Consider the following 121,896-nt stretch of genomic DNA (forward strand, 5'->3'; position numbering starts at 1 on the left):
CACTGTAGAGTCTACTTCTTCTCTCCCTCTGCCACTCCCCCTGCATATGCTCTCTCTTTCAAATAAAATAAATAAAATCTTAAAAAAAATGTTATTAGAAAGGTAACTTTTAAATAACTACCAACAGTGCATTAATGAATATGTTAGAGTACCTGTCTTCTCTTTCATTTCCTTTGAGATGAAAGAGAAGATAACTATGTATAGCCCTATTTTAGGAATGATCATAATGGCTCAAGTCATGATCCCAGGGTCCTGCGATCGAGCCCTGCGTCGGCCTCTCTGCTCAGCAGGGAGCTTGCTTCCCCTCCTCTCTCTGCCTGCCTCTCTGCCTACTTGTGATTTCTGTCTGTCAAATAAACAAATAAAATCTTTTTTTTAAAAAAAAGGAATGATGGTTAACTGAATCAGTATTTTGATTTTTTTTTTGAAGATTTTATTTATTTATTTGAGAGATCACAAGTAGGCAGAGAGGCAGGCAGAGAGAGAGAGAGGAGGAAGCAGGCTTCCCACTGAGCAGAGAGCCTAATGAAGGGCTCGATCCCAGGACCGTGGGATCGTGACCTGAGCCGAAGGCAGAGGCTTTAACCCACTTAGCCACCCAGGTGCCCCGGTATTTTGATTTCTTAAAGTTCTTTGCTGGGGTGCATGGGTAATTCAGCTGGTAAAGTGTCTATCTTTGGCTCAGGTCATGATCCTGGGGTCCTGGGATCAAGCCCCGAGTAGGGCTCCCTGCCCAGCTGGGGAGCCTGCTTCTTTCCCCAGCTCATGCTCTCGCTTGCTCTATCAAGTCAATAAATAAAAAAATCTTAAAAAATAAAAACCCAGGGATGCCTGGGTGGCTCAGTTGATTGGGCCACTGCCTTTGGCTTGGGTCATGATCCCAAGGTCCTGGGATGGAGTCCCACATCGGACTCCTTGATCAGTGGGGAGCCTAGTTCTCTCTATGCCTCTGCCACTCTGCCTGCTTATGCTCTCTCTCTCTCTCTCTCTCTGACAAATAAATAAATAAATAAAATATTTTTTAAAAAAAACAATCAGAAAAACACTTCAAATTCTTTGCTCAGTAAAGTGAAATTGATTATAGTATTAATCCCTAAATGAAACTATAAGCCACACCTCTCTACAGTTATTCTTGCTTAGTTTTGAGACAGTTTAGCAATCTCAAATTATCATAGTAAGTTGAGCAGCATCTTTTTTTTTAATTCTTATTGTTGTTTCAGGACCGGATCTGGAATTTAGTATGCATGATGGGACAATTAGAGACTTGGCATTTATGGAAGGCCCAGAAAGTGGTGGAGCTATTTTGATAAGTGCTGGAGCAGGGGATTGTAACATTTATACAACTGATTGTCAAAGAGGACAGGGCCTGCATGCTCTGAGTGGACATACCGGTATGTGATAGTCTTAGATACTACTTTTCTTTTTGTTCAACCTGTGCTTTTTCCCCCTCTGCATTTTCATTAATGGGGTATATTTTATCAAAAGGGACTTCTTCAAGACAGGAAATTTTTATTTTAAAAATTTATATTGGAAACTTTGGATAACAACACAGTAATGATAAATAACATTTCCCCTGGTGTGTTAAATCCTTTGCTTATACAGATAATTCCTTAACTTAATTCTCACAGCACCCTTGTAAGTCACGAAGTTTTATCTCAATCTTACACATGAAATAAACAAAACTTGAAAAGGCAAGATTTGACCAGTATCTTACAACTAAACATAGCAGGACTGAGATATGACCTCAGGTCTGTCTCTTGCAAAGCCAGTATTCTAACCCCACAGTCCTTTGCTTTGCCATAATTTGCTGTAATTTCAGATGATAAAATTTTTTCAGTACTAATTATTATATCCTGAAATCCTGAAACACAAAACAGATTGCTTAGTATGGTTTTCATGTTGTGCATTTTATTGGATTTTGGTTTTTTGAAAATTGCCAAAATAGGGTCCCCTGGGTGGCTTAGTCGGTTAACTGTCTGCCTTCGGCTCAGGTCATGATCTCAGGGTCCTGGAATCTAGCCCCACATTGGGCACTCTGCACAGCAGGGAATCTGCTTCTCTATCTCACTCTCCTTCTCACAAATAAATAAATAAAATCTTAAAAAAAGAAAGAAAAGAAAATTGCCAATATATTTGATACATGTGGAAAATCTCTACCTGCCAGTATATTTGATTAACCAGATCATCCCATGTCCAATAATGAGTACCTACCTTTGAATGTATTAAGGGAAAGTACTGTTTGTTCTACAGTAATAACTGAGTATATGATCTTTTATAGGCCATATTTTAGCACTTTATACCTGGAGTGGCTGGATGATTGCATCTGGTTCCCAAGATAAGACTGTTAGGTTTTGGGATCTTCGGGTACCAAGCTGTGTTCGTGTTGTTGGCACAACATTCCATGGAACTGGTAGGTTTTTCTGGAATTTAAATGAATTTATATGAGAAAGAAACTTTGTAAATTGCACTTACCTACTTCCTCTCCCCTGTAACACATATGTTAAAAAAAACAGAAACAAATAGATACTTGATATTTTATTGATTACCTTAAATTCTTTCAAAATATATTCATGTCTTACTTTCTTTGTAAAAATAAAATTCAGTTTAGGAAACTTGAAGCCCCGGAGATTAAGTACTATTCCCCACTTATTATGTTAGCAGGGCTATTTTATTTTATTCTTTTTTTCCTTTTTTTTATTATTATGTTCAGTCAGTCAACACATAGTACCTCATTAGTTTTTGATGTAGTGTTCAATGATTCATTAGTTGGCGTATAACACCCAGTGCTCATCATAACATGTTAGAAGGGCTATTTTAGGATTCAGACCTTTAAAGAAATTTTTTTAATACATACACAGTGCAGAAATTGAAATTAAACAAACCATTTTCTTCCAGTCCTGTTCCTTGGTGTCTTTCCCTAAGGGACCAGTTTCTTATTTATTTTTCTATACATAATCTGTAAGTATATAACCAAGAAGTTTGTATATTTCATAATCTTCTGTCTTCTTTGAACATGTGTATACATGCACACAGAAATGGTAGCATATAATAATACATGCCTCACATTTTAAACTTAATATACTTTGGATTGTTCCATGTGAACTGACAGTACTGCTCTTTGTGTTGTATCATCTTTTAAAACACTGGTATTTAAGAGTGATGCAGCATCCTGCCCTTGTCTTTATTTTAGAATCCCTTTTCTTTCGTTGTAGGTTTTTTTTTTTTTATTGTAGTTTTTAATAGCAATTCTATGGCACTATTCCAGGTGAAAATGCCTGCCTTTTATTCTTACTTTTTTGGTGATGTTTTTGTTTTATTTTAATGCTTTGCCTATTCTCTTGACTTCCATAGACCTTTTTTTAAAATCAGGAATATTTTACTTACTATTTTAAGAATGCTTAATTTATGACTAGAGGTGCCATTAAATTACCGGCCACATGTTAATATGCAACTCACTGGGAACTGGTGTCAATGCAGTGAATATTGCTGAGTGTGTTTCACTTGAGGCTCACTCAACGCTCTGGGTTTCTTTTTCTGGTTTTTTAAGTTTTTATTGTAATTCCAGTTAGGTAACATGCAGTGTTATATCAGTTTCAGATGTACAGTTTAGTGATTCAATACTTAACATACATCATCCAGTGTTCATCACAAGTGCACTCCTAATCCCCATCACGCATCTCACTCATCCCTCTACCCACCTCCCCTCTGGTAACCATCACTTTGTTCTCTAATTAAGAGTCTGCTTCTTGATTTGTCTCTTTTTCTTTTGTTCTCCTATGCTCATTTTGTTTCTTAAATTCCACATATGAATGGAAATCATGTGGTATTTGTCTTTTTCTGACGTATTTCACTTAGCATTATGCCTTCTAGCTCCATCCATGTCATTGTAAGTGGTAAGATTTCATTCATTTTATGGCTGAATAATATTCCATTGTGTGTGTGTGTGTGTGTGTGTGTGTATCCATTCATCAATCGATAGACACCTTACATAACTGGAAGTCCAAAGGACTACTTCTATAATTTGTCTATTGTAAATAATGCTGCTATAAATATATCATTTTATATGAATGTTTTCTTTGATTGTTTTTGCATTCTTTAGGTAAATACCTAGTAGTGCAATTGCTGTGTTGTAGGGTAGTTCTGTCTTTAACTTTTTGAAGAACCTTCATACTGTTGTTTCTTGTGTTGTTGCTTTTAGCCATTCTGACAGCTACAAGGTGATACCTCATTATTTACATTTCCCTGGTGATAATTGATGATGAACAGCTTTCTGTGTGTCTGTTGGCCATGTGTATGACTTAATTGGAGAAACTGTTCATGTCTTTGTCTATTTTTAATTGGATTATTTGGTGTTGAGTTGTATAAGTGCTTTATAGATTTTGGATACTAACCCTTTATCAGATACATCATTTGCAAATGTCTTCTCCCATCCTGTGTGTTGCCTTTTAGTTCTGTTGATTGTTTTCTTTGCTGTGCAGATGTTTTTTTATTTTGATGTAGTCCCAGTAGTTTATTTTTGCTTTTGTTTCCCTTGCTTCAGAACACATCTGGAGAAACCTGCTTTGGCCCAATGTCAAAGAAGTTACTGCCTGTGTTCTCTTCTAGTATTTTTATGGTTTGTGGTCTCGCATTTAGGTCTTTAATCCATTTTGAATTTATTTTTGTGTGTGGTCTAAGAAACTGATTTAGTTTCTTTCTTTTGCATGTTGCTGTCCGGTTTACCCAACACCATTTGTTGAGGAGACGCTCTTTTTCCCACTGGATAGTCTTTCCTGCTATGTCAAAGATTAATTGACCATATAGTTGTGGGTTCATTTCTGGGTTTTCTTTTCTCTTCAACTATGTGCCTTTTTTTAAAATGCCAATACCATATTTTTTTTGATGATGACAGCTTTGTAATATAATCTGTTTTTTTAAAAAAGATTTTATTTATTTATTTGATAGAGTTCACAAGTAGGCAGAGAGGCAGGCAGAGAGAGAGAGGGGGAAGCAGGTCCCCACTGAGCAGAGAGCCTGATGTGGGGCTCAATCCCAGGACCCTGAGATCATGACCTGAGCCACCCAGGGGCCCCAGCTTTGTAATATCATCTAAAGCCCAGAATCGTGATGCCTCCAGCTTTGCTTGTCTTTTTCAAGATTGCTTTGGTTATTCAAGGTCTTTTGTGGTCCCATACAAATTTTAGAATTGTTTGTTTTAAATCTTAAAAAAAAAAAGAGGGGGTAGCACCTGGGTGGCTCAGTGGGTTAAGCCTCTGCCTTTGGCTCAGGTCATGATCTCAGGGTCCTGGGATCGAGCCCCACATCTGGCTGTCTGCTCTGTGGGGAGCCTCCCCCCCCCCCACCGCCTACTTGTGATCTCTCTGTCAAATAAATAAATAAATAAAATATCAAAAAAAAAAAAAGAATTGTTTGTTTTAGTTCTGTGAAAAATGCTGTGGGTATTTTGATGGTGATTGCATTAAATGTGTAGGTTGCTCTGGGTAGTATAGACATTTTAACAATATTCTTTCAATACATGGACATGGAAAGTCTTTCCATTTCTTTGTGTCATCTTCAGTGTCTTTCATCAGTGTTTTATAGTTTTCAGAGCACATATCTTTCACCTCTTTGGTTAGGTTTATTCCTAGGTATCTTACTATTTTGGGGGCAATTGTAAGTGGGATTGTTTTCTTAATTTCTGTTTCTGCTGTTTCATTATTGGTGTATACAAATGCAAAAGATTTCTGTACATTTTGTATCCTATGACTTTACTCTGTTTATTCTAGCAGTTTTTCAGTCTTTGAGGTTCTTTCTCTCTCTATATATAAATATATGTATGTGTGTATATGCAGATAGTGAAAGTTTTACATCTTCATTAACAATTTGAATGCCTTTTATTTCTTTTTGTTGTCTGATTGCTGTAGCTAGGACTTTTAGTACTATGTTGAATAAAAGTGGTAAGAGTGGACATCCTTGTCTTGTTCCTGACTTTAGGGAAAATGCTCTCAGTTTTTCACCATTAAGGATGATGTTAGCTCTAGATTTTTCATAAATGGCCCTTGTTATGTTGAGGTATGTTCCTTCAAAACCTACTTTGTTGAGGGTTTTTATTATGAATGGATGTTGTACTTAGTCAAATGCTTTTTCTGTGTCCACTGAAATGATCATATGGTTCTTATCCCTTTTCTTATTGATGTGCTGTATCATGTTGAATGATGTGAGAATACTGAACCACCCTTGCAACCCAGGAATAAATCCCACTTGATTTTTTTCTTGAGAAGTCTGACTAGAGGTTATTTAATTTATTAATTTTTTTTCAAAGAACCAGCTCCTAGTTTCATTGATCTGTTCTATTGTTTTGTAAGTTTCTACATGGACCTTTTTCTGTACTTTGATTCAAACCAGATTCAATTTGTTCTAAAAACTTGATTCTGGAATATATACACATGTATAATTATATTTTTATATATGAATATGTTATCATTGATTTGTTAAAGTTTAGTTTGCATTGTCACCAAAGTTAATGTATAACATGGTTTAAAGAACCAAGCAGTTCAGTAAGGCTGATTAAAAAAAACATTGCCCTGAGAATTGTCCCCTGTCCTCCAGCCACTGCCTCATTTTCCATTTCTCCAAGACATCCATTTTTAAGTTTTGTAATAGTTGTTTTTTCATATTTCTTTTTTTTTTATTTTAAAGATTTTATTTATTTATTTGACACAGAGGGACACAGCAAGAGAAGGAACACAGCAGAGGCAGTGGGAGAGGGAGAAGCAGGCTCCCCATGGAGCAGGGAGACCTAGGTGGGGCTCAATTCCAGGACCCTGGGATCATGACCTGAGCCAAAAGCAGACGCTTAACGACTGAGCCACCTGGCACCCTTCATATTCCTTTTTAAAAAACTTTTATTTGTTGAGTAATCTCTACACCCAGCATGGGGTGTAGGGACCCCGAGATTAAGAGTCACATGCTCCACCAACTAAGCCAGCCAGGTGCCCCTTATTTTCATATTTCTAAATAACGTGCCTCCAATTACAGTTTTTTTTTTAGGATTATTTATTCTCTTACCACTGTAAAATATGAAGATTTTTTTATATCCCTTTCCAATTCACTTTTCCTCATCCCCTCACATGCTTCTGTCTCCCGTCCTTTCAATATAGTTGTACCATTTTTGGTTAGATCAGTATTCATTCCTTACATTGTTTTAGCACTTACCTTTTCTTTCATATCTTCTTGTTTTTCTTGGTGTTAATAATTGGGGTTGTTTTTTTTTTTGTTTGTTTGTTTGTTTGCTTAGTTTCTATACCCTTATCACTGACTTACCTCCAAACTCTCCCTAGTTGTCTAAATTATTTTCAGCCCATTTTCTCTCCTTTTCAGAGACTTAAACTTTTTGGTCATCTCCTTTCTCTGGCAGCATTGTCTCTCTCTCTCTACTGTATCTGCCCTTCTTTTCTTCTCTACCATAGATATACAAAAATGTCCTAGAATTGGAAATGCCCTAAAGTTCCTCTTTCAACCTCCTTATCCCCTTCACATCTCTTACCTTAATTTCTTGCTCTCTTTCTTACCCAGAGGTCTCAGAAGTCCTATTACATATGCTGTTTCTATTTTCTCATCCTTAGTCCTCAACCTATTCCAATCTATCTCCTACTACATCTACTCCAACAAAAGCTACCTTTTGGGGGGTACCTGGGTGGCTCAGTCAGTTAAGCGTCTGCCTTTGGCTCAGGTCATGGTTTCAGGGTCCTGGGATCAAGTCCCACATCAGGCTCCCTGCTCGGCAGGGAATCTGCTTCTCCCTGTCCCTCTGCCTGATGCTCTGCTTACTTATGTTCTCTGTTTCTCTGTCAAATAAATAAATAAAATCTTAAAAAAAAAAAAGCTACCTTTTTTCAAGGTCACCAATAATTTCATGCTGTCAAATCACCTTTAAATCCTTATTTTACTTCAGCTCTCAGTGACATGCAATAGTTGATTCCCTCCTCTTTTCTTTTGGGCTTTTCACTCTCCTTTTACCTTCCTGTATAACTCCTTTGTTGGTTCTTCCTCCTCTGCTCAATCTCTAAATTTTGGTATTCCCTAGGACTCAGGACTTCTGTCTTCTTCCTTTCTCTCCATGAGTGTTTCTATTCTTCCAGCTTTAAGTATAATTCCTATACTGACCTTAAATCTTTATCTCTAGCCCAAACCTATTCTAGATGCCAGGCTCATATTTCTAATCCACCTACTTGACATGTCCTTTTGGATATCTTAAAGGATATGTCAAACTTAACATGTCTTAAACTACTGAGTCATGACTTCTCAAACAAACTGCCCCAGACCTCCTCACCTAAGTGCTACTACCACCCATTGTTCATGCCGGAGAGTCTCCCTGGATCCGTCTTTCTCTCCTTTCCTCCAATAACCAATTCATAAACAAAATGTGTTGTTTTAGCCTCCAGAATTTATCTTAAATCCCTCTACTACTTTCCATTTGTACTGCCGCCACTCTTGGATAAACCACCACCACTGCAGCTAAACCACTGCAGAGCTTCCTTACTGTCTCTGCATTCCCACTTTTCCCCCTTCAGTCCACAGTCTGCACAACAGCCAGAGCCCACCATACCTTGCTCACAGTACTTCAGTGCCTTTTGATTGCTCCTAGCTTAGAGTGCAGACTCTTTACCATGTCCAGAGCAGTGTTCTTCAATTTTATTTTCATTATTGCTCCCCTCCATGCAAGGAGAAAAACGAAATTAAAATTTTTCCTAACCAGAGAAATTAAATACTAGGAATAAGATTTTATTGGGTGGGGTTAAGCTTTGGAAGGCTACAAGTTTTTGTTAATGTTTAAGATTTTTTCATCCTCTGAGAACCATTTTGCAACCCCCTGGGTGGACATTATTGCCCCCATTAAAAATGCACCGTCTAGATTTAGGGCTGCAGCAAGTGGACTCAGCACTTATTTTCATTTAGTTTCCACTGACAGTTACTGGTGTGTTGCTTAGATACATTTCCTACACTGTGTCCTAAAACACATTTTGTTATTTAATTTCTTGTTCCCCTAACTAGACTGTAAACTTGTTGTGGGAGTTTTCTGACACTTAAAAAGTGGCTCACCTATTGCACTATTGCACTATAAGTAACGGCATCCCAGGGGGTTCTCCCAAGTGACCAAAAAAAACAAACTTTTTCATTCTCATAGGATCTTGCTTCATACTTTGTCTCTAAAAAGTATATAAGTGTTTATTGGTTGAATGTTAATTTGGATTTTTCTTTCGCAGTTTTGATAAGCTACATTAAATTGTTAGTGTATGGTTCAGTGAACATAATTAGCTGTTGTAGTTGAGCTGTATTGATTTTTCCATATGAAACTTTTATTCTTTCTTTTATACAGGCAGTGCAGTGGCATCTGTAGCTGTAGATCCCAGTGGCCGTCTCTTAGCCACAGGACAAGAAGATTCTAGCTGCATGTTGTATGACATAAGAGGAGGAAGAATGGTACAAAGTTATCACCCTCATTCCAGTGATGTTCGCTCTGTTCGATTCTCTCCTGGAGCTCACTACTTGCTAACAGGATCCTATGATATGAAAATAAAGGTGACAGACCTACAAGGTGAGGGAGATTGACCTCTTTTCTTGTTTGTAGTCTCTCCTATTCTATTTGGGATCTCGACTTTTTAAAAAAAATTCACATATAACTTACTTACTTACTTACTTACTTACTTATTTATTTATTTATTTGTCTGTCTGTCTGTCAGTCAGTCAGTCAGTCAGAGAGGTAGAGAGAGAGAGTGAGCGAGCACGCACAAGCAGGTAGAGGCAGAGAGAGAAGCAGGCTCCCTGCCCAGCAAGGAGCACGATGCAGGACTCAATCCCAGGACCCTGGGATCATGACCTGAGCCGAAGACAGCGGCTTAACCAACTGAGCCACCCAGGCATCCCAACATATAACTTTTTTAAAATTTATTTTCTAAATTCCAGTATAATTAGTGTACATGTTATATTGGTTTCAGGTATACAACATAGTGATTCAACAATTGTATACATCACCTAGTAGTCATCAAGATAATTGTATTCTTGGGGCGCCTAGATGGCTCAGTGGTTAAAGCCTCTGCCTTCGGCTCAGGTCATGATCCCAGGGTCCTGGGATCGAGCCCCCATCGACACCTGCATCGAGTCCCGCATCGAGTCCCACATCAGGCTCTCTGTTCAGCAGGGAGCCTGCTTCCTTCTCTCTCTCTGCCTGCCTTTCTGCCTACTTGTGATCTCTGTCTGTCAAATAAATAAATAAAATCTTTAAAAAAATAAAAAAAGATAGTTGTATTCTTAATCCCCTTCACCTGTTTCACCCATCCCCCCACCTACTTCCCCTCTGGTAACCTGTTTGTTCTCTGTAGTTAAGAGTCTGGTTTTTTGGTTTGTCTCTTTTTTTCTTTGTTTAGTTTCTTAAATTTCACTTATGAGTGAAATCATATGGTATATGTCTTTCTCTGACTGATTTATTTCACTTAGCATTATACCCTCCAACCATCTTGGATGGATGCAAATGGCAAGATTTCATTCTTTTTTATGGCTAATATTCCATCATGTATATTTGTTAATATTTCATTATTTGTGTGTGTGTGTGTGTATACCACATCTTATTTATCTGTTCATCTACTGATGGATATTTGGATTGCTTCCATATCATGGCTATTGTAAATAATGCTACAATAAACATAAGGGTTCATGTATCTTTTTGAATTAGTGTTTTTGAATTCTTTGGGTAAATACCCAGTAATGGAATTACTAGATCATATGGTAATCCTATTTTTAATTTTTTGATGAACCTCCATTCTGTTTTCCACAGTGGCTATACCAGTTTGCATTCCTAGCAACAGTGCACGAGGGTTCCTTTCCTTTTTCTACAGATCTTCACCAACACCTTTTTTATCTTGTGTTTTTTATTTACCATTATGATAGGTGTGAGGTGATATCTCATTGTAGTTTTGATTTGCATTTCCCTGACAGTTAGTGATGTTGAGTGTCTTTTCATGTGTCTGTTGGCTATCTGGATGTCTGTTCATGTCATCTGCCCATTTTTAATTGGCTTGTTTGGCTTTTTGGTGTTCAGTTGTGTATATTTTTTATGTGTTTTGGATAGTAATCCTTTACCAGGTATGTTATTTGCAAGTATCTTCTCCCATTGCATAGGTTGTCTTTTTGTTTGTTGATTGTTTCCTTTCCTGTGCAAAAGCTTTTTATTTTGATGTAGTCCAGTAGTTTATGTTTGTTTCCTTTGCCTTAGAAGACATATCTAAAAAAAATATGGCTACTACCAGTATGAGAAAAATTACTGCCTGTGCTGTCTTCTTGGATTTTTATGGATATTTAGATCTTTTTGTTATTGTTGTTAAGCTGGTATAATCAACCTTGTAACATTTTCAAATTTTAGTTTTTTAGTACTTACTGAACAAATTACTGGTACTGTGTTGGTGTGAATTGTAGCAAATTATTAAATCAAGTAAATAGTCTTATTTTATTAAGTAATTTTAAAATATTTGAGGGGTGCTGGGTGGCTCAGTGGGTTAAAACTTCTGCCTTCAGCTCATGTCATGATCCCGAGGTCCTGGGATGGAGCCCTGCATCGGGCTCTCTGCTCAGTGGGAAGCCTGCTTCCTCCTCTCTCTGTCTACTTGTGATCTCTGTCAAATAAATAAATAAATAATCTTTAAATAAAATAAAATATTTGAAAGAATAAACATTTACTACACTAAATCATTTTGAGTTCAGTGATGACAGATGTTAAAATATGCTTTATGTTCTCCTATTTGCTTCTACTTTAAAAAACTTATTGTAAAATGGCCAAAAAACATACAAAAAGATGATCAATATCATTAATTATTGGAGAAATGGTTACTATAAAAAACAATAAGAATAACAATATAAAGTAGTAAGTGTAGATAAGAATATGGAGAAATTAAGTCCTGTGTGCATGGTTGGTGAGAATGTAAAGTGATGCAGCTACTATGAAAAACAGTATGGTGGTTCCTCAAAAAACTAAAAATAGAAATACCATACAAGCCAGCAATTCCACTTCTAGATATATATCCAAAAGAATTGAAAGCAAGGTCTCAAAGAGATATTTGTGTATCCTTGTTCATAGTGGCATTATTTATAATAGCCAAAAGATGGAAGCAACCCAAATAAACATTGACAGGTGAATAAACAAAACATGGTAGACAGTGGAATATTATTTAACCATAAACATGCAGATGGTGGAATATTATTTAACCTTAAAAAAGAAGGAAATTCTGATACATGCTACAACATAGATGAACCCTGAGAACAGTATGCTGAGACAAATACTATACAATTTCACTTACATGAGGTATCTATAATAGTCAAACTCACAGAAACAGAAAGTAGAATGATGATTGTTAGGGGCTGGGGAGAGGGGAAATTAGGGAGATTTCAGGTATGAAAAAGGTCTGGAGGTTGGTCGCACAACGATGTAAATATACATAACACTACTGAACTATATACTTAAAAGTAATTAAGATGACAAGTTTTATGTTATGTGTTTTTAACTGCAATTAAAATTAATGGGAATGTAATCATAATGCATTATGTGGTTCAGCTGTGGACAGTGTGTATATACATATTCATAATGTAGCACTCACTAGACAAAAATTATGATGTAACTATATTCGCTAGATGGAGGAAGTTTAGAGTGGGGGAGGATGGAAGTAATTCAAGAAAAACAGAATTTTCAATGATTATCAATTTCAATGCTTGATGATTATCAACATTATTCAATGTCTAAAATTGAAAAATCAGTACGGCACCATAACACATTATTCAGAAATAAAAGATTAAAAAAAACCTTAGTGTATAATTGGTGTAATTATGTTTTCAGCATCTAGTTTTATTTTTAATTATTTAGTAAGCAAATATTTATTTTCTATCAACTAGGGACAGAAAGATGAATAAGGTAACTTCCTCCTTGATGGAGCTTACATTTTGGAGGTAAATAAAAAATAATAAATGATGTAATTTCAGGTATTGGTTAAGTGCTATTAAAAAATTAGCGAGAGGGGCCTCTGCCTTTGGCGCAGGTCATGATCCCAGGGTCCTGGGATCGAGTCCTGAATCGGGTTCTCTGCTCAGCAGGGAGCCTGCTTCCCTTCCTCTCTCTCTGCCTGCCTCTCTGCCTACTTGTGATCTCTGTCTGTCAAATAAATAAAATCTTTAAAAAAAAAAATTAACAAGGGTGGGAGAGAGTGACTGTGGATGGAGAAGGCTATTTTAGGTAGGCTCGAGTGGGTCTCTTTAGGGAAGTGCCATTTGTGTAGAGACTTGAATGATAAGAAGGCACAAGCCAGGCCAGGACGTGCTGAGGCATGAGTGAATTCAGCATGTTCATGACACTGCAAGAACCCAATGTGTCTGGGACTTAGATAACTAAGGGAGGGAAAGACAAGAATAAATCAGAGGCAGGAGAATATTTAAAATGGAGTGATCTGGTATCTATTGATATCTGTTTAAAAGGTGATTTTGAGTTATGTAGGGAGAATGGAATATACGTGTGAATATCAGGCTGTTGGAACAGTTCAGGTGAGGGATGATGGTAGCTTAGACTAGGGTAGTAGAGGGGGAGGTGGTAAGTAATGACTGAATTTGAGAAATATTTTAATTTGTTTAGATTAAATACGGGGAGTGAGAGGAATGCTGGTTCCTAGGCTTTTGGCATGAGCAACCAGATGGTGCCATTAACCGGTAGGATGAGGAACAGGTTTGGGCAAGAAAATCAAGTTTGGTTTAAACAAATTAAGATGACTATCAGGCAATCCAGTGAGATATGGAATGGCTATTTGGATACTATTCGGGAGTTCAGGTGAGAAGTCAAGGATGGAGGTGAAATGTGTGTCATAAGTACGCAAATGGCCATGATACCAAGGTACTAGATGAAATTTCATAGGAAGTGGGTGTAAAGGGAACAGGAAACCCAAAGTCTGCCTTCTGGGACAGGAGCAGTAAGCCAGCAAAGGAGACAAAGGTATAGTGACACCAAAGTCAGGGAGAAGTCAAGGAGAGAGTGGCAGCTATGTCAAATGTTGCTGTGTATGTTTTACCGAATACTGCTTAACATAGGTATTAAAAGAATTTATCCCTCTTTAAACCTTTAACTGTATTAATGAAGTTTAGGACTTTGTATACTGTAATGCCTTCAAGTAGCAGGAAGTCTGTGAAATCTAGACATACTTATTTTGTGTTGTAAATCAGTGTCTCTCTCTTTTCCATTTAGGGGATCTCACTAAACAGCTTCCTATCATGGTGGTGGGGGAGCACAAGGACAAAGTGATTCAGTGCAGATGGCACACCCAGGATCTTTCCTTCCTGTCATCCTCTGCAGACAGAACTGTAACCCTCTGGACTTACAATGGATAGAGTACACCCAGTGTCAATCTATGCAGTGAAAGCACAGAGACTTCAGACTACTGAGTTGTGAAAATTACAAATCTGAAGAACGTAGACTGATCGGAAAGTGGCTTAGCACGAGGAGGCCCCTTATTACCATGTATCCCTTTGATAGGAAGCGTCGGGTGGTGGTATTCTGCAGTGCTTTCAGTCTTCCATGTGAACTCGTGCTGCTGTGACCTGCTATATGTAGTCCTGTTGCCAAAGCCTGCGGAAGAGCTCTTATGTTGTCAGTGTGCGCTCCACGTCAAGGTGGACGATGTGTTTACGGTTTAGTATTAAATGCATTCCTTGGTCTTTGCCTAAATAACAGTTTTATATGCACATTGAAATTGAACTATACTTTAAGCATATTATTACTTGTAATGCAACCAAGTTCTACACAGATTAAACATAGGTGTTTGGAAATTACTTTTCTCACACTCCCATGATATTATCTCACTTGTCAGCTAGAGGTCAGAATTTTACATGTCTCTCAGAAGTTACATGGTTATTTTCGCTAAGGATCATTATGGAGTTTAAAGATGGAGGGAAAACTGCTTCTTAGTTCATGATGTGGTATTGGCCTTTTCTTTTTTCTTAAACCCAGGGATATAATTACTATCTTGTCACATTATTTTGTTTCAGGATTAAAAGGTAAATATGTTTGCTTCAGAAACTTGTTAATTTCAATTTTTTGAATGCAACAAGATACCTCCCTTCTAAACTGTACTGTAGAAGCAGAGCAGCGGCGTTATGTGATGCAACACTTGATGGTACAGTAAATTTACTGGCTAGTGTTTTTCCTCTTAAAAATTAAAAACTTTGCCATAGACTATAGCATGGTTTGAAATGCTATGTCTGCATGATAATTTAAAATGGAAAAATTTAAACTTTGCACTCCAAAAGCTTATTTGGATTTGTTTCTTGCACTGTTTTGTGTAATGCAGAATAATGATTTTATTCCTATGGCATTGTAGATCCTAACATTTATGTATCTTTATTTTCATATTGTACAGTAATTTTACTTTAAATTATTAAATAGGCTATTTTATTTATTTCAAATGCAGTTGAGTTGGTTCTAATTATTGAACTGTCTGTGCACTGTATGTAGCAAGCATTTTTAATCTATTGTATACAAGTGGAAAGGATATTAGAAGTGTAACCGTGCTATTATTTCAATAAAGACCTCTTGACACCTAAAAATATCCTGTTCCTTAGTGTCTGTGACTTTCAATTTTGAGTGTTATTTTCTCCAGTTTACTTGGAGGTGGTGTGGTCCAGTAAGTGAACCCCACAATCAATTCCTTTTTTTTTTTTTTTAAGATTTTATTTATTTGTCAGAGAGAGAAAACAAGCAGGGGAAGCAGCAGGCAGAGGGAGAAGCAGAGTTCCTGCCAAGCAGAGTTCCTGCCAAGGAAGGATCCTAGAGCCCTGAGATCCTAGAGCCCTGAGATCACCACCTGAACCAAAGGCAGACGCTTAACCAACTGAGCCACACAGGCATCCCTCCCACCCACCCCTCCACCCCCCGACCCAATCGATTCCTTGAATTTCTTTCTAAAGTTCTTCTACTGGGTGCCTGGCTAGCTCAGTTAGTGGAGTGTGTGACTCTTGATCTCGGGGTTGTGAGTTCAAGCCCCACATTGGATGTAGAGACTATTTAAATAAAGTTCCACTAACTTACTTTTTTTTTAAAAAGATTTTATTTATTTATTTGACAGAGATCACAAGTAGGCAGAGAGGCAGACAGAGAGAGATGGGGGGAAGCATGCTCCCTGCTGAGCAGAGAGCCTGATTCAGGGCTTGATCCCAGGACCCTGAGATCATGACCTGAGCTGAAGGCAGAGGCTTAACCCACTGAGCTACCCAGGCATCCCTACTAACTTACTTCTTAACCCTTGGGCAACTGCCTAACTTTTATGTGTTTCCTGTCTCTTTTAATCAAGATCTAGGGAACTTTCCATCCTGGATATATTGTGAAAGTTGATTAATAAAAGCCCAGCAAAATATATAAATTGTAAGTTAGACAACAAATATGTTGAACTGAGTGCTTTAGAAAGAAATGAAATCTCATTACTTGTGTACATTCAGCGATACACAGTTTTCCTACCTTTGCAGAGGGGAATTCTGCTAAAAGTATGCCACCATCTCTTCTTCAGTTTACTTATGCTTAATTTCATACATTCTAGATATTACAGCAGGTCATTAGTGTTAAGTTTAAAACTAGGAAAAAGAGGCATTTCTTGATACAGACCAGCCCAACTTTATGGTTAAAAAAAATGTTCATAAAATTATTCCACCTTCAAGGAGAGAACTTTTAAGATCCTCCTATACATGGGGTATGGAATTCATTTTGCAGTGCATTAGATAATAATAAGCACTAGAAATTATATACTTATTTTAATAAATATCAGATTACATATGTCCTTTTTCCCATGCCTCCATACTGTCTTCTCCATGGAGGTGAATAGATTCTTGGAGGCTCATGTGAAAGAGAAAGTAAGAGAACCAAAGTATCTACATTCTCTGAACCCTTCTCAGTGGGGGTATGGGGAAGGAGAGTAGAGCTGAGTGGGGTGCAGAAATTCTTAGCTCCTCCCCACAGAAGTGTCTGATTTAAATTTTATTTAAAAATTTGTTAAAATTGTAATAGGCTAAATGACATAATCAACAGAGAGAAAATGCAACCCATGAAATGGGAGAAAATATTTGCAAATCATGTATCTGGTAAGGGATTAATATCCAGAATATATAGGAACTACAGCATAGAAACAACCAAAAAACCAAAAGCAGATTAAAAAATAGCAAAGTATTTGGATAGACATTTCTCCAAAGAAAATAGACAAATAACCAATAAACACATGAAAAGATGCTTAACACTACTTATCATTAGGGAAATGAAAGTGAAAACCACAATGAGATACCACCACACACCTATTAGGGTGACTGTTACCAAAAACACAAGATAGTATGTTGCGGCAAGGATGTGGAGAAATTGAAACTCTTGTGTAATATTGGTGGCAATGTAAAATGGTGTAGCCACAATGGCAAGGGAGAAGCCACTACCCTAACTCCATCTAATAATCCCCAGGCTCTTAGACTTAAATAATGCCCAAGTTCAAACAATGAGGAAAAAACCTAAAGGACAAAGTGAAAAGATTATTCAAAAAAAAGGAATCCTCCCACTTCAGTTCAAGCTAATTACACCTCCCCCTCCGCCACCGTCACCAGAAAGAGTGGTTATTCCCTCCACAGATAACAATATCCCTTAGCAGAAGCTGGCTAAGATGAAACTGGAAATTCAAATTTCCCTATATCAAAGATACAGTAAATCTTAGGACAAAGAGTGTGGTCTATATACAACTGGTGCCAGAACTGCATGGCCCAGAATTTAGAAGTCTTGAAAGACATCATCTCTCCATCCTATTATTGCCACCAAAAACTTAACAGTCTAAAACAACTGTTTCACATTTTGGCAAGTGAATTCTGCAGACTCTGGGAGGCACTAAAGACCATCTTGGAGGTCCTTGTCCAAGTTGTGGTCAAATGGGTCACACAAGTGGTAAATTTACAAATGTGCCTGCCTGTGTTCTAACCATCCCTGGAGAATCCCCAGCTGCACTTCCTCCCATACTGCCACAGCCAGCTACCCACCTTCCTCCTCATCCATCTCTGCCTCTGCTCCCCCCCCCGCCCCCCCCGCCTCCTCTCTGCCTGTACTCCATCACCTGTGGCACCTGGGCTGCTCAGAAATTCTGATTGTACTAAAGAACATCAGACTGGACCATTAAAAACAAGATGGACCCATGCAGATAACAGTTAAAGATCTACTGACTGAAATGAAAGAACACACAGTTTTGATGTAGAAATTTGTACCATCACCAGAAGCACAGCATTCACTAGTTACTGTCTCTGACCTGCGGTGTGTTAACCTGAAGCCCAGCTCCCAAGTGTTACCAACTTGACTTCCGCATGTCTTAATTACCCCTAGTAAAAGCCAGATGGATCTGCAGAAACTACTTAGAAAGGTCAATGTTGACAGGAGCGCAGGGGGAGCCCCACTTACCAATGAAGAAAATATGGAGACAGGAACTAGGCTAACTCCAGTGATGACCTGGGCCTCGAGGAGAAAGTTTCAGCATGGTCAGCCTGGAAGTCCAACTCAAACCCTGCCACTTTCTACAAGTAGCTTTGTTGAACAAAACCGATGCCAGCCCTGCCTGACTGCATGTGATGGTCCACAAAATACTCAGATAAAATCACCCCAATCTTTTTTTTTTTAATGTACTAGAGTTTGTATAAATAATTATATTCATATAATTCCATTGGAAGTATTAAAGTATGTTTGGAGCCCATTCATACTGTGATATTAAGTGGTATTTGGACATTTTTTAGTTTACATGGTTGGTAAGAGAATAGATGAGAAAATGCAATCCCTGAAGTGATGTTTATCGTGGGATTACTCTATTTAGGTTGGAGAGGTTGTTCAGATTTAACTAGATGGCTAATTTTTACTCAACAGGTACAGTTATGACATGAAAAAATTAACCTGGTGGGGTGCCTGGGTGGCTCAGTTGGTTAAGTGTTGGTTAAGACTCTTGGTTTCTGTTCAGGTCATGATCTCATGGGTTGTGGGATGAAGCACTGCTTCCGGCTTCTTGCTCAGGGAGAGTCTGCTTGAAAGTTCTCTCCCTTGCTCCTCCCCATGCTCTCTTCCTCTCTCTAAAAATAAATAAATCTTAAAAAAAAAAAGAACAGGACAGAACCAGGTGCCCATTCATCTTGAGTATTCTTGGGTAATTAAAAAGAAAAGTATTGGGGTGCCTGGGTGGCTCAGTGGGTTAAAGCCTCTGCCTTCTGTTCAGGTCATGATCCCAGGGTCCTGGGATCGAGCCCCGCATTGGACTCTGCTCAGCAGGGAGCCTGCTTCTTCCTCTCTCTCTCTGCCTCTCTGTGTACTTGTGATCTCCGTCTGTCAAACAAATAAATAAAATCTTAAAAAAAAAAAGAAAAAAGAAAAGTATTTCAGGGCGCCTGGGTGGCTCAGTCGGTTAAGCATCTGCTTTCAGCTCAGGTCATGATCCCAGAGTCTTGGGATCAAGCCTTGCATCAGGTTCCCTGCTCAGCGGGGAGTCTGCTTCTTCCTCTCCCTCTGCCTGCTGCTCCCCCTGCTTGGGCGCTCCCTCACTTTCACTCTCTGTCAAATAAATAAATAAAATCCTTTAAAAAAGAGTATTTTAACCTGTAAGGCTAATGCATCCATTAAATGCTACAAACTTAATCAGTAAAAAAGGCCCTCTAGATTTGATTTTTGTTCAACTATAAATAGAGGTAAGACCATCCCACATTCAAACCCAATCATTTTCCAAAAGGATTTGAAGCAAAATGTCCAATGTGACCTTAAAAACTAGAATGTATCATTTGTAGCATCTTATGTAGGTGCTTATATCTGACTCACTGAAGTTTGAGATATTCCTTACTTTGGTATCTGCAGTCCACATTCATGCAGCTAAATATAAGTTTCACAAGGACCTCAACATGACCCTTGTATTTTCCACAATGCCCTGAAGAATCTCTGAAGTCCATAGCCGATTCACCCTGAGACCTAATTCCGGGTCCTCAACAGCCTGTCGAGTCAATAACGGTAATAATGCACACCTGTGTACAAAAACACAGGTTCTTCCCTGCTGGGCCAGGGTTGCCAGATTTAACAATTATAAACACATGGCATGCAATCAAATTTGTATTTCAGACAAACAACAAATAACTTTTGAGTATAAATATGTCCCATTAATCAATGAATGGTTTCTTTTAGTATAATTATGTCCCAAATATTGCATGGGACATAGTTATACTAAAAAAAGTATTCAGTGTTCATCTGAAATTCAAATTTAACTGGGCATTCTGTGTTTTGTTTGGCAACCCTATATAAGTCCTACAAAATTGCCAAGTATTTCTGGGAGCCCCCAGTTTGTCAGATATAAGTACTTAGCAGTGGACATTACTATAGCTTCAGCCAAGATCACCATCACTGATCTGTTAAGTATCACAGAGGAAAGGGAACTGTCATTAGGGTGAATGGGACTGAAGGCACAGGATTAGTTTTGAAGATGATAACGTCCACTGCATTTCCAAGAATAAGGATGACAGAACCTCATGGATAGGAAATAAGGGGTTTTGACCTTCACTGAACTTTCTAGCCTGGCAGGAAGCAGCCATATAGATGATACCCTTGGACTATTCCCTGGTTAGCATAGGCTAAAAAAGATATTTTAGTAACTTCTCAGAAATACCTATTTTGCTACAGATAAATATTGCTTTGAGATGCCAAATAGAGAGTTGTGGGAAGTCACTAGACTGGAAAGCAGACCTGGGGATGATGTTTTGTTTTTATGAGACCCACATTTATGTTTACAACCCATTTATGAATGAGAATTAAACAGACAAGGAAGTTTAGAAACATATCTGATTCTAGTTTTTTTTTTTTTAACCCGCTAGCTATAGTTATAGTATGTGAGAATAAAGGGAGTGGTCACTGAGAATAAAACATTTGAGCATCCGTAACAATATTTTATGGGGCATTTATAATGTTTGTAATATGAATAAACCACCTTGTATTGTCTCAGTTTAATTTAAACAATGTGATGATTTGATCCATTCTTGTGGAATAATGGTTCATAAAAATGCTATTGAAATATTGAAATATTAAAATACTTGTAAAGCTGCTATTGCCATTGTACCAGTATTTTTTTTTTTTAAAGATTTATTTATTTATTTATTTGACAGAGATCACAAGTAGGCAGAGAGGCAGGCAGAGAGAGAGGAGGAAGTAGGCTCCTTGCTGAGCAGAGATCCCGATATGGGGCTCAATCCCAGGACCCCAAGATCATGACCCCAGCTGAAGGCAGAGGCTTCAACCCACTGAACCACCCAGGCGCCCCTGCCATTGTACCAGTATTAAAATGAGTTCTACCTTGCATCTTTTACTAATTTTTATGACAGGTTTTATATTGTTTCCATTTGAGAATCCTGTAAATGCTATGGCTTCATTAAACTGTTGCTAATCATATTAAAAAATAGCTCAGCCACTGTAGAAAACAGTATGGTGGTTTTCAAAAAAATAGAATTACCATATGACCCAGCAATCCCACTTCTGGACATATACCCCTCAAGACTGAAATCAGGGTTTGAAGAGGTATTTGCACACTCATGTTCATAGCAACTATACTCACAATAGCCAGAAGGTGCAAGCAACCAAGAAGCCCGTAAGCAGATCGATGGATAAACAAACTGTGGTACATAATACAATGAAATATTAATGAAATATTATTCAGCCTTTAGAAAGGAAGGAAATTTTTTAAAAATTTATTTTTATTTATTTGACAGAGAGAGAAATCTCAAGCAGGCAGAGAGGCAGGTGGGGGGGGCGGGGCGGGGCAGCAGGCCCCCCGCCGAGCAGAGAGCCCGATGCTGGGGCTCGATGCGGGGCTCGATGCGGGGCTCGATCCCAGGACCCTGAAATCACGACCCGAACCGAAGGCAGAGGCCCAACCCACTTGAACCACTCAGGCGCCCGAAAGGAAGGAAATTTTGACAAGTTACAATAGGGATGAGCCTTGAGAACATTAGGCTAAGTGAAATGAGCCAGCCACAAAAAGACAAATACTTAAGAATCTAGTGCGGTAAAATTAATAGAGATACAAAATAGAACGGTGGTTGCCAGGGGTCAGGAAAAGGCTGGGGTGGGCCGGGAATGATGAGTTGTTGTTTACATGGGTAGAGTGTCAGTTTTGCAGGATGAAGGAGTTCTGGAGATGGGTGGTGGTGATGGTTGCACAGTATGCTGTGATGACCCTAAACTGTATACTTAAAAATGGTTAATTAAGGTCGTAAGGTTTATGTCAGGTATATTTTAATTTTAAAAATTAGTACTAAGCAACACACACAAGTGTACTGCATTATACACCGAATTTTAACACACCTTTTAATTTGTTGCCAAGAACTCTTGTGTACACTTCTCATTTCCTTCTAGTGTGAAAAACTCATTTCCTCTCTGGAGAATGTCCTGAAATTGCAAAGCCAGCAGTTAAAGGCAAAAGCAAAACGAAATTATTATTTTCCAACTAAACCAGAGGGCTGCTCTTCCCCCACCTCCCCCAGGTACGACTGACTTTGTTGTTCATTATACCCTACTTTAAATAACTGATGCAAAGGTTACACATTCGGGCTTACAAAATAAATCAATACTAAGAAAACACGCTCTGTATATACTAGGCTTCCATGTAAGATTTCAGCCGTGGCCTAAAGCAAGACCGCAGAGTCCGGCCCCGCCCCCTCGGCGGGCCAATCAGCCGCGGGCCCGGGAAGGACGCCCAGCTGCACGCCGAGCGAGTCGATGAAGACCCGCGAGACGCCCCGCGTCCGCAGAAGCGCTCGACGGCCCCTGCAGGCGCTCGCCATCTTTTCCAGCCGGCGGGGTAGGTGTCTGTCTTTCCCAGACGGAGGCGGAGTACTGGGCCGAGAGTCGGCGCGGTCGGGTGTCTGTGCGGCGGGTGCGTTGCGGGTTCGGCCCCGGCGGGTTGGGCGGACGGCGGCGCGGGCGCCGCGGAGGCCGCGGGCGCTGCCCGGGGCTGGGGTCGCGCTCTCGGGGGGCTGCGGGGCGACTTAGCGGCGCTGCGGGTGCCGGGATGAGCGGGCGACTGGCCGCCTTATCTTCGGGTGCAGCTGGGCTGCTGTCGCGCGTTACACGGTTCAAAGAGCGGCCTGGGGAGAGGGACAAGCAAGTGCAAAGCCAGACCCGAGCGAACGTTGAATTGTGTGGGCTTTGGTTATCTCGGAAAACTTTACGCAGAATTTGAGCAAACGGCGTCAGCGGAATAGCTCGGTTGGCTGGAGTGAATTTTTTTTTTTTTAAACTCCAAATCTGATACGAATGTAAAAAGTTAGAGATTCAGATTTATGAGTGGGTGGTGAAAAACAGTAAGTATTTTCTCCCTGGCAGTGGCCATGAAAGTGTGATCCCCAGTTTAGCGTCATCGTCCTCATCTGGGAAATTGTTAGAGGTGGCCATTCTCAAGTGTCAGAGCTCCGGCTCCCGCAAACTACTCACAGGGAAACGGACTAAATTGCGAACTCCTGACTGTTGTGCCATGCAACTTCTGGGTTAACGTAGAATTTGACTCATTAGTCTTGTCTTTCTCTTTCACGTGTAATTCATCGAAATCAGATACTTTCTCTGTGCTTGTTTCCACTCAGCTGAGAGTTTGCTTGGAGATCTTTCTTGGTAGCTCTCCACTCAATTTACTTGTTTTCCTAATCTGTAAAATGAAGATAACTGTACTAGTGCCAAGAGTTTTTGGAGAATTAAATGAATGAATGTATGTAACAGTGTTTGGCACATAGTAATCAAACACTACTAACACATACATACACTACAAACACACACACATTAACATATAATGTATTATTTGTTTCAGGGGTACAGGTCTGTGATTTATCAGTCTTACACAATTCACAGCAGTCACCCTCCCCAGTGTCCATCACCTAGCCTCCCCATCCCTCCCACCCCCCTATTTTTGATATTAGTGTCAAAGCCTGAAGCATGAGAAAGGTGATTAAAAAGTAAGAACTAGAAGAGAGATCTTATTACTAACTGCCAAGTAGTAGAGTCACAGATGCCGTCCTTATCCCAACCAATACAGGGTGGTTACTTTTCCTAAACACTTTCAGAATATGGTCTGTGGGCCAACATCTCTGCCATCACCAGGAGCTGTTAGAAATGCAGAATCTCAGGCCCACGTCATTCTTAAGCAGAAGCTGTTTTTTAACAAGATTCCTGGCAGGTTTAGATGCAGTTTTATTTGGAGGAAGTGTGAGATAAGCTGTAAGAATTCTAACAGAGTTCCAGCCTTTAATCAGTGACCAAGGGATTTTGGCAGGAGGACTTGAATTTGAAGCTGTTCCACTTCTGCCTCACCTTCTCACCTTCCATCATTTCTTCAACTCCTAGTCCTGGATAAGTTTTGCTTCTGCTGATCATTATTGGAGAAAGTAGCGAGCCTAATAACATGACTGTGAAAGTCATAGTCAAAACTCAGCTGCTTGAAAAGTTTTTGATTCATCTCCCTTTGTATAATGCTCCCTAGGGAACTGTTTTCCCAGATCTCCATTCCTACGTGGCAACTTCCTGACACACAGTGACACTCCTGGCTTTCCAGTGGACCATTTCACCATCTTCTTGATACTGGGTGGTAAGGTGAACTCTGCCAGCTTCTCTTCTTTTTGCTTTAGAACCTTTCTTTCCAACCCTCCTTACTCATTTCTGTTTTGAAGGAATGTAAAACCTTGTTGCCTCTGGAAAGCCTTTTCTGTAGCCTTGATTTCATACCCTGCCATCTTCTCCGAGCTTCTGCTCAGTTCAGAGGCTCCCTTTACCAACTTAGTTCTTCACTGCTTAAAATTAAGCTATCCAATGCCCCCCCCCTCGCCCCGCACCAGACTTAATTTTTTTCAGCTTCTCTAAACTGTTGTTGACTAATGCCTCTTTCAAATAAAGCACCTCTTGGTTTCTCTACACTGCATTTTTTACCTTTTGTTCTGCTCTCATTAGTCTTAACTGGCTTCTCTTGGGTTTGAGTCTTCTCAAGGCTTTATTCCTTAGTTGAACTCCACCCCCCCCCCCAATATTCAGTCATCCAGTATTTCTCTCTCTAGAGCTCAACAGGGATCCTAGGATACTTTTCCCACCGTTATTATTGCTTAGTATTTTGGTTTTACTTTTTTTGGGGGGTGGGGTTCCTTTTTTTTTTTTTTTAACTTAAATTCAATTAGCTAACATATAGTGTATTACTATTTTCAGAGGTAGAGTTGAGTGATTCATCAGTTGCATAGAACACCCAGAGCTCATTCCATCAAGTGTCCCCCTTAATGCTTGTCATTCAGTTACCCCATTCCCACATCCCCATCATCTAATTCTCTTTCCCCACCCCCGAACCACCCTCCTCCCCTCCAGCAACCCTCAGTTTGTTTCCTGTGCTTAAGAGTCTCTTATGGTTTGTCTTGCTCTCTGATTTCATCTTGTTTTATTTTTCCCGGGTTTATTTCTTTTAGTAACCAGAATCATGCTGTATGTATTATTCTTTGATGTGCTGGTTGGAGATATTCTCAGCCTAGCTCACTCCTTTTATCCATTATATATTCCACGGAATTAGTATCACTGTTTGGGTTGCTTCATTCTGCTGTTACAATTATACCAACTTTTGTGCACAAACTTGAGCACAGGGTCTGGAATTTGAGGGGAAGAGTGCCAGTTTGAGCCCTTGGCAGTCTGAGCTGAAGGCATGTTGACTTGGCATTGAGCAGGTGGCAGGCCATGCATGCTGACTCGGTTGGACTGTGAATTTGGGCTGATGGCATGTTTGACAAGGACATGGCTACTTTTGCTTTTAATTTCTGTTTTCTGGGAAACTCTGTCTCTTCTATTCTAAATGAAAGCCACGCTAGATAGAGTATTCTTAGCTGTAGATTTTTTCCTTTTAGCAGTTGGAATTTATCATGCTGCTCCCTTCTGGCGTGCAGAGTTTCTGGTGAAAAACCCACCGATAGCCATCTGGGGTTTCCCTTGTATGTCACTGCTTTCCTTTCTCTTGCTGCTTTTTAAAATTCTCTCTTTATCACTGCTTTTGGTCATCTTACTTACTTTGTGTCTTGGTGCAGACCTCTTCAGGTTGGTTTTGTTGGGGGCTCTCTGTGCCTTCTAGGTCTGGATTTCTCCTTCCTTCCCCAGATTCAGGAAGTTTTTAGCTATTATTTCTTCAGACAAATCTTCTGCCCCCTTTTCTTGCTCTTCACCTTCTGGAATCCCTATTATGCGACTGTTATGCTTGTCAGCGTCACTGAGTTCCCTGGGTCTGTTCTCATTTTGTGTATTTCTTTCCCCTCTCATCTGCTCAAGCTTGATTACTTCCTATTACTCTGTCCTTCAGGTTGCTGGTCTGTTCTTCTACTTCTTCTTCTTTGGTATTTATTCCAGGTGGTCTACTTTTATTTCCACTTAGTGACTCCAGTAGCTCTAATATGTTCTTTTTTACATACCCTATCTCTTGGTGGAGGGTCTCATGGAGGTCCTGCACTCTTTTCTCAAGTTCAGTGAGTATCTTTATGAGTATTACTTTAAATTCTCTGTCAGATGTATTTCTTATCTCCACTTTACATAGACCTTTTGGTGTGATTTTGTTCTGCTCTTTCATTTGGGACATACTCCTCTGTCTCTTCGTTTTATCTATTACTGTGTCTGTTTCTTCGTGTTAGGAGAGTTAGCTATGTCTCCTGCAATAGAAGTAGTGGCTTTATGAAGAAGAGGTCCTGCAGTGCAGTGTCTCCTTTTCACCAGAAAATAGTGCTTCAGGGGTGTCTCTTATATGTGTTGTTATAGGGGTGTCCTGCCATCATGGCAGAGCTGTGTTTGCCTTCAGTCCAGTCTGTGATGGCTCTTTGCCTGTTGTGGGTAGAGTCTGGTGCCTGTGTTGTTAGTGGGCTGGTCCAGGGCTGCCTTGGAGTGGAGTTGAGTAGGACCAGGTGTTTGCCAGAGATAAAGTAGCACCAAACTGCAGGGTGATTTCCCCGCATTGTGCCCTGAGAAGCTTTTGTTGGTGGGCGGGGCCTGCAGTTAGACCAGCTGCCTGCCCCCAGACCAGCTGCTGGGGTCGCAGTCAGACTGGTGTGTGTGGTTATTTTCCCCTCCCTGGAGCAGGATTCGCTTTGGAGTGGTGCTGGCCCTTGTCTGGGCTGCTTGCACACTGTCAGCCTTGTGGCACTGCTTTGAAATGGCATCTTACCAAGAGCAATGGGAGGGGGTGGGTCTGCTTCACTGTTGCCTCTTGCCTATGTCAGGCTGTGGAGAGTCTTGTTTGCCAGCTTTCCAGTTGCTTTCTGGGTTATTTACCTGGTTTTACATTTTTAAACAGTAAAGGTTCTGGGGTTTGGGGTTTTTTTTTTATTGTAAGTAATTGACTTCATTTGTCAATATACTTGACCATTTCCTTTGCTCATAATTGTATCTTTTATTCACACCTTTTCTTGTTGAGTTTAAACTTCTTTAATATGTCAAGAGTCTGTGGGATGGAGACTTTCTTAGTCGTCTTATGTCTGAAGAAATCTGTAAGTTTGCTATGGCTGCCATAACAAAATGCCATAGACTGATGTCTTAAACAACAGAAATTTATTTCTGTTGTTTGAGATTCTGGAGGGAAAAGATTCTGGAGGCTGGAAATCCAAGATGAAAGTGTCAGCAGAGTTGGTTTCTTCTGAGGCCTCTCTCAGCTTGTAGAAGGCTGTCTTCTCCCTTTGTCTTCACATCATCTTTCCTCTGCCCTGTGTCCAAATTTCTTCTTATAAGGACAGCAGTCATATTGGATTAGGGCCCATGCTGATGACCTCATTATAACTTAATTACCTCTTTAGAGACACTGTCTCTAAGTACAATCATATGCTGGGGAACTGGAGTTTAGGACTTCAACATGTGGATTCTGGAGGAATACACTTCAGACCATAACAGTATCTCAATTAGTCTTTCCGATTTAAAAAAGAAACCCTTTTGTAAAATGTGAAATATAACATATATACAGAAAAGTGTATAAAATATAAATGTTCATCTTAGCAAATTATTAAAAAAGCACGTCTTTGTGTCTACCTTCTAGATTAAGAAATAGAACACTGTCGGTATCCCAGAAACCTTCCAGAGCTTTTTCCCTCACCTCATTCTTGATCTCAGAGGGAAAGATTTCACTATTCACCATCAGGTATAGTGTTTGCCTGTAGTATTCTATCTGGCAAAGTTTTCCTTTATTCCCGGTTTGCTTAGTGTTTTAGTCATGAATAATTTATCCTGTTTCACTCTTAATTTTGGGGGCCTTCTCTTTTTCTTCTTAATTTTACCATGTGTTTACCAATTTTTTTTTAGTCATTTCAAAGAATTAACTTTTGGTTTTTATCTTCAAGTTTGTGTCCTAATTTATTATTTTTTACTCCTGTTTATTTTTGATTGAATCCTTTTAGGGGTTCTTTTTCAGGCCTGAGGTAGTTTCCTGCTGTGTATGCACTGATCTGCACCTTGCTAAAGGCTCAAGGGGCACTGTTCTCAGACCAGTTCTCTGACGCAGACTGGATGTCCTACAGTTCAGTTCTGACACTGTGTACCCAAGGTAGTACAGACCCTCACAAGTTTAAGGACACAGTCCTATACAAGACTGCCTCCATGACAGACACACATCTTAGGGGCCTCCTGCACTTGTGACCTACTGGCTATAGATTAGGGGGATCCCACAACCCTGTCAGGTTGGATAATTCACTAGAATGACTTACTGGAAGAACTCCCTGAACAGTTTTATTGGAAAGGATATAGATTGGGATCAACCAAATGAAGAGACACACAGGACAAAGTCTGTGGGGGAGGATGTCGAGTTTCTGTGTCCTCTCTTCATGGAATCCAGGCATGTCACTTTCCTGGCACATCGTGTGTCACCAACCAGCTCCTCTGAGCCTCAGAGAAACACAGAGTTTTTATTGGGGTTTCAGTATGTGGGCATGACTGATTAAATCATTGGCTGCATGATTGAACTTAGTGACCACTTTCCTTCCTTCCCCTGAGGTTGGATAGTTGAAAGTTCCAAGAAAGTTCCAACACTCTAATCGCGTGCCTGGTCTTTCTGATGACCATCCCCCACCTGAAGCTTCCTTGGGGTCCAGCAAAGTCACATCAGTGTCACCTCATTGCAGGAGACACTGCTGTCACTCAGGAAATTCCTAGGGTATTTGAAGGAACTGGGGTCAAATGTCTTCATTTGTCTGGAGTTCTCTTGGCACCTTTCTCTTGCCTCAGTCCCCTCAGATTCTCAGCTGTTTCCACAGTGGCTTTCTGGGCTCTGCCCGAGGTCTCTCTTCCTGTGCAGTAGCCTGGAAACTGTTAAGGCAGTAAACTGGGACAATGGAAAGGCTGTCTGTGTTTGTTTCCCATTTTTCAAAGACCATTATGCTTGTTTGCCTGGTGTCCAGTGTCTTGAAAACTTGTTTCGTAGACTTTGTGCAAAGGTTTTGGTTGTTCAGGCAGGAGGGTACACCTGGCCCCTGTTACTTCATTTTGACCCAATGTAGGAGCCCTGGGAGTGCTTTGAGCATGGAGTTACTACGTCATCTTGACTTTTCTGCTGTTCTTTGAATGCTTCAGATTTTCTTCCTGCTCTGATCTTTATGCTTGCTGCATCTACACTCTGGATGTTCTTTTGCCAAGTCTTCCTAAGGTAGCTGCTGCTTATTTGTCTGCTTAAATGTTGTCATCTGCAGCTGTGTGAAAAACCACCTCAAAGTTTAGAGGCTTTCAACAACGATTTTATTATTTTTCATGATTCAGTGGGCTTATGGGCCTTGACTGGACTCATCCACATAGTTCTTTTATTCCACGTCATGTTGGATGGGTCCTAAGTCTGTCCAGCCATGGGACTGGACTGGGACCAACATGATGGCTCATTCACATGGATGGCCATTGGTGTTGGCTGCCAGCTGGAAGCTAAGTGTGCCCTCTGCACATGGCCTCTCCATGTAGCCAGGCCTTTTCACGGCATGGAGGCAGAGATAAAAAAGCAGGCGTTCGAAAGTGATGTAGAAGCAGCTAAACCTCATATATGCCAAAGCCCCACCTAGAACCAAAACAACATCATTTCTACCACAATATTTTGGCTAAATATTGTGAACCTATGTAAAACCTATACTCGTAGGAAGATTGTGACAGAAGCTTCATCATGTTTTTGGAACAGGAATTGTATTCCATTGTTGAACTGGGCAAGGGCATATGACTGAGCACCTTGACGATGTGTCTGTATTTTTTTAACAAAAATTGGACACTCTGAAAAAGGGACTTCCCTAGCAACTAACATATCTAGAAAACAATGAATTATAAATTGTAATATCTTCCAGTTATAATTCTTGGTAGACAGCTGACGTAAGGTATCTTATACTTCTTCCTTTTTTTCTTTTTTTAAAGATTTTATTTATTTATTTGACAGATAGAGATCACAAGTAGGCAGAGAGGCAGGCAGAGAGAGAGAGAGGAGGAAGCAGGCTCCCTGCCAAGCAGAGAACCCGATGTGGGGCTCAATCCCAGGACTCTGGGATCATGACCCGAGCTGAAGGCAGAGGCTTTAACTCACTGAGCCACCCAGGCGCCTCCCCTTCCTCCTTTTTCTTATAAAAAACCCTAACTTTCTCCCTGCAGTGGGCCACAATTTGGGTTGCTTCCCGAATTATAATTCTAAACCCCAGAGAAATGCTTTTGTTTTGGTGGGTCCCCAATGTTGGGTCCCCCAATAATGGGTCCGTGATTAAAGGGCCCATTATTAAAGGACCCCCGTTATAGTCTAAAATTTTTAGACTAATACAAAGCGAAGGTCAAGCAAAGCTTTATTTTGCGCCAAGCATCAAGAATCAAACCGACCATCAAACAGACTGGTCGGGGCCGCCCCTTACAGAGAGGGCAACCCCTCCCTGCCTCACAGACTAACTTTTATAGAGCAAAGGCCATGTTGTTGAGCCTGGCCACACACAGGTGGCCAATGAGATTGCAATACATGGAGAAAGCTGCAGTCATGTTAGGTCACACACGGGTGGCCAATTGAACTACAGTTCACCCCATAGTAGCTATTTGAACTAGCCTATCACCTTAGTCAGAATGGGCGCCCAAAACGCACCCCAAGGGCGGGGCCCATTCTCCTTGGTAGCTGGGAGACAGTATGGGCCCCCACTGATTGAATGTCTCCGCCTGACCGGACCCACCCTTGTATTTGAGCGTTATCTCCACTTGACTTGACCCACCCTGGTATTTGGACCTTGTACCTGGGACTGGTATCCCGGACTTGCTTTTAAGTAAGTTCCCCTGAGTGGGGCAGGGTCAATTTAAGTTTTACTGCATAAACAACAAAATGGCAGTTCAACCGGGGTGGGGCCGCTGTGGCTGAATAGGCCCTTACAGTTTTATTTCAGGTTTTCCTCCTTTCATGACCCATGATTTCACAGGGTCAGCCCAGATGCAGGAGGAGGGCAAATAAACTCCATCTCTCGATGGGGACTTGATGGAATTTTGGCTATCTTTAATCTCAGGCCTTCCCTAAAATACTCAACGTTGCCTAATCCATCCTGCCACTATCCTGCTTTATTTTTTTCATAGGATGTATCACTATCTGAAATGATATTTTTTTTTTTTGTCAACTTATTATCCCACTGCATCCCCGGGCCCCATGTGCCCCTCCACTCCATGTAGCTTTTTACAACCTGGGCTAGTTCCTGGTATCCCCGTCACCTAAGATAGTGCCCAGTATCCAGTAGGTGTTTAGTAAGTGTTGAACAAATGAATGCTGAGCTTTTCCCCAGCACCGTGTTCTCATTCTGAATTTCTTTGAAGTTAGTGATAACACCTTTTTGTTGTTGGTCAGCCTTGAAATCTTGGTCAGGCTTGCCATCTTCTCCCTTCCTTACGGGCACTCAGTGGTTGAGGGCTGTAGAACTAATCTTTAGAATGCCCTTCAGCCTCCTTTGGCTGTTTCAGGACTATACCAAGGACTACAGGACTATACCAAGTAGGTAGGACTATACCAAGTCCAGTTTTTCCCTCATTCTGTACACTTAACTCTTTCTTTTCTCTTCCCCAGATGTGGTTCCCATGTGTTCATAGCTATTGGTAGCAGATGAGGTTGGCCGTGGGCCTTGTCGCCCGAGCCTACCTTGTCATCCAACCATCTCCCGGCCCCAGCACGTCCATCCTTGAGTTTACGGTTTCCAGGGTTCACTTCGCTCCTCTGCCTCCCTCACCTCGCCCTCTTAGCATGTTACCCACGCTTCGCTATCTCCACCCCTGTTCCTCCATGAAGTGGTGCCAGTTTCCCCCAGTCAGATGAGCTTGCTTCACCCTTTGAACCTCTAAAACCCTGTGACTGCCTGTGTGGCTTTGACCATTTGCATTTGCTACTTAACAAACATTTGTTGAATTCCTCTCATGCACCAACTGCTGGGCTAGGTATTGGGCGTGGAGAGGTGGAGCAGGCAAAATGGAGAGTCCTTGGGGTGAATTCCGCTGGGAGTAAGAGGTTACTTCCCCCTGGAAAAGTCCACATCGTAGCAGGGTGGTTTTTTACCTTTGCTGCGTATTGGAGCCACCTGAGGGGCTTTAAAAATCCCAGCACCTGGGGCCCAGCCTTGGAGATTCTGATTTGATTGATCTGAAATGTGGCTGGAAGATTGAGATTTTTAGAAGCTCTCCAGGTGATTCGAATGCACAGCCAAGAGCGATACCCCCAGTCAACCTTGTTTGAATGTTAGTCTTACACATTTCTTATTTTCCATGTGTTAACAAAAAGAATTTGGGGTGAAGAGGTTTTGGTTAAATACCTCTTCTTTTTTAAAAGCAGTTGTACTGGGGCGCCTGGGTGGCTCAGTGGGTTAAAGCCTCTGCCTTCGGCTCAGGTCATGATCCCAGGGTCCTGGGATCGAGCCCCACATCGGGCTCTCTGCTCTGCGGGGAGCCTGCTTCCTCCCCCCCCTCCCCCCCCCCGCCTCTCTGCCTGCTTCTCTGCCTACTTGTGATCTCTATCTGTCAAATAAATAAATAACATCTTAAAAAAAAAAAAGCAGTTGTACTGAGCTGTGATTCACATACTATTTACTCATTTAAAGGGCACAGTTCAGTGGTTTTTGGTATATTCACAGGTACACGCAAACATCACCACAGTTCTAGATCATTGTTCATCACCTCAAAAAGAAACCCTGTGCCGGGATGCTTGGGTGGCTCAGTTGGTTGGGCGGCTGCCTTGGGCTGCCTTGGGCTCGGGTCATGGTCCCGGCGTCCTGGGATCGAGTCCCGCATCGGGCTCCTTGCTTGTCGGGGAGCCTGCTTCTCCCTCTGCCTCTGCCTATGCTCGCTCACTCTCTCTCCCACTCTCTCTGACAAATAAATAAATAAAATTAAAAAAAAAAAAAAAAAAAGAAACCCTGTGCCATTTAACTACCAGCCCAGGACTGAGCACCTGCCAATCTACCGTCGTCAATGTAGATTTGCCTGTTCTGCACATTTCATATTGGTGGGACCCTCTACTATGTGGTCTTCCACAGCACAGTGTTCTCGAGGTTCATCCATGTTGTAGCCCACGGCAGTATTTCATCCCTTTTTATGCCTGGGAGTCTCCCATTCTGCCGAAATGCCACAGTTTAGTTACCCGTCCGTTGAGAGATGTTTGAATCATTTCTGCTTTTTGGCTGTTGTGAATAATGTTGGCTGTAAACATTAGCGTACAAGTTTTTGTGTGACTGTGTGTTTTCATTTCTTGGGTATAAACCAGGGAATGGAATTATGAATCATATGAAAAGTTCCTATTTTCTTTTTGTCTCAGCGCAGATAGGTGTGTATGTGTTTAAATGTGAATACCATTTTACTGAGTATTTTTATTTCAGTTATTATTCAGAAAGAAAAATTTACCTTAGCACTAGAAGTAGGTAGTTTTTATTACAAAACCATTTCTTCTAAAAATAATTATATTTCATTATGTCTATTAAATTTTTTTTTAGCCTCATGCAGGATGCTGTATTCTCTGCTCCTTTGTGAGTGTCTGTGGCTAATAACCGCTTATGCTCATGATGATGACTGGATTGACCCCACAGACATGCTTAACTATGATGCTGCTTCGGGAACAATGAGAAAATCTCAGGTATTTAAAAAAAAATGCGTGTCCGTAAGATCTTACCGGTCCTGTAATGGAAATAGTCTACTTCTGTTACTCACAGAGCTTCCAGAGTCAAGAGTCATGTACCAATAACTAGCAGCCATGTAGAATATCTCCCTGGGTCTTAGTCTAAGATGATTTCAGCCCCACCTGCTTATTTCTGTGTTGAATATGAATGTAAAGCCTGTCGAGCTGCCAACTAACTTGATTTTAGTTCTTAGCTAGTAAATTTGAGACTCTCTTTTGGTTGTTCAACACAGATGAAGAATATGACAAAGTCATAAAAATGATGAAGTCAGATTTTAGTCTTCACTGACTTTAGGTTTTCATAACTGAACTATGAAGAAATAAAATCTCTCTTTTGCTTTAGGTAAAATATGGTGTATCAGAGAGAAAAGAAGTCAGTCCTGACTTGTCACATGCTGATGAATTGTTGGAATGTTATAGCAAACTTGATTCTTTAACTCATAAGGTTTGAATTTTTTTTAATTCATGAATTTTATGCTTATAGTATGTTGTTCTGTTTCCTGTCTTTCCTAACATCATAGTGTTTCTATGTATGTACTGCACAATTTATATATAATTTTTTCTTTAGTTACTCTAGCCTTGTCGTCTTTTTCATTACTCTGGCCTTGTCTTTTTTTTTTTTTTTTTTAAGTGCTCTTATTTTCTTGTAATAACATTTATCTCACCATGTTATAATTATTTCTTTACCAGACAGAACATTTCTTGGGACAAGGAATATATTTATATATTTTTTAAAGATTTTATTTATTTGAGAGAGAGAAAAATAGTGAGAAGAGAGCATGAGCAGGGAGGAGAGGGAGAAGCAGGCTTCCCACTGAGCAGGGAGCCTGACGGGGGCTCCATCCCAGGACCCTGGATCATGACCTGAGCCAAAGGCAGACATTTAACCGACTGAGCCACCTAGGTGCCCAGAGACAAGGAATATGTTCTATTTGTTTTTGATTTTCTGTCACCTTTCACAGTGCTGGGTCATAATAGACTCATGACAAAGGCAACCCATAAAATGTAAGAATTACTCTTGCAAAAATAAGGGATTATTATAATTTAGAATCTGGTAGCTATTCCTTCATTTATCCAATATTTTTATTTGTGTGGCTGAAATGGAGTTTATTAGAAAGGAAATAAATCAAGATTGTTAAGGGGTTTGAGTGTATGTTGTGGAGTGGGAACTGGCCTCTTGGCTGTGGAGGCCATCAGCTGGTGGCCCAGTGGAGGGGGTTCACGGAAGGAGAGGGGAGCAGAGGTTCAGCAATGCCCAGTGCTCCAACTGAGGCCGTGACAGGTGTTGAAGAGGAAAGTGTTGAATTTCTCCAAGGTGGAATAGGTGAATTTGGGTAGCTGAGGGAGGAGGGAAGAGGAATAGAGTGGAGGAGGGAGGTTTCCAGCTTGAGAGACTGGGAGAGCTTGTGAGCAGAGATATGGAGATCTCAATTCCAGATCTGTCAGTGCTGCTGTGGTTCTTATTGGGTGTGAATGCTGTCTCATCTGAGTGCTAGCAAAGAAATGCTTGGATAAATTTTGCTTCAGTTTAACTGTGTTTTGTAGTATCATGAGCTTGTTTGGCTGCACACTAGGAAATACAGAAATTTTTCACTCCATTCTTTGCATCTTGGGCTTAGCATTGTAAAAATAAGATTGATAAAATGGAATCTCAAGTCCTTGTTTTATAAAACATTCTCAGGGCGCCTGGGTGATGCAGTTAATTGATTTCCACTCAGGTTGTGATCTCAGGGTCGTGAGATCTAGCCCTATGTCAGGCTCCTTGCTCAATATGAAGTCTGCTTGAGACTCCCTCTCCTTCTGCCCACCCACAAAATAAATAAATCTTAAAAGAAAAAAAAACCAACAATGGGTGCCTGGGTGGCTCAGTTGATTGGGCAACTGCCTTCGGCTCAAGTCATGCATGATCCTGGAGTCCCTGGATCGAGTCCTGCATTGGGCTCCCAGCTCCGTGGGGAGTCTGCTTCTCCCTCTGACCTTCTCCCCTCTCATGCTCCCTCTCTCTCACTCAAATAAATAAATCTTAAAAAAAAAAAAAAAAAGAAAAAATACCCCGCACAAAACATTCTCTTAAAGGGGCTTCTGGGTGGCTCAGTTGGTTAAGCATTTGACTCTTGATTCCGGCTCAGGTCATGATCTCAGGGTGGTGAGATTGAGCCCCATGAGGAGCTCAATGCTGAGTGTGGAGCCTGTTTAAGATTCACCTCTCCTTTTGCCCCCCCCCCCCACCTCCTGCTTGTACTTGCGCGCGCGCTCTCTCTCTCTCTCTCTCTCAGAAATTCTCTTAAAGAGAAATTTTAAAAAGTTGTAAACCTTGCCTGCATGTGGAGGAAACTGCCATGTGACTTTTCAAGGGTCCTTCTCTCCTAAGTCTGTGTGTGACATTCAGTTGTCATGTTCATCATCTGAAGCCCATTTCAAATGCTAACTCAACTTGTGGTTCACACTCAGAAAATAAAAGTTCACACTCAGAAAATAAAAATAAAAGGCTAGAAACTTGACCCTTACATGAAACTTGGATGCTGTCTAATGTTGAATTTATTCTGTAATTACAGATCGATGAGTGTGAGAAGAAGAAGAAGGAAGACTGTGAAAGTCAAAGCAATCCTGTTTTTAGGAGATACTTACATAAGATTTTGATCGAAGCCAGAAAGCTTGGACTTGTGAGTTTTGGTGTGATACTAATCACTGTGGTGGATATTTTAATTATTAATTTCAGATGCGGGGAGGTACCTTAAATTTGCTGTTTGAGTTTTACTAAACAGTTGGAAATTTAATACATTTGTGAGTTGGCAAGGAAATTCTATGCTGACCACTTGCACACTTTCTTGTTCATATGATAAAAGATAATTCTATGCTAAGAAAAAGAACAGTGTGTTTTAAGTAGTTCCTCCCCCCACCTGGAAGCTTTTTACTGTGGCAAGGGCTCCTTTATAGAATTGCATATCGTGTGCATATTGTCCATAATTAATGTTAAGATTCCATTTTTTTAGAGTTCTTGTTTTCACTCTGAGGAGTCAAAACATCAAGAAAACTTAAGGGGAAGGAATGTTAGATAAATATTTAATAATCCCATCTTATTTTGGAAGTGAAAAAGCAGATGTTCTCATACATGTATCCTTTTATTCAAGTCTTATAAGTGTGTGTGGGATGAGGATACAGATAGAGCCAAGAAATTCCTATGATGGAGGTAATTGGCATTTAGCTCAAGGTTTTTTTTGTTTTGCCTTTTTTAGTTCAAGGTTTTTTAGATAGTAATGGATGACTACTTTTTCACGTTAGTGATGACTTGTGTTGTTACATGACACTTTTTTTCCGGATTTTATATTTGCTTTTATATAAGTATCTGTATTTACTCTTGTAAAAGAGAAACATTTTGCTTAACAGTTAACGAATGTAAAATGTTCATAGTGATATTGCTAACCTGAACTCACGTTAATAAAGATAGTTATAAATATCATGTTTGTTCATGGAAACTCCAATTTATTTGCCTGCTTTTTGAGATCTATTTTTTGTTTTGTTTTTTTTTAAAGATTCTATTTATTTACTTGACAGAGATCACAAGTAGGCAGAGAGGCAGGCAGAGAGAGAGCGGGGAGGAAACAGGCTCCCTGCTGAGCAGAGAGCCCGTTTCGGGGCTGGGTCCCAGGACCCTGAGACCATGACCCGAGCTGAAGGCAGAGGCCTTAACCCACTGAGCCACCCAGGCACCCCTTTTTGAGATCCTTTTTTTTTTTTTTTTATTTTTTTTTTATTTTTTTTTTTTTTAAAGATTTTATTTATTCACTTGTCAGAGAGAGTGAGCACAGGCAGACAGAGAGGCAGGCAGAGGCAGAGGGAGAAGCAGGCTCCCTGCTGAGCAAGGAGCCCGATGTGGGACTCGATCCCAGGACGCTGGGATCATGACCTGAGCCGAAGGCAGCTGCTTAACCAACTGAGCCACCCAGGTGTCCCTGAGATCCTTTTTAAAAAAATTTGTATTATTGTATTTTAGGCTACTTGAAAATAAAGTCAGCAAATGGAAAGTTGTAAATGAATCAACTTTGGAGTTGATGCTCATTATTTGTGGACTCTGTATTTGTGAATTTGTGTACTCGCTAACCTTTTGTAACCTCAGAGTCAGTACTTGCAGAGCATTTGCGCGCCTCTTGGACACACACACAGCAGCAAAGCATTCGAGTTGCCTGGTGTGTCCAGTCCTAGCTGAGACTGAGCAAGGCTTTGTTCTGTCTTCTGTTTCAACTCTCAGACTATAAACAAGTACTTCTTTATGGTTTATTTAGTGCTTCATATTTCACACTTCTGTTGATGTTATTTGGGTGTTTAACTCCCAGGAATAGTGTGGTCTAGTGTCTCTGAGCCGCGAGAAGGCTAGGATGTGCCTTCCAGGGAAAATACTCATGTTAGATAAGCTTTTTTTGGGCAGGAGTTACAGTGCTGTTGGCTGTGCATTCAGTGTTAATCAAAAGTATTAAACAAGGTATCTTTAAGTAGAAACACATAAAAGGGTTATGTATTGACTGGCTGATGAAAATGTCTTGGTAGGAACACAAACCTGTATTTCCTGTAGAAGCCATAGCTCAAGTATTTGTTAACTAGTGTCTGAGGTGACGTCCTAGAACAAACTGTTGCCAATAGTAAGAGTCTACTGTATTTTGGTAAAATGCAAAGTATCTTATTTGCATAGAGTTTTATAATTTTTGAAATGGTTTTCACATATACGCTCTCTGGTCATTATGTGAGACAAATAGGTGGATAATATTACTCCTATTTTATACATGTGAAATACAAACCACATATATATTTAGTTCCAAATCGGCTTTTGTCTTGAAGTGTTTCTCTTTTCTGTTTTTTGGGCAAATACAGCCTGAAGAAAACAAAGATGCTGTGCATTATGATGCTGAGATTATTCTAAAAAGACAAACCTTGTTAGAAATACAGAAGTTTCTCAGTGGAGAGGATTGGAAACCAGGAGCCTTGGATGATGCACTAAGTGATATTTTAATTAATTTTAAGTTTCATGATTTTGAAACATGGAAGTGGCGATTTGAAGACTCCTTTGGAGTGGATCCATATAATGTGTTGATGGTAAGGTGGGACAAGGGGGACGTAAGTAACAGCTCATTTTAAAAAATGCTTTAAAAACTCCACCATAGAACTCTCTTACACTGTTGGTGGGAATGTAAGCTGGTGCAACCACTCTGGGAATCAGTGTGGAGGTTCCTCAAGAAGTTGAAAAATAGAGCTACCCTACAAACTACTGGGTGTTTACTCCAAAGATACAAATGTAGTGATCTGAAGGGGCACCTGCACCCCAATGTCTGTAGCAGCAATGTCCACAATAACCGAACTGTGGAAAGAGTCCAGATGTCATCAGCTGAAGAATGGATAAAGAAGATGTGGTATATATAATGGAATATTACTCAGCCATCAAAAAAAGAAGTCTTGCCGTTTGCAATGATGTGGCTGGAACTAGAGGGTGTTTTGTTAAGTGAAATAATAAGCCAGTCATAAAGACAATTATCATATGATCTCGCTGATATATGGAATTTAAGATACAAAATTCAGGATCATAGGGGAAGAGAGGAATAAAATAAAAGACACAATCAGAGAGGGAGACAAACCATAAGAGACCCTCAACCAGGAAACAGGCAGGATTGCTGGAGGGGAGGGGGTGGGGATGGGGTAACATGGTCATGGGCATTAAGGAGGACATGTGATGGAGTGAGCACTGGGTGTTCTATGCAACTGATGAATCACTGACCTCTACCTCTGAAACTAATAATACACTGTATGTTAATTGAATTTAAATAAAAATTAAGAAGCCCCTCTACTGTAATCACGTTAAGAACCTGGATGAAGACACTTGTCTGTTGCCACCTCTCCGGCCGAGTGTGGCACAGATGACATTGCATATTTGAGGCCAGTTCTTTTGTTTTTGCTGGTGATTATCATTTTTCAGCAGGGAGGGTAGCTTGGCAGTAACCCTGCTCTCTGCTTCTTCCTGTTTTCGAGGTGCTTCTGTGTCTGCTCTGTATCGTGGGATTAGTAGCTACCGAGCTGTGGACGTATGTGCATTGGTACACCCAGCTGAGACGTGTGTTATTCATCAGTTTCCTCGTCAGTTTGGGATGGAATTGGATGTATTTATATAAGGTATTAAATAGGTGGAGCGTTTTCATGTTTTTCACTGTTACTTCATAATAACAGAAGACCGCAGTGCCTTTAGTACATAGCCTTGCCTCTGCTGAGGAGTACAGGCAATGATCGGAGACGGGGTGGGTGGGGGGGTTGCTGGCAGCTGCTCGCCTGTCTCTGGTGTTCTGGGTCCCTGACCCGTTTGGTGCAGGCCTGATTCGTAACCCAGTTTCTGACGGGTGGCATCTGGGTGGCTAAATCAGAATAGAGGTAGGTAGATGCATTTTTAAGAATTTTGTGTAGGTAGTTTAGAGTATGTCCTTTTATTCTTTGCCGGAAAGGATATCAAAATGTTATTTTTTAAAAGTTAGGTTATTTTCTGAATATGAAAGTGGTATGTTGATGGTAGACGATTTAGAAAAAATAGAAAGTTACACAGAGAAGTTTGATTTTTTAAAAAAATATTTTTATTTAAAAAATATATTTTTTAAGATTTTATTTATTTGACTGCGAGAGAGGGAACACAAGCAGGGGGAGTGGGAGAGGGAGAAGCAGGTTTCCGCAGAGTGGGGAGCCCAACGTGGGGCTCGATCCCAGGACCCTGGGTTCATGACCTGAGTTGAAGGCAGACATTAATGACTGAGCCACCTAGGTGCCCCTTGATTTTTTTTTTTAAACTGAGAATGAATGAGCAGGTGTGAGCAGGAGGTGGGGCAGAGGGAGAGAGAATCCTTGAGCAGACTCCTCACTGAGCAAAGGATTCCAATGTGGGGCTCGATTCCAGGACTCCAGGATCATGACCTGAGCCAAAGGCAGATACTTAACCGACTGAGCCACCCAGGCACCCCAGAAATTTGATTTTTAAAAGTTAAATATAATTTTGTCACCTAGAGATAATTGTCTCCAGTAATTGCAGGTATTTCTTTCTGGTCTTTTTCCAAAATTTTAATTCTTTCAAAATTGGGGTCATGGTGAATATAGAGTCAAATGAAGCACTACTGTTCTGTTGAAATAGCGTTGAAGGACAATTTTAGATCTGTCTGGCAGGATGAGTCAAGTAGCAAAATATTTTTGATGAAGTTATCTGATTAAATCAATCCTTAACTTTTTGCTCTAAGTTCTATAGCTTCTAGAATTAATTATTTTCAAATTAAAGGAAAAAAGTTTGGTTGAATATTGTTATCTTGGCAGTTTCCACCAGGGCTTGGATATATAAAAAATGTTATCTTTTTATCTAGGCCACTTGTGCTGAAAACCACCCAGAACAAAACTCCATTTTATCATGAATTATAAAAGAAAATGAGAAGTAGTCATTTAGTATATGTAACTATATTTTTGGGTGTGGTATGAATTAGATTTAAACTAAAATAATCTTTTTTATAAAAAGTACAAAGGTTTGCATTTTTCATCAAAAGTACTTAACAAAGAAGTACTTTGTAACAGTAGTTCTTTATCCTCACTCGTTGCTTTAAGACTGCTTTGCCATGAGTGGAAAAGAGCTGCCATTTAAAAATGTATTTTTTCCTTGGGGCGCCTGGGTGGCTCAGTGGGTTAAAGCCTCTGCCTTCGGCCCAGGTCATGATCCCAGAGTCCTGGGATCGAGCCCCACATCGGGCTCTCTGCTCAGCAGGGAGCCTGCTTCCTCCTCTCTGCCTGCCTCTCTGCCTACTTGTGATCTTTGTCTGTCAAATAAATAAATAAAATCTTTAAAAAAAAAAAAAATGTATTTTTTCCTGTTAAAAAACGCTGAACAGTCTGGTATCTGGTGAAGACGCGTTTTGAAGTCAGGGTTTTGGATGTGTAGACATAACCTTCATGTCTTCAGCCACTCACTGCTCCCTTTTGGTGTTGGTCAGCTCGCGTTTGCACAGCATCAGGCCGAGGTTGCCAAGCTGGAGCCGTTAAACAATGTGTGTGCTGAGAAGATGGACTGGATTGGAAGCCTCTGGGGTAAGGTATTGGTTCACTGGGCATCATTTTTTTCCGGGACGGAGATAACTTAGAGAAATGATAAAATGCTGAAAGGAGTGTTTCCATGACTGAGTCCTCAGTGTCAGAAGAACATGCCCGAAAAGTCAGGGTTCAGACCGTGACTCTTGGCTCATGTAACCTCACGGGGAGAGAATAAGAACTGTGTCTTCACTGGCTCCCATACTGCTACTGTCTCCTCCATTGGACTGTGGTGGAGACGGTGCTCATCTTGTCTGTCTAGCCCAGCATGTGCATTAAAGAAGTGAATCAGTGTTTATGTGAATTAATATCCATCTTAGACATAATCTCCTTATACTGACTTACGAAATCTTATGTTGTAGCTTTACTATACATTTTTTTTTCCTAAAACGAAAGTTGTTTAACTTTCTTTTTCCTTACAGATTGTATATACATTCTCACTACTGTTGACTGCCTTTAGTTCTGTATATCTAGCAGTAGGAATGGTTTAGTGTTCAAAGGCACTTTATAAATGCAAGTCCATAATAACTGACCCAGAACAGAATCTCCGCAGATTGTACAAAACAGGGTGTCCGAATTAACGTTTCTTTAGAAGTTGTGGGAACTAAACCAATCTGGCCTTGCTTCCTGGGTACAGGGGACAATCGAATGCCTCCTCTAGGAGGTTTAGATTTTAAAAATTTAGAAAAATTGGGAGAACTGATATTCTTCATTTTGTAAAGTAAGGGATTTTTTAAATTGAAATTTTACTGAGATAATTCTAGATGCACAGGACGTTGGAAGAAGGAAAACAAATCATTGTGCCCCTTTCCCGTTTTCGTCCCGTGTAAAGGTCTTACACAAAGATAGCAATGTGAGACCACAGCCAGGATATTAACTTGCATATAATTCAGTGATCGCCCTCAGATTTCCATGGTTTTAGTTGGATTCATTTGTGTGTGTGAAGAACAGTTCTTAATACCTACCTTTTAGAAATTTTCATAAAGTATAATGTTTTATCTACATAATACTTGTCTGATTTAAAAAGATTTTTAAGATAAACATTTTGGACATAAGATGAAAAGTTTTTAAGTCAATGTTACAAGGAGTCCATTTGTACAGCATTTAAAATTGGTTGGTGGTGGGGACAGGGACAGAACCAAATTATTGTCTTATTTGGGAATGAAATGCAACTTTTTTTTTTTTAAATGACTCAGTGTTTTGTCTGTTTCTCTAAATAGAATTGTTACGAAGCTCATGGACCTATAAGGATGACCCATGCCAAAAATACTATGAACTCTTATTAGTCAACCCTATTTGGTTGGTCCCGCCAACAAAGGTATAGAATACATTTGTAAAATTACTTATACAAAGTTAGTAAAAAAAAAAAAAAAAAACTCTTGTATTTATTAAAAGTTGTTAGTGTTTTTTTAAAAACATTTTGCTAATAATAAATCCTTGTTCTAGAGAAAATACTTCCATTACACAATGATTTTCACATTGAAAGCATTTTAACTTAGGAACGTAATTTTGGCCCCAGTGTACAGTGAATTTTGGCTCATTCTGTGTGCTCAGTCCTTTGAGAGAAAAATTAAGTTGCTGTTATCTTTTGTTTTAGGCACTGGCAGTTACATTCACCAACTTTGTCACAGAGCCGTTGAAATACGTTGGGAAGGGAGCTGGTGAATTTATTAAAGAGTTCATGAAGGAGATTCCAGTATTACTTCACATTCCAGTGCTGATCATTATGGCATTAGCTGTCCTGGTTAGTATACAGCATGGTTGATTGTTAACAGCACTTGGGGAAAAAAGGCAATTCTAAAACTTGACTTTTTTGCTGTTGTTAATCAGGCTAAATTAGGCTTAATGGTATGAAAAGATGATTTTTAAGTGGTACAGATTTATTTTTACTTACATGTATATTTTTTTTTTTTTAAAGATTTTATTTATTTATTTGACAGACAGAGATCACAAGTAGGCAGAGAGGCAGGCAGAGAGAGAGGAGGAAGCAGGCTCCCTGCTGAGCAGAGAGCCCGATGCGGGGCTCGATCCCAGGACCCTGAGATCATGACCTGAGCCGAAGGCAGAGGCTTTAACCCACTGAGCCACCCAGGCGCCCCTACTTACATGTATATTTAAGCAAGGAAATGATTCTCAAGTTTGATTGTAGATGTCATGGTAGTGACTTAGAATAATAACATTTTTCTAAATTTGTTCTTCAACTTGGTGAATTAATATACATGCAGTCAGTTGTTTTTGTTCTCTTTGAGAAAGGGGGCCTTATTTCAGTCTGGGGTTTTTGCAGCATTGAGAGGGGGAAGAACATTGGCTTTTCCACAGAATTAAGTAGGGATGTGGGAGAAGGTGAGTTGCTGAGAAAGTTGGGGGATCCAGGAATAGACATTAAGAGGAAACATTATTCATTATTCATCTGTTGTCTTTTTAGCTTTTTTATTGTTGATTTTCAGCCCTTATCCTAATAAAGCAGTTGTCACATAAAATGTAAAGAACCCAGATGTGCCATGGTAAAAGCCAGGTTTGTATTTGTAAAGGAATTAGCCTATTTCAAGTTTACAACTTTAAATATTTTCAGCATTTACTTTCTCTGATGGGTGTGAATATACACAACATAGTAATTATCAGACAATTAGTACCTTCCAATTTAAATTAATAATAATTAAAAGGATTGTCTTCCCTGAGGATACAGAATTTATCACACTTCATTCACTTTGAAATTATTCCTGTTTGCTTTTTTGACTTGTGATTACAGGAGTCAGGTTTAGGGATATGGTTTTGTTAGGTGACATGAATTGTTTAGTAGTGTAGATTTTCCTTGACTTATAGGATTACATCCCAATAAACCCATTGTAAGTTGAAAGTACTGTAAGTCGAAAATGGATTTACTATACCTAGCTTGCAGGACATCGTAACTTAGCCCAGCCCACCTTAAACATGCTCAGAGTAGTTGGGCAAAATCAATCTAATACAAAGCCCATTTTTATAACAATTTATAACAAAGTGTCAGCTATCTCACATAGTTTATTGAATATTATACTGAAAGTGAGAAACAGAACGGCTGTGTGGGTGAGGTGTGGTAGGGGTTGTTCACCCTTGAGACCCCGTGGCTGACCAAGAACTGCCCTGCCCAGCATCACCAGAGAGGATCGGACCCCAAATCGTTAGTACAGGAAAAGGTCCAAATTTTAAATTCAAGGTACAGTTTCTACTGAACACACTATCACTCTCTTAGCATTGTGAAGCCTAACAATTATACGTTGAATCATCATAAGTGGGGGGACGATTTGTATTTAGTCTCTGAAGCTGTATTATAAGCAAAAACCCATCATCTCTTACTGCTTCATCTTAAATAGTTTTCTCCAGCACAGTGATTTTCAAACTTTTTGTTTTTAGGACCCTTTTGCCTTCCTTCTTAACTGCAGACCACACACACACAAAAAAAAACCACAAAAAAAAACCCAAAAAATAAGAAAAGCCTCCAAGAAACAAACAAAAACTGAGGACCACGAAGAGCTCTTGTTCATAGGGGTTTTATTTATTGATATTTACCATATTAGGAATTAAAACTAAGAAAAATTTCAAATGTAAGTCTATACAAGCACACAGTTGAGCCATCAGAGTGAGGAAGTCTCTCCAGCCCCAGCAGACTCCACCATACACTCAGAAGGGAAGAGTAAAAAAAGACTTAAGGTCTTTGAAGTATGGAAAGTTTGACCTCACAGAGTCCCTGAAACTGTCCCAGGGATTCCCACCCCCCGCCCCAGGGGTCAGTTTGAGAACTGCCTAGTTTTTCCCATGAAATGGGACTCAAAGCCTGTTGGATTTTAGTTGTCACTAAAGCCACGTTTGTATTTGTAGGAAAGCTACCATACATGAGAATGTTTATGTAATGATGTGCGTGTGAAAATAGTTGATGAGCAGTTATCAATTAGTACCTTCCAGTTTCAATTTCTAGGTTTTAGCCAACTGCCCTTGTTAGAATTCAGTCAAAATGTGTTCAGCTGATTGAAATGTCTACTTAACACTTAGTGATTTCTCACATTTTATTGGCTACTTTGGCCTAGTATTAATCTAAGCAAGGGATCACAAATGAAACAACGGTAAAATAAACATGTTTATGTCTCCAAATGCCCTTGAATCAAGTTAGGTAATTTTGCTAGCACCCTGAATAATTTCATTGTAAGTCAGCCATTAAATACTATGTATTTTTTTCTTTTCCTTCTAGAGTTTCTGCTATGGTGCTGGAAAATCAGTTAATATGCTGAGACATATAGGTGGTCCTGAGAGAGAACCACCCCGGGCCCTTAAGCCAGGTGATAGAGGACGGCTGCAGGAAGTTGATTATAGACCCCATGGTGGAGCAGGTGATGCAGATTTCCCTTATAGAGGCCACTTTGGCCCCTTTGAGCAAGGCCCTTATGACAGAACATATGAGGGTAGAAGAGATGGTATGAGAGAGAGAGATGTTGACTTGAGGCCTAGGACTGGCAACAAGAGCCCCGAAGTGCTCCGGCCATGTGATGTACCCCAGGCAGAGGCGAGAGAGCGTCCCAAGGCCGTACCCTGTGTAAGTCAGCAATTGTTTATTTTGCCATCCCCCTTCATGCTAGACCTCAGTGCTTCCTGTGGAGCTTCTGGTTAGGTGTTTCTGCTCTTTTACCTTCCACGGTTAATTATATCGTTATTGATATAATTGTTTACTTTCTCTTTTCTGGTCAAAAGTTCGGCCTTCTTAGAACTAAAAAGAGATTTAATTTTTATGTTAAATACTATTAAACAGTAGTTAGGACAGGTGCTAATTCATAGGAAACCAGCTAATCGTGACTGAGATTTCTGCCCTTTGAAGAGCTGAGAGAGAAGTCCTCACTGAAGGCCTGGAGGCCTGGGGATCCTGCAGGAGAGTCCTGAAGGCTCAACTGGGTGGGAGACCGGGCGGGGAGGGGTCACACACCCTGCTTTCCCAAATCCTTGGTATCATTGGCTAGACTCTGCTTTCTACCCGCAGAATGCTGAGGTGTTTTTTCTACATTATTGGCCATTTAAAGGGAGACTTGCATTTCTGTTTGAGAGCAGAATTTATGATGTCTTAAGTTGTTACTGTAAACCTTTGAGAAACAATTGTGAGCACAGTTGAATCTAGAAAATTAGAATCCCTTCCATTGGAGTTTCTTGTAAGAGGAAACATACTTGCATACATCTAAAATTTTTTCCGATGTGCCTTTCAGCTTTAACAGTTAATGGCAGTGCGCCACTCATTCCAAACCCTCCAGGGACTGTTCATCTCACTTAAAGGGAAAGCTAGTTATCTCAGTGGCCAGGGCTTCTTGGATCTGCCCACAGTCCCCCTCCATTAGTACATGGATTTCTTCTACTCTCGCTCTCCTTCAGCCACAAGGACCTCCTCACAATTCCATGAACTAGAACCTTTTTACTTGCTGCTCCCTGTCTAGAATGCTGAAATGTTCATTTCTTTAAGCCTTTACTCCTGTATCACCTTTCAGACTACCTAATTTAAACAGCACTCTGGCCCCAGCTTGGTACTTTGTTAGTTTGTTGCTTGATTGTCTCTCCAAGCTAAACCTAAGTTCCAGTGAGGGCAAGGGTTTTTTGTTCCTGCTGTATCCCCAGTACCTGGAACTGAATATAGGATCAGTAAATATGAATTACTCTCACCAGGCAAGAGGAGTCAGCAGTACTGGTCACGAGTCCTCTTGCTCTCCTAAAGCTGGGTCACTAGACCACCTGGCTATCCTAAGTGCCCCCACTCCTCTGCAGGGTTCTGTGAGGATTACGAACATTGACATAATTACAGCACAGCACTGGAGCTGGGATTTGAAACAGTTGGGAGTTTGATACAGATTTATACAGAAACTTATTAAGCGTGTTCGGTAACTGAATCTTCACATTACGTTAATTAAACAATTAAAATGTCATTCTCTACAGCATAAATTACCTGTTTTGGATACAAAGCTCAAAGAATTTAGTGGAATCCAGGGAGAAAGCACACCGCCAGAAAGCAGTACTGAAAGCAGCCAGTCTACTAGGCCTGTCTCTGGCCCAGACACATCAGAGAAGGTGGAAGGTTCACCTGCACAGGAAAAGGCCCAGCTCAGGACTGATGCCAGAGGCAGCCCAGAGGAAGGCAGTGCGTCCTGCCCAGCCAGCTGTGGAAATGATCTGGATACTGGCCCACGTGGCTAGAGGAGCACAGACTCGGCCCACCACTCGGAGGTCATCATTGGGTTTTGTAAAGTATACTCTTCACAACTGTTTGCTCTTCTCTACAAATATTCTGACATTTACTACTCCACAGGTGCCAACTTAAACATTAATATTTTTATTCACCATCAGAACTAATGAATACACATGTATTTCTGTGTAATTTTATCTTTCGCGTAATTTCATTTTCCTGTTGGTGCTTCCTGCGGGACTTTGAGGTCTTAATTTTGGAACAGGATCTCATAGATGAATGTATGGCAAGCATCACTGATTTCAAATAATTAAAGAGGCCAGTTTGAATCAGGGAACAATGAAAAATAAGTTTTATGGTTCACACGCATATATAGGCACCAACTAGCTAATGTGTGTGTTGCTTAGTGGCTGTCCTGTAATACCTACTTCAGTTGATTTGTGAGTTGTGCACGGATTCGGTATGTTTCTGAAAGTGGCAGGTACTCAGAAACCATTGTAAGGATAGTCCGCTGCCATCAGCTTTACCCTCTTCATGCACTTCATTGTCTCAATGCAGTTACCGAGCCTGTGTTCCCTTGTCTCTACGGAGGCTGCCCCAGCTCACCATGGCTTCATAATTGCGAGTGATGCCTCCATCCCTCAACTCTTCCGGCGCTCACCGGGCCCGCTTTCTTGCTGCCCCTCTTTACCCTCAGCTAAGACAGAACTGAAGATGGGCAGGAGACTTTAGTTAGCACAGCTTGTTAAATCGGTGATTGTGGTTTTACATAGTCAGTAGCTGGAGAATAGCTTTACTGTTTCCCCACCAAATACATACTTTACACCTTGGTCAGGTACATTGTTTTTGCTAAACAGCATAATTTCTGTATGTTCCTGGTTAAGTATAAAAAAATGCCGTTGTCAGTTAAGATTTTAAAAAATTACCTCAGCAAGAGGATGTAAAATTTATTGTTAATATTACTTTCTAGCTTAATATTGCAAACATCTTGAGTAATTCATCAGAAAGGTAATAGTTCTTTGCAGAAAACACAGCAGGATTTTATATAAAAATTCACAGCACAGTGTACTAACGCAGGGGTGCCTGCAGTTCTGAGTGGCTTTGTGAACATCGATGCATATTAAGTCTTCCCTGAGGGCTAGACCTGTTCACACTAACTGGTAAATATGTGCTGGGGGTGGGGGAAATACGTGCCTAGGGTGGTTGTCGTCAGAGCTGTGACTGGATTCTGGAGAGCAGTGAATGCCTCAGGTGAGAGACCTTTAATTATGATAGTAGAGTTAATGCTGTTTCAACCCCTGACTGCTTTTTATCAATCAAAAAATGGATCTGTAAAAAACTAAGTAGAATTTCATCTTTGTATTCTTTCATTACAGATATCCGTTTGGGGATGCAGTCCACTTTGACAGCTAGCGAGGCAACATACCACTGCTGTTGAATGATGACAGCAATTTAGGGAAGACACTAAAGCAGACCGAACAGATCAAGGCCAGTTTATAACTTGGAGAAATAGACTTGTTTCTTGTCCAGCCCATATCTGTCATTAGAATCAAGGATTTTAGCAACAGGTTTTTAGGAAAATTGCAATGGGGTCGACAGCTTTTTAAAAGCAGTGTTTAAATGGAATAGAGAATGTTGAATGTTTACAGGGTCTAAGAACTGTTGTATATGCAAAATAAATACTTATTTTTACATTATTGTGATTTGGTATGCTGTCTTTGCTCATCAAATATGCTTGTAAGAAAAAAAAAACCCCATGAAACTTACGTGCGGTTTTTACAAGGATGCTGTCTAGGACGTTATATCCTGTATGTAATATAGAAGACAAGATGATCCAGGTGCTGAGTACTTTTGACAAAATTTGTCTGATCTTAGAACCAAAAATCTTTTTTTTCCCCCCGAGCCTTTGATGTGATTCCAGATTAACTATCTTTCTATTTTATTTTTGTAAATATTGGCGTTTGGAGAAGTGGTTCTCACTATCCACCAAATCACCTGAAGGATTTTAAGGAAGAACAGAGCCCCTGATTCCATCCTGGCTGTGCAGAATCAGAAGCAACCAGAGGTGAATGAGTTGTCAACTTGTTCTGGCTGTGGGCATTTGCATTCTAGAATTCACCCTTAGGCTAGGCTCTGCTCTTTCCATCCGTGCTATCTTCTTTCGTGAAGCTTACTTTGTGTCATGTCCTATTACGTACCCTTGTAAACTACCTTCAGTTTCTGGGAGGGGGAGGGAAGGCTTAATGATGACTGAAGCCTTAATTTACATCTTTCATTCTTAAATTTTGTGAATTTCATCTATTTTCTATTTTCATGGCCTAGGTTCTTGATAGAACCACAAGAGTTTTGGGGGTGTTTTTCTTGTTTAAAGTTTTGTTTTGACATTAGGTCTTAAACAGTTTAACAGCCGTATTTTGTAACAGAAGGTATAATTTTAAACCACACACACACTTTAAATTAAAGGGCCTAAAACATGCTGGAAGTTTATTTAAGAGTTTTTTGTAATGGCTTTGAACTAATAACATACTGAAAATATGACTTTCTTAGAAAAAGATTGATCTAGATTTTTTTTAATAAGACTATAACTTTTTTACACATGGGCAAGTATGTTATTTTTACTAAACAGCAAAATTTCTCACATCCATGGTTCAGTATTAAAAAAAGCCATTGTCAATTTAGACTTAAAAAAATTATCTCAGCAAGAGGATTAAATTCTAGTCTAGATTCATTTATCTTCCTACTTTACAAACTCTAGGTAAAGGAATCTAACAAGTTGCCGAAGAACACAGTCCCGAGCTTGAATCACGAAAGTTGATGAAGCACCTTTTGTAAGACCCCTCCATTCTGAAACAAGTGTTCCAGAGAAATGTTAATTAATATCATACTATTAAAGGTTATTTATATCATTCTAGAACATTTTAAGCTGTATTACAGTGCTATAATTTCTCCTTTTAAGGAAAAAGTAATAGATTGAATTTCCCTGCAGTGTTCTGAAAGGAAATAAGGTCATTAAAAAAAAAATACATCCATAATAACTAAAGGTTTGCTTATTTTTTTCCTGTATTTTTAAATTCCAACAAAGCATTACTTTGTATGAGGTCCTTCAGTTCAAATTCAGTGTCTCTGTTTTGATCTCTTTGTAAGAGAACTCTCTGTTCATCCATTCTTTTTGCCTGAGAACGTAAAATCAAGCTAAAAAAGTCCTCGTCTGGTACTGTTGGTCCCTTTGTGGTGGCCGGTGGTGGAGCACATCTTTGATCATCTAATCTGGACCCCTGAAAATTGATGAGAAAGAGATTAAACCACAAATATTCATTAATGTCTGTCATCACAAGAAAAACATTTTTTTGGGGGCTTGTTTCAGAAATATTTAGACCTGAAACCTAATAAAACCTTTGCCATGATTTACATAATCAGAATCTAGCAAGTACTATGTAGAAGTATAACTTCATGGCTTTGCTAAGATTAATTTAGAGTCAAGGTCAAGGGGCGCCTGGGTGGCTCAGTGGGTTAAAGTCTCTGCCTTCGGCTCAGGTCATGATCCCAGGGTTCTGGGATCAAGCCCCGCATCAGGCTCTCTGCTCAGTGGGGAGCCTGCTTCCTCCTCTCTCTCTGCCTGCTTCTCTGCCTACTTGTGGTCTCTGTCAAATAAATAAAATCTTCAAAAAAAAAAAAAAAAGCCAAGGTCAAATCTTACAGAATAGGCACTGACAAGTACAATTTACCAAATCCTTAGAATGTTAGGTGCAAAAACACTGCAGCACTACCTTGCAAATACAGTGTCAGGCCAGGGGTCAGCAGACCGGAACCCACTGCCTGTTTTTGTATATAATGTTTCCTTTTCATTTCACCACAATGCTCATTTGTTGATGAACTATGTGTGGCTGCTTGCCTGCTACCACTGCAGAGTTGAGCAGCTGTGATAAAGACCATGGGGCCTGAAAAGCCTAGAATGTTTTCTGCCTAGCTCTGTCTTAAGCATTTAAATCCTTGAAGCCCAGATTTTTCTCCTTGAAGTTTTAACTTACAGATCCTTATTGTAGAAATATATTAGAAATGTTATTGATCAACTAAAAAATACAAGCACTTAAAAGCATACATAGAGCATCTGGTATTGTAGCTCCAGCATGGGGATATGTGGGCTGACGTCAGAGTGCCCACTCTTGCTGGGCACTGTGCACTGACCTGCCTTCACATTTAACCCCTCAGCAGGATCCTCCCGGGCCTCTTTGTGAGCAGCTACACACACACACACACACACACACACACACACACACACACACACTTCATTTCTCTTGTCCTTAAGCTGTGGTCTGTGGTGATTTCATTGTCCTCCAACTCATCCAGTACTCGGGCACTTGGGTCCCTAGACCTCTTCTGGTCTTCATTCCTTACCTCTGCCTCATCTGTTCACTCCCATGGTGTTAGGGCAGATTTGATCACTCTTAATAACTGCATTGTCTTTACAATCATGATTTCAAACATCCCATTTTGACTGCCACCTCCAATTTTCTAGATCAGGCTAGATAGTAATCCCCCAGGAAAATTTTAATAATTATAAAATAAAATTTACCACTTTAACCATTTTTAAATGTACAGTTTAGTATTAACCCTATTTGGTATTGATCCTGTTGTGTAATCATCACCATCCATATTCTGAACATTTTCATCTTGTAAAACCAAACTCTAAATGTCTTAAACAGTAGCTCCCATTCTCCCCTCTCCAGCTGCTGGCAACCACCATTCTACTTTGACTCTATGAATCTGACTACTTTACCTCATAGGAGTGAAACGGTATCGTATTTGTCCTCCTGTGACTGCCTGCTTCTCAGCACAAAGCCTTTGGGGTTCACCTGTGTTGTGACTTGTGTCAGAATTTTCCTCATTTTTATGGCTGAAAAGTATTCCATTATGTAGCTACACCAGATTTTATCCATCTGCCAGTGGGTACTTGATTGCCTCTAACTTTTGGATATTGTGAATAATGCAATATTGTGAATATTGAGCATGGGTGTATGAATACCTGTTCATATCTGTGATTTCAATTGCTTGGGTATATACCCAGAAATGAGACTGTTGGATCATATGGTAATTTTATTTTTAACTTTGTGAGGAACTACCATCCTGTTTTTTTTTTTTTTTTTAACATTTAAGCTGAGTTTTAATCCTGAGAATTTTTTTTTTAAGACTGTTTATTTGAGAGAGTGAAAGCGAGAGAGATCACAGAGAGGGAGAAGCAGATCTGCTACTGAGCGGAGCGCCCAATGCAGGGCTCCAACCCAAGATACCTGGGATCATGATCTGAGCTAAAGGCAGTCACTTAACTGACTGAGCCACTCAGGAACCCCTCTTCTGTCCATTTCTTTCTTTTCTTTTCTTTTTTCTTTTTTTTTTTTTTTAAAGATTTTATTTTTTTGACAGAGAGACAGCAAGAGAGGGACCACAAGCAGGGGGAGTGGTAGAGGGAGAAGCAGGCTCCCCACTGAGCAGGGAGCCTGATGTGGGGCTCGATCCTAGGACCCTGGAATCATGACCTGAGCCAAAGGCAGATGCTTAACAACTGAGGCACCCAAGCACCCCTGTCCATTTCTTGACTGGATTATGTGTTCTTTAGATGTTGAGTTTGATAAGTTCTTTATAGATTTTGGATATCAGTCCTTTATCTGGTAAGTCATTTGCAAATATCTTCTCCCATTCTGTTGGTCTCTTTTGGTTTTGTTGACTGTTTCCTTTGCTGTGCAGAAGCTTTTTATCTTGGTAAGTCCCAGTAGTTCAATTTTGCCTTTGTTTCCCTTGCCTTTGGAGATGTGTCTAGCAAGAAGCTGCTGTGGCCAAGATCAAAGAGGTGCTGCCTGTGTTCTCTAGGATTTTGATGGATTCCTATCTCATATTTAGGTCTTTCATCCATTTTGAGTTTATTTTTGTGTATGGTGTAAGGAAATGGTGTAGTTTCATTCCTTTGCATGTGGCTGCCCAATTTTCCTAACACCATTTGTTGAAGAGACTGTCTTTTTCCCCTTGGATATCCTTTCCTGCTTTGTCAAAGATTAGTTGACCACAGAGTTGAGGGTCCATTTCTGGGTTCTCAGTTCTATTCCATTGATCTATGTGTTTTTTGTGTCGGTACCATACTGTCTTGAGGATTACAGTTTTGTAATAGAACCTGAAGTCTGGAATTGTGATGCCACCAGCTTTGGTTTTCTTTTTCAACATTCCTTTGGCTATTCAGGGTCTTTTCGGGTTCCAAACAAATTTTAGAATTATTTCTTCCAGCTCTGTGAAAAAGTTGATAGTATTTCCATAGTGATTGTATCAAATGTTTAGATTGCCCTAGGTAGCTTAGACATTTCAACAGTATTTATCCTTTCAACCCATGCACATGGGACGCTTTTCCATTTCTTTGATGAGTGTTCTATGGTTTTCTGAGTACAGATCTTTTGCCACTTTGTTTAGGTTTATTCCCAATTATCTTATGGTTTTGGGTGCAATTGTAAATGGGATCGACTCCTTAATTTCTTTCTCAGTGTATAGAAATACAACTGATTTCTGTGCATTGATTTTACATTCTGCCACTTTGCTAAATTCCTTTATAAGTTTTCCACATAGAGTATCAAGTCATCTGCAAAGAGTGAGAGTTTCAATTCTTTGCTGATTCAGATGCCTTTTCTTTTTGTTGTCTGATTACTGAGGCAGGACTTCTAGTACTATGTTGAACAGTGGTTAAGAGTGGACATCTCTGTCATGTTTCTGAACTTAGGGGAAAAGCTCAGTTTTTCCCCATTGAGAATGATACTCACGGTGGGCTTTTCGTATGTGGCTTTTATGATATTCTTTATCCCTACACTTCTTACACTGAAGTTTTTAATTAAGAAAGGATGCTGTACCTTGTCAAATGCTTTTTCCGCATCTATTGAGAGGATCCTATGGTTCTTGTCCTTTTATTGTGGTGTATCATGTTGATTGATTTGCAGCTGTTGAGCCACCCTTGCAGCCCAGGAATAAATTACACTTGGTCATGGTGAATAATCCTTTTAATGTACTGTTGGAGTCTACTGCTAGTATCCTGGTAAGAATTTTTACATCATCCAGGTTTATCAGGGATATTGATCTTTTCAGTGGGGTCTTTGGTTTTGGAATCAAGGTAATACTGGCCTGACAGAATGAGTTTGGAAGTTTTCCTTCCATTTCTATTTTTTGAAACAGCTTCAGAAGAATAGGTGTTAATTCTTATTTAAATGCTTGGTAGAATTCCTGAGAAGCCATGCAGCCCTGAACTCTGCTCAGGTTTTCTATTTCTTCCTGGTTCATTTTTGGTAACTTAGTACATCTCTAAGGAATGCATCCATTTCTTCCAGATTGCCTAATTTGATGGCATATCATATGTTCTTGTAATTGTATTTCCTTGGTGTTGGTTGTGATCTCTCCTTTTTCATTCATGATTTTATTTTATTAATTTGGGTTTTTTCCCTTTTCTTTTTGATAAGTCTGGCTGGGGGAAGGGGGTGTCATCGATCATACTAATTCTTTGAGAGAACCAGCTCCTAGTTTTGTGGCTCTGTTCTGCTGTTCTTTTGGTTTCTATTTCATTGATTGCTCCTCTAATATTATTTTTCTTCTCCTGCTGGGTTTAGGCTTTATTTGCTATTCTTAAGCTCCTTTAGGTGTAGGGTTGGGCTGTGTCTTTGAGACCTTTCATGTTTCTTGAGAAAGGCTTATATTGCTATATACTTCCCTCTTAGGACTGCCTTTGCTGCATCCCAAAGGTTTTGAACAGTTGAGTTTTCATTTTCATTTGTTTCCATAAAATTTTTTTAAATTCTTTAATTTCCTAGTTGACTCATTCATTCTTTAGTAGCTTGCTCTTTAACCTCCAAGTATTTGAGTTCTTTCCAAATTTCCTTTTGTGACTGAGTTCCAGCTTCAAAGCATTGTGGTCCAAAAATATGCAGGTAATGATCCATGTCTTTTGGTACTGGTTGAGACCTGATTTGTGACCCAGTATGTGATCTGGAGAATGTTCCATGTAGACTTGAGAAGAATGTATATTCTGGGGGCACACATGTTTTAGTCGGTTAAGCATCTGCCTTTGGCTCAGGTCATGATCCCAGGGTCCTGGGGTTGGGTCCCGCATCTGGCTTCTTACTCAGCAGGGAGCCTGCTTCTCCCTCTCCTCTGGCTGCCACTCCTCCTGCTTGTGCTCTGTCGAATCAATAAAACCTTAAAAAAAAAAAGTGTATTCTGCTGCTTTAGGATGGAATGCTGTGAATACATCTGTGAAATCTATCTAGTCCAGTGTGTCATTCAGAGCCCTTTTTTCTTTGTTGATCTTCTGCTTAGAAGATCTGTCCATTGTAGCGAGTGGGGTGTTAAAGTCCCCTATTATTGGGGCACCTGGGTGGCTCAGTCAGTTAAACATCTGCCTCCCGGTCAGGTCATAGATCTTGGGGTCCTGGGTTTTGGGATTGAGCCCTGAGTTCAGGGCTTCCTGCTCAGCAGGGAGTCTGCTTCTCCCTCTCCCTTCCCCACCTCTCTCCATGTGCTTTCTCTCAAATAAATAAATCTTAAAAAAAATTTTTTTTAATCTTAAAAATTTTTAAGTCCCCTACTATTACTATATTATCATCAATGTATTTAATTTTGTTATTAATTGGTTTGTATAATTGGCTGCTCCCATGTTAGGGGCATGAATATTTACAATTGCTAGATCTTCTTGTTGGATAGACCCTCTAATTAATGACATAGCATCTTTCCTCATCTCTTACATGGTCTTTGGTTTAAAATTTCATTTGTCTGAAATGAGGATTGCCACCCCACTTTCTTTTGATGTCTGTTAGCGTGGTAATGGTTTTCCACCCCCTTACTTTCAATCTGGAGGTGTCTCTGGGTCCAAAATGAGTCTCTTGCAGACAGCACATCAATGGGTCTTCTTTTTTATCCAATCTCATACCCCCTCCTTTTTTTTTTTTTTAAGATTTTATTTATTTATTTGATAGAAAGAGATCACAAGTAGGCAGAGAGGCAGGCAGAGAGAGAGAGGAGGAAGCAGGCTCCCCACTGAGCAGAGAGCCCGATGTAGGGCTCAATCCCAGGACCCTGGGATCATGACTTGAGCCGAAGGCAGAGGCTTTAACCCACTGAGCCACCCAGGTGCCCCAATCTCATACCCTGTCTTTTGATTGGGGCATATTTAGCCCATTTACATTCAGAGTAACTACTGAAAGATATGAATTTAGTGCCACTGAATTATCTATAAAGTCTCTGTTTCTGTATATTGTCTATGTTCCCTTCTGGTGTTACTTTTGGGCTCTTTGCTTAAAGGATCCCCTTTAACAGTTCTTGCAGGACTGGTTTAGTGATCATAAATTGTTTATTTTGGAAGCTTTATTATCTCTATTTGGAATGACTTTCTAGCTGGACAGTATTCTTGGCTACGTATTTCTCATTTAGCAACCTGAATATATCATGCCAGTCCTCTCTGGCCTGCCAGATTTCTGCAGAAAGGTCTGTTGCTAGCCCTTTATTTCTACTCTTGTAGGTTATAGACCTTTTGTCCTGAGCTGCTTTCAGGATTTTCTCTTTGTCTCTGAGGTTTGCAAGCTTCACTATTATGTCGAGGTGTTGACCTATTTTTACTGATTTTGAGGGGGATGGTTCTCTGTGCCTCCTGGACTTGAATGCTTGCTTCTTTCCTCAGATAAAGAAAGTTCTCAGATATAATTTGTCCCCACTTCTGGGATCCTAATTATTCTAGTATTGTTTACTTTATGGTATCACTTATCTCTTGAATTCTCTCATGATCCAGTAGTTCTCGGTTTTTCTCAGCTTCATTCCCCATCATTTTGTCATCTGTATCACTAATTATCTTCTGCCTCATTTACCCTAGCAGTTAGAGCCTCCATTTTTAAATTGTATTTCACTGATAGCCTTTTTGATTTCAATCTTTTTAGATTTTAGTTCTTTTATTTTGTCAGAAAGGGATTCTCTAGTGTCTTCTGTGCTTTTTTTCAAGACCAGCTAATATCTTTATAATTGTTCTGAACCCTAGTTCTAACATCTTACTTATATCCATACCGATTAGGTCCCTGGTAAGTCAGTATTGCCTCTTGTTCTCTTTTGAGGTGAGTTTTTCTATCTTGTCATTCTTGCAGAAAGTGGTTGCCTTTCTATTTGTAGATTGTACCAATTCTTTTTCTTAGATCTCTGGTTGAGTTCACAGGTGTTCAGAATGATTCCTGGGACTAGACAAAACTGAGTTCTCCTACTCTTCTGCAATCTTGGAAAGTCCCACCATACTGTTTTTCATAGCAGCTTCACCGTTTTCTATTTCCACGTGCAGTGCACCAACATTTCCAATTTCTCCATGTCCTCACCAATGCTCGTTGTTTTCTGGTGGGGGTTTTTGTTTTTTAATGGTAGCATCTTAATGGGTATGAGGTGGTATTTCATTGTGGTTTTGATTTGCATTTCTCTGATGATTTGTGATGTTGAGCATCCCTTCATATATTATTGGCCATTTGTATATTTTCTTTGGAGAAATGTCTATTTTTGTTCTTTGGGGAGGGGTTGGGGAACAGGCAGAGAGAATCTTAAGTAGGCTCTGTGCTTTGCATGAGCCCCAGCATGGGGCTCAATATCATGACACTGAGCTCATGACCTGAGCTGAAATCAAGAGTCGGTCACTTAACCGACTGAGCCACCTAGGCGCCCGTGTCCATTTCTGTAATAGGTTTTTTTGTAGTTAAGTTTTAGAGTTCTCTATATTCTGAATTAATCCTTTACCAGTTATATGATGTGCAGATATTTTCCGTGAGTTGCCTTTTTACTTTTGTAAGAGTGTTATTTAACGTACAAAAGTTTTAAATTTTCGGGGCACCTGGGTAGCTCAGTGGGTTAAAGCCTCTGCCTTTGGCTCAGGTCATGATCCCAGGGTTCTGGGATCAAGCCCCACATCGGGCTCTCTGCTCGGCAGGGAGCCTGCTTCCTCCTCTCTCTCTGCCTGCCTCTCTGCCTACTTGTGATCTCTATCTGTCAAATAAATAAATAAAATCTTTAAAAAAAGTTTTAAATTTTCATGATGTCCAGTTTATCTACTTCTTTTGTTGCCTGTACCTTTGGCGTCATAACTAAGAAATCATTGCCAAATCCAAAATCTTGAAACTTTCCCCTTAATGTTTTCTACAAATTTTATAGTCTTAGCTCTTGCATTTAGGTCTTTGATCCATTCTGAATCAGTTTTTATATATGGTGTTAGGTAAGGGTCCAGCTTCATTCTTTTGCATGTGGATAGTTTTCCCAGAATCATGTGATGATGAGAATCCTTTCCCCATTTAATAGTTGTGGCATACTTGCTGAAAATCACTAGACCACATATTCAAGGATTTATTTCTGGGCTCTCTTTCCATTTGGTATATATGTCTGTCATTATGCCAGTACCCAAACTATTTGGTAACGTGGCTTTGTAGTAAAAATTTGAAATCAGGAAATGTGAGCCCTCTTTGTTCTGCTTGCTCCAAATTGTTCTTGAGTTATTTGGGTTCCTGTGGAATCTCAGGATGGAATTTTCTGTTTCTGTAAAAAACCTTATTTACATTTTGTTAAGAAATGCACTGAATCTGTAGATGACACTCTGGGTGGTATGGGCATTTTAACAATATTAAGTTGTCTAATCCATGAACATGAGATTTTTTCCATTTATGAGGTTTTCATGTCTTTCAGAAATATTCTATAGTTTTTAATTGTTCATTAACCTCCCTGGTTAAGTTCATTCTTGGGTAGCTTACTCTTTTTGATGCTACTGTAAGAACTGTTAATTTCCTATTTAGTCGGTTCATCATTGTTAGTGTATGGAAACACGGCTGATTATTTAGATATTTTATATCCTGTTATTTTGCTGAATTTGTTTCTTAGTTCTGACAGGGTTTTTTGTGGGTTTTGTTGGTGAAATCTTTAGGGTTTCCTACATCTGAAACTGTCATTTCTGAACATAGATAACTTTTTCCTTTCTAGTCTGGATTTTTTTTCCCCTTGCCTAACTACTCTGCTAGAAGTTCCAGTATTATGTTGAATAGAGGTGGCGAAAGTGGGCTCCTTCTGTTGATCTTAGAGAATAGCTTTTGTCTTTTACCATTGAGTATGATAGTGGCTGTGGCTATTTCACAAATGACTTTTTTTTAATCTATAAATTTGCGCATGTGTACGCACACAGGGTCAAGGGCACAGGGAGACTGACAGGCAGACTCTGCTGAGCGCAGAGACCCACATGGGGCTCGAGTCCATAATCCTGAGACCTGATCTGAAATCAAGAGTCAGACACTGCGGGACACCTGGGTGGCTCAGTGGCTGAAGCCTCTGCCTTCAGCTCAGGTCATGATCCCAGGGTCCTGGGATCGAGCCCTGCATCGGGCTCTCTGCTTAGCGGGGAGCCTGCTTCTCCCCTCTCTCTGCCTACTTGCGATCTCACTCTCTCTGTCAAATAAATAAAATCTTTAAAAAAAAAAAAAAAAGTCAGACACTGCGGGACGCCTGGGTGGCTCAGTGGGTTAAGCCTCTGCCTTCGGCTCAGGTCATGATCTCAGGGTCCTGGGATTGAGCCCCACATTGGGCTCTCTGCTCAGCGGGGAGCCTGCTTCCCCCTCTCTCTCTGCCTACTTATGATCTGTCAAATAAATAAAAAAGACACTGCAACCGACTCTGTGCCCAGGCACCCCTCATAAATGACTTTTTTATTATGTTGTGGTAGTTTCTTACTATTCCTAGTTTGTTGAGTGTTTTTAACATGAAAATGTGCTGAATTTTGTCAGATGCTTTTTCTATATCCATTTAGATGATCGAGTGGGGGTTTTTCTCCCCCCTTTCATTCTATTAATCAATGTAATTCTATTACATTGATTCCCGTGTTGAATCATCCCTGCATTCCAGGAACAAATTCTTCCTGGGTATGGTATATAATCCATTTACTGGATTCTGCTTGGTAGTATTTTATTGATGATTTTTGCATCTATATTCAAAAAGGGTATTGGCCTCATAAGTTTTCTTATAGTGTCTTGTCTGGCTTTGGTATCAGGACAATATTGGCCTCATAGAATGATTTAGGAATAGGAAGTATTCCCTTCTCTTCAGTTTTTTGGAGGAGTATGAGGACTGGTGTTTTTTAAATGTTTGGCAGAATTCACCAGTGAAGCCATCAGGTCCAGGGGCTTTTCTTCGTCAGGAAGTTTTTTATTGCTGATACAATGTCCTTATGGATTATGGGACTATTTTCTATTCATGATTCAGTGTTGGATGATTTTGTGTTTCTAGTTATTTATCCATTTCATACAGGTTATTCAACTTGTTGGCATATAATCATTCAGAGTAGTCTCCTAAAATCATTTTTATTTCTGTGGAATATGAGCAATGTCCCCACTTTTATTTCTAATTTTAGTAATTTGAGGCTTTTCTTTTTCTTACTCTAGTTAACTGTTTACCAGTTGTATAAACATTTACCAGTTGTGTTAAACTTTTCAAATAACCAGATTTAAGATTTTTTCCCGTTTTTCTGTTCTCCATTTCCTTCCTTCTGCTAGTTTTAGATTTATCTATGAAGTTAGGTTGTTAATTTGAGATCTTCCTTCTTACAGCTATAAAATTTTCTGAGTACTACCTTCATTGCATCCCAAAGTTTTAGAATATTGTGTTTCCATTTTCATCAGTCTCTAGGTATTTTCTAATTTCTCTTATGATTTCCTCTTTACCTACTGGTTAATTTCCACAAGTTTGTGAATTCTCCATTTTTCCCTCTGTTGTTGTTTCTAACTTCATCCTGTTGGGGTCAGAGTATCTTCTATGATATCTGTCTTTTTAAATTGTTGAGACTTATTTTGTGGCCTAACATATGGTCTCTCCTGGAAAATATCCCATATACACTTGAGAAGAATGTATGTTCTGTAAGAACTAGTTAGCCTATTGTGTTATTCAAGTTTATCCACTGCTTGGTTGTCTTACCTGTTTTTGAGAGGGGTCTTGAAACCTTCAACTGTTTTTGTAGAAACGTTCATTTTTCCTTTCTACTCTGTCAATTTTTGCTTCATATATATTGATGGTCTGTTATTAGGGACAATATTTCTTTTTTTTTTTTTTTTAATTTGATAGAGATCACAAGTAGGCAGAGAGAGAGGAGGAAGCAGAGGCTTTAACCCACTGAGCCACCCAGGTGCCCCTAGGGACAGTATTTCTTTCTTTCTTTTTTTTTTTTTTTTTAAAGATTTCATTCATTCATTTGACAGAGAAAGAGATCACAAAGCTCTCTGCTTCAGCAGAGAGCCCGATGTGGGGCTCAATCCCAGGACCCTGAGATCATGACCTGAGCCGAAGGCAGAGGCTTTAAACCCACTGAGCCACCCAGGCGCCCCAGGACAGTATTTCTTAAAGCCACTGGGCTCGTTGTTACTTTGCACTTTCATATCTTTCATTTCCTTACTTCCCTCTTCAATGCACCCTAGATTACAAAGTCCCTTACTGAACTAACTCCGTGGTGTGTGCTTCTCTCCCAATCTATCCTGTTCTGTCAAAATACTGACCTTGATTAAATCTCTGTATCCTTAAGTAGGTGGTTATACCTCGAGAAAAAAAAAAACACTACTGTAATGACCTGTCTTATTTCTGTTACTTATTCAAATGAGTCCTCAAGGTAGCTCAATACTTCTGTTAATTTCCCCTGCTCAATATGCTTTCAGTTTCTCAAACTATGTTCCACAATTTCCACTAATGTCCCTACTTCTTACTTTGCTAAGAAAATAAAAGCCACCAGAGAGAATTCCTACCTACACTTACCTCCAAATCTGTACATATAATACCCTGCTCTCCTTCTCACCTGCGTAAAAACTTTGATTATCCCATACTATGCTGCATCACCCATTCCTCCCTCTATGATCATTTCTATCAGCATACACGCAGTATTAACTTCCAAAGTAAGAAAACCCACTTCTATCTCCCCTTTATACTTTCCATTTTCTCAACCCCCTCAATCCTTTGTCCCCATCATGTCACTAAAACAGTATCTTTCTAAAAGACTAATAAGCTCCATGTTGCCAAATCTCGTAGATCAGCCCATTATCTTACTTGGCTTCTTAGCAATGTTCTTAAAACATTCTTCAGTTTGCTTCTACCACTCTCTGGGCTGACTGCTGCTTTGCTGGCTTATCTTACTCTACTCAGATTTTGGAATGCCCAGAGCTTAGTCTTCCTGTTTCTTTATTCTTTGGATACTGTCTTCCCAAGGATTTAATACCAGCTATATGCTGATGACTCCCCAAATCTTTTCTTTCTTGGGCTCCAGATTTTTATATCCAGTGGCCTACTCAACATCTCCACTTGAGGATCTACTTACATAACTCAGATTTACATATCTAAAGTAGAACTGCTTTTTCTTCCCAAACCTGTTTCTCCTCTTGACTTCTCCATTTCAGTAAACTGTACCATTCACTGACTAAAAGATAGAAGCCTTCCTTGATTCTTTCTTATACCCTCCATCCAATTTATTAACAGGTCTTACCCGTCAACCATAACTTCAAAATATATCCCTATTCTGACTGCTTATCATCACTACTACCACCACTATACTAGTCAAAGTCATCTTTTACCTGAATTACCCATACTGGTTTTTCTAGCTGGCTTTTCTGCTAATACCCTTTGTCACTCCACATGCTTTCAGCAGTAGCCAGAATGACTGGAATACAAGAACCTCATCATGGACTATAAGATATAGGCTGGTTATTTCTCCATCCTGATGTCCTACCACTCTCTTATCCTTTATTCACTCCATGCCAGTCACACTGGCCACCTTGTCATTCCCTGAGCCTGCTAAGCTTTTATATCCAAGAAGAGATCTGTTATCTCGGCATGGAACACTTTTACTAAATCTTCACATGGCAGACTGTTTCACCTCATTCAGATCTCTGTTCATATGCCAATACTGAAACCTCTTTCCTAACCACCGCCATCCCTGGATACCCCAACTCCTGTATCTTGCTTTAATGTTCTTTATAGCATGTTATCAGTACCTGACATAGAATATCTATGTACATGTATGTACATGTACAGACTTACTGTCTCTCACACTAAAGTGTAGGATCCTTTAAAAGCCAAGTATGTCTCAGATGTCTAGTGCAGAGAACATAATAGGTGCTCAATAATTTTCTGTTAATTGAATGAGAGGTAGGTAGTATATGTATCATCATCTCATCTTTTTATGAATGAGAAAACACAGAATTAGGGTTGGGCAGAGGAAATGTCTCTTTAGTAAAAATAACTATTTTTCTTATGGTCCTGTTCAAGTTATTTGAACTATTCTTTAACCATTTTGACAAATAATTATTAAAATAACTAAAAAATGAAAGCTATCTCAATATGTGCATTACTCCTAAAGTTCTCTAGAGAGGGCCCCAGCTAGACTCCCCATATTAATCCCTGGCTGATCCAGTGCTTTTTCCTAACATTTAGAAAAGAGGGGCTTTTTTTCTTTTTTTTTTTCTTTTTATTAAGAGGGGCTCTTTTCTAGGCCTCCTTTTATACCACTCACAGTCTCTTCACCACCACAGCTCAGAGTCATCAGCAACATGTCACCTCGCCTCACCACCAAAATAATACAAGTAAAAAGCCATCACAGAGATCTGTAGTGTGTGATGGACCCCTGAATAATAAGTGTGTCCCTAATACAAAATGAGCCCTTCCCAAATTAAAATTATAATACTGACAAAGCTCCCAACAGCATCTGAGCCATACATAGACTGTCATAAATATGCATACATACTTGACATTTTATAAGGATGTCAAAGAAGTCTTCATCAGGCTCTTTGTTGTCATTAGTCATCAGGTGGCCAAGTACAGACTTATTGTTGTTTTGTGTCAGTCGAAGCCCTGGCAAATTACTGAAACTGGCCCTTTGGTCATCGAGACGGCGGCTCTGTGAGCTGGCAAGAAGATCTAAAAACTCATCCGTGTTGGGGGATACCATGGAAACAGATGGTGCTATGAATTGGAAAAAAATCCATAACATTACAAAAATATTTAAGCACACTTTTAAACATGTATAGTTCCTTTCGGCCTCGTTCAGTCCCAACATCCACTCTGTCCCCGAGTCACTGATAGACTGGGGCTTGACTAGATGGGCAGGGAGGGATGAAAGAATCCCAGAGTACTTCAGATGATCCAGTTTGATGTTACTCGGATTTGACTGTATTTCCTTTTATCTAACGCCCACTCAAAATGTAACTTTACAAAGGGTGCTGGCTCAGTTAACTGCCTGCCTTTTGATCTCACGGTCATGAGTTCGAGCCCTGTGTTGGGGTCCATGCTGGATGTGGAGCCTACTTAAAAACAAAACAAAACATACTTTATAAGATCTGCAGCTAGATTTTGGAAGGTAATAAACTTTCTTAGATAATTTCTCACATGAGAATGAATGAGACTGTTTTTATTCTATGCCCTGGATAGGAAGAGTTAAGTGTTGCTGGTAAGTAAGTCCTAGTCTGTGGCAGAGGAAGTCTTTCGGTAGCTGAAGTAGGAAATTTAAGTAATCCATTTTAGACCTTTCTAAGGTGCAGGCAGACCTTAGCCTCAGCCTTAGTCATAGGTTCCTCTTCAGTCTGTCTCGGCTTTTTAAAATCCAGATAGGATGCATTTTTGTTTTATATGGAATTATAAGATATGTATAACTTAAATTTTTTCCCCTCACTATTTTTACTTTTAAAGTTAGATTTTTTTCCCAGTTCCAAAGAGTCTAGGGAGACAGTATGCTATAGTTAGTAGAAAGTGCAGTGGACTAAAATAATATAAACCTAGGGGAACTGAAACAGAACTTTGTTTTGAACTGAAAAGATACCAGCATTTCCAATACACCTGGGTTCGGGCTCATTTACTGTACTTGCTCTGATGAGAACTAAACTCTCAGAAAGAAATCACAAGAATATCACAAGGAACTATTAAAACTGGAGAAGCAGAGATAACTCACTTTTTAGCATCACTCTAGGGGGAGTGGAAGAAGCTGCAGTTGAAGCTGGCCCACAGCTCTGTTCTTGTAAGCAGCACCTCTGATCATCCATCCGATTGCTCTGAAATCGGCTTACCAAGTCAAAGAACCCTTCATCACCAGTAGTATCTGTACTGACTTTCTGAAATATTGAGAGAAAATCTAAATATTCCAGCATTATCATCCCATATCATGAATGGAATGATATCATGATACATGTACAAAAGGTAAAGGATGAAGATTAAAAATAAAAATTGGCACTTTCATTATAAAGAATTCAAGATGGCAACCTTGGTAATAGAGTTATTTTAATCCAACTAACAAAAAGCATTTCTAGTTATGTATAGTTTTTTTTTTTTCTTCAAGATTTTATTTGACAGAGGGAGAAAGATCACAAGTAGGCAGAGAAGCAGGCAGAGAGAGAGGGGGAAGCAGTCTCCCTGCTGAGCAGAGAACCGTATGTGGGGCTCGATCCCAGGACCCTGGGATCATGACCTGAGCTGAAGGCAGAGGCTTAACCCACTGAGCCACCCAGACGCCCCTAGTTATGTATAGTTTTTAATCCTTATATTTCTAAGGCTAAAGAAATGTACCTCAGGGAGCTTGGGTGGCTCAGTCTAAGTACCTGCCTTCAGCTCAGCTCGTGATCCCAGGGTCCTGGGATCCAGTCCTGCACTGGGCTCCCTACCCAGTGAGGAGTCTGCTTCTTCCTCTGCCTGCCACTCCCCCTGCTCACGCTCTGTCTCAAATAAATAAATAAATACCTTTAAAAAAAAAAGGTACCTCATACTCGGGGGAACTGCTTCAGATACTGAATGAATTTATATAATTTCATTCAGTATTCATTATATAAATTCATTCAGTATCTGAAGCAGTTTATTATTTTTTATTATTTTTTATTTTTAAAAGATTTTATTTATTTATTTGACAGAGATCACAAGTAGGCAGAGAGGCAGGCAGAGAGAGAGGGGGAAGCAGGCTCCCCGCTGAGCAGAGAGCCCGATGGGGCTCGATCCCAGGACCCTGGGATCATGACCCGAGCCGAAGGCAGAGGTTTTAATCCACTGAGCCACCCAGGTGCCCCTGAAGCAGTTTATTTTTAAACAGGCTCAAAGTTCAGTTCTAAGATTCTACAACAGAATTTGAAGGTAAACTAATCTAAGAACTGAAAACTAAGAAGAGTGATTTCCAATTTCCAGTGATTTCCAACTGAAAACTAAGAACTGTGATTTCCAAGTCCTTTATTAAAGATGTGGAGATCTTGAAAAAATATATAAACTTCAAATAAATGAATATTTGGGGCAGAGGGAAACCAGTCATACTTTACTTGGAAAGCTTCAAAGCTTAAAATGACAGTTGCAGTGTTTAATAAAAAGTATTTTGTTTTTTCATAATGACGTAAATATTATAGTAGAGGTACATTTATATCAAGTGTTATAGGCCTTAGGAGAAGGGCAGAACTAATTCTTAAGGGACAAGAGAAGTCTGTCAAAAAAATAAATAAATAAAAGGTTAACACAATTTTCCCAAAAGCTCTCATTGAAAAATGGACTTGATAATTTGAAGAATCATCTTTGTAATTTATTTTGATTCTTTTATCAGAGTATAACTTAGCTAGATTAGAGATACTCCAGATATTTTATTTCTTAATTTTTTAAGTTATATTAAATAACTTGTTTCTTGTTTCATCAAAATAGTTTTTAACTGTTATAATTTCAGTATAAACAAACAAGTTGATGCTAGCAGATACTGTTTTAAATTAGTATTTTAAAATCCTTGATCATCTAAATTTAATTTGTTTAACTTCTAAGCTGAAAGAAGGACAGTTTTACTGGCAGACATTGCAGTAAATAAAGGGTAGTATTTTTGCAAATAGGGACAAACAATTACTGTCCAAAGCAGTGAAACAACATGAATGGAGAAATTATAGTTTCTAGCTTTGAAGACAACAGAAAGAGGGAAATAAGGAAGACTTCTTTGAATAAAAATGGCATTTTGTATTAAATGTCCAATATAAATTTCCAAATATTCAGTTTCAGTACAAGAATACTAAAATGTAGATACTCAAAATCTTATTTTATACATACTCTCTGAGAATTTGGAATTCGGTGATCAATGGAATTACTGGCATCCTGGAGAACTTTAGTGGAGGAATTAGTTTTGCATTTTTTCCCCTTCAATCTGTTGACAAAGAGCAGCTTCGCAGAAGGTTTGGCAATAAGAGGCTTTTGTTTAGCAAGAATTTCACTGTTCCAGTTCTGTACCTACAAAATTATAAATATAAAAAATGGAAAGCAGGACATGAAAAAAACAAAGCTATCTCTGGTTTTCTATAATATTAACCTGCCATCACCACTCATTTTGTGTGGAGGGGCAGCTAGATCTCTTAATAAATTCCTTTTTGTCAGTGTTTCTCACTATTTTCAACAGCTCGTACCAGATGTATACTGTGGATTTCTCATTACCGAAACATAAAATGGTGGCTTTTAAGAACTTAAGAAAACAGAGTTTGTCAAAATCCCATAAAAATAAAATTTGAATGGTCAGGGAAAGAGCAAGTTTTATTGTGGAAGAGAGTTAATCTGTTACAACTGGAAATTTTGGATGCACATAGAATTTTTAACTGTAGAAATTAACATTATTAATTTATATATAAATTTAAAATTAAAAATAAAATTATTAAAATTTATATAAGCAGTAGTAATTTTTGGTGATACTTTTTGTTTTCACCAGCTACTAATTCTCAATAGGCAAAACATCGAATGAGCAATTTATATAAGCCTAGACCTATTTTAAATATACTTAACCTCTAAATAGCAGACTCAATATAACAAATATTTACTCTGTGGAAAGGGAAACCTACAGTAGCTATGTGACATTTGCAGCTTTAACATTTCAATCTTAAGTGTTTGCAAGTAAGTCCAAAGGTCTACGTTATATAATAACTAATAATCTGATAAAACACATTTTTTCATGGTTACATCATGAGGCACAAATTAGAGTAAGTCCTATTCCTGAGGCTACCATACCTGAGACAGGCAGCTAGTGAGTGACTAAGCCAGCTATCTGCATCAAATGAAGCCTCCCCATCCCCTGAACCACCCCCTCGCAGGCTCCCATTCCTTTTCTCATACAGGTGATAAGGGGAAACTAGTGCTAGAGTGGACTTCAGGGTCTACTGATTCAAGAAAAACTAAATGGCCCCAGATGTTAGAACATAAAACCCACCTATATCCCAAGTGGTTCAAAATGTGAAAAATTTTAAATGTTTCCTATATACTTACTTGGACCTTTCAACAAAAACACTGAAGAACACAGACTGGAACGATGTCCTTAAAATTACGAAGGAAAATTATTTCCAGCCAATAATTCCAATGTAAGTGAAACTACCAATCAAATGTGAGAGTAGCAAAAAGGCGTTTTCTGACATCCAGGGTCTCAAGACCTCCCTTCAGTTACACTCTTTCCCAAGAACCATCTCTAAGACAGACATCTTTTTTTCTTTATATATGTTTTTTTACTTTGTTGAGACTAATGAAGTAACTCAGTGCAACTTTATGGTGAGGAAAAGAAAACGGAACTAATTCCAAACGTATTTTAAAGATAAAACTTGTCATTATTTGGCTCTTGGAAAATTACAGGGTTGAATCTGGTTAGATGCTTTTTTTTAATACAATTTTTTTATTATGTTATGTTAGCCATCATACAGTACATCATTAGTTTTTGGTGCAGTGTTCCATGATTCATTGTGCATAATACCCATTGCTCCATGCAATATGTGCCCTTCTTAATAATACCCATCACCGGGCTCACCCATTCCCTCACCCCCTCCCCCTCTTAAACCCTCAGTTTGATTCCTGGAGTCCATAGTCTCTCATGGTTCGTCTACCCCTCTGACTTCCCCCCTTCATTTTTCCTTTCCTTCTCCTAATGTCTTCCATGCTATTCCCTATGTTCCACAAATAAGTGAAATCATTTGATAATTGTCTTTCTCTGTTTAACTTACTTCATTCAGCATAATATCCTCTAGTTCCATCCACGTTGATTCAAATGTTGGGTATTCACCCTTTCTGATGTCTGAGTATTATTCCATTGTATATACGGACTACAGCTCCTTTATCCATTCATCTGTTGAAGGGCATCTTGGCTCCTTCCACAGTTTGGCTATTGTGGACGTTGCTGCCATGAACATTGGGGTGCATGTGGCCCTTCTTTTCACTACATCTGTATTTTGGGGGTAAATAGTAGTGCAGTTGCTGGGTCGTAGGGTAGCTCTATTTTTAACTTTTTGAGGAACCTCCACACTGTTTTCCAAAGTGGCTGCACCAACTTACATTCCCACCAACAGTATAAGAGGGTTCCCTTTCTCCACAACCTCTCCAACATTTGTTGTTTCTTGTCTTGTCACTTTTTGCCATTCTAACTGGTGTAAGGTGGTATCTCAGTGTGGTTTTGATTTGAATTTCCCTGATGGCTAATGATGTTGAATATTTTTTCATGTGCCTGTTATCTATTTATATATATTCTTTGGAGAAGTGTCTGTTCATGTCTTCTGCCCATTTTTTGACTTGTTTCCTAGATAACCAGTAATGAGACTGAGCAGTGAACAAAAATTTTGCAAAAAAACAAGAGTCCAGGGCCTGATGTGTTCCCTGGGGGAATTCTACCGAACACTAAAAGAAGAAATAATACCTATTCTCCCGAAGCTGTTTCAAAAAATGGAAACAGAAGGAAAACCTCCAAACGCATTCTATGAGGCCAGCATTACCTTGATCCCAAAACCAGGTAAAGACCTCATCAAAAAGGAGAATTACAGACCAATATCTCTGATGAATATGGATGCCAAAATTCTCAACAAGATCCTAGCTAATAGGATCCAAAAGTACATTAAAAGGATTATCCATCACAATCAGATGGGATTTATCCCTGGGATGCAAGGGTGGTTCAATATTTGCAAATCAATCGATATGATAAAACAAATAAGAGAAGAGACAAGAACCACACGGTCCTCTCAATTGATGCAGGAAAAGCATTTGACAAAATACAGCATCCTTTCCTTATTAAAACTCTTCAGAGGGGTGCCTGGGTGGCTCAGTGGGTTAAAGCCTCTGCCTTCGGCTCAGGTCATGATCCCAGGGTCCTGGGCTCAAGCCCCGCATCGGGCTCTCTGCTCAGCAGGGAGCCTGCTTCCTCCTCTCTCTCTCTCTGGCTGCCTCTCTGCCTACTTGTGATCTCTGTCTGTCAAATTAAAACAACAACAACAACAACAACAAAAACTCTTCAGAGTGTAGGGATAGGGGTAACATTGCTCAATTTCATAAAAACCATCTATGAAAAGCCCACAGCAAATATCATTCTCAATGGGGAAAAGCTGAGAGCCTTTCCCTTAAGATCAGGAACATGACAAGGATGCCCACTCTCGCCACTGTTGTTCAACATAGTACTAGAAGTCCTAGCAACAGCAATCAGACAAAAAGAAATAAAAGATACTGAGATTGGCAAAGAAGTCAAACTCCCTCTCTTCACAGGTGACATGATACTTTATGTGGAAACCCAAAAGACTACTCCCAAATTACTACAACTCATACAGCAATTCAGTAACCTGGCAGGTTACAAAATCAATGCATAGAAATCAGTTGGTTTCCTATACACTAACAATGTAACAGTAGAAAGAGAAATTAGGGAGTTGATTCCATTTATAATAGCATCAAAAACCTTAAGATACCTTGGAACAAACCTAACCAAAGAGGGAAAGGATCTATACTACGGAACACTTACGAAGGAAATTGAAGAAGACATGGAAAGATGGTAAAAACATTCCATGCTCATGGATTGGAAGAATAAACATTGTTAAAATGTCTATGCTGCCCAGAGCGAGCTATACTTTCAACGTCATCCTGATAAAAATACCAATGGCCTTTTTCAAAGTGCTGCAACAAACAATCCTGAAATTTGTATGGAACCAGAAAAGACCCCGAATTGTCAAGGAAATGTTAAAAAAGAAAAACCTGGGGGTATCACATTGCCTTATTTCAAGCTATACTACAAAGCTATGATCTCCAAGACAGCATGGTGCTGGCACAAAAACAGACACATAGGTCAATGGAACAGAACAGAGAACCCAGAATCCCAGAAATGGACCCTCAACTCTGTGGTCAACTAATCTTTGACAAAGCAGGAAAAAATATCCAATGGACAAAAGACAGTCTCTTCAATAAATGGTGCTGGGAAAATTGGACAGCTATATACAGAAGAATGAAACTCGACCATTCTCTTACACCATACATAAAGATAAACTCTAAATGGATGAAAGACCTCAATGTGAGATAGGAGTCCATCAAAATCCTAAAGGAGAACATAGGCAGTAACCTTTTCAGCAACTTCTTTCAAAACATGTCTCCAAAGTCAAGGAAAACAAAAGCAAAAATGAACTTTTGGGACTTCATCAAGATAAAAACTTCTGCATAGTAAAGGAAACAGTCAACAAAACAAAGAGGCAACCCATGGAATGGGAGAAAATATTCGCAAATGACACTAAAGATAAAGGGCATGTATGCATGATCTATAAAGAACTTCAAACTCAACACCCCCAAAAATGAATCTGGTTAGCTTCTTAGAGGAATCTATGGTTAATACAGAGCTGGGCACAAGGTAGCAAATTAATTTTGCTACTTATTAGTATGTTCCTCAAGAATAAGAAAAAGAGGCTTAAATTGACTTAAAGGTTTTGTGGTTTTCTTTTTTTTAATAATTTGCAGATTGGACAGCTTTGAGAACTGACAAGGTAAGAGGTAGGTATTTGGGGGGAAATCATGAAGTCCTTCAGTTTTTTAACAACTCAGATTGTTTGGAATAAAAAAGATATTGGATATAAGTTCAAATCAATTAGATGTTAGTCTTTTGAAAACTATTCTCACAAAAATGTCAATATTAAAAAACCACATGCTTAATAGGGCAGAAAAATGTTTAACATGGAAATGATATATTAAATATGCATTATAAAATATCTGTAAATATGACAGTATTCATACGAAAATGCAAGATGAATAACTACCAAAATAACAACTGGGAGGTGGGATTACTGATAATTTCCTTGTTGAAATTTTCTAAAGTTATTAATAATGAACTTATTTTATAAGATGCATTTTATATAATATACCATAAAAGAACAACAGCCTACTTTAACAGTATAAAAGTAAGTTAAATGAAGGTGTAAGAAAGTAGCCTAGATTTTTTTTTTTTCAAAAACCTTTTTCCAGGGTGGGGGGATGGATGATATAGGTGATGGGGATTAAAGAGTACACTTAGCAGGGCACCTGGGTGGCTCAGTGGGTTAAAGCCTCTGCCTTCGGCTCCTGTCATGATCCCAGGGTCCTGGGATCGAGCCCCGCCATCTGGCTCTCCGCTCAGTGGGGGGCCTGTTTCCCCTCCTCCTCTCTCTGCCTGCCTCTCTGCCTACTTGTGATCTCTGTCTGTGAAATAAATAAATAAAATCTTTAAAAAAAAAAAGTACACTTAGAGTGATGAGCATTCAGTAATGTATATATAAGTACTGAATCACTATATTGTACATCTGAAACTCATAACACTATGTTAACTATACTGGAATTAAAACAAAAAACTTAATAAAAAATAATAAAGACAAAAATAAACTCTAATTATAAAGTCCCTTCTCGGGCGCCTGGGTGGCTCAGTGGGTTAGGCCGCTGCCTTCAGCTCAGGTCATGATCCCGGGGTCCTGGGATCGAGTCCCGCATCGGGCTCTCTGCTCAGCAGGGAGTCTGCTTCCCTCTCTCTCTCTCTGCCTGCCTCTCTGTCTACTGTGATCTCTCTCTGTCAAATAAATGAATAAAATCTTTAAAAAAATAAAAAATAAAATAAAATAAAGTCCCTTCTCTCTTTAAAAAAAAAAAAAAAAAGCCTAGACAAGATCTTGAATAAAAAGTTACCTGTCAGTTAAGAAAATGCTTTTAAGAAATGCAGCCAGAAAAACTAAACTGATCATAAATATTAACCTTGCCAATAATTTTGCCATTACTTAGTTGGGGGGAAAAAAAAAAGCTTCCTAACCCTTTAAAAATTTTTTTTTCTGATTTTCTTTTAATTAAAATATATGTGTTCATGTTAAAGTATTCAAACAGTTCAAACTATATATAAAGTAAATATCTCTCCTAACTCAGACACACTATAGTGTGTCTTTCCCAGAAGCAACTGTTCTTAGCAAGTTTCTTACATATGCTTCTGGAAAGGTTTTATGCATCTACAAAGGATATCTATGCATAATGCTCTTCTTGAACAGGTTGCATCATACTACACACATTCTTTTTGGACTTGTACTTTTTTCCTCATTCTTTTTAAAGGAAAATTTTAAAGTGATACCTATACAAGACAAGGTTTATTTAAACTATTCAAGAAATTTAAAACATAAAAGCTGCCAACCTTTTCTGGTGTTAACTTCATAAGTTCCATGTTTTCCATACTGTGTCGGCGTCCAAACTTGGGGCGTGCACCTTTGAAAAAAAAATTAATTCAAATAAACCTGGGAGCCCTTAAGACTATAAATTCAGCAGCATTAGGTTATTCAATTTTAAAGTCTGTTACACAAGCCCATATGGAAGGAGGAAACATGTACAAACATGTATTCTTTTAAGAATAATAATTTTCCATACCAAATACATAAAAATAGAATATCCACTCCCTCCAAAATGCTTTGATGTAAGGAAGCTACATTTTGGTTGGAAACTAACTTTGGTTACTAACATTACTCATTAATTTAGAAAAGGCATTTTATAATAACTGGTTATATACTATCCACAGACTCTTAAAAGAAAAAATGAGAAGGACAAATCCTGTATGATCTCACTTATAATGGAATCTTAAAAAAAAAAACAAAAAACCCCGAACTAGGAAAAAGAGATCTGCTTATCAAAAGCAGAGGGGATTAGGGGAGGGGAATGTGGTCAAAAGGTATAAACTTTGGTTATAAAGTAAATAAGTACTAGGGAATATAACATACAACATGATGACTATAGTCAACATTGCTCTATGCTACTTAGGGAAGTTGCTAAGAGGGTTTATCATAAGACTGTTCATCACAAGAAGAAAATTTTTTTCTTTTCTATTTGTACAAGAGGATGGATGTTAGCTGAACCTACTGTGGTGATGATTTCACCACATACGAAAATCAAGCCATCTTGTTTGTACACCTTAAAATTAGTCATGTATATCATTTTTCAATAAAACTGAAAAAAATTTCAAATTAAATAAAGGAGAAAAAAAAGCTGTATGGCAGTTTAAGTAAGTAAAAACCTAAAGAAAAGGCTTTAGAGGGTTCATGGGTGGCTCAGATAGTTAAGCGTCTACCTTTGGCTTGGGTCATGATCCCTGGGTCCTGGGATAAAGTCTCACATCAGGCTCCCTGCTCTGCCTCTGCCTCTGTTTCCCATGCATAAATAAATATTTTTAGAAAAAGGCTTTAGGCCTTCAGTTTTGAGCTAAGAATCAAAATAACATCCTTAGTACTATATCTTGTTAACTTTTTTTTTTAAGTAGGCACCATGCCCAATGTAGAACTTGAACTCATGATCCCGAGATTAAGAGTCGCATGTTCTGGGGTGCCTGGGTGGCTCAGTGGCTTAAGCCTCTGCCTTTGGCTCAGGTCATGATCTCAGGGTCCTGGGATTGAGCCCCACATTGGGCTCTCTGCTCAGCAGGGAGCCTGCTTCCCCTCTCCCCCCCATCCCCCGGCCTGCCTCTCTGCCTACTTGTGATCTCTGTCAAATAAATAAAATCTTAAAAAAAAATAAAAATAAAAATAAATAAAATCTTAAAAAAAAAAAAAAGTCGCGTTTCTATTGACCAAGCCAGCTAGGTGTCCCTGTTGTAACTCTTTCCTAAGTCACTCATTTCCATTTTAAGATCACATTAAATGTTAAATAAAAACTTCCTCAAATTTCTTTTTAATAATTATTAAAACAGAACTTCCACATCCATTCAATCTTTTATAAAGATTAAGCAATATTTGAAAGACATAATATAAGGAATATATGATACCTAATGCCCAGCTTAAGAAATAAACCATTAATTAATTAAGAAATAAACACATTAATTCCTCGTCTATGTGACTCTTCCTATAACTTGCCTCCTCCTGGTAATTTTTAAATTTTCATTACATACGAATAGCTCTCTAAGCAACATAGCTTATGATACAGTAAATAAATGCCCTCATAGTATATGTATCATCTAACTTGATTCCTTTGAACAACCTTACGTTTGAGAGATTCAGCCAAGTTGCTATGTGTAGTTTAGTTTAATTTTCATTGCCACTTTAGGACTAGGAAATTCTTTATCTGTTCTACTAGGGACAGATTTATAGGTTGATTCCATTTTTTTTTTCAAATCATATAAGCAAGTACTACTATAGAAATTCTTGGAAATATATCTTAGTGGAATGAGCAAGAATTTCTTCCAGTTTGGGTATCAGCAGTATATAACTGGGAGTAGAACTGCTGGTCATATGCTTACTACATTCTCAACTTTCCCAGAACGTTGCCAGATTGTTCTTGAGAGTAGACATATTTCTGTCACTGTCAGCACTGAGTAAGAGTTTCTATTACCCACATTTTAATACTGGTATTCTCAGACCTTTTAATTTTTAGCCACCTCTTAAGTTTCTAGTATTAACCTCATTGTCATTTTCCCTGATTAAATGAGTTAAATATCTTTTCATATATTTATGGGCTATTTGTATTTCTTCTGTTCATCATTTTGATGATTGTTTAGTTGGGTTATCTGTCTTATTTTTAATTTATAGGCATTTTAAAAAATATTTTATTTATTTATTTGACAGGCAGAGATCACAAGTAGGCAGAGAGGCAGGCAGAGAGAGAGGGGGAAGCAGGCTCCCCGCTGAGCAGAGAGTCTGATGCAGGGCTCCATCCCAGGACCCTCAGATCATGACCTGAGCCGAAGGCAGAGGCTTTAACCCACTGAGCCACCCAGGCACCTCATTTATAGGCATTCTTGTACACGGAGGATACAAATCCTTTTTTAATCACATGTGTGGCAATATCCTCTCAGTTTGTGTTTTAGCTCTTCAGGATTTCTTTGAATTCTTAATTTTAATGTCAAGCTTTTCCTTAATGGTTTTTTTTTTGTTTGTTTTGAGAAGGCCTTCGTCTGTCATATCATGATGGCACACTCCTTTATTTTCAGAGGTCTTAACAGCATACAGATTGAACTGTAGGACTCTAAAGCCAGACCAGGAACTCACTCGTGGTATGACCTTGGGCAATTACCACTCTGTGACTCAGTGTTCTTCTGCAAAGAACAGTACCTACCTCACAGCATTGTGTGATGGTAACTGCATCATTACCTATAAAGGGGTTAGTACATTGCCTGGTAAATAGTAAGCATTCAGCAAGTGTTAGCCATCATAATCATTATTGTTTTAAATCTATCTTTCATATTTAAATCTGTAGTGCATCAAGATACTTATGTGATTGTCCAAGGAACAGCAGTCTCTATATTCCATTCCACTAGTCTGTCTGTGTCTATGCTAATAGAACACTGTCAATAATTACTGTAGCCTTATAATCTTTATAGAGAAAGCACTTAGTTCTTGTTTTTCATGAGGGATGTTTTGGCTTTGAGTTCTTGGGCCATATTTTTCATATATTCATGAACAATTTCATCAAATTACATAAAAGAACTGTCATTTGCTTGGCAGTGCACTGAATTTTTATCAGTTTGGAGAGAATGGACATCCTTTATAATATTTAGTTTTTTTTTTCTTTTTTTAATATTTAGTTTTCTGATGTGAGCAATTACTGAGCGAAGTGTGTTAAAATTTCCCATTATGATTCTGGATTTTCCCATTTCTCCTTTTAGTTTGATCAATTTGGCTTCATGTACATGCTGAAGCTTTGTTATTATTATTAGGCTTACTAGGCAACACACAAGTTTAAGGCTTGTATCTTCCAGGTGAGCTGAACTGTTAACCATTGTGAAGTGACCTCCATTTCTAATAAGATCTTATGCCTTAAAGTACAAATATTAATACAGCTATATCAGCTTTCTTTTGTTTTATCATCGTATATCTTTTTCTATGCTTTTACTTTCAGGCTTACTATATCCTTACATTTTAGATATTCCTCTTTCCATTTAGTTGGATTTTATTCTTTTTCCAGTCTGATACACCTGTCCTTTAAATGAAACATTTATATTTAATAGAGTTACTAATATATTTGGATATCTAGGCTATTTCCTTCTTTACTGTGCTCATTGGTGAATTACATTAGTTGATTTTCTAATGTTCAATCCATTTGATTTACTGTTTACTTAAATTCATTGCTGGATTTGGTTTGCGAATATTTTGTTTAGAATTTCTGCACCTATATATAGAAAGACTGACTCGTAATTTACCTTTCTTATATTATTCTAGTGTGGATATCCAGATTACACTGTTCTCAGAAAAATGAAGTATTCCTAGTTTTCCAGTTACCTATAAAATTTTGTGAAAGGTTGGAATCAATTTTCTTGAATGATTGGTAGGTCTCATTTGTAAAATCATCTCAGCTGAGTATTTTCTCAGTGGGAAGATTTTAAATTACTGATCAAATTTCTTTATGCTTTTAGGCATTAGGGATGCCACTCACTTGCTTCCTACCATTAGACTGTTTTCTAGATTCAATTTTAGTAATTTGTTTTTCTAAAAATTACCCATTTCTCCTAGGTTTTCAAATATTTTGTCATAAATTATTCAGGATCATCTGTTATCTTTTTATTCTCTACTGCACCTCTATTATTTCCTTTTCCTTCACTTAAAAAATAAAATCTTGCTGTAAATTTGTCTTTTTAAAAAATTTTTTTTAAAAAATGTATTTATTTGACAGACAGATCACAAGTAGGCAGAGAGGCAGACAGAGAGAGAGGAAGCGAAGCAGGCTCCTCCACTGAAGAGAAAGCCTGATGTAGGGCTCAATTCCAGGACCCTGAAACCACGACCTGAGCCGAAGGCAAACCGAAAGCAGAGGCTTTAACCCACTGAGCCACCCAGGCGCCCCTAGTCTTTCTAAAGAACCAAATTTGTAGTTTTTAAAATCTCTCTATTGAATCTTTGTTTTAATTTCATTAACTTGTTACTATTTTTTGCCTTCTACTTTCTTTTGAGTTTATTTTTTGTTTTTACATTTTTTTTAAAGAAAGATTTTGTTTGTCAGAGGAAGAGAGAGAGAGAGCACAAGCAGGGGGAGAAGCTGGCTCCCCGCTGAGCAAGGAGCCCAACTCTGACCCCAGGACCCTGAGATCATGACCTGAGCCAAAGGCAGACGCTTAACCAACTAAGCCACCCAGGCATCCCTTGTGTTTACTTTTAAAAGCTGGATATTCGGGGCACCTGGGTGGCTCAGTGTGTTAAAGCCTCTGCCTTCGGCTTAGGTCATGATCCCAGGGTTCTGGGATCAAGCCCCGAGTCGGGCTCTCTGCTTGGCGGGGAGCCTGCTTCCTCCTCTCTCTCTGCCTGCCTCTCTGCCTACTTGTGATCTCTGCCTGTCAAATAAATAAATAAAATCTTAAAAAAAAAATAAAAGCTGGATATTCAACTCGCTTTTCAGCGTTTTTCCTTCTTAATTATAATGTAAATTTTGTTCTAAGACCCAGTGTAAGTCCTATCCTACAATGTGGAATTAAGTCCTAAGCTATTTTCTCTTATGTACCATTTCTTTTGCAGCCCATAACTTAGAAATGCATTTGAAGGTTTTCAAATGAGTATGTTTTATACATTATCTGTTAATTTCTAGTTTATCTGCATTATGCTCAGCACATGAAATATATGTGATATAGATTCTTTCAAGTTTGTTGAGATTTGCTTTATTGGCTTATAGCATGTGGTCAAATTTTTCAAGTGTTTAATGAATGTTTTAAAAGGATTTGAATTGTTTAGTTGCTAGGTGCAGTATTCTATATGTCCATTAAATCAATGTTTTCCATTTTTTAAAAAGATTTTATTTACTTATTTGACAGAGAGAATGCACAAGCAAGGGGAGCAGCAGGAAGAGAGAGAGGGAGAAGCAAATTCCCCATTAAGCAGGGAGCCAGATGCAGGGCTTGATCCCAGGACCCTAGGATCATGACCTGAGCAGAAGGCAGACACTTAACTGACCGAGCCACCCAGGTGCCCCCAGTGTTTTTCATTTTAACAGTGACACATATTTAGAAATACATTTGCATTACAACCCTGACTACAAATACCCAAATATATAACAAATCTTCACACAACAGTACTTGCTCTTATCTATCATGTACGACAACCCGTGTGTGTGTGTGTGTGTGTGTGTGTGTGTAATGATAGCTGAACCTCTGAAACTGATTTTACAACTCATGAATAGGTCAAACAATGTAAAAGATGCTACATTAGATCCAGCCCATTGTGCTTATTAAATCCTCTATTACTGACATCTGATTCCTGAATGATATTTACCTACTGAGTTATTGAGAGTTATGTTAAAATCACATTAACACATAAATCTCAGATAAGACATAGCCTCTGAAGCCAGACTGACTAGATTTAACTCCCATCTTTACTACCTACTATTTAGGTATATATATATATAAAGCTATTTAACTGCTCCTGCCTATTATATCTATATAATAAGCTATTATATATATATATAAAGCTATTTAACTGCTCCTGCCTCCATGTCCCTGTCTGAAAATTAGGGATAACAGAAATTTACCTCCTAGAGATGTTAGGATTAAATGGGTTAAAACAGGAAAAGCACTTAAATCAGTTTCTGGCATATAGTAAGTACTAATAATGTAAGCTATTATTCTTTTTTTTTTTTTGGTAAGCTATTATTTTCTTCAAATCTGCCTGATTATTTTCGTTATTCTTTTGTTTCAATTTTGTTACTTCTATAAATATTTAACCATAGTTATTTTGTATTCTCTGATAATTCCAACATCTGAAAAGATCTTGGTGGTCTAATTTTGCTTTTTGTTAATTTTCTTACTCATGTTGGCTTGTTTCTTTATGAGTGGTAATTTTGTTGTTGTGAACCTTTATAGGCCTGATCAAAGGTGCTTTCCTCCAGAAAGTATCTGGTCTTCTGCTAACTCTCTAGGGGCATTTCTAACCCAAAAGCACTTCACTGGATTGGGGTTTCTTAAACTGTGCAGGTAAAATAAATAAAATTCCAAACCAGTATGGAGGCAGGCTTATAAATTCAGATTCTTTTTTTTTTTTTTTTAAAGATTTTATTTATTTATTTGACAGACAGATCACAAGTAGGCAGAGAGGCAGGCAGAGAGAGAAGGGAGGAAGCAGGCTCCCTGCTGAGCAGAGAGCCCGATGCGGGGCTCGATCCCAGGACGCTGGGATCATGACCTGAGCCGAAGGCAGCGGCTTTAACCACTGAGCCACCCAGGCGCCCCATAAATTCAGATTCTTAAGGAACACTCCTTTTCTCTACCCTGAGCCAACACCAGAAATAGATGTTTCCTTGCAGTTCCTTTAGCCAGCAGACTTTTCCTGGCACTGGAGATACAGCAGTGAACAAACGAGGCCAAAAAATACCTATCTTCATGCAGCCACAATGAGCAAACAGGGAGTGGTAGGAAGTGATGTTGAAGAAGTAGGTCAAGATTACATAAGGCTTTTTAACCATGGTGACAACTGAGGACTTGGTTTTAGGTGTGATGGGAAGTCACTGGAGGTTTCTGAACTGATGAATGACGTGACATGATTTACATGATTTACATTTTAAAAGAACACTGGCTGCTGTGTGAAAAAGTCAGTGTGAGGGATTAAGAAAGGAAGCAAGAGAAATAGTTGATAGGCTAGTACCCTACTGGGAAATTTTGGTAACTTGTACTAAGATTGTTGTTATGTACATTGTAAGAGAGATTAGGCATATATTTTGAAGGTAGGGTTTCTGATAGGTTGGATGTAGGAAGTGAGTAGAAGAAAGGGAACAAGGATGACCCATGGGTATTTGGCCTGAACACTTGGATGAATGGTGGTACCATTTTCTGAGATGGGGCAAACTGGATGAAGAACATGTGTGGGAAGAAAGAACAAGAGCTCTGTTTTGGACATGTTAAGTTTTAGATGCCAATTAGACACTCAAATGGCAATGTTATAAATGTGAATCTCAAACATAAGAGAAAAATTATGATTAGAAATAACAATTTGAAAGTCATCAGTATATAGAGGACATAAAAGCCAATCAACTGAATGAAATATCTAGAGTTGTGCTGTTTGATAGAGTAGCCACTAGTCACATGTGGCTTTTAATTTTTTTTTTTTTTTTTGGGCAGAGAGAGAGAGAGAGCAAGAACGAGCAAGCACGTGCGCACTCAAGCAGGCAGAGGGGCAGGCAGAGGAAGAGGAAGAAGCAGGCTCTCTGCTGAGCAGGGAGCCTGACATGGGGCTTAGTCCCAGGACCGTAGGATCATGACCTGAGCTGCAGGCAGCCAATTAACTGACTGAGCCACCCAGAGGCCCTTAAATTTTTAATTAATTATAATTATAATATTAAGAATTCATTTCCTCTTTTGCACTAGCCACACTGCAAGTTCTCAAGAGCCACATATGGCTAGAGGCTATTGTACTAGACAGATTAGATCTACAATATTTCCATCTTCGCAGAAAGTTCTATTAGAAGCACTCATCTAGGGGCACCTGGGTAGCTCACTCAGTTAAGTGTCTGCTTTCAGCTCAGGTCATGATCACAGGGTTCCTGGATTGGGCCCTGCATTGGGCTCCCTGCTCAGCAAGTAGTCTGCTTCTCTGTCTCCCCCCTGGCTCATGCTTGCTCCCTCTCTCTGTCAAATCAATCAATCAATCAATCAATCAATCAAATCTTGGGATGCCTGCGTGGCTCAGTTGGATAGGCGTCTGCCTTTGGCTTGGGTCATGATCCCAAGGTCTTGAGACTGAGTCCCACATCAAGCTCCTTGATCAGTGCAGAGCCTGCTTCTGCCTGCTGCTCCCCCTGCTCTTGCCCTCTTCTGACAAATAAATAAAATCTTTAGGGACGCCCGGGTGGCTCAGTGGGTTAAAGCCTCTGTCTTTGGTTCAGGTCATGATCCCAGGGTCCAGGGATCAAGCCACGCATCGGGCTCTTTGCTCGGCGGGAAGCCTGCTTCCTCCTCTCTCTCTCTCTGCCTGCTCCTGATCTCTGTATGTCAAATGAATAAATAAAATCTTAAAAAAAAAATCAAGTATGTTTTAAAAAAAATCTTTAAAAAATAAAATCTTAAAAAAAAGAAAGAAAAAGAAGTAGATCTAGAGTACAGGATAAGAGGAAAAAGGATAAAATCAGAAAGGAAGGAAGGACAAGATAGAAAATAGGGAGGGAGAGAGGGAAGGGGAAAGGAAGAAAAGGTCCAAGAACTGATCTCTGCGGGCACCTGGGTGGCTCAGTTGTTGGGCATCTGCCTTCGGCTCAGGTCATGATCCCAGGGTCCTGGGATCAAGTGTCAGCATTGCATCAGGCTCCCTGCTCTGCGGGAGCCTGCTTCTTCCTCTCTCACTCCTCCTGCTTGTGTTCCCTCTCTCGCTATGTCTCTATCAAATAAATAAATAAAATCTTAAAAAAAAAAAAAAAGAACTGATTTCTGGGCACTACAAATTTTAAGGATGTAAAGATGATGAGGAGACAGTGATGATGACTGAGAGTGGCCAATGAGGTGAGAGCAAACCAGAAAAGGAGGATAATCCTGGAAGCCAAATGAGCAAAGAAAGTATTTTGAGAAGGGAATGATCAACAGTAGGAAATATCGTTGAGAAATCAAGTAACCTGACATCTGAAAACTGATCAATGATTTGGTAAAATGGAGATCTCTGGTAACTTTGAAAAGGTTTCAGTGTCACGATGGAGCCAAAGCCCGAGTAGAGTGACTTGAGCAGGGAATGGGAGGTGAAGAAGTAAAGAAATGAACGTTAATAATATTTTCAACGTTTTTTTTAATAAGTGGGAACAAAAAAATGGGTCTATAGTTAGAGGGGTCCATGAGGACAAGTAAGTTTGTTAAAATATCGGAAATATTACAACATACCCTACTTGAAAATTAAGCAGAGAAATTTTACAGCCCATTACTCAGTTGCAAAGCACACAGTCCCATAAATTACACATACTTCAGAATCTTTCACTAAATGTTCTTTCAAAGTCTGACTAGCTGCTAATATCTCTTCCTTCTTCCTTTCTTTATATGGGCTTAGACAAGGAAACAGATGAAAGCTCTATTTTTCACTGACTTTCGAGTTCAAAACATTAATCTGTATCGGTAATTTCTATCAGACTGAGAATTTTTAAAGCTTCGGCCAGATCTGTAAAATGGATCTCACACAATCATGTATAGAGTATTAGATTATTGTCCCTTTTTATTTCTTTAATCAGAGGTAGAATTTTGGGGGCACCTGGTTGGCTCAGTCAGTAGAGTATATGACTCTTGATCTCAGGGTCATGAGTTCAAGCCTCACATGGGGCATAAGGCTTACTTAAAAAAAAAAAAAAAAAGTACAATTTTTTTCATGTAGAAACAGAGACAGTCAAGCATGTCTTTCCCTGTAGCAATGTCAAACCAAATCTTTCTGTAGGTGCTGACCTAAAGAAAATTTCCCAGGTTTTCTGAATTAAAAGAAAAAAAAGTAATATTACTAAGAGATCACCTTAGAAATTAAATGGGAGGGGGGGCCTGCATTGCTCAGTCAGTTAAGTGTCTGTCTCTAGATTCCAGCTCAGGCCATCATCTCAGGGTCGTGAAATGGGGACCTGCCTCAGGCTCCACACTGACTGTAGTCTGCTTGCCCCTCTCCCTCCCCCTGCTTGATACTACTCTCTCTCTCTCTCTCTCATAAATAAATAAATAAATAAATAAATAAATAAAATCCTAAAAAAAAGGGGGGAAGAAAATAACTAAATAAAAATCATATATGTAGAAACATTTGAATTAAAAATTACCAAAAAATGTTTTAATTTTGTCATCTTCACATATACAAACTTTTGAATGAGCTTATAGAGAATTTAAATGTATTTTTACAAAAGAAAATCATCATAACTTTACCATTCCTAAGTTCATGATAATAGCTGAAAATACTGTATTCTATATTGCTAAACCAATAGGACAGGGTAAAGCAAAAAGGTATTATAAAAAGTTGAGCTTCCTATGTTATATATTCTCTCTGGACAAGGTAAACATGTGGTATGTAATGTAAATGTAATTGAGGATAAAGAAATTGGGTTTGAAGACCTATTACTTACCATGCAAACTGTTATCAATTTCAATATTTTCAGACATTATTGAATTATTTGTGCTGTAGCTCAGACCAAGAACCATTTGAAGATCTGAGAGATTTAGTCGTGCTGTTAGTTCACCACTTCTATCCCCAACCTAAAACCACAAGCATTTATATTTTAGAGTAGTATTAAAAGACAAAAAATGGTGAAGATTAGCTGAAAATGTTGTGAACCCAAAACTGAAGAAAATATAGAGAAATGAAAATTGTTATATCAGAATTAAGAGACTGAATTAAATGGTTTTTTTCAATAACTGTTTTAAAGAAAACGGAAATTTCTGTAAGTATGGCAATAGGAGAGCTAATTATATTGTATCAATTCATTCTCTAAATATTAGTTGCTTTTAACTTCTATAATTGTATTTAATAATAATGTAAGTTATTCTGTGACAGACTTGGCATCACATGATTAAAATTTCCTAATTTTGTTTCCATTCCATAGTAATAGTTAATATATATTAAACCAGCACTAGACATTACACTGGGCAGTTTTATATACACTATCTCTAATTCTTACAATGATCTGCAAGGTAGATATTATTTGTCCCATTTTATAAATGAGAGAAATGAGACTCAGAAAAGGTTTCCAATCTCAAATAGCCAGAAAGTGACAAAACTGCAACAGGAAACAATCCGTGATTGGTTTACAAAACAAAACATGTTTTTGTTTCTATACCATGCTACTTTTCCATGTAGAGATGGGAGGCATATTTTAGTAATCTTTCCATTCTGCCATGCTTGGCCTTACCTTCCTGTCTTCCTACATCAAGGCCAATGCAAAGAGACCTCTGATTTGTATCTCAAAATGCTTTGTGCAGTTCTTATGCCAAGGGAATAAGTTAAATTTATTACTAGGTCACATAGGAGCAATCTAGAGAAATAACAGGGCTTCCCCCAACCCTGCTAATTTGTGAACCATAACAGCACAGATAGCAGTGTTTTAGTTTCATACCTCTCTTGAAATTTCCAAGTGCTTTTCAGCAAAATGCATCGCTTGATCATGATTCCCTAGAGCAGTGTACGCATTTCCTAAGCTCCAACATGCTCTTCCCTCACCAATTCTACAAAACAATTCAAAGCTAACATGCAGTTATCTGAAAGAGAGCTGTGTGTGGAATAAAAGCTATCTAGAAGTAATTAAAGGTATAAATAATGCTTTGGATTTATTTGGTCTTTCATAAAGGAACATACTATCTTAACATTAGAGACTTATTAGAATACCCAGATAATACTGAACTCAGAGTCAGGTATTAAAATGGGAAACATTCTTTTAAAACATACAATTTATTATGAAATAATAAAATCTCACGGATAGGTCCTTCTAAATGACTCCATTTTCTTTTCATAATAACCCAGGTAATCATTCAGTCCATGTTTGAATACTACTGGGAGAGAGAACTCACTAGAAGTAGCATACTTTACTTTGAACTACAGAGAAATTCTTCATAATGAAGTAAAAATCTGTCTCCTAAAGCAAACATTACAGACTAAATGCCTATAGAGATACACTGCTTTTTCATACAGTTTTTTTAAAATAGCCATCAACATTTAAAAATCAGATTTCATATAAAACTCAGGACTTCCAGCTTCTCTTTAAAAAAGAGGAATATTTGGACATCATAGATCCTCAGTCCTGCCTAGCAAAATGAGCTGGAGCTGAGGAGCTTTACATTGGCCCTTATCTGTAAGTTGACCACAATTCCCACACTGATCTAGTCAGGAGGACCTTTGTAGGCAATTGAGTTTGTGACCTCTTTACTGTCTTGGTTCAAGGCTATATGGAGCACTTTCATCTTCTAAGACATACTAGTCCTTCAAACAATAATATAGAGAGGAGGTGACTAAAACAGAAGAAATTCCTTGATTAAAAATTTCAAAGAAAACAAAGGAAACAAAAACAAAGGAAAAACTCTAGGGGTTCAATAATGCATCTATATTTTAGTTATAGTAAAAAAGTGTGTAACTTACCTATCATTTAGCTCTTGAGCAATTGCTAAGTGCTTCAGATGATAATCAATGGCCTTTTCGTAGTCTTGAAGCAAAGTATATGTGTTTCCAAGACTATAACAAGACTGTGCTTCAACAGCTCTGTCTTTAAGCTGTCGAGCCAATAGTAGTGTCTTTCTAAAAAAAAGAAATTAGTTCTCACACAATGATCATTTTTATTTTTGGCTATAATACTTGTAAATTATTGTACAAAAAATTGTAAAATAAATTGTAAAATAAAACTCTTTTTCCTTCTGCCTTTACAGTACATCTATTTTAGAGTTTAATATCCCACACTTTCTCCACTACTTTTAGACAAAATGAAAAGATGTCTTGGAAACACAAAAACCAAATCCAGATTCTAAGAATAAATTTGAGAGTCCTATTAATTCTTCAGAGAAAAGGAGTATTGAAATATGAGATTAAGGACCCCTAAAGATTATATAATACAGTTTTTTTTTAACATTTAAAAAAACCTGTCCCAGTTGTAGGGGCAAAAAAAGAGAATTTTTGTCCACATAACCTCACTTTGCAATCATACTGTTGTCTTTGCATTTTGTCAAAACTTAAAATACTTGGTTAAAATTCTAATGTATAGGTTATTAGTCACTGATTTCTGAAAAATATTAAATACCATATTTAAATATTAACCAAATTCTACCTATACTCATTGAATCATCAATGAGAAGCCAGTGTAGCAGCTAAGAGTGTGGATCCTAGAGCCAGACTGGGTTCAAATCCCGACTTTGCCAATTATTAGCTCTGCAATGGGGCAAGTCTCTCAACCTCTCTCCGTTTCTTCATATGTTAAATGGAGAAAATACCTCACAGGTTTTTGTGAAGATTAAATGAATTAGTATATACAAAGTGCTTAGAATAGCATCTTGTTCACAGTAGATGCTAATGTTAATACTGTTTTTATTCTTATCATCAGCACTTAATCCTACAGATACTTTAGATCCAGTAACTTAAATGACTCCTATAATTTCTGCCAAATACTATAAATACTTCATATGATTTATAATATATGAAAAATAAGTAGATGATAATATGATAGGTTTAAGCAAACAAAGCTGAAATTATATACTTAACGATGATACCTTCAAAGCTGTTACCTTGGGAGGCTACACACTTACTCTAACATTGCCTCCTCTCAAACATTTTTGGAAGACTTTTGGATTTGCTTTCAGATCCTGGGCTATCTTTCTGGCACACCATTATTCTTTGAGGGTATAGTTAATTTGTAAATGTTCAGAAGTCCTTCTGGAACCAAATTCAATTTGTAAAGTAGGTTTACCAAACTACTGCTTTCTATCCTGAAGGATATAAATTTTAACATATTAAGGCAGGGGCACCTGGGTGGTTCAGTCAGTTAAGTGTCTGCCTTTGGCTCAGGTTGTGATCCTGGGGTCCCGGGATCGAGTCCCACATCCAGCTCCCTGCTCCGGGGAGCCTGCTTCTCCCTCTGCCTCTCTCTCTCTGTCTCTCATGAATAAAAAAAATGTAAAAAAATCTTTAAAATGTTAAGACATTCCTCTTGTGTGGTCCTGAAAACAATTCTAAAGGAGAGTTCTGAGTTCTAGCCTACTTATGGAGAGGGCATTGGGAAGAAGTTTCATTACTTTATACCCATGCTTTCAAGTCAAATAGCCACCATCCTCTTTATTACAGAACTTTTCAGTATTTAATACAAGTAGATCATTTATTAATTAAGACATTTCTATGTCTTTTGTTTAAAATATAAGAAACTTTTCTATTTAAAAATCAAAATATATACTCCTTATATAGTAATTTATTTGGGAGAGCATTTCATATTTAACTAACCAACCAACAAATATTAACCACTGGTCAATGTTTAGGATGGGATGACATTCTAGTTTTTTAGATGGACCTAAAAGCAATTTTATGTTTTTTTTAAAGATGACAAACTATCCAAAATCACATTGGATTCTTTAACAATAAAATACAAATCAATCACTATATCTGTGGTTCAAACTAGCTTCTGCCTAAGGCCTGCATGGGTCTTCAATCTCCACTAATTAGAGAAAATTCCAAACTAGAAAGCATAGACTGGACAATCTCAAAGAGATACTTTGCTATACCTACGTTTCCAGTCTATTGATAGATCAGAAAGACCCTGCACAGAAGAAGCTGGGTTTGCCAACTCCTCAGGTAAGTGAATGGGGCCTGAGCTTACAGTGAGGATCAAAGATGGATAGAGGAGAGTGGGAGAACTGCTCAACAAGGGGGTGTGATGGTGGGGGAAAAAAATTCAGTGATCACTGGAGAAAACTAGGGCATATTTTTGTTAACAGGCTTTCTTGTGGCTTTTCTTCAAAACACATAATTGGGTTAAAAAAAAAAAAGACCAAAAACAAATAAATATATACACCACACATGCTAAACACGTTTAAAGGACTTTAAAAGTTCAGAATTTCATTTAAAAACAATTAGTTTTAAAGATAAAAACTAATAAAAATATAAAGGAGTCATAGCACTACCACTAAAGCTAAGGTACCAGGTCCTATGTGAATTAAGTGCTGAATTTATTCTTTTATTCAATGCTCACAATAATACCAAAAGCATGGAATTGGCATTATCTGTTACAGTGAAGAAAACGAGGCTTAGAAGCACAAGGTCCTGCTGCTAATAATGTGCAAAAAGCAGGTTTTAAACCCAGAGCCTATCATTTAATAGGACTGTGTAACTACTCATTTTACATTTATCTACAGAAATAATAGACTAACTTGTAGTATTCAGAGGCAGTTTCAAATTCACCAAGAAATATATATGCATTTCCAAGGTTGCTGTATGCTCTTCTTTCAGCTGCTTTATCTCCAAATTCTTTTGCAATAAGGAGACGCTGAAACAGAAAATTCTAATTAGATATAGCTATAATACAACCAGAGAATAATCTAATCACTGTTCAAAACACTGATGGAGAAAATGATCTGGCTCCAAAGCCTTGCACTATACCTGCTCATGAGCTATAACCGCATCCCTGAAGTTGCCAAGGAGGTAATGTGTGTTTCCAAGATTTCCAAAGGCACGTCCTTGGGCTGCTCTATCACCCAAAGCAGTCACCAGTGATAGGTTTTCTCTAAATAAAAAAAGTTGTGAAAAAATAAGTTTGAGAAAAAAATGTATTGATTTACAAATCAAATTCTTTTTATCAAAAAAATTTTAAATAAGCTTAGAGCCATAATGTACCACATTTTAAAGCTCCACCTATGAAAGGGGTGCCTGGGGAACTCAGTGGGTTGAGCGTCTCACTCTTGATTTCAGCTCATATCATGATCTCAGGGTCGTGAGACTGGGCCCCATGTCAGACTCTGTGCTCAGCAGAAGTCTATTTGAGATTCTCTCTCCCTCTGGCCCTCCCCCAACCATCCCCGACCACCCAACTGCCCCGGCTCATGTGTACACTCTAAGTAAATAAATAAAATCTTAAAAAAAAAAAAAAAAAAAAGATATACCTAAGATGGAGGGTAATTATAGTAAATAACCAGGAATACTTTACTGAATCATTCAGGCAGGTTTCTGTCCAAAGTCAAGAACAGGGTCAATTTTGGAACCCTTACAGCTAAGAAGTTTTATGAAAATCTACTAGTAAGAAACTAAATTTACTCCACATAATTTAGGCTATTGATTTAGATATTTCTTGTTTTTGCCACTAAGTGGCACTGGTTAACAGTTTAAAGGAAACCTTTCCTGGGGAGGGGATTACTACTGAACTAAAACTATAACAGCAGCAATCTGATGGTTTATTTTTACTTGCTAGTCCATAACTCTAAAACTTTTGCCAAACTTCAGAATGTATTACTGGATAAAGAACATAGAGCAGATCTGTGGCTTAGGTGGGCCATATGACTGCATCAGTGCTACTTACTCATAATAATCCACAGCTGCCTGGAGGGCGTTTCTCACTTCTTCTGGAAATTCTCCTATGTCCTGAGGACCAGGGCAGCCAAAACTTTTCCCTTTGGCGTGATACACATTTCCAAGATTGTAAAGTGCTCTTGCTTCTCCCACCTAGATGAAGATATCAGCAGAATTTACATTTTGAAATCAGAAGCCAGGTATTCTAATGCTGATCACATATTTATTTATAATATCCTTGATGGTCAAGAAAAAGAAATGTTTACACTGGCCATCCACAAAGAACTACACAAATGATTACTTATGAAAGAAGAATGTGTTATCTTCTTTTTCTCTAATTTTTTATTTTTTTCTTTTACTTTTTCTAGAAATTTTTTTGGTATTAACTTCTAGTAAACTACAGAGTAATTAAATAGGATTTAAAACACAAAGCAATTTCAATGAAAACATTTGGCCTGCCATCTAATGTTCCTTATTACCTTGTCATTAAGCTCTCTAGAAATATCTAGATGTCGCTGACAACAAACTACAGCTTCATCAAAATTCCCAAGAACTTTTAAGGTGTTTCCCAGATTACCACTAGCTTTGGCTTCCCCCAGCTGGTCTCCAATAGTCCTGGAAGAAAAAAGAAAAAAAAAATTGTTAAAAATAAAAGCAGTCAGAGTACAGTTTTTCCCAGAAGACAACTGACATGCTTTAGGTAGGAAGGACCCATTAGCCTTGAAACTTACTTTAAATAAAGATTTAAAACTGACATTTCTGTATTTAAATCTAATTAATTTTCATTCATTTAATTAAACCCTAGGATCATTTCACTACTATTAGTTCATTTAATTAAACTGTGATCAGCCTAAAGATTAGTTTTAGAATGCAATGCTACTGAATTAGAACTCACTAGAACGCATTAAGTTCGTTTTTTTAATTGAATGGAAAAAATTTTTTAAGGGACACTTAGGGAGAAAGAGTATTAAAAAGCTTAAATTACCTTGCAAGAGTTAAATCATGATGATGATATTCTAATGCTTTGGCATAATCATGCAGATAGAAATAAGCATTGCCCAGCTGGCTGTAAATAGCACTAAGTGTTTTTAGGTCTTCAGTTCCAACTTGAACTGCAGCTTCAAAGAATGACACACCAGCACGGCAGTCTCCAGATTTACACAGACGTTCCCCTTCCAAGGCCAGTTCTAGGCAAGAAGCTTCCATTCTATAAAATTATATAGGACAGACATGTACAACATTACATTACAACTACACTTAAGTATTTTTAACTTCAGGTAATATAATTTTCATGTTGACTGTGGCTACTCTTGCTCAGAAAAGCTGCCTCTAAGTAGATATACATTATTGATAAAACAATCAACTATTATTTATAGCATGAGCTAAGTTGCCAAATCAAATATCTCTGAGCCTCAGAAGTCTTTTATAAAGCATAGCTAAATATCACTATATGGAGTCCATCTTAAAATGGCCTATCCAGAGCAACCCACTTTACCAATGAGAGAACCTAAAGTAGTGTTTCCTAAAGTATTCTGATTTGTGGCAATCTCACGACTTCCTGAGAGTTTGGGGAGAAAACAGGTACCTGGGGAAGGTGAAGGCCTATAATTAATACCCTTCTCAGTCCGTATATCAAAGTGATCTACTCACCTGTCCATCAACCCCTCCTACTACCATCTATACCTCTTTCTCTGTCCCATATACTCATACAGACACACGCTCCTTCCTGGTCTCACCACATGATCATCTATACCTCAGAAAAAAAGAGCAAAATATTTTAATATATCAGGCACACTTCCATAAAAGAACTAAGTGTCAAGAAACTTTACGTTAGAAAACAGTAATTAAAGATTTGCATTAATTCTAATAGTCAAAGTCTGTCACCGGATTTTTAAAAGCCAGAAGAATGACATTACTGTAAATCTATGTAGGAGAAAAAGTACTGATAATTCAGGTTCTAATCCTAGACTTTAGTAGGTGCCTTTTACCAAAGTTGCCACTGTGTTTTCTTCAACATTTTTATGATTTCTGTCATGTCTGTGTATTACCTAATCATTTACTTAAAATGTGTTTCTATAATTTGGCAAAGCTCTTTGAAACTGGCATATGTCCTTAAAAAAAAAAACAACAACACAACTCTAGCTTCATCCAAAGCAGTATCCATGGAACTGTGAGTTTGATGTGATACTTATGTTTATTTACGAATGTACATTAAGACAAATATGTATAAGTAAAATACAAAAGTAAAATTACCTTATGTAATATGACTGGTACACATATCACCCTTTAGAAAACCCTGATTGAACTCATCAAGCATTTTCATTTTGTGAGTAACACGAAATTACTCCTTATCAGAATTAGCTTTGAGCAATTCTAACAGAGCAGTGATTTTTAACCCTGGCTGCACAACAGCAGAGCTCATGTAGAGTGTTTTTTTAAACTCTCAGTGTGGGGCACCTGGGTTGTGAAGTTGGTTGAGCATCCAACTCTTGGTTTCACCTCAGGTGATGATCCCAGTGTCATGCGATCAAGCCCCATGTCAGGCTCTACACTCAACAGGGGGTCTGCTTAAGACGCACTCTCTCTCTGCCTCTGCCCTTCCCATCTTCCGCCACATACTCTCTCTATATAATAAATAAATCAGTCTTTAAAAATAAATTAAAAAAACTCTCAATGCTAGGTTCCACTCTCTGAGAATGATAGCTGGCTTGCAGTATTTTTTTTTTAATTTTTTTTTTAAAAATTATTTATTTGTTAGAGAGAGAGAGCGAGTAAGCACAGGCAGAGAGAGTGGCAGGCAGAGGCAGAGGGAGAAGCAGGCTCCCCACCCCCCGAGCAAGGAGCCCGATGTGGGACTCATCCCAGGACGCTGGGATCATGACCTGAGCCGAAGGCAGCCGCTTAACCAACTGAGCCACCCAGGCGTCCCGGCTTGCAGTATTTTTTTTTTAAATACCCCTGGGGAATTCCAACGTACAAGCCAGAGTTGATAATCACTGGTTTAACAAGAAATGTGAATTAAACCATCACTCACCCTAAATTTATTCAAATACAATTATACTTTAGTATTTCTAGTAGCAGGTCAATTAACACTTTTCTTCAGATGCTGTTCTTGGTCTGTAACATGTCAAGGTTCCTTAAAGCCATAAATTAAAATGGAATTGCAAGAGTAGAAAAGAAATCTGATAAGCCTAAGAGGAAAGTCTGGACTAAGATTAATAGAGCCAATTGCAAAGGTTCAAAGCAGACTTTTAGTTCAGGATAAACAGATTTATGTAGTCATCTCGGATAGGTAATTTTCAAGTTTTATATGCAGGTGTCTTTTTTTTTTTTTTTTAATAATTCGAGTAATTTAGCCAAAGGATACTGTCTGTTCACAGACTAGTGATTTCACCCTCACTTTATGGATCTAGACAAAATAATGCAAGTAAACCTCTACTTGACATTTTGCTTCAACATCACACCAAGTCAACTAGATATAAAGATGAAAGATCTTAAGTACCTGGAAAATTAATTGGTTAAATCAGAAAATGTAAATTGCTATTTATATTTCTTCATGTCATTTCAAATTAATAAAACTAATTTTTGTCTTTCACAAGTAAAAACTGCCCTTTAGAACTGTATTTCTGAGGGGTGCCTGGGTGGCTCAGTTGTTAAGCCTCTGCCTTTGGATCAGGTCGTGATCCCAGGGTCCTGGGATCGAGCTCCGCACTGGGCTCCCTGCTTTGCAGGAAGCCTGTTCTCTCTCTTCCACTCCCCTTGCTTGTGTTCCCTCTTTTGCTGTGTCTCTCTCTGTCAAAATAATAAATGAAATCTTAAAAAAAAAAAAGTGTTTTTGAACATTAGAGACTTCATGATGAAAAAAATTATTTTTGTTTAAGGTTTTACAAGGTTACCAGTATATTCTGTGTGTGAAGAGAAACAAGGTAGTAAAAGACTACTATGTAAAAATGTGATTTTATTAAAGGGTTCTTCTGCTAGATGAGCTACTGAAATGAAGTGTCTTTATTTGTCTGAATATCGAAACCACTGAACTTTCAAGAATTACCATAGGAAAAGACTTGGGAAGTGTACTTTTTTTTTTTTTTTTAAAGATTTTATTTATTTATTTGTCAGAGAGAGAGAGAGAGAGAGAGAGAGTGCGAGCACAGGCAGAGTGGCAGAGGGAGAAGCAGGCTCCCTGCAGAGCAAGGAGCCCGATGTGGGACTCGATCCCAGGACGCTGGGATCATGACCTGAGCCGAAGGCAGCCGCTTAACCAACTGAGCCACCCAGGCGTCCCGGGAAGTGTACTTTTACATAAAAAATACATTGGGGCGCCTGGGTGGCTCAGTGGGTTAAAGCCTCTGCCTTCGGCTCAGGTCATGATCCCAGGGTCCTGGGATCGAGCCCCGCATTGGGCTCTCTGCTCAGTGGGGAGCCTGCTTCCCCCTCTCTCTCTATCTGCCTCTCTGCCTACTTGTTCTCTCTCTCTGTCAAGTAAATAAATAAATAAAATTAAAAAAAAATACATTACTTTTTCTATTAGTTTTTTTAAAAGATTTTACTTATTTATTTGAATGAGAGAGAGCAAGAACGTGTGTGCATGAGTACAAGCATCTGGAGGCAGTGGGAGAAGCAAATTCTCCACTAAGCAGGAAGCCTGATGCAGGGGTTGATCCTGGAAGCCTGGGATCATGACCTGAGCCGAAGGCAGACGCTTAACCAACTGAGCCACCCAGGTGCCCCTCTACTAAAAATTTTTAATTTAAGCATGATTCCAATTATGTAAATTACACATTGAGCAATTTCACTGCTAGGAATTGATATTAAAGCTATAGCGATACAAATTCAAAAAAATATATGTGAAAGGAGATGTTCATAGCAGTTAAAAACCCCACACAATTAAATGTCCATCAACAGAGCATTAGTTAAAAGAAAATTACATTCCATGGTAAAATGGAATACTAATGATGATATTCACTGAGGGAGAGGGAGAGAAATAGTTACACACAGCAGCACCATCTGTTCAGGATGGGTAGGTGGCTGGCCAGGAAATCAGAGATAAGGCAGAACTGGCTATTCAGATATAAGACATGTAAAAACTGGAAATTTACAACATGTTTGCTATATCCATATAAACCAGAGAAATGTCTTCTTCAAATAAGTATCTTCACCACAAATATATGACTTTCTGGATTTAAACTCACACATTATACTGGAACCATCAAACAAAATGATGTTGCATATAATTTTAATTTAGCTATAGACTAATGGTGTCATAAGGGCTACAAATTTTTAAAAAGGCATTTTATTATTTTTTTTAAAGATTTTATTTGACAGAGAGAGAGAGAGAAAGTGAGGGGTAGCAGGATAGGGAGAAGCAGGCTCCCTGCTGAGCCAGGAACCCAATGCAGGGCTGCATCTGAGGACCCTGAGATCACGACCTGAGCTGAAGGCAGAGGCCCAACAGACTGAATCACCCAGGCACCCCCTTAAAAAGACATTTTAGATAATTTTCATTAGAAAGAGTGACAGCAAACTGGAACACTGCTGGCTACTCAGCTGTCTCTGAAGTCTATGAAGTAAGAATGTTCTGTAAGGGAAACTACCTTAGAAAAGTTATTTCAGTAACTAACTTCCAAAATAAAGTCCCAAACTCTCTAGTTTATGATTAATTCTAAGAAATATTGTGGCTCTGGTATAGTTTTATTAGAAAATAAGTCAATATTCTGGCAAAATCTCCAATACCTTAATCAAATACATCTAATTACAAAGTAGTCAAGGCAGGTTGGTTTATAAATTCTTTAGAAGATCATTAAATAGTAAGAGAGAAAGTAATTTCATATCCTCTTTGTCTCTATGAGAGAATAGAATTACTTAATTTGTTTACCAGCTGGGTTGGAAACAGAACATACCCAGAGTAGAAGACAAACTGGGAAAATACCTCCATTAACACACATCCAACATACAATGTTTCTTTTATTCTTTCTAATGGCCTATCTAGTTGTATAATCAAAGAAAGTACATTCCTAGTAACTATAAACACAGTACTATTATCCTTAATTGAAATGTTTTTGTTTTTGCTAATAGACCATTATAGCTATAATTCCTTATTTTTGCACAAATTCATGTCATTTCAATTTGATTTTTATATTTTATTTTTTATTATTTTTAAAAAGATTTTATTTATTTGATAGAAAGAGAGACAGTGAGAGAGGGAACATAAGCAGGGGGAGTGAGAAAGGGAGAAGCAAGCCTCCCGCCAAGCAAGGAGCCTGATGTGGAGCTCGATCCCAGAACCCCGGGATCACCACCTGAGTCAAAGACAGATGCTCAACAATTGAGCCACCCAGGAGCCCCTGATTTTTATATTTTATTATTATTTACTTTTCTTCCACACTAGATTTTTTTTTCTTTACCTTAATTTTGATTTCTTGTGTTCATAGTATATCAATGAAAGCAAAAGATTAAAAACTCAATGCTATATAATTTTAAAAGATTTAAGAGATTTTGTTCAAATCAGATCTTTCCCTCAAAAGGTTTACATTCTATTTAAGAATAATTGTTGGGATTGAGGACTCAAGATTCAGAAAAAGAGTGCTCTCCATCTTCTCCATTGTGCTGTCTTCTGTGGCTGTCAAATCTTTTTACCGACCTTAACTCCCTCTACCTTCTATGGGTTCTAATTGAGCATGGATCTTTTCCATTATTAATCCTACCCCACCACAAACAATATTCATCCATTCAATTTACCATATATACCTAGTTATTCTAGTTTACTTTGTGAAAGAGAATAGTGTAAATTTATCTTGATTTAGATTTGAATTTTGATTGGTTTAAATTAAAACTTAGTTTTAATTTAAATTAAATTTAATTTAAAAATTTAAACTAAAACTTAGTTTTAAAAGTGATTTTTTACTAAATATCAAATTTAGCTCTCAAAATAACCGTCTGAGATAGGTATTATTACAGAAGAGGAAAATGATGCTCAGACAGGTTGAATGACCTATTAATAAGATCATGGGAATGCAAAGCTGAGAAATGAAACCCATTCTTTGTCTCCAAACCCAATATTATTTCCACCATTCACATTACCTCAAACTTTTCTTGAGGAAAGAATATTAACAACTACATTTACCTAGCAAAACTGAAGAATTCAACACCAAAATTGGATTCCTTTACAACTTGTGTGCAATGGTCAATTTTTACAATACGAAAGTACTGAAGTGTTTATTATTCATAGCAACAAGTACGAAAAAAATTTTCTTCAAAGAAATACAAAACTAAAGAAACTTGCTTGATAATGCACCTGATATATCCATCTTTCAACATCAATATTACCAATATATAATACTCTCAGTATATTTTATCTCTACTTCCATCCTCACTCTCCAACCCCAGATTCTTTTGAAGTACATTCCAGAAAGCATATCATTTCACTTGTAAATATTTTTGTATATATCTTTAAAAGAGATTCATTTTCAAAAAAATTTAATACTATTATGCCTAAAAATTAATGATAATTACTTTAAAATCAATCATACACTGTTTTAAAGTTTAGAAACTAATTTCATTTTACTATCAGTCTCCATTTCTACCTTCGCAAGTAGGTCACAAAATACTTCATAAATCATTATATCATCTCTCAGGAGGTTCCTCAGTGTCTGTTGAAATGGAAAAACCATTCCATTTCAAAATTACAAACTCAAGCTACAGAAACTCCTCCAGGGATGGATGAGGACTGCCACAATGAAAGAATCATATGGACAACACATTACATGCTACCTGTTTACCATATTAGGCCACAACTCCTAATGTAAAGGACACAAAGTATTACCTGCAATTATACAACAATCCAGTTAATATACAGAATGCTGATCTTTGAGCATTGTTGAAGCCAGAGCTTTGACATATTCTTACTAAAAATAGTTACAGAATTTAAAGTTTCTTTTGGTGAAGTCCTACACCAATATATAACCATGTTCGCCCTATAATGGAAGAAGGACAAGTCTAAGATGTTCCTACAGGCAGAGATATAATCTATTCCTCCTTACCTGCTGCTCTTACAGCATTAAAAAGTATACCACCCCCGAAAATGCTTAGTAAGACAGATAAAAATCTTACTTACTAGATTCACTTGATAGTTAAGTCCAATGGAATTCAATGGACATTCCATCAAACATGCACTATGAGTCATACAACATGCTAGGCATCATGGCTGCCCTAAGGAAGTTAATGGTCATAGAAGGGAGTGGTCAAGGAGGAGACAAACATATAAACAGATACAATGAATTTTTTTTTAAAGAATTGAAGGTTTTTATTTTTTTTTAAAGATTTTATTTATTTATTTGATAGACAGAGACCACAAGTAGGCAGAGAGGCAGGCAGAGAGAGAGGAGGAAGCGGGCTCCCCGCGGAGCAGAGAGCCCGATGTGGGGCTCGATCCCAGGACCCTGGGATTATGACCTGAGCTGAAGGCAGAGGCTTTAACCCACCGAGCCACCCAGGCGCCCCGAGATACAATGAATTTTAATATAGCTGATGCAAAGAAAGAAATATGCAAAGAATATTATGTGAGCACAGGGAGGGTATATAGTCAAACTATACTATTTAGAAATGGTTTCCAGAAGTAGATAATTCAAGTCATAGGGTGCAGCATGAGCAAAGGCACAAAGACAAGGAAGAGCAAGACATGTATAGGAAACCAGAACTCAGAGGGAAAGTGGAGTGGAGTGGAGAAAGTAAGGACAAAGAAATACACAGAAGTTAGAAAACAGAAGATCTTGTAGACTGTTTTAAGACTGGGTCTGCCCTACAGATTTCAAGTAGCCACCATGGTGATAAAGCAGAATTTGCACAGTCAGCTCTGTGTTTTTAGAATGAGCCCTCTAGCAGCAAATTAAAAAGATGGATTCTAAGAGTAAGAATGGAGAATAGAGGGAATCTGGAGGGAGGATAATGGGGGCCTAAATTATTGCAGTGATAGGGAGGACCCAGATGGGTAGCTCAATCTGGATCAACATTTAGGAGGTAAAACTGGCATGACTTCACACTGGCTACAGAGAGTAAAAAGAGAAAAAAAGCATGTAAGATAACTCCCAGGTTTCTGGAACTATGCCCAAAAGGGTAGAGGACATTTCATTTATTAAAAGCTCTTTTTAATTATGCTGAATGTCCTCCCTTTCTTTTATTCAAAACTTTTAAAAAATTTTTAAAAGATTTTATTTATTTATTTGAGAGAGAGAGAGACAAAGAGTACAAGCAGGGGGAGCAGCAGGCAGAGGGAGAGAGAAGCAGGCTCCATGCTGAGCAAGGAGCCCGATGTGGGACTTGATCCCAGGATTCTGGGATCATGACCTGAGCAAAGGCAGCTGTTAAACCAACTGAGCTACTCAGGCGCTCCTAAAATTTCCTTTTTTAAAAAGGAAATACTCTCATCTCACCTATATAAACTTCTGTGGCGGCACCTTGCCCTAACATGAATCATGTTAGATCACAAATCTATTTCCTAAACATGTGTTAAGATCTAAGATTTGGTAACCAACAAGTTCAACTTACTAGAATGCTGAATACTACCCATTGCTACAAGTTCTGATGTTTATTTAATACTAACATAACAGTTTTTTTTTAAATTAATTTATTTATTTGACAGAGAGAGAGAAAGAGAGACACAGACAGGAAGAGAAGAAACACAAGCAGGGAGAGTGTGAGAGGGAGAAACAGGCTTCCCGCCGAGCAAAGAGCCTGAAGCAGGGCTCGATCCTAGGTCCCCAGGATCGTGACCTGAGGGGAAGGCAGCCGCTTAACAACTGAGCCACCCAGGCACCTCAACTTGTAACAGTTTTGACAAAGAATCTATTAGTATCCTAATCACTTTACTAATAACTACATGCCTTTCATTCAATATTTGTTTGTTCATTTTATTGTTAGTGCAATGATCAGAACTTCTAGAATAAATGTTAACTAATGATGCAGAAATCACTGCTTTGTTCCTAAATGTATCTAAAATATCACTAATATTTTATCACTAAATACTAAACTGGCTATTTATCATGTTTAGAAAGCACCCACCCATTTCAATGTTCCTGACTTTCTAAAAAGCTCATTTATAAAAATCACCATTTAAAAACTGAAACACGGGGCACCTAGGTGGCTCAGATGTTAAGCACCTGCTTTCTGCTCAAGTCATGATCCCCGGATCCTGGGATGGAGCCCTGCATCAGGCTCCCTGCTTAGGGAGACCCTGCTTTCTCCCTCTCCCTCACCCTCCACTGTTCCCCCTGCTTATGCTCTCCTACTCTCTCTCTCTAATAAATAATTAAAAAATCTTTAAAATAAATAAATAAAATCAAAACTTAAACACAAAAATTAGGTCATTCATCTAACCATATTGCAAATCCATCTTTTACACCAAACATTTAGGAATATATTTCATTTTTATATTTGCATTACAATAGTTGGAAAATATAAAGTAACTATTCATAAACTCATCCACAAAACATTAATAAATTATAATATATAATTGGCATTTAGCACCATTTTTCTATAGAAAGGATATAAAAACTTACAACAATCACAACAAAAAGAAAATACCATTTATAGGAGATACTAACTGAAGATAATATATTTTGAATATATTCAAATTTAAATTTGAAATGACCAGAACTAAATACATGTTTAAAAAGGATTAAAAGCCACCAAGAAAGCAGTAGTCTTACCTGTAACGAACATGAAAAGAATGGTCTTCCCTCATACTTATCAAATTTTCCTCCATCGAGTCATATTATAAGTGGAGTAAAATATGAAATTATTTAATTTTGTGCCAATCCAGGTCTTTACAATGTAGAATTGCTGCAGAACATTGTCCGGTTAGTATATTAATGAGTTGGTGTTAATACATCCTAAGCTCCTGCTTCTTCTTTATTAATAACGAAAGGAGGTCAATGTCAGACAGCTTAAAGGTTCAAAATGTGTCCCAAATCCTTGCATCTCTGGCCCTTTCAGCAGCACTTCAGCAACATTTCTGCAAAAGGAATACAAGATGCCTTGCTTGAAGTCCTATTTTCAAAGAATAACCTAAAGTAAGTCCAATCTGTACATAATCACATAGCTAACTCCACAGACTGCTGTCATGTCAATCACGGAAGAAAAGCAACAGAGGGCTTAAGTGTCGCCATAAAGCTTCTCAATAAGGATGTGAATCTATTACATTTATTTGGGACCTATACCTTAATTTTTAAAGTTGTTTTAAAATACAATAATTTATGTAATATTTTCTTTTTTTAAAAGATTTTATTTATTTATTTATTTGACAGAGATCACAAGTAGGCAGAGAGGCAGGCAGAGAGAGACAGGAGGAAGCAGGCTCCCCACTGAGCAGAGAGCCCGATGCGGGACTCGATCCCAGGACCCTGGGATCATGACCTAAGCCGAAGGCAGAGGGTTAACCCACTGAGCCAGCCAGGTGTCCTGTAATATTTTCTATTGTAAACAAATATAGGAGAATGTTTTAGAGCATCTAAAGAGAAAATTATGATACTTTAAGCTTTAAAAATTGCTATCTTAACAGGTAAAATGAGAATTCAGTAATTATTTGAATAAGCCAATTCCAAATTCTAAATTTATTCCTTTGAAAACATTTGTGTTGATAATTAGCTTATACTTGTATTCATTTGTTCTCAGAGTATATTCTACTTTTACTTTTTAAGGTCTTTAAAATGTTATTGAGTAGGTACAAAAGAAATTTAGAAAATATGTCTACAGTAGAATGACACAACAAACATTTATATACCACCACCCAGTTTAAGAACATTCTTACTGCCTTTGAAGTCTTGTGGATGCCTCAACCTAACCAATCATACCTTCCTCTAAGGTGATCTCGAAACTGAATTTTGCTCATTATTCCCTTGTTTGTTTTTATAACCGTGGTACAGTATCTGCGTAGGCCTAAAAATTATATCATTTACTTTTGTATGGTTTTGCTTAATAGTATGTTTCCGAGATTCATCTCACTTGTTGCACATAGCTACAGTTTGCAGATTTCCACTGCTGTGTCATATTCCACTGAATACCAAATATATTTTTCATTCTGCTCTTGATGGGAATTTGGATTGTAGTTTTTGTATTTTTTTTACTATTAAAAATTATTGCTATGAACATTGGTATTAATAACTCAATGTACTGTTTAAACAGCACAGCAGATAAGCTAAAGAGAGAATAAGTGAACTAAAAGAGTATCTGAAGAAATTATCCAGACATTCACAGATAAGGAGATGAAAAATAAAGAGCAGTTTCAGAGAAGAGAAAGACAAAATGAGAGGCTCTGACAGAGGTCTAATTACAGTACTAGAAGGAAAAATAGAAAGAAAAGTAAAGGCAAATCTTCAGTGATAAAGAGTTTTTTTCAGAATTGAAGACAGACTTAAATTAGCAGATTGAAGAAGCACACACTAAATCCTAAATAGATAAATGAAAATGAATCCCATACCCAGATACATCACAAAGAAACTACAGGCCATCACACACAATTATGAAGTCCTGGAATCTCAGTGTTATAAACAACTCTATAGGTCAGACAGTCTAACATTTTACTACAGTATTCCCAGAAAGGTCTTGGGGTGGCTAATCCTAATTTTGAATAGTCCTTTTAGAAATGTGTTCCATACTTGGAGCAATCTTTCTATTTCTACCCATTATTTCCTTTTGCTGCCATCCAATTATATCTAATTCCTTTTTTTTTTTTTAAGATTTTATTTATTTATTTGACAGAGAGATCACAAGTAGGCAGAGAGGCAGGCAGAGAGGCAGGCAGAGAGAAGGCGGAAGCAGGGTCCCTGCCGAGCAGAGACATCAATGTGGGGCTTGATCCCAGGACCCTGGGATCATGACCTGAGCCGAAGGCAGAGGCTTAACCCACTGAGCCACCCAGGCACCCCTAAATCTAATTCCTTTACCACATAACATCCTTTTAAATATTTCAGCTATAACGTAGACTCTAAATCACACACGCCCACTGCTTTGTTAATCAGTATGGTTAGAAAAGAGGTTAGTTGGTAACAGAGCAGAAAAGGACCTGCGAAGAGGCGGAGGGTGGAAAGGACCAGCCTTGGGAATATTAACAAGCTTCCCAGAGGAAACGAGGTTTTCATATTAATAACCAGTCTGACATGTTAAAAAAAAAACATAAAATAGGGGCACCTGGGTGACTCAGTGGGTTAAAGCCTCTGCCTTCGGCTCAGGTCATGATCCCAGGGTCCTGGGATGGAGTCCCACATCGGGCTCTCTGCTCAGCACGGAGCCTGTTTCCCTCCCCCCCTGCCCCACCCTGCCTGCCTCTCTGCTTACTTGTGTCAAATAAATTAAAAAAATTGTTAAATAAATAAATAAATAAATAAAACACAAAATAGTATTCTTTTTATCCCTTCCCTGGTCAACAAAGGAAGCACTGTCTTATGAAAGGATGAAAAGAAAGTGTAGCAGCTATTAACCCAACAAATCTTTTTCTTTTGTTCAGAATTCCATCATGCCTCCTTAGTAAATAAAACACTATAGAGGAATTAGTGTAGATATTAATAGCAATAGCTTCAAAGTACATCTAGATTACCCAATAGCTAAACTGTCAACCAAAAGTCTTCTTCCCCTACTCACACTAAGGTTTAGGCTGTTATTTATAAAATGGGGCAGAAGGTAAAGTATTAGAATAAATTTGACTTTGAATTAAATTAAGTTACAATTTAATTGAAATATTTTTTCACGCAGATCATAATGAAATTTCAAATTTTACCAATCATTAAAAAATGTTAACTTTATATTCATTAAAAGGTAAACATGGAATCAAATTAACAAATGTATATAAATGAAGTTGTGAAATACCTTAAGACTGCAGAGAGAAACATTTTAAAACTAATTTAAACAAGCAAGAAGACAGAATGCTATTCACCATTTCAATAAGGACTATTTATAATATGGTTTTACAATTCTCAAAAGAATTATATCCCAAACAAGTCACTCTTACATTACAATCTCCATAACAATAAAGTAGCATTTCTTATTATTCACTGAACTCACAAGCAATTCTTGATTTAATGATTAATTTTGCAAGCACTCTCTAACCAGTTTAGTAACAATGTGTTCATTCACGCTCTACATTACACAGTTAACAAACCCACTTCATATTTAACACATAGTTTATATACTCCTAGTGTAACGGTAATAAAATCTGCAATAAATATTAAAGTATATTCATTAGGATAAGAAAATTTAATGACAGGACTAGGAAATAGAATGGAAATTATAGGTTTGAAAGAACATTAGGAAGTCACCAAATTTAGGGTGCCTGGGTGGCTCAGTAGGTTAAGTGGCTGCCTTTGGCTCAGGTCATGATCCCAGGGTCTGGGATTGAATCCCGCATTGGACTCCCCTCTCAGTAGAGAGCCTGCTTCTCCCTTTCCCTCTGCCTGCTGCTCTACCTACTTGTGCTCTGTATGTCTCTGTCAAATAAATAAATAAAATCTTAAAAAAAAAAAGGCACGAAATTTAATCTCCAATCTCCATCAAGACTTATAACTAGTAATTTACAAGGAAACACATGTCCTTCATAGCACCTCTCAGGTTTTAAAAAACAGTGCTCCTAAAACCCCACTGCTAACAAAAAGTCATAGCACCTTTTGATCTGACTACAGAGAACTAAAAAGACATAATCTTTTCTGTACGCTAGAAACTGACAAAAGCACATAGAAAGATAAAGTAGTATATAACTTCAATTGCCTCACACTTAATTACCTGATTAGTAAGTCAAAATAGGCAGATTCCCATTATACAGGTAGGTGGACTTCTAGGCACTGTCCAAGGTATGCAATCGGAGTAAATAAGTCCTAGCCTTGCTCTATTCCATTGGCAGTAAAATATTTGGGAACTAAGTGATGGGGAAACATAGGAGATACACAGTTACATGTATATCTTTTATCCTTTCAATTTATCCAAACTATCCAATTTAAATGCCAATAACCTCTGGTCTGATTCTTTTAAGTATCTCTATAAACTGGTAACACCCATCAGACAATAAATGTAACTTACTTTTCTTGCCTTCTTTTTTAAAATTTTAATTTTAATTTTTTAAATTTATTTGACAGACAGAGATCACAAGTAGGCAGAGAGGCAGGCAGAGACAGAGGAGGAAGCAGGGTCCCCGCTGAGCAGAGAGCCTGATGTGGGGCTCGATCCCAGGACCCTGGGATCATGACCTGAGCCGAAGGCAGAGGTTTTAACGCACTGAGCCACCCAGGCGCCCCCTTTTCTTGCCTTTAGATTAGATAATCTAAATTCTTTAAACTTTTCTTATCCCAATAATTCCCTCTAAGGTGCAATAGTCAAATTCTCCAAATCCCTTTCAGTTGTAATGTTTCAAGTCAGATACAGTCGCCCTTTATGAATCTGAGCAGGGATAAATATTGAAGAAGAGTCAAGAAAATATTTTAAATGAAGTTCTTTTATATTAGACTTAAGGATACAGGTTATAATAACAAATATACATTGTAGAAGTAATGGGGGTAATAAAGAAGGATGCCAAAACAAAGTCCAACAGACAGAAAAGTTCAGAGCCTGATTTTAGTGCAGCAGATGTTGAAGAGACAACTACACGAAAAAAAAATTTTGATATCAGAATATATGATTGATGTGGGAAATTAGTGCCTAAAGCAAGGGAAGTCAGACCTAAGAATGGCTGATTAAGTAATCTGGCTAGGAGTACCTAAAGAAAAAGGAAAAACAATGCACACTGACTAGATGTGAGAGGCAAAGGTCAAGCAGTAACAGAGAACTTAAAAGAGTTCCAATTTTCAAGGTAGATGGAACAGTAGCAGTACAGTGACAGACTGGATTGCAAGAGGGATACTTCCAAGAGGAGAAAATGGATTAGACTTTGAATAGGAAAAAGTGGAACACTTCTATTAAACTTGTACTTGGTAAAGTGTTACATTCACAAATAATAGCTGAAAAAAATAAAGATATCAAACTTGAGATAATTCGAAATCATATAAAGTTCGATAAATGGGAAAGAATCTGAGAGGTTAAAAAAATAGAACTGAGTGACTGACATTTCTGAATTTTTGCACATCTTTAAAAAAGTTTTTTTTAAATTTATTTATTTGTTAGAGAGAGAGCGAGCAAGCACAGGCAGACAGAGTGGTAGGCAGAGGCAGAGGGAGAAGCAGCCTCCCCACCGAGCAAGGAGCCCGATGTGGGACTCGATCCCAGGACGCTGGGATCATGACCTGAGCCGAAGGCAGCTGCTTAACCAACTGAGCCACCCAGGCGTCCCTTTTGCACATCTTTAAATTAAAAATTTTTTTAAAGTACCAATGAGATCTCAATGTTAAATACTGCAATAAGTCAGTGGCAAAATTAAAGAGAAATTGCAATGAAAGAAAAAAATTAAAGCAATGCATAATAGTTCTGATTCTTTTTTCAACACAATCTCTAAACCAATAATATAACCTAATTTTTACATAATACTCTGAACTAAAGATAACTCAAGGTTATGTATGTACGTGTGTGTATATCCATGTATCTATGCATAGTGTTGAACATGGTATTATTACCCACTGTCATACATCGCAAATATAAATTACTTTATACAATCCCAAATTAATAAAATAAACAATCATACTGATTAGTTAAGCAGATCATTCTATTCTCTATCATCCTGGAGAATTATGAATTTACCACAGACTATGCTATAAAAACTGTATGAATAGTTTTCCTTAAGCAAATATATAATCCTAAAGTATGCACTCCAATTATAGTTAAGTCTTAATTTACTGCTCATCTTTATGTCTTCAACAATCAAAAGTTAGTCTGTGAGATGTCAAACCAAGTTAGTTTAGAAAACAAGCATAACTAACTGTATAACTGCTAACTGAAACACATTTTATTATAAAAACTTTCTAATAAGCTGTTTGTGACTATCAGTCAGCTAAATAAATAGAATAAAATTCCAAGAATAGATTAATGGTACTAGTTTCCAAATAAATCTGTATCTTAAAGGTATACAACCAGTCAGAAGGACTTCCAAGTGTATTTGAAATTCTCGAAGGTCATTATGAAAGATATCAAATATAAAACTAAGGTAGTATTAATTTCAAACTCTCATTTTTATTCTGGAAGATTAAAAAAAAATTCAGATCCAGAGCCATGGCCTTTTAAAACGCAAATGCAACCACTTCAGAATAGTATAATCCAAACAATTTTAGCAATATACAATAAGAATTCCTTTTCACGTTTTCAATGTTTATACCTAAAAGTTCACCACTCTAAACAACTAAACTATGCATAAACTTCCTTTTTTGATGAGAAACATTTATATTTAAGGACTCCAATGAATTATGCTCCCTGGATAGTCAAATACAAATAAACCATATATGAAATTTCAAACTAGATAAATACTAAAACAATATGTAATTTAGAAGAAAAGGATTTAAATATTTCAAGCCTTCACTGTTGCAGTGAGAAAGGACCAAGTACGAGTCCACTTACATGAGAAATGCTGAATGTCTATAGGTCAACAGCAGTTTCCAAAAGTCTCTACACAAAGCACTATGGATATAGTAATTATTGCATGAGCAAACTCTTAGTGTCTTTGGTTTGGCAGCCCATGATAAATCAGGAAGAAGTTAAATACTAAAGATTTTTCTTGGGGTAGGGGGGTGATAAACTAGAGAGGGGCTCTATTTTTAGATTATATATGGAGTCAATATGAATTATGCCAGTGACTACACTAATCACTAAAACTGCTGTTTTGTAATTATAATCCTCAGTGATTACAATAATTCAAGAGGATGAAGCAGTTGTTTCAAAATTTCAAGGAGAAAAGAGAGATTACTTTTATGCAACATCCCTAATCTTGGTTTCCTTTTCCCCTACAAAACAGTTATTGAATCAAAAGTCCTGCTGCAACAAGATAACTTTTTTTTTTTTATTTTTTTATTTTTTCAGATTTTATTTATTTATTTGACAGACAGATCACAAGTAGGCAGAGAGGCAGGCAGAGAGAGAGGAGGAAGCAGGCTCCCTGCTGAGCAGAGAGCCCGATGTGGGACTCGATCCCAGGACCCTGGGATCATGACCTGAGCCGAAAGCAGAGGCTTTAACCCACTGCGCCACCCAGGTTCCCAGATAACTTTTTTTTTTAAGTAGGCTCCACACCCAATGTGCGGCTCGAACTCAAAACCCCGAGATCAAGAGTCCCATGCTCTACTGACTGAGCCAGCCATGTACCCCAAGATTATGTATTTATATTTACAAATATAGGGGTGCCTGGGTGTCTCAGTGGGTTAAGCTTTGGACTCTGGTCTCAGCTCAGGTCTTGATCTCAGGTTTTGAGTTCGAGCCCCTCGTTGGGCTCCACACTTGGCACTGGCATGGAGTGTGTGTGTGTGTGTATCCATGTTCAACTAAAGGAATAAGTACGTTCATTAGAATAAAATTAATACTTTTCTCCCTATTACTTAGTTTTACTTCTCATCAAACTGCAGCCCAGAGTGTACAAATAATGTTAATTATCTCTCCTACAAAATAATGTTAAATAGATGTTTTTTTAATCCATTAGTAAAATTAATAACCTTTAGAAGTGTTTCAGTTAGATACCTGAAGAAGAAAAAGGATTTCTAGTTAACTGTTTGAAACACATACAAATGGATACATAGAAGTATTACAATACCAAAGTTATAAAGGGCATAGTAATGGCACTTAAAAAAAAAAAAAAGACATTCTAAATTTTCATTCTTCCCAATTATATTTTCAGTGCTTTCTGAATGACTACTCAGGTTATAAAACCGGGAGATCACAAGAATATGCCTGCAACCCAAAAACACTGATGATTCACACTAAGCCCAATTTCTACCACAAAAAAAAACCCCAAAACAAAAAATACCCTAAATGTATATACATTAGTTCTTGCCCTTTCTGATCTGTAATCCTTTAATTAATAAATAAGTATAAGCTTATTTATTTGTTTTTCTTTTTAAGAAGAAATAAATCCCAAATGCAAGAGGGTTAAAAATGTCTAAAAAGGGTCCCTAGAAAGTTTGAATTTAGAATTCTTTATAGAAAAATGTAACTTTGCCTTGTTCCGAAAGTTATCACTAACCTGTGGAAAAATGTTTTATTCAATTCAGTAATTTTACGAGATGATATAGGAAGAATGACTCTAAATAAAAAGGGCCAGAGACAGCTTTTTGGAAGCAAGGATATCTGTACTACACCTTGCAAGATGGGTAGACCTTATTAGGCAAATGAAAGAAAGGCATTCCAGTCACAGGGACATGATTCAAGCAAAAGCATGGGGGGTAAGAATGCACAGAATTCAAACCCAGTTCAAACACACTGGGTTAGGAGTTGGAAAAGAGAAGTCTAAGAAGGTACTAAAGTGTTAGGGACTCAGAATATATATGTGACCTTGTATTTAACCTTGCAATTTTTTTCAACAAAGGAATAGCAGAAGTCAGATCTGTGTTAGATAAACTGGCAGAAACACACAGGGCAGAGGAGAGAGACAAAAGGAAGATACTTCAAAAACTCCAGAAGCAACTACTGAATAAGAAGTTTTCTCTGGTCATCTCACAATACCAAGCACATTGCTTTGCACATAATCAATGCCCAAAAAACTTTTTAAAATTTCTTCCTGGGAAGAAGATAAGAACTCTGAAGCAGCAAAGAATCCTATACTAGTGAGAAAACTGGGCTTTAATACAGATCTGCTCCACAGTAAAGAGTACATTCATATTCATGTAAATAATTCAGGAAAGTTTTACCTAATTTTTTACTGTTTTCATAAAGATGACTATAGGATATTGAAAACGTTATTTGACTTGTAAGATACTGAACGGAAGACAGCAGTCCTAAAAGGAGGACTGAAATATTTCTGCATAGTTCCCAATAAAACACAACACCTACAGGCACCCTAAAAGTGGATTATGTCCCTACAAATGGAATCCAGAGAACTGGAGGAGTTTTAAACAGTCGCAGAGAAGCAATAGAGTATGTGCTCTGGGATCAGGCCACAGTTTGACTTACCACGTATATGATCTTGAGCTAAACTCTCAGACTTGGTTTGGGCATAATGACACTTACCCAACATGTGTTGTGATGATTAGAGATCCATTTTAAAAACTACCTAACCCAGTGCCTGGCTCTAGTACTTAACGAAAGTACTCAATAAAGTATAGCAGTAATAATGATAGTAGCTGTTATTACTTCTTTCAAAGTCTATTAGATTTACAATAGTCTAAATCTACATCAGTTTTTTCATTTTCAAATTCCAGATAACTAATTACAAAATTTTTACCATTTAGGTAAATGTTAGACATTTTACGCTTAAATACAAGGCCATTTAAACCTATCTTCGCTGTAATTAGCCTAGTACCAAGTCTGAGGTTTATATTAAAATATAACATTTGTAACACTGCATGTCTGATTTATTGTTAAAACGGTCTTTCAAAAAATTATTTATTTATTTGAGAGAGAGAGTGAGAGCGAGATACATCACAAGCAGGGGGGAGGGGCAGAGGGAGAAGCAGGATCCCCGCTAAGCAGGGAGCCCGATGCGGGACGATGCGGGACTCGATCCCAAGACGCTGGGATCATGACCCGAGCCAAAGGCAGACGCTTAACCGTCTGAGCCACCCAGGCACCTTGCACGTCTGCTTTAATAACATTAGAAAATACAACTAAACTGCCGAACTAGCCAAAGCAGATTTGGGAGGAACCTCCTCTACAACAATACCACACAACTTTTTACTTTGTATCTGCTCCACTCGTTATACCATAAATAATCGCCCAAGGAGTTTGTCAGAACGAATCCATGGTAAGGCGTAAAGCAGAGTTAAGTCTGGAACTGCCCTCACTGTCCTCACACACATCCAGGTCAATCAACAGTGACCGTCCCTTTGTTTAGAAGTAAGCAACATAAAAATTAAACCAAAGCTGCTTCTCGAATAGGGACAACCCAAGCAAAAATGGTCTTTATCAGAGGTAATCACAGTGGTGGTTATCAGACCGGAAATCTTCGGGCACCCTTCTAATGTAGCAGCTTGAAAATTTAGCTACACAGCACGAAAGACTCCAACTCAAGTCCACAGAAAGAAGAGCCAAGAAGCTACTCCATTTAACTCTGCGGCAGGGTTAAATTATGCATTAAGGCAAATAAAATTTCCATCCTTACTCGTTTTCTTTAATAGAGTTCAAATGATACTAGTTAAAGTGATCTAACTGGTTACCACTGAAACTAATTATAGATTATCCACCTTTTTTTTTTTCCCTCTTCGAAGATATTCCATAGATTATAGATTTTCGGACAAGGGCTTTCTTAACATCCTCTGCTTACTAAAACTTTTTGCAGCAATTACTAGTACCTACGGTAACTCGACAGGTCGGTGCCCCAAATCCGTGAATTTAACTGTGGTAAATGCAGGTGTTTGACAAACACTGCCCGCTTTAGACAGCAAGCGGAAGACCACAAGTGAATGCTATCTGCCTCGGGTTAATTACACGGGATTCAGGTTTTTAATCCACTGTTTGTTACACTCAGAATACGTGAGGAGTCGCTGTGCCCCATCACACTTTTTATTAAAAAAAAAAAAAAGTTAGGGAACAAAGCTCTCAAACTTGACTCGTTTAAAAATTTCGCAATAAGAAAGCAACCCGCACCTCAGCCAGCGGCTTCTCATCCAGTTCCCGGTCTCCTCACTCGGGTCCCCGCCGCGCCGGCCCCAGCCGCCCACCCAAACAAAGCAGGAGGCCCCCAGTCCCGGGACACAGAACCTCCCCACCCAGCCCCACATACACATGCCCCTCCCCGTCATTCCCCTCCGCGAGGCGCCCTGAGACGCCTCAGAACCCACCTCCCGCGGGCCGACAAGTCACGGGAGCGCAGCGGTCGCGACGGAGCTGCAGCTGTGGGAGCCTCAGGAGACTGACGGGTGGCCGCGGCCCCTCCCCCAGGCGCGTCCGCGCGCCGGGGGGCCTTGCCAGACAGTGGCACTGCGGGAGGCAGGCGCGCGCCCCCCGTCCCGGTCGCCGCAGGTCACGTGGGCCAGAGCTCGCGCAGCAATCCTCTCCACCCAGGGGTCCAGCGGCGCCGCCAGCCTCCACCGCTCCGCTCCTCTGCGCCTGCGCCCCAGCTCCAGTAGCTCCCATTCAAACCGACAACGCCCCGCGTCTTTCGGACCCGCCAATGACCGGCGCGGGGGGCGGGGCGAGGCGGGGCAGTTGTCTGCTCTTCTGCCTCCGCGGTGCGGGGCGGCTGGGGCACTGCGAGTCTGGGTGGCGGGGACACGGTTTGGGGGGCTTGTCCCCACGCCGTTGTGGGTTCTGTCCTCAGTCTTCAAGTTGTTCAAGTGTTCCTCGGACACTGAAGGGCGGAGCTAATAATATCGTTCCGATAGAGTTCCGAGAGGGTCTGGCCCAGACCCCTTTAAAAGATGGGCGCATAGAACAAATGCGTCCTGCACTTACAGCTCCGTCCAGCCTAGAGAACGAGTTCCCAAGCGGCCTATGCGGGATGTTTAAGAAAAAGGGCTCAGTGACAGCAACAGAGGGACCCGTGTCAAAGTCCGAACAAGGCAGCCTCAGTTCTTGCGGCCCTGTCACCATTCTGGTGTTTCCAGCTGTTAAGAAAGCAAACTGGTGTTGACTACAGAGTTGCCAGATCCCAGGAAAGCTGGGAGGCACTTGACTCAGTTTCAGGCCGCTACATTCCAGATACACTGGGAAAAGTCAGTTTTATTTCCATGCACCGTCTCCATAACAGATTTAACCAAAACGTAGGTCTCAGTTCTTCACAAAAATACCAAGACTACATTCTCTCGGGGCTAAAGATCAGGTGATTTAATTAGATTATTTTTTAAATATTTCTCCACTGAAATGAAATTTAAATATTTCTGCAGGCTTAAGGATATGTTAGAGAGAACCCCACTTTCAGTATCTCTCTGAATGATCGCCCTTAACAGTGACCCAAGCAGCATTTCTTTTCTTGGGAACATGTTATGGCAAATTGGTTAAAATAACAGCTTTGGCATCAAACTTGACCTGGATTTGAGTTACATCTTTGCCACTTAGGGGTTGGTTGACCTTGAAGGAGTTACTTATTCTCTTTAGCTTTAGTTTCCTCAACTGCAAAACACAGGTAATAAAAGTGGTGGTAATGCTTCCGTGAGATAAGTCAGTTAAGCCTGACTGCTTGATAAATGGTACCTATTATCATTATTATCAACAACTACCTTTAATATCAGATGCTTATAAACAACAACTGAATTAGATGCCTGTACCATTTCAGAGGTAGGTATTATGATTCCTTCTTACTCATAAATTCTTTTTTGGGTGTTGATAGGATGTTTTCCTATCAACATCCATTGTCCAGAATGAATCATTATGTCCCACCTGCAAATCTCTTACACCTGTGACTTTCTATCACTGGTATTAGTTATTTCTTTTTTTTTTTTTAAAGATTTTATTTATTTAATTGACAGACAGAGATTACAAGTAGGCAGAGAGGCAGGCAGGGAGAGAGGAGGAAGCAGGCTCCCTGCTGAGCAGAGAGCCCGATACGGGGCTCAATCCCAGGACCCTGAGACCATGACCTGAGCTGAAGGCAGAGGCTTAACCCACTGAGCCACCCAGGTGCCCCGGTATTAGTTATTTCTAACTTACTCAAGTTGAATTAGTTTTTAAATTACCCTTTAAAAGGCATAAATCAGATTATGTCACTCTTCTACTTGAAAACCTTTAGTGATTTATCATTTGATTTAAAATAAAATAAAAATTCCCTACCAGAGCCCACAAAGCCTGAAGTCATCTTGCCTTACCGACCTCTCTACTCTCCTGTATTTCCCTCTCCTCCTAGCTTACTTTGCTTCAAGTACACAGGACATTCCTCCATCCCTAGAATAGACCAAGCCTCAGGGTTCTCTCAGGGCCTTCTCTCTGGCAGTTGCCGCTGCCAAGATTTTTTCCCTCAGGCTCTTTAAATGGCTGGCTACTTGTCAGCCCTCAGCTTTCAACTTATTCATTACAGTATTTAGCAAGTATTTATTAAGTTTCTGCTATGTGTCAGAAACTGTTGTAGGTGCTGGGAATATAGTAATGAGCAAGAGGGAGTACAGCCCCTGCTTTCATGGAGCTCAATAAAAATAATAACAAAAATATCAGGTTGTGACAGGTACCATGCAAAGAATTCAAAGGAGGGTGATGTGAGAGTGACTGAAAGGCAACTTTACATTGAGGGTCAAGGTAAGAAAGCCCACTTTGAGAAGACAGTATTCAAACCAAGACTTTAATTATAAGGAGCCATCTTTTAAGCAAAGCTCAAGGAAGAGAATATTAGGCAAACGGAGAAGCTAATGCAAAGTCCTGTGAGGGCAAGCTTTGTTGGTTTTAGAAACTGGAAAAAGACCACTATGGCTTAAATGAAGTGAGCTGGAGAACATACAGGATGAAATCACATCAGACCATGTAGACCTTTGTAAAGCCAGGACAATGAGTTTGGGTTTTACTTTCTAAATGTTATAGTAGCCAGAGGAAGATTGTAAACATGGGAGTAACTTCATTAGTTTATATCATTCATACATATATATATATATTTTATTATTTTTAAAGGAACACTCTGAAACAAAACCAGAATTTCAGACATTCTGTAAGACAATTAGCACAGACTCTTCACAAACATCATTGTCATGAAAAACAAAAAAACCAAAAAAGGTACATGAATCTTATGGAGTCCTAAATCAGAGAGAGAGAATGAGAGAAAGACTATAAAAGACATTTTAGAAACAACTGGGGAAATTTGAATATAGATAATATATTCAATAATATTATAGAATTACTATTAATTTTCCTAGAGGTGACATGGAATTATGGATATATAGGAGAATTTTTTTATTTTTAGGAGATGCAAGCTGGAGTACTTAAGAATAAAAAACCATGATTTGTGCAACTTATATGAAAATGGTTCATCAAAAGACAAAGGAGAGATATACAAACTAAATATTAACAATTAGGCCTAGGTGAAGATATATCTCTTACTGTTGCACTATACAATTCATGTAATATTCTTTTACTTTTTCTAGAAATTTGGAATTTTTCAGAAATTACTCTGTAGACTTCCATGTCTGAAAGTAATAACCCAGATACTCTGTTCGACTCTCCCACTGAAAACAACTTAAAATGCTTTCAAATATTTTTTTTTCATTTCTTTTCAGCATAACAGAATTCACTGTTTATGCACCACACCCAGTGCTCCATGCAAAACGTGCCCTCCGTAATACCCACCACCTGGCTCCCCCAACCTTCCACCCCCTGCCCCTTCAAAACCCTCAGATTGTTTTTCAGAGTCCATAGTCTCTCACGGTTTTTTAAAAAATAGAAAATTTATCAATGACCTAGCCTTCAAGTAAGGATTACTCAGAAGCTAGGAACTAGTAACATAGATAAGCAGATGAACTTGAGTTTCAATTGTCACAGTCTCATGAAACATGTAAAAAAGAGACAAAGGCCAGGTCCTACCAAGATGAAGAGACTCTACACATAAGCCAGGATCTCCCAAAGTCCTCGCCAACCTTTTTATCAGAAGACAACAGAAGAAAATTGCCTGTAATCATCCTTAACATAGAATAGAGAAGGAAATATCTCCTGATATTTGTGTATGTGTGTATTGTTTTTTTGTTTTTTGTTTTTTTGTTTTTTTACCAAAGGCAATAATCTGTTCTACCTGGCTTGTCTGAAACTCAAGCACATAATTTACTTTAAAGTGGTTTCAGGTTGATGGTGCCCCGAGACAACTGGCAAAGGTAAACCAAATCACCCTTAGAGACTGAATGTATCTCCCCCAGATTTAAATGTTTAAACCCAATTCCCACTGTGACAGTATAGGGTCACAGAGGGTCAAGAGGGAGGAGCACTCCTGAATGAGATTAGTGCCCTTATTAAAAAAAAAAAAAAAGAGCCAAAGAGCAACCTCACACACATGGATACATGAGATAACAGCCCTCTGAGAACCAAGAAATAGTCCCTCACCAGACACAGTTTGCTGGCACCTTGATTTTGGACTTCCCAACTTCCAGAACTGTGAGGAACAAATGTTTTGTTTAAGCAAACCAGTTTATGGTATTTTGTCAGCTCAAGTTGGCTAAGACACCAACTTGATCCAAACCCCCAAAATTTACACAGCAAATTTCCAAGGAATGTGAACTCTCAGTCCAATTACAAGTCATACAAAGAAACAAAGAATCTTGTACAAGAATTAGCAGGAAAAAACAAAACAAAATCAAACTCTTAAAGACTTTGAAATTGGAACTACCAGTCATAGAGTAAAAATATGTTTAGTAGATTTAAGGCAATAAAATAAAAGATTGAAGATATAAATAAAGAGCAGCTTCTGCCAAAAATGAACACGCAGGTTTAAAAAGATTTTTTTTTTTAAAAATTAAAAAGCAGACACATAATAATTAGAATTTAAAAGTCAACAGGCAGGGGATATCTGGGTAGCTCAGTTGGTTAAGCATCCAAATATTTTTTATTTTATTTTATTTTATTTATTTATTTGAGAGAGAGAGAAAGAAAGAGTGAGCATGAGTGAGAGAGGGGCAGAGAAAGAGGGAGAGGGAGAAGCAGATCCTTGCTGAGCAGGGAGCCTGATGTGGGGATTGATCCCAGGACCCTGAGAGCATGCCCTGAGCCACAGTCAGACACTTAACCGATGGGGCCACCCAGACACCCCAGCATCCAACTCAGGTCATGGTCTCAGGGTTGTGAGATTGAGCCCCACTTTGGGCTCTGTGCTGGGCATGGAACCTGCTTATGACTATCTCTCTCCTTCTCCTCCCTCCTCCCCCCATCCCTGCATGCTCTTGTGCTTTCTCTCTAAAAAAAAAAGTTAGCAGTCAGGTTTAAGAGCAGATTAGACATGCTGAAGAGAAAATTAGCAAACTAGAAGATAGAACCAAATTAATTTTTTCACATAAAAGAGAAATATGGAGGATAAAGGGAGATCTAACATGTGTCTAATCGAAATACTAAAATGAGAAGAAAATGGACAATACTTTAGGCAAGATTTTAGAAAAAGAAAAAAGATATTTATACATAAGATAATGAAAATGCAGAGCACCAAAAACGAAGTAATTTTACAACCAATGCAAGAGAAAGGACTAACTCTAATGAAACAACACTTATCTGACAGGTGGTGACTTTGCAACTATAAAAATATAAGCCAAAAGAAGGTGCTGAGAGAAAATAACGGTCAACCTAGAATTATTTAATCAGTGGAAATATCTTCTAAAACTGAAAGTGAAATAAGGGCATTTTTAGGCAAACAAAAATTGATTTTGCCATCACAGACCCTCACTAACTGAAGTTATAAAGGTTATCATCCTTCAAAAAGAAAGGACAATGATATTAGATGGATGAAGGTGCTAGAAGGAGGTGATGACCACAGTAAGTGGTAGGTATGTGGATACCACTATTAACCAATGTCATTGTTCTTTCTTGCCTTGTAAATTCACTCATTTATCTAACACATGTGTTCAAATACGTATTATGTGCTGAACACTATATTGGGTGCTAGGGAGTTGCATTTCCATTACTGCATTTCCATTACTCGAAAAGCCCTCTGGTGTAAACACTGTTGATACTGACACTTCCTTGATCATTTCCCAGTGCCTCGGAGAAGGGAGAGAGCAATGAGTGTGCTTAGCTTTACAATATGCAAGGTTATTAGGATAGCTCAAACTTAGTGGTTTTTTAAAAATTATTATTATTATTTTTTATTTCTTTTCAGCGTAACAGCAAAACATCAAACTTAGTGTTTTTGTTGTTGTTTTTAATGTATGGAATGTCTTATTTATTTATTTACATATTTTTAAAAGCTTTTATTTTTTATCTGACAGAGAGTGACACAGCAAAAGAGGGAACACAAGCAGGGGGAGAGGGAGAAGCAGACTTCCCGCAGAACATAGAGCCTGTCGTGGCTTGATCCCAGGACCCTGGGATCATGACCCAAGCTGAAGGCAGACTCTTAACGATTAGACACCCAGGTGCCCCACTTTTTTTTTTTTTTTAAGATTTTATTTATTCATTTGACAGAGAGTGTGTACACAAGCAGGGAGAGAGGCAAGCAGAGGGAGAAGCAGACTCCCCACAGAGCAGGGAGCCCGATGTGAGGCTCAGTCCCAGGACCTTGGGATCCTAACCCAAGCTGAAGGCAGATGCTTAACTAATTGAGTCACACAGGCTCCCCGTTTTCTTTTGTTTTTAAGATAAAGCTACAGTGGCTGGAATTTCCTCTGAGTTCAAATGACGCCATTGGGTCAAGGCAAATTTGAAAAATCAAGGAGAAAACACTTGTTTCTTCCCTTTTCAACAAAGTCTATAAGAAAATAACAGTGCTCCCTTTACTGAAACCAAGTCAGAATGTTAGGTATAGAAGTTCCTCAGCAAGAATGTGGACTTGGGGGGCATCTGGGTGGCTCAGTTGGTTAAGCAACTGCCTTCGGCTCAGGTCATGATCCTGGAGTCCCAGAATCAAGTCCCACATCAGGCCCTCTGCTCATTAGGGAGCCAGCTTCTCCCTCTGCCCCTCGCCCCTTTCATGCTCGCTCTCTCTCTCTCTCTCTCAAATAAATAAAATCTTAAAAAAAAAAAAAAAAGAATGTGGACTTGGTAGCTCTATCTTTTGGAGAAAAAAAGGGAAAAAAAAATGAGGGGGAAGAGCTTTCCAAAGGAATACCTAAGAAAATGAGCATGGGAAAGAGACCTCAAAATCCAGGGAAAACAGCCTATTAACAGACCTACTCTTCCATTTGAAATGTAGAATGATTTAATAGGGGGCACCTGGGTGGCTCAGTGGGCTATGCAACCAACTCTTGGTTTTGGCTCAGGTCATGATCTCTGGGTCCTGAGACTGAACTCCTTGTCAGGCTCCATGCTAGTGGGGAGTCTGCTTCTCCTTCTCCCTCTACCACTGCCCCTCTCTTCTCTCTCTCTCTCTACAAAATAAACAAATAAATAAATAAATCTTTTAAAAAAGATTAAAAAAAGGAATGTATAACAATAAATAATGATAACTAACAATTATTGATGCTAAATATATACCAGCACTGTTCTAAGCAGTTACATGTTTGAGGATTATACTTGGACCCTCACTGATGATAGAGACTAAATGAATTAATATGTGTAAAGTGTTTAAGACAATGCCTTATACATAATAAGTACAAGATACTATTATTTTTTTTAAAAGATTTTATTTATTTATTTGACAGACAGAGATCACAAGTAGGCAGAGAGGCAGGCAGAGAGAGATGGAGAAGCAGGCTTCCTGCTGAGCAGAGAGCCCGATGCGGGGCTCGATCCCAGGACCCTGGGATCATGACCTGAGCTGAAGGCAGAGGCTTTAACCCACTGAGCCACCCAGGTGCCCCAAGATACTATTATTTTAATATTTAATCTTTACAACAACCCTGTAACATAGGTACTGATAGCATACCCATTTTATGGAATCTTGGGTTGGTTTCCTAGAATCCTAGGAATTTTCTAGATCCTGAAACAAGGGTTAAATATGCATGATTTATTGAGGAAGGGCCTTTCAAGATGACCCTGTTAGGAAAAGAGATGAAACAGGATAGGAAAGAAAAAAAAAGCCAGTAAGAATGAATCTTAGAAACTCTTAGCCTTGGTCTGATTCATAGAGGGAGGTTTCTAGAGTCCAGAGCATAAACCATAAAATTATCTCCCACTTTACAGAAGAGTGGCAGCTTTTTGTATCCCTGTATTGGGATGGGGTGGGGTATAATTTCCCCAGCTCCCTGTAGTGCAAACTCTACAGAGAGAGGGACGGCTGTAATCCTCAGTAGCCACAGGTAATTCGCAGGTCTGGGAGATGAGGGTACTGGTGAGTAAAGGGTATCTGGACAGGGAACCTAAGCAGCATATACCACAGCTGGCAAATGGCAAAGCCAGTCTGTCTCAGGGGCCATGCTTTTAATGTCTTCCTGTATTACCTCTTATAAAGTCAAAAGGAAAATGAAAAATGAAGACATATGTGATGGATAAATCGTTAATACTAAATATATTTAAAGAGTTCTTACAATGGAACAACCCAACAGAAAAAATGGCAAGAACTCAACAGAAAGACAAAGAACAAGGACTAGCACTTTACAATGGAATTTTGAGAGACCACAATCAGCCCACATATGAACTTCAGTTTCACTAGTTTTTAAATATATTCAAATTA

General features: G+C 38.6%; 3 protein-coding genes and 1 pseudogene across 15 annotated transcripts in view; 3 read left to right on the plus strand and 1 right to left on the minus strand.

Moving 5' to 3' along the window:
• WDR47 (WD repeat domain 47) overlaps window positions 1–15,604 on the plus strand; it is a 67,088-nt gene extending 51,484 nt beyond the window's left edge. For all 6 annotated transcript variants that reach the window (XM_080803012.1, XM_080803009.1, XM_080803008.1 and 3 more), the window contains 4 exons: window positions 1,221–1,391; window positions 2,279–2,410; window positions 9,359–9,577; window positions 14,252–15,604. In XM_080803012.1, coding sequence (XP_080659138.1) covers window positions 1,221–1,391; window positions 2,279–2,410; window positions 9,359–9,577; window positions 14,252–14,394 — 665 coding nt within the window. In that variant the 3' untranslated portion in view covers window positions 14,395–15,604. The remainder of the gene's footprint in view (window positions 1–1,220; window positions 1,392–2,278; window positions 2,411–9,358; window positions 9,578–14,251) is intronic.
• A 1,910-nt stretch (window positions 15,605–17,514) lies between these two features.
• Window positions 17,515–18,689, plus strand: LOC308341654 (proline-rich protein 11-like; annotated as a pseudogene). The gene has a single exon. The product of its transcript is annotated as a proline-rich protein 11-like (transcript).
• A 4,101-nt stretch (window positions 18,690–22,790) lies between these two features.
• Window positions 22,791–50,165, plus strand: CLCC1 (chloride channel CLIC like 1). 4 transcript variants are annotated; one of them, XM_080800396.1, is made up of 13 exons: window positions 22,807–22,883; window positions 24,552–24,656; window positions 34,012–34,151; window positions 34,537–34,638; window positions 36,749–36,856; window positions 39,060–39,281; window positions 40,209–40,349; window positions 42,188–42,281; window positions 43,502–43,599; window positions 43,879–44,025; window positions 46,504–46,845; window positions 48,222–48,509; window positions 49,845–50,165. In XM_080800396.1, the coding sequence occupies exons 3-12, from the start codon at window positions 34,023–34,025 to the stop codon at window positions 48,477–48,479; spliced, it is 1,641 nt and encodes a 546-aa protein (XP_080656522.1). In that variant the 5' UTR covers window positions 22,807–22,883; window positions 24,552–24,656; window positions 34,012–34,022; the 3' UTR covers window positions 48,480–48,509; window positions 49,845–50,165. The 4 variants fall into 4 exon arrangements, with proteins under 4 accessions (XP_080656521.1, XP_080656522.1, XP_080656523.1 ...); XM_080800395.1 differs by lacking the exon at window positions 24,552–24,656 and having other exon boundaries at window positions 22,791–22,883; XM_080800397.1 differs by lacking the exons at window positions 22,807–22,883; window positions 24,552–24,656 and adding an exon at window positions 22,892–22,958.
• A 670-nt stretch (window positions 50,166–50,835) lies between these two features.
• On the minus strand, window positions 50,836–113,837 carry GPSM2 (G protein signaling modulator 2). 4 transcript variants are annotated; one of them, XM_080800394.1, is made up of 16 exons: window positions 113,519–113,795; window positions 102,341–102,645; window positions 99,751–99,845; window positions 92,626–92,847; window positions 92,120–92,255; window positions 91,651–91,793; window positions 90,738–90,861; window positions 90,509–90,624; window positions 87,744–87,899; window positions 86,728–86,836; window positions 85,741–85,870; window positions 74,915–74,985; window positions 68,563–68,739; window positions 66,458–66,617; window positions 65,258–65,475; window positions 50,836–51,743 (listed from the first exon to the last, which is right to left on the minus strand). In XM_080800394.1, exons 4-16 carry the CDS (start codon window positions 92,844–92,846, stop codon window positions 51,516–51,518), a joined length of 1,989 nt encoding a protein of 662 aa, XP_080656520.1. In that variant the 5' UTR covers window position 92,847; window positions 99,751–99,845; window positions 102,341–102,645; window positions 113,519–113,795; the 3' UTR covers window positions 50,836–51,515. The 4 variants fall into 4 exon arrangements, with proteins under 4 accessions (XP_080656520.1, XP_080656518.1, XP_080656517.1 ...); XM_080800392.1 differs by lacking the exon at window positions 99,751–99,845 and adding an exon at window positions 93,291–93,387 and having other exon boundaries at window positions 113,519–113,787; XM_080800391.1 differs by lacking the exon at window positions 99,751–99,845 and having other exon boundaries at window positions 113,519–113,837.
• Between the last annotated feature and the right edge of the window lie 8,059 nt (window positions 113,838–121,896).

Source organism: Martes martes (genome assembly GCF_963455335.1).
Source record: "Martes martes genome assembly, chromosome: 4".
In the NCBI taxonomy this organism is placed as follows: domain Eukaryota; kingdom Metazoa; phylum Chordata; class Mammalia; order Carnivora; family Mustelidae; genus Martes; species Martes martes.

Bases quoted from the DNA above. Each gene is read 5' to 3' on its own strand.
- GPSM2 (XM_080800391.1), bottom strand. From the start codon at position 102,396: ATGGAGGAAAATTTGATAAGTATGAGGGAAGACCATTCTTTTCATGTT. The intron at 85,871-86,727 runs GTATGAAACTAA...TTGTGGTTTTAG, and splicing joins ACTTGGAAATTTCAAGAGAG to GTTGGGGATAGAAGTGGTGA. The intron at 65,476-66,457 runs GTGAGTTATCTC...TCCAATTCATAG, and splicing joins CCCTAGAGTGATGCTAAAAA to CACCATCTGTTTCCATGGTA.
- CLCC1 (XM_080800395.1), top strand. From the start codon at position 22,802: ATGAAGACCCGCGAGACGCCCCGCGTCCGCAGAAGCGCTCGACGGCCC. The intron at 22,884-34,011 runs GTAGGTGTCTGT...ATTTTTTTTTAG, and splicing joins CATCTTTTCCAGCCGGCGGG to CCTCATGCAGGATGCTGTAT. The intron at 34,639-36,748 runs GTTTGAATTTTT...CTGTAATTACAG, and splicing joins TTGATTCTTTAACTCATAAG to ATCGATGAGTGTGAGAAGAA.